This window comes from Ruditapes philippinarum, unplaced genomic scaffold, assembly GCF_026571515.1.
Source record: "Ruditapes philippinarum isolate M1 unplaced genomic scaffold, ASM2657151v2 ctg1536_1_1_1_1, whole genome shotgun sequence".
Taxonomy (NCBI): Eukaryota; Metazoa; Mollusca; class Bivalvia; order Venerida; family Veneridae; genus Ruditapes; species Ruditapes philippinarum.
The window spans coordinates 7,733-151,911 of NW_026865013.1; the positions used below are offsets into that span (position 1 = coordinate 7,733).

At 32.3% G+C, this 144,179-nt stretch overlaps 4 protein-coding genes across 18 annotated transcripts; 2 read left to right on the forward strand and 2 right to left on the reverse strand.

The window, feature by feature from the left end:
• The first annotated feature begins 4,930 nt into the window (after positions 1–4,930).
• Positions 4,931–7,686, forward strand: LOC132727552 (angiopoietin-related protein 7-like). The gene has a single exon (XM_060713101.1). It carries the CDS (start codon positions 5,027–5,029, stop codon positions 6,344–6,346), a length of 1,320 nt encoding a protein of 439 aa, XP_060569084.1. The 5' UTR covers positions 4,931–5,026; the 3' UTR covers positions 6,347–7,686.
• An 11,005-nt stretch (positions 7,687–18,691) lies between these two features.
• On the forward strand, positions 18,692–22,123 carry LOC132727555 (fibrinogen C domain-containing protein 1-A-like). Its single transcript, XM_060713103.1, has one exon. The coding sequence runs from the start codon at positions 18,792–18,794 to the stop codon at positions 20,364–20,366; it is 1,575 nt and encodes a 524-aa protein (XP_060569086.1). The 5' UTR covers positions 18,692–18,791; the 3' UTR covers positions 20,367–22,123.
• Positions 22,124–22,302: 179 nt separating this feature from the next.
• On the reverse strand, positions 22,303–38,100 carry LOC132727553 (uncharacterized). The gene is made up of 8 exons (XM_060713102.1): positions 37,968–38,100; positions 34,184–34,463; positions 29,979–31,932; positions 28,794–28,911; positions 27,414–27,545; positions 25,288–25,395; positions 24,108–24,315; positions 22,303–23,230 (listed from the first exon to the last, which is right to left on the reverse strand). Exons 2-8 carry the CDS (start codon positions 34,251–34,253, stop codon positions 22,950–22,952), a joined length of 2,871 nt encoding a protein of 956 aa, XP_060569085.1. The 5' UTR covers positions 34,254–34,463; positions 37,968–38,100; the 3' UTR covers positions 22,303–22,949.
• Positions 38,101–42,501: 4,401 nt separating this feature from the next.
• Positions 42,502–116,032, reverse strand: LOC132727550 (CUGBP Elav-like family member 4). Of its 15 annotated transcripts, XR_009625365.1 has the most exons (14): positions 92,584–92,664; positions 87,393–87,441; positions 74,596–74,616; positions 56,437–56,565; positions 53,387–53,466; positions 53,023–53,196; positions 52,214–52,376; positions 51,575–51,700; positions 51,237–51,311; positions 50,963–51,043; positions 50,487–50,648; positions 49,953–50,101; positions 49,003–49,081; positions 42,502–47,089 (listed from the first exon to the last, which is right to left on the reverse strand). XR_009625365.1 is itself a non-coding variant. In XM_060713095.1 (13 exons), the coding sequence occupies exons 2-12, from the start codon at positions 87,439–87,441 to the stop codon at positions 49,974–49,976; spliced, it is 1,188 nt and encodes a 395-aa protein (XP_060569078.1). In that variant the 5' UTR covers positions 115,952–116,029; the 3' UTR covers positions 42,502–47,089; positions 49,953–49,973. The 15 variants fall into 15 exon arrangements, 14 of the variants coding, with proteins under 14 accessions (XP_060569078.1, XP_060569076.1, XP_060569071.1 ...); XM_060713095.1 differs by lacking the exons at positions 49,003–49,081; positions 92,584–92,664 and adding an exon at positions 115,952–116,029; XM_060713093.1 differs by lacking the exons at positions 49,003–49,081; positions 92,584–92,664 and adding an exon at positions 105,475–105,723.
• Positions 116,033–144,179: the final 28,147 nt, after the last annotated feature.

The following is a 144,179-nucleotide window of genomic DNA, read 5'->3' on the forward strand; positions in this document are numbered from 1 at the left end:
CATGAATCTGGAGGCATGCAGCTTTAAGCACACGTAAGGCAGACAGAAAAGAATGAAATAAAATGTTAAATGTTATGCTTTTGTGTCGAGCTAGTGATATTCAGCCAAACAGCATTTTTATTTCAATATTTTGGGACAATACTGTTACTTACCAGATAATTAAAACATAAATATTTTAGTTGGACAAGTTGCTGACTAGAGAGAGAGAGTAGATGAGAATAAATATTACCAGACGCTAGCGCGATGATTTATCTATGTCAGCTAGGCCTATATTCACAGTTATGCGCAAGCAAGATTATATAGTAATCAGCGACGGTTATAATATTCCTGTACAGTGTAATACTAAAAAAATAAAGTGGACTTAAACTGATTTTAAACTCATTTTTAATACTCCTGTATATATAGTCTTTTTGTATGTTTTGTTTTGGTTTGTGTAGTCAATCGTTACACAGTTAATAGGTCATAGTCGCGACGTTCGCAAGAAGCTTTTAATGGTGGAGGAAGACCTCAGGTGCCCTTCCGGTGCATTATTTCAGGCGGACGAACGGGCACCTGAGTAGAACACCGACGTTCCCGTAAGCTAGCTGGAATAGCTTCCTCACATGAAATAATCCAAAGTCCCTGTCGGGATTCGAACGCCACAGCGGTGAGGGGCAAGTGGTTTGAACGTCAACGACCTTAACCACTCGGCCACGGACGCCCCGTATATATAGTCCGCAACTTGTATAAAGAAATTATAACGCAAATTGTTATTGGCAGCAAATAAATAATAAAACCACAGCATCTTTAAACTGTTTCCAACAAAGCGCTGGAAAAAGACATGTAAATATGATAATGTTAGACATTTAATGCCTATGCAAAAGAAAAAGTACTTCAATTTAATTCAAATATTCACTATAAATCAAATTTACGTTAATCAACATCAATTTAAAATAATAATTGAAAGACTTGAATCAAGTGGGTGTTTTTTCATAAATTATTCACTGTATGATATCATGCTATATCTTAGCTTAGGAGAGCTTGGAGCTTATTGAACTACTCTCAAGTCAGCTTCCTGAAACTTACCAGTACTGGTGTTGTATGAAGAAACACTGGAGCCTGAAGAGCTCGGACCTATGATCCCTGGGCTAAAAGTCAAACACCAATATCACTAGGCCATACCTTGCTTCCTGAAACTTACCAGAACTAGTATTGTATACGAAACACTGTAGCACCAGTAGGGCTTGAACCTATGATTCCTGGGCTGAAAGGCAAACACCTTTACCACTACGACTGTATGCCATATCTTGCAATCTACGGAACATACAAGTTATGGTTTACACTATTCACTGTTCCGCAAAACATTGTGTACCTATTTTGAAAATTTCCCTAAAAATCATGCAATGTTTTATCCAGATTAAATGGTGGACATGTCTATTTAAGATATTTAGCCTGGGTCAACAAAGTTTTGTTTTCTCATGGGAGATTTAACAGTTTTAACTGATATCCCTCATTTCGTGCTCTCTCTCTCTCTAATAATCGTCTAAATTCAAGTATAAAAGTTGAATAGTTTAGGATAATTGGAAATGTTTTTAGCACAAGCTCTTTCTATTGGGTTTCTTAATGTGACTCCTTGTCAGCAACGAATAAGGAACCAAAGTAATCCAAATATTTGCTAGGAAAGGGAAATCACTCTTACAACAACTGTCTGTTACTTGTCCTGGCAACCTTAGCCAACATCAAGAGCTTCTAGATTTTGACAGATCACTCTGCAATAATGCTTCAAGACCGCTTATAAAAGGAAATAAAACTCCTTTTGGTTTGAAATAAGTCACGCAAAAACTGTCACATACACTTTTCCAGCTATTAACTGGTGGAAGAATACCTAAGTCGTCCGACCCCACATACATAAACAGGTGTCATATTCAAACATGCAAACTGCATTGCATCCAACATGATTGAGGCACATCCCTGACCGACTTCAATTCCACTTTAATTGGGTTTTTTAAGTCGTACGCCAACACGTCTATAGTCTGATTTGGCCACTCCCGAATTTACTGGGTTTTAATGGGAAGATTTCTGGTGGCCTATAGCGTTATTTTCAAGAAAAACAGGGCCAACCAAAGTGAACCAACATGTTTCCTAAGTAACATAGAAATAGCTTTCCTGACCATGAAAGAATCCGAAGACGTTTGTGCGGCCTGAATCCCCAGTGGTGAGAGGCAAGTGGTTTGAAGCCAAATACCTTAACCATTCAGCCACAGACCTGTAAGTAAATTTAACTATATGAGGTCACCGAGGCTCTATGAAAACATTGGCATTGGCACAATGTATATCTGAATAACTGTATCCATAAAACATCATGGAGATTGATCCCAGTGACCTGTACAGACACAATAGTGTAGATGTCTATGCAGAGTACCTATCTTTTGATTTACATCACTCGATCAAGTGTGAATGGGTACATGAGAAGGCTGCACTTTATAGGTGTGACGCCATTTTGTGGCCCGCCACAAACAAACAAAATGATTCTGCAGGAAGATCACTAGATGGACATAGCAGCCATTTGAATTTTGGTTAATTCTGTTAGGTTGGCGATCGCAAGGATAATGATTATTATTGATAATAGCCGAGATGTTCCGATTGACTTGTATACAATGTCAATAGCACCGAATGTTTAAGATGCCGCCTCTCAGTGTTCATTTTTATAATAAAATATTATTTTTATTATTTAAGGTATGATCCACCTAATGCATTACATCCACATTGAAGAGTATTCAAAAAGGCTAGAACTACAGTCAACTGCATTGTAACTGAGGGGCGTGGGTTCAAGCCCCAGAAGCGACAACTTTTTTTCTTTCTTTTTTTCTTTCTTTGAATATTATTTGTGTCTCTCATATCACTCTTGAGAAGAAAAAAGTGTTTCATTTTAATTATGAAATTATTATTGGTATTTATTGGCTAAATTGTGCCAAAATTTTTATCAAATATGGTACCTGATATATTCAAAGTCTAATAAAATAAAAACAAGACGGGAAAAGTATTTTATATTTGAAAAGCGCAACCAATATACTTTTAAGAAAATGTATGCAAACTTTGAAAACAGCCCCTGATTTGAGTAAATTTTAGGAATATTTTGAATAAGGCCCTCCAAGTAGGAAAATGATCAAACAAGTACTTAAAATGGGTGGGATAGGGTAACATTTATGTACATATTTCAAACATCTTGAGTAGAAACAATAATTTTGCTGGGTCATTTGTTAGCTGAATGCTATTATTTGTTTCTCAAAAATGTTCTATAGGCACAATTATTATAAAATAGAATATTTAGAGTTTCTCATTTCAAAAAGGAGCCCTTCTAATATCCAAGTTTTACTTAAGAAAAATCTCCATAGCTCGTTAACTGTACGGTAAACCTTGTTTAAATTTTGCATTATTGTGTCTTATAAGGTATATAACTGACATATGTTGTCAATTTTATAGTTTCTTGTAGTTTCCATTAAAGGGCTCATACCCTAAAGAAAGATTATCTTAAATTTAAATGTAATTATTATATAGCTGTAAATATAGCTGCAATCTCATTGGTCCAAATAGTAGTCAACAGAACTTTTGATAAAATCATATTCACTGGGTGTAGTGTCATATTCACTGGCTGAATTGGATTTTCCCAGTCTAAAAATAGATTGAGACTCATATTCAAGAACCATACGCCGTAGACTGTTAATTACGCGTGTTAATTAAAAATAATAGTTGAATTTCGTTCTTTATGGCATATTTGTCGTTTACAATTATACTTAAAGGCTACACCGCAATGATGAGTATAAACTTGAATTACTTTTGTATGTGCAGCGTTCGCGTGTGCCTTTTTCCCCGCGCTTCAATAAGGCATAATTTGTACATGTATATTAAGGTTGTCCTTTTTGTGATTTATTTTAACTCTTAGTAAAACAATTATTGACTAGTGAGCCATTGAATTTGATGTGATATTCTCAAGCAGAAAGTCATATTGACCTCCGCTATAACCTCGGTCAATATGTCATCTGCCCATATTAAATGGCTCACTTGTCAATAATTGTATATAATTAAATTTAAACTTGCCTCTTTAGTTATTTAGAAGAATGAAAATGATCCACACGAAAAATGCTTTTAAGATAGAAATACATTACTGCTTTTATTTATATTTAAATCCCTGCCTATCAGGTATCACAAATATATTTTTGAATGAACTCCAAGGAGGTACATGTAGAGTAAGAGTTAAAACGCGAATATTGAAAAGTGTACAGTCTGAAAAGTTTAAAGATGTAATTCGTCTTTTATTCAAACCCTTGCTATATATAGGAAATATCTGCATCTTTTACATTCATTAGTTAACTTATTTATTCTAGTTCAATTGCGTTTGAAGCTATAGGCTTATAAAAACCGAGCCTGCAACATTTTCAATTTTCTCTATTTTATTAAAACGCTCTAGAATCAGTTCCTGTAACCAACCAGTACCAAGCAATGAGTGTAAAGTTTCTTGTTGGCTTGACAGCATTCCTTAGATAACTAGTACTTGTAATTACGTGTTAACTTCTTTGCAACGCTGTCACTCTTTTATAATCATAAAGCCCATTAAAATATTTACAAAATATTTCTAAAGAATAAAATAGTAATGCAAAAACATTAAAGGCCCGTTTCTTTATTTTTATATCGACTGCAAATTAAGAACGCCATTGCAAAAAAGAAAGAATAAAAAATGAATAAAGAAATAAACCACTCCAACTGAATGAATAATTGACTGAAATTACCAAAATGTGAACAACATTTTATGTAATTAACCAGATTTTTGCTCTCTTTTTTCAAGTGCCTCAAGTACCAAAATAACAAGTTCAGCATAATTAACGCAACCGGATAGTTATATAAATATGACTGGTATCTTGATATAGCTAACAAAAAATAACTATTGTTAAGAAAGGAACTGGCAGTTTGATGTTAATATAAAAAAAAAATTAATCAGGCTGTAGGATTTATATACCTTAAACATTAAATAAGCACCTGTCTATCAAACATGAAAGTCGTATTTATCACTCTGCTGATAGTCGGAATAATTTACTGTTCTGCTAATAATTTAAGACTTGTGAAGGAAAGAATACGATACTTAGAAAACAGAGTTAATTCAGAATCAAAATTCAGGCATGATGATCACTCAGAAATAATCTATAGATTGGACGAGATAGATAGAGTATTGAATACATCACTTGATCGCAGAGTAGGCCGCTACGATGAAGTGTCAAAGGAAACAGACGAAACAAGCTCTAAAGCTATTGAACATCTGAAACAAGACTTTACACGAATCAGGAAAGCATTTGGCGAAGAGAAGGCCACAGCGGGAAGGATTCGGAGAGAAATTCCTAACTTAGGAAATAATCTTAAAGCAGTTCAAGATAAAGTGGATAACTATTGTAAAATAAGTTTAAACAAGACCGACAAGGCAGTATCGAGAATAGAAGAAACAAGCGAGTTGATAGTATCTGAAATCACTAAGAAACATATTACCTTGCTTTATGAAATAAATGAAAAAATTTCACACGACAGTAAACAGTTGAGAGACATCGCTTTAAAACTTGAGCAAGTAAAACAAAAAACCGATGACACAGAAAACAAAACAGCCATAAGCAATGAAAGAGTTGATGCTATAGCAGCAAATGTGATTAAAAATGCAGTAAATATAGAACGTGTATACTCGCTGGTAACAGAATTATCAACTAACATTATGCCCTTATTAAGACAAGTGTCTTGTATTGACTTACTAAACAATAGTTTAATACAAAGTGGTATATATAACCTACGACAAGGACCGGTGGTGTACTGTGACCAAACTACAAATGGTGGGGGTTGGACAGTATTTCAGAGAAGACTCAATGGACAGGTAGATTTCTATCGTAACTGGGCTGACTACAAAAATGGCTTTGGCGATCTAAACGGCGAGTTCTGGCTCGGAAATGAACATTTGAGTTCACTGACACTAGGTGGAGAACATGAACTTAGAATAGAGTTGGAAGATTTTGATGGAAACAGTGTTTATGCCAAGTATAGCAAGTTTAAGATATATCCAGAAGAAGACAACTACAAACTGGAGGTGAGTGGATATAGTGGAACTGCTGGGGATGCCTTAGAGAATCATAATGGAATGATGTTCTCAACTTTTGACAGAGACAATGATAAATATGATTCAAATTGTGCTGTTAAGTATCATGGTGCTTGGTGGTATAAAAGTTGTTTCTATTCAAATCTCAACGGACAGTATTCCGAAAAAAGTAATAAAGGAATTAGGTGGCACAAATGGAAATACTCGAGTTTAAAGAAAGTAGAAATGAAATTCCGTTAGCACTTCCAGAAAAATCTACATGCAATGCTACTGCATTCATCTATGTTTCTCCAGATTGCTGTCAGAATTATTTTCTTGGATTCTCTTGATCATCATAATAATAAAATGATGTTTTCAACGTTTGACAATTACATTATTATTATTGTTCTATGTTAAAATCCATAATAAAAATATGACGCAACGTACATTTACTTTCATCTTGAAAAGGTTCTTTAAAAAATTAATATTTCTTACCCATGGAAGAATGTATATATGCATGCTCGATAAATAGATCAGCGTTTGAAGATACAAAACAGTTTTGACGGACACAATCAAACGTTTTAAGCATATATGTCCTTGTTGAAAATCACGCAGAAACAAGCTGGGATATGTACATATATATCTAGGAATGCCTCAAGTCCCTGCTGACAGAAAAGTGGAGGCGTATTTACATCTGCACACCGAAATCGATGTTTTTATTGTGTTTAATTAAACCTTTCATATTTTTAACGTGTGTTTGTCTAGTTAAAAAGAAAATTCATTTTACATTTATTTTACAAAGATAATTCTTTGTACATTTGTCAAGTCAAAAAGAAAATTCCTCTTATATTTGTCAGTAGGGTTTCGTGTATGCTCAAATGAAACTGTTATGTGTATATTCTGAATTCTGTGTAAAGTTTCATTATTAATAAAGTATTGTTAAATTTACAAAATTTCCCAGCTGTATTGTAATCTTAAATAAAATCGCTTTGATGTATAACCTTTCTATTATTTTGATTTGTATAAGAAGTTTCATCATCATATTTCAAACAGTTTCATATGAACAACCTTAAAGCTGCATGCCTCCGGACGAGCCGAAATATTTCAAAACAATTAAATTTGAGAAAAATGTGCTAAAATTTTAAGAAAAGTAAAATATTTCAAGATCCAAGTAATGATTTACATGTTGTAGGCAATTAAAGGCTGATTTTAGGGTATTTATCATCATATTTATACTGCGTTACTAAAACAGTAAGGACTAATTTTGCTTATTTTCACCTCTATTTGGTAATTTATGTGGATTGCAAGAGCAAGTTTGCAATGGGTAAATTATTTTCTTTGTTCACTTCACAACATTTTACTTTTTAATACATTTTAAATTTTTTTATGAAAATTAGCTTGAATATGGAGGCATGCTGCTTTAAGCACAGAAAAGAATGAAATAAAATGGTTAAATGTTATGCTCTTGTGTCGAGCTAGTGATAACAAAAGTCCTGGTCTCAGTAAACAGATTTTATTTGAAATATTTTAACAAATACATGTATATTACCATATAAAACATAAATGTTATTAGTTGGACAAGTTGCTGACGGAAGAATATAACCTGAATGCGATAAATATTACCCTAGACGCTAGCCGAGGATTATATCTATGTCAGCTAGGCTATATTCTAAAGTTTGCGCAAACCAAAGATTATATTTGTACCAGCACGGTTATTTATTCCTGTACATGTATACTAAAAAAAATAAGTGACATTAATTGATTTTTCTCATTTTAATACTCCTGTATATATAGTCCGCAACTTGTATAAATTATGGGGCCTCCGTGGCCGAGTGGTAAAGGTCGCTGACTTGAGATCACAGGTCCCTCACCGCTGTAGGTTTGATCCTCAATTGGGTCGAAATCTTTCATGTGAGGAAGTCATCCAGCTGGCTTATGGAAGGTCTGTGGTTCTACCCAGGTGCCCGCTCGTGCCTGAATTAATTCCCGGAGGGGCACCTGGGGTCTTCCTCCACCAATAAAGCTGGAAAAAATCGACGAAAAATTTCGGCGGGACGCTCTAGGATGGCCCGACTTGAGTGTACGGTCGCCCAAATGGGCTTTCCGGCAGCGACATTAAATAAACGCATTTAAAAAAAATATAACGCAAATTGTTATTGGCAGCAAGTTCATAATAAAACAACAGCATCTTTAGACTGTTTCCAACAAAGGACTGGAAAAAGACATGTAAATAAGATAATGTTAGCCATTTAATGCCTATGCAAAAGCTGCAAAATAAAAAGTACTTCAATTTAATTCAAATATTCACTATAAATCAAATTTACGTTGATCAACATCAATTTAAAATAAAAATTGAAAGACTTGAATCAAGTGGATGTTTTTTCATAAATTATTCAATGTATGCTATCATGCTATTTCTTAGCTTGATTGGAAGGAGAGCTTGGAGCTTATTGAACTACTCTCAAGTAGGGCTTGAACCTATGATTCCTGGGCTGAAGGACAAACACCTTTACCACTACTACTGTCTGCACTTCACTGTTCAGGGAGTACATTGTGTACGTATTTTGAAATTTTCCCAAAAATTCATGCAATGTTTACCCAAATTAAATGAATTAAGATGGACAGATGATGGATTAAAGATATCTAGTATGGTATAGTGAACAAAGTTTTGTTTTCTCATGGGAGATTTAACAGTTTGAACTGATATCCCTCATTTCGTGCTCTCTCTCTCTAGTAATCGTCTAGATTCAAGTATAAAAGTTGAATAGTTGATACTTGGATGCTTTAGCACAAGCTCTTCTATTGTTTCCAATGTGACTCTGTCACAACGAATGAGACCGAAGTAATCCAAATATTTGCAGGAAAAGGAAACCACTCTTACACCACTGTCTGTTACTTCCTGGCACCAGCCAACATCAAGAGCTTCTAGATTTGGACAATACTTTGCAATATCTGCAAGACCTATAAAAGAATACAGAAACTTTTTTTTTTTGGTTTAAATAAGTCACACAATAACTGTTACAGACATTTTTCCAGCATTTACACACCTCCTCTATTGTTTGTGACAGGTCTATATTTTTCGGATAGACCTGTTAAACAAAAGAAAGTCCGTTATGAGGTCTATCTTTTGCACGTGCACAGGTCTGCTCTAGTCAGACAGACCCGGTCATGAAAAACACGTGAAAAAATAGACCTGCCTATGCGCAGACAAAGACAACATGAAATGCAATAGAAAATAAAAATGAAAATAAAATGTACATGATTGTCAAAACATTCCTGTCTAAGACTGATCTGGATACATTTTCTTAACAAGATAATGTTTAATGAATGCACTTAGCAATTATTCCAACATCCCTATATTAAATATTTGAATAAAATTATGGATAGGGTATCAAAGTTAGGACATATTTAACATTTATGTTTCAAAGTAATATTAATGTTAGCGGATCTTCTGTCATTAAGTTTATAATATAACAAAAATGGACGCTTCAAGTTCATTTAATCTATGAAATTTTACAGTTATCACAGCATATTTATAACGATTTTAAATCACATAATCCATAATATCTTAAACGTTCTAGAAAATCCATAGTACATAAAAATTGTACCAAAATTCATAAAAAATATAACAAGAATATGTCCGTTTAAAACGCATTTGTGATTAAAATAACGTCCATTTGATATACGCTTTACATTGGAAACCGCAGCTACCCACCGTTAATAGCGAAGTCCCTGGTAACATTTCCACCCACGGGACCACTTAGATTGTTGAATCCCCGTTAATCTCCTCCTCTCTTTGAGTTGGCGGCATTGCCGTTCTATTCAACCGGCGAAAAATCAAAACAGATATGCCCCGAAAACCGTCAAAGCAAGGACTTAGTCTCAAAGAATGCTACACAATCACGTTAAAAGAATATTGTATAAATGTACTCGAAAACTTGCTATATAGTAGCATGCATATAATAGTACTTAAAGGGGGTTGGTCTACAATGGGCACATCTCCCATTATAATTTCAAATATCGATAAAAACGGTAAAAATGTATATCAAAAAAAATCTTGAAAAGAAATGTTAATAAAGTTATAGGTGAAAAAGTTTAAAAATTTATATGCTGAACGATCATGTTTTATTCGATAGGAATTTAAAATCTGCTATATAAAATATAATATTCAAACTTGCCAACAATATGCAAGTCTTTCGTAGTTTTTTGGGTATCCGGACATTTTCCCACTCAGAAGTTTGCTGTGGTGGACATTTGCCCCCTTGGAAGTTTGCTGTGGTGGACATTTGCCCCCCTCGAAAGTTTGCTGTGGTGGACATTTGCCCCTTTATATCCTTGGAAGGGGGTACATTTGCCCCGCCCCGTTTTAAAAAAGTTGAAATATTTCATTGTTAAATTGTTACCAAACTTCATCTCCTATTGTCGAAATCCGTTGTGCTTCAATACACAAAACTCTCGCCGAATTTGTGAAAACAAAATAACATCCATAAATAAATGAAATAGAATGTTTCCATTGTTAAATTACATACTTAAAAAATTATACAACAGATGCCCCCTGACATATGAAAGTCGCCACAGCAAAACAAAAGAGGAGGCAAACGTCCGAGGGGCAACTGTCCGGCAGCAAATGTCCTAGAAACTTCAATATCTGATACGAAATACTATCAACCTAATTATTCATTCTTTTACATATCATCCATTGCAGACCCATTGACTTTATTATTGACAAATTACACATTAAGCTTTTTTAATTATTATTTTATAGGGAAAAGCAAAATTAAATTTTTATTAAAACAGAACGTTAATAAAAGCTTACTTGTATATGCGCTGTGTTTTAAGTAATCTTTGTGCATAACATCAAATGCAGCTCAAGCCAATAGTTTAACGGTGTGTAAGTTGGATATCGGCCTCGTACATCGATCTTTCTGTTTAGGAAAGACCTGGTCACGAATTTCATGAAACACCTCGAGCGCTACGCGCTCTCGGTGTCACATGAAATTCGTGACCAGGTCTTTCTTAAACAGAAAGACCTCGTACTCGGTCGATATCCCATACTTAACTGGTGTCATCCCCCCATACATAAGCAGGTGTCGGGGTCAAACATGCAAACTGCATTGCATCCAACATGAGTAAAGCACATCCCTGACCGGCTTCAAATCAGGCTTTTTATTGGGTTTTAAATCGCACCAACACGTTATAGGTCATATAGCGACATTACAGCTTTACTGGTGAAGGAAGATTTCTGGTGCCCCTCTGCGTTAATTCAAGAAAAAACAGCCCCAGAGTATAACCCCCAATTTTCCATAAGTTAGTAAACCCTTTCACATGAATGAAACGTTTGTGCAGCTTAAAAACCCATTTGGTTAGGCAATAGTTAAGCAATTACCTTAACACACAGCCAACGGGACCCCTTTTATTAAATAAATTAGGGCTCATAAAAAAAAAAATTTTTTGGGCAAATTTTTATTTTTTGGAAAAAAAGTTTTTAATGGACATCGGGGAGCTTGATTCCATGCGGCCCCTTTAAAACCCCGGGGGGTAGAAGTTTTTTAAAAATTTTTAAATACTAATTTTAAATGAACCCGGGGCCGCAAAATTGTGTCACCATTTATTGCTGCCATGGGGGAGTGAATGCCTCCCAGGGAGACGAGAAGTATAGACCCATATATAGGGTTTTCTTAAAATTTGGGAACATGCCCTTAGACAATTATGCAATTTTCTTTTCATTATAACTAACGCCTTATTTCAACGATTAACTTTGGTGGCCGGTTGCTGCCAGTTCCAACCCACGAGAAATTTTATCGTTATATCAAATATGTCGCGGGCAATTGCAAGCGCACAAGATTTCTGTCCAAATCGTACAAAATGTCGTGGTGAACGTATAAATATCGATATTTCAAAATAGTTGTTTGAAACAGCAAGGAACATTTTGACTCCAGTGGCAGGTAGCGTTGGACTCTACATTTTATCCCTCGTTTGTCCATAAAAAGACGAGGAAGAGAAAGAAATACGCGAAATTCTACAGAAAATCGAGGCGAAAAAATATAGGCCGCGACGGTCTTTAAAATATCATGGCGTGTAATAGCAATTTTCAGCCGCGACTTTTGGCGCAGAGTCATTTGCATCAAAACAAAATATCGCAGATTATAATGGCCTCAATCGGTTACCTAAAGTAGGCATATGTTTACGTGGCTTAGTCTAACATGTGAACAGAAATTGTCGCGATTTCCCTCTAAACTCATTTTTTGGGACAAAAGTGGAAAAAAAACTCGAGATTTCTAAACAGCGACTTCCCATACAATTTAGACTTAAATTCCGCTTTTTTAAATTTTCCCGGCAATTTTTTATAAATGACATTTAAAAATTACCCCGGGCTTTTAAGGGTCATTATCGCCCCAAAATTAAACACACTGCTAGTATATAAAAAAATTAACTTGGTTTTTTCAATTCTTTTTAAAAGAACAAATTTTTCTTTCCATCTTTTAAACCTTTAAATTTAAAAATTTTTCTTAACCCTACCCAAAGTTAGCCCATTTAATAAATTTAAAAACCCCTCGAAAAAACCCAATTTTTTTTACCCGTTTTAGTCTTGGTTTAATTGCACACTTTTTAAACCCTTTTTCGGGTTTTTCCTTTTAATGGTTAATAAAGAAAAGCCGCTATGTAAAGGAAATTTTTATTTTTTTTTTCCCCCTCGTATAAATTTTTCTGCGGGCATAAATGCGTTTTGTATTTTATTACAATCCCACATTGAGATCTTATGTATTTCAAAAAAAATTACTACCATGATAACTTGTTAACTGACTAACATAGTTTGAAAATTACCAAAATAAAATCAATTTCAATAGACCCCAACTTTCTTAATCATTATCAGTCATTCGAATTTTTACAGCTAGCCCTTTAAACCTTGGTGATCCTAGGTTATATTGGCGCAATAGTTCATACCTGTATATACATGTATACCAAACCAATCGCAAAATATTTTCTTTTTGGATTAGGGGATTATTTATTTTCCATTACATGTTTAAATTATCATTAGCACGAATGTTTAATGTCCCTCCTCTCAAAATTTACCTGTCCATTTTTTATAAAAAAATTTTTAATTATTTTATTAAAAGTTATATCTTTAATTAAAATGTAATGATTTAAACTTTTCTCTTTTGTAATTTCAGAAAATGAAAACGATCCATATGAACAATGCTTTTAGCATAGAGATACATTACATTTAAATTCCTTCCTAGAGGTATCAGAAATATATTTTTAAATGAACCACAAGGACGTACGTTATTCTAAGAGTATGGAAAAATAATATTTCGCAGGCCAGAAACATAAATATTACACGAGAAGCTAGCAGAGGGTTATATCTATGTCAGCACAGCTATATTCTCCTATATGCACAAGCCAATGAGCAAGGTTATATACTCCGGTATATTAAAAAACAACTGACATTAACTGATTTTACTCATTTTAATACTCCTGTATAGTCCGCAACTTTAAAAAAAAAATATAACGCAAATTGTTATTGACAGCAAGTTCATAATAAAGTCATAGCATCTTTAGACTGTTTTCAACAAAGCACTGGAAAAAGACACATGTAAATAAGACAATGTCAGACATTCATTGTCTATGCAAAAGCTGCAAAATGAAAAGACATTCAATTTAATTTAAATATTCACTAAAAATCAAATTTTACATTGATCAACATTAATTTAAAATAATAATTCAAAGACCTGAAACAAGTTTTTCCCAATAAATTATTCAATTAATGTAAGAAATTATACAATATCTTAGCTTGATTGGAATTAACTGAGCCACTCTCAAGTCAGCTTCCTGAAATCTACCAGTACTAGTGTTGTATGAAGAAACGTCGTAGCCCCAGTAGGGCTTGAACCTAGTATTAATCCTGGACTGAGAGGCAAACATATTGCTTCCTGAAACTTTCCATCACTGGTGCCGTATGAAGAAAGACTGTAGCTCAAGTAAAGCTTGAACCTAGTATTTTTCGTGGGCTGAGAGGCAGACTTCTTAACCACTAGGCCATACCTTGCTTCCTGAAATTTACCAGTACTGGTGTCTTATGAAGAATAACTGGAGCCCGAGTAGAGCTCAGACCATTGATCACAGAGCTAAAAGGCAAACACCTTAACCACTAGGCCGTACCTTACCAGTACTGGTGTCATATGACGAAACACTGTTGCTCCAGTAGGGCTTGAACCTATGATCCCTGGGCTTAGAGGCAAACACCTTTTCCACTAGGTCATACATTGATTCCTGAAACTTACCAGTACTGATGTCATATGACGAAACACTGTAGCTCCAGTAGGGCTTGAACGTTTGACTCCTTGGTTGAAAGGAAAACACCTTAACCACTAGGCCATATCTTGCAATAGATGCATACCACGGATCAAATAAGTTACTGTCTGCACTATTCAATGGTCAGCGAGTACATTGTGTACGTATTTAGAAATTTTCCCTAAAAATTATGCATTGTTTTATCAAGATTGAATGATATTTAGATTTAAAGCCTCGTAAGGGTTAACAAACGTTTGTTTTATCATGGGAGATTTAACAGTTTGAACTGATATCCTTCATTTCGTGCTCTCTCTCTCTAGTAATCGTCTAGATTCAAGTATAAAAGTTGAATAGTTGATACTTGGATGCTTTAGCACAAGCTCTTCTATTGTTTCCAATGTGACTCTGTCACAACGAATGAGACCGAAGTAATCCAAATATTTGCAGGAAAAGGAAACCACTCTTACACCACTGTCTGTTACTTCCTGGCACCAGCCAACATCAAGAGCTTCTAGATTTGGACAATACTTCGCAATATCTTCAAAACCTAAAACATACTTTTTGGTTTGAAAAAATCACACAAAAACTGTTACAGACAATTTCCCAGCTATAAAAGATCCTGTATGTTGTGACCAAAGTGGTAAACCACACTAAGGGAAATTCTATATATATGTACATAATTATACAAATAAAACAATTTTCAAACATCGAAAAATATGTAAAAATGTACTACAAATATTTGTGCATATTATATGTAATCATTAAAATATATGCATTCATTTCTTATTGTAAAATTTGACTTAAACTTTATAGAAAAAAGATTGCTTATTACCTCCCTTTATTTACATGAAATGTTAAATTCCGTAATGCTTTTCGGAACCTACAATATTGATAAATCTTAATTTGAGCATTATATTTATGATTTAAACCATAAAAATATGTGTTACAGGATCTTGGGTGGAGGAATACGCAAGTCGTTCCCACAGTGTCAGAGTCAAACATGCAAACTGAATTGCGTCCAATATGAGTAAAGCACATACCTAACCGGCTTCAAATCCAGAATTGTGGGCTTTAACTCGCACCAATACTTTATAGGTCATACGGCGACTTTCCAACTTTACTGGTGAAGGAAGATTTCTGGTGCCCCTCTGTGTAATTTCAAGGAAAAAAACAGCCACCACAGTCGAACAAGTTAGCTAGATAGCTTTCTCACATGAGAGAATCCGAAGACGTTTGTGCGGCTTGAACCTCCAGAGGTGAGAGGCAAGTGGTTAGAAGCCTTAACCGAAACCACTCAGCCACGGACTCTTTGTTCTAAATAAATCTAACTGAGACTCTATAAAAAACATTGTCACAAAGTTTAACTGGATAACTCTATACATAGGTCGTCATAGAGCTTGATCCCATGCAGTGACCTGTAAAGACACACGAGTGTAGAGCTCAATGTATAGTACCTATTTATTGATTCACATCACTCTTCAAGAGAGGGTCGCATAATTCTATAGCACCTTGTTATTGCTGTCTTCGGCGGAGTGAATGCCTCTCAAGGGAGATCGTTAGATAGTTATAGCAGCCATATGAATATGGGTTAATTCTTTAAAGTTTGGCAAACATGCCTTCTTAGACAATATCATGCAATAGCTTTACGTTATATCTAAAACCTAAGTAAAACTAACGCCCTTATTTCCCGGTTGCGGCCAGTTCCAACCCGCGTGAAAATTTATTGTTATATCAAATATGTTGCGGCAATTACAAGCGTGCAGGATTTTCTGCCAAATCGTACAAAATGGCGCGGTAAACATATAAACCTCGATATTTTAAAACAGTTGTTTGAAACAGCAAAGAATATTTTGACTCTAGTGGCCGGTAGCGTTTGACTTTACATTTTATCCCTCGTTTGTCCATAAAAAGACGAGAGAGAAAGGAATACGCGACAGCTTTTGGAATCGAGGCAAAAGTTATAGGCCGCGATTTCTGTTCCTCAGAAACGGTCTTTTAAATATCACGGCACGTAAAAGCAATTTTCAGCCGCGACTTTTAGCGCAGAGACATTTCCTGGCTTAAAATGCTGAGGCTAAATGCTCAAACTCGACATTGTAAAAGGTTGGCATCAAAACAAAATATCGCAGATCATAATGGCCTCAATCGGTTAGCTAAAGTAGGCATATGTTTGCGTGACTTAGTCTACCATGTGAACAGAAACTGTCGCGGTTTCTCTCGTAAAACTCGACTGTATATGACAGAAGTGTGACATAAAAACTCGACAGTTTCTATAAGACGCGACATTTTATACAATTTAAACATAAAATCTCGCTGATTTAAAAGTTGCTCGCGACATGTTATAAACTGACGGTTAAAATTATTGCAGCTTTTAAATGGCCACTATCGGCCAACATACTTAACACAGTTTTCTTTTAACTTGCAGTAATACAGCTAGCTAGTATAAAAGACAATAGACATATGAATTTTCAATAATTTTCGATAAACAAAAATCGTGCCATTATATTCATAAACCCTTCCAAATGAAAAACGAGATTCATAATATACCACACAGTATGGAGGCGCATAAGTGACACAATTAAATGAATGCCCTTCGCACAATAAGTCAATCTTATCCTACGGTACAGCTCTTGGTTTAATTGCATTTCTCATTGTAGAACCTTTTAGATGATTTTTCATCAAGTATGTTAGACGTAACAGGACGAACAGACGGACCCCAAGGATGTAGAAGGAATGCATATCTTTGTATTTCCGATACGTATAAATTTGTTCTGGGACATAATATGCGTTTCTGTATTTATTACACTTGCTCACATGTAAGATAATTTATGTATTTAAAGAATTATTACTACCATGATATACTTGTTAACTGACTGAGTAGTTTGAAATGCCAAAATAAACTCAATTTCAATAGACTCCCAACTTTCTTCATTATTAATCAGTCACGTCGAAATTATACCTTATTTTAAACACGGCTGTGCACCTTTAACCTTGGATGATCCTAGGGTTGATATTGGCTGCAATAGTTCAGAGACATGTTATACTTGTAAAGTTGTATACCAACTAATCGCAACTATTCGTCTTCGGAAAGGGATTATTGATAATAGCCGAGATTTTCCGATTGACGTGTATACAATATCAGTAGCACCGATTGTTAGAGGTACCGCCTCTCAACACTGTGTCCATTTTTATAATAAAATTTTATTTCAATTATTTTTAAAAAAGTTATATCTATAATTTAAATGTAATAATTTAAACTTTTTTTGTTACTTCAGAAAATGAAAATGATCCATATGAACAATGCTTTTAGCATAGAGATACATTTCTGCTATTTAATTATTTTCAAATCCCAGAGGTATCAGAAATATATTTTTAATGAACCCCGGTACGTTATCTTAGAGTTTGGAAAAACAATGTTTCACTGGCCAGAAACGCAAAATATAACAAAAATCAGAATCGCAAAATATATCAAACGTCAGAATCGCAAAATATAATATAGGTCAGAAACACACAATATAAAATAGGTCAGAAACGCAAAATATTATGATAATTTTGCACTAGACTAACCGCCTAAATTAAAGGCTCATAAATAATGTGAATTTTATGACAAAATTTGCGATGCGACTCACAAGGTGTAAAAAGTACAAAACGTGCCTATTAAGGTGTACAGTCTGAAAAGTTCACTTAGATGTAATTCGTCTTTTATTCAAACGCTAGCTATATATAAGAGATATCTGCATCTTTTACATTAATTAGTTAACTAATTTATTCTAGTTCATTTGCGTTTGAAGCTATAGGCTTATTAAAACGCTCTAGAATCCGTTCCTGTAACCGACCGGTACCAAGCAATGGGTGTAAAGTTTCTTGCTGGCTTGTCCCTGACGGGGTTTGAAACCACGCGACCAGCATTCCTTAGATTACTATAGTACTTGTCATAACGTGTTAACCACTTTGCCACGCTGCCACTGTATAATTATAATCATTAAGCCCATTAAAATATTTCAAAAATATTTCTATAGAATAAAATAGTAAAACATAAACATTAAAGGCCCGTTTCTTAATTTTTAAATGACTGCCAATTAAGAACGCCATTGCAAAAAAATTGAATAAAGAAATAAACCATTCCAACTGAATGAATAATTGACTGTAATTACCAAAATTTGAACAACAACTTATGTAATGAACCAGATTTTTTCTCTCTTTTTTCAAGTGCCTCAAGTACCAAAATAACAAGTTCAGCATAATTAACGCAACCGGATAGTTATATAAATATGACTGGTATCTTGATATAGCTAACAAATCAGAAAGGAACTGGCAGTTTGATGTTAAAATAAAAAAAAATAATTAATCAGGCAGTATGATTATTTATATACCTTAAACATTAAATAAGTAAATAAGCACCTGCCTGTCAAACATGAAAGACGCATTTATCACTTTGCTGATTGTCGGAATAATTCATGCTTCTGCTAATGACTTGAGACTTGTAAAGGAAAGAATACGATTCTTAGAGAACAGAGTTAATTCAGAATCAAAATTCAGACATGAGGATTACTCAGAAATAATCTACAGGTTGGACGAGATAGATAAAGTATTGAATACATCGCTTGATAGCAGAGCCCGAGTAAGCCGCTACGATGAACTGCCCAAAGAAACAGGCGAAACAAGCTCTAAAGCTTTTGAACATCTAAAAGAAGACTTTATACGAATCAGGAAAGCATTTGGCGAGGTGAAGGCAAAAATGGCAAGAAGTCGTAGAGAAATTCCTATCTTAGGAAATAATCTTAAAGCAGTTCAAGAGGAAATAGACAACTATTGTAAAATAGGTTTAAACAAGACAGACAAGGTTATTTCGAGATTAGAAACAAACACATTGATGATATCAAAAGTCAGTGCAAAACAGATTGCCGTGTACGATAAGTTAGAAAACGTCAATCAACTGAAAGAAATTACTTTAAAACTTGAGCAAGTTAAACAGAAAACTGATGACATGGAGAACAAAACAGCCATAAGCAATGGAAGAGTTGATACTATAGCAGCAAATGTGGAAATAAATAAAGTAAATCTAGAACGTGTATACTCGCTGGTAACAGAATTATCAACTAACGTTAAGCCCCTATTGAGACAAGTATCAAGTATAGAAGAAACAAGCGAGTTGATAGTATCTGAAGTCAGTAAGAAACATATAAAATTGCTCAATGAAATAAATGAAAATTCTTCACACGACAATACACAATTGAAAGACATCGTTAAAAGACTTGGGCAGGTAAAAAAGCAAGTTGATGACAATGAAAACAGTAAAAGAGTAGATGCTATAGCAGCAATTGTGGAAGAGAATAAAGTAAATATAGAACGTGTATACTCGCTGGTATTATCGATCTTATTTAAACAAAGGTCTTGTAATGAAATACTCAATAACGGATTCACACTAAATGGTGCATATAACCTACGACAAGGGCATATGGTGTACTGCGACCAAACCACAGATGGTGGGGGTTGGATAGTATTTCAGAGAAGACTAGATGGTGAGGAAGACTTCTACCGTAACTGGGCTGACTACAAAAATTGCTTTGGCGATCTAAACGGCGAGTTCTGGCTCGGTAATGAACATTTGAGTTTACTGACAGCAAGTGGAGAACATGAACTTAGAATAGAGTTGGAAGATTTTGATGGAAACAGTGTATATGCCAAGTATAGCAAGTTTAAGATATATCCAGAAGATGACAACTACAAACTGGAGGTAAGTGGATATAGTGGAACTGCCGGGGATTCCCTAGCTGAACATAATGGGAGGATGTTCTCAACTTTTGACAGAGACAATGATCATGCTTCAACATCAAATTGTGCTGTTCTGTATCATGGTGCGTGGTGGTATGCGAGTTGTTACCTTTCAAATCTCAATGGCCAATATTTCGAAAAAAGTAATAAAGGAATCATGTGGCTCAGATGGAAATACTCGAGTTTAAAGATAGTAGAAATGAAATTCCGTTAGCACTTGTAGAAAAATCAACATTACTGAACTCATCTATGTTTTACTAGGTTGCTGCCAGAATATTTCCTTTGATTCTCTTGATCATCATAATAATAGTATGATGTTTTCAACGATTAACAATAATAACGATAAATACTCAATAAATTGTGCTGTCAGTCATGGTAGTATCCAAGAGTTATTATCAATCATATACAAGTAAATCTCAACAAACGGTATAGCAAACGTAAAATATTCATTCATACCGTGATGAATTTGACTATATGCAAAGGAGCGGCGAGTTTCAATATCTAAATATTGTTGGAATATTACAAAACGTATAATTCGAAAATACCTGTTTGAAAGAAATATGTTGGTTGAATATCTTGTGAATTGAGTGCGCGGAATTATTGCTGAACGGTTTAATACCTACATAACATAGCGGCATTATATTTCCTTCTAGAGCAGATGTTTGTGACCCCCCCCCCTTCCCGTGTTTTACACATCGTAAAATCAATGGATTTAGAGAAAGTTCGATGCTTATAAAATAATGAAATTGCCCTCATTTGCAATAAAAGAAAAAAAAGTAGCAAAATTAATGTACGAAGTATTTTGTCTTCCATTTCTAATACTAAATTACTGTAACTTCAACGTATATTTATTGCCAATAACAAAGGAAGCAAAAGATGGCTCAGGTAATTGGCAGACGAGTAACTGTTTGGAAATTATATCAGGACAACAAAACTAGATAGATTTTGAGAAATAAAAAGTTTTTGGGACAAACCATTTTGACGGACACAGTACAAAACGTTTTAATTATATATGTACATGTTGAAAATCAAGTAGAAACAAGCGGGGGACATGTACATGTATATCTTGGAATGGCTCCAGTCCCTGCTGACAGAAGTGTGAAGGCGTATTTACATCTGCACACCAAAATCGATGTTTTTATTGTGTTTTAACCTCTTATATTTCTAACGTATGTTTGTCTAGTTAAAAAGAAAATTCATTTTACATTTATTTTGCAAAGAAAATTCCTCGTACATTTGTCAAGTCAGGGTTTCATGTATGTTTAAACCAAACTGTTATGTGTATATTCTGAATTCTGTTTAAAGTTTCATTATTTATATAAAGTATTGTAAAATTTACAAAATTTCCCAGCTGTATTGTAATCTTAAATTAAATCGCTTTGATGTATCACCTTTCTATTATTTGATTTGTTTCATTTTTTAAACAGTTTCATATGAACGACCTTAAAGCTGCATGCCTCCGGACGAGCCGAAATTTTTCAAGAAAATTAAATTTGAGAAAAATGTGCTAAAATTTTCAGAAAAGTAAAATGTTTCAAGATTCAAGTAATGATTTACAGGTTATAGGCAATTAAAGGCTGATTTTAGGGTATTTATCATCCTATTTATACTGCGTTACTAACACAGTAAGGGCTAATTTTGCTTATTTTCACCTCTATTTGGTAATTTATATGGATTGCAAGGGCAATTTTGCAATGGGTAAATTATTTTCTTTGTTCACTTCACAATATTTTACTTTTTAATACATTTTTAAAATTTTCATGAAAATTAGCACGAATCTGGAGGCATGCTGCTTTAAACACAGAAAAAAATAAAATAAAATGGTTAAATGTTATGCTCTTGTGTCGAGCTAGTGATAACAAAAGACCTGGTCTCAGTAAACAGATTTTATTTAAAATATTTTAACAAATACATGTATATTACCATATGAAACATAAATATTATTGGTTGGACAAGTTGCTGACGGAAGAATATAGCCTGAATGAGATAAACATTACCCGAGACGCTAGTCGAGGATTATATCTATGTCAGCTAGGCTATATTCTACAGTTTGCGCAAACCAAAGATTATATTTATATCAGCACGGTTATATATTCCTGTACATGTATACTAAAAAAATAAGTAACATTAACTGATTTTTCTCATTTTAAATACTCCTGTTTATATAGCCCGCAACTTGTATAAAAAAAATTATAACGCAAATTGTTATTGACAGCAAGTTCATAATAAAACCACAGCATCTTTAGACTGTTTCCAACAAAGCACTGGAAAAAGACACATGTAAATAAGATAATGCCAGACATTCAATGACAATGGGAACACTGCAAAATTAAAAGTAATTAAGACCTGAACAATTTGACGTTTTTTTTCCATAAATTATTCAATGTTGTATCTTAGCATGATTGTAAGGGGGGGGGGGGGGGGGGCTTTGAACTTATTGAACCACTTTTAAGTCAGCTTCCTAAAACTTACCAGTACTGATGTCATACGAAGAAACACTGTAGCTCCAGTAGGGCTTGAACCTATGATTTCTGGGTTTGAGAGGCAAACATCTTAACCACTTGCCTGAAACTTACCAGTACTGGTTTTGTATGAGGAAACACTGTAGCACCATTATGCCATACCTTGCAATAAGTGCAGACCACGGATCAAACAATCTATGGTCTGCACTATTCACTGTTCCACGAAACATTGTGAACCTATTTTGAAATTTTCCTAAAAATCATGCAATGTTTTATCCAGATTGAATGATGAACAAGTATATTAGATATTATATAGTGAACAAAGTTTTGTTTTCTTATGGGAGATTTAACAGTTTGAACTGATATCCTTCATTTCGTGCTCTCTCTAGTAAACGTCTAGATTCAAGTATAAAAGTTGAATAGTTGATACTTGGATGTTTAAGCACAAGTTCTTCTATTGTTTCTAAGGTAACTCTATCACAACGAATAAGACCGAAGTAATCCAAATATTTGCAGGAAAGGGAAATCACTCTTACACCACTGTCTGTTACTTCCTGGCACCAGCCAACATCGAGAGCTTCTAGATTAGGACAATACTTTGCAATATCTTCAAGACCTATAAAAGAATACAGAAACATTTTTTTTTGGTACACAAAAACTTTTACAGACACTTTTCCGGTGAAATACCCAAGATGTGCATAAACAGGTGTCTGAATCAAACAAACAACTTTAAACATGCAAGCTAAATTTCATCCAAACATGAATGAAGCACATCCCTGACCAATTTCAAATTCACAGTCAGTTTTTATTTTATTGAATTTTAAGTTGCACCAACACAGTATTCGTCATATGGCGATTTTCCAGCTTTACTCATAGAAGAAGACCTCGGTGCCCCTCTCTGCATTATTTCAAGAAGAAACAGCCGCCAGAGTACAACCACCAATGTTCCATAAGTTAGCTCAATATCTTTCTCATATGAAAAAATCTGAAGACACTTGCCTGCTCGAACTTCCAGTGGTGAGAGGCATATGGTTTGAATTCAATGACCTTAACCACTTAGCCATGGATGCCCCTGTTTTAAGTTGATAAATTTAAGTACATGAGGTCACTGAGGCTCTATAAAAATATTGGCACAATGTATATATCTGGATAACTGTATACATAGGAACACCATAGAGATTGATCCCAGTGACCTGTTAAGCTCATAAGTGTAGAGCTCAATGCAATGCAGAGTACCTATACATTTTGATTCACATCACTCAAGTGTAAATGAGTACATGAGAGGGCCGCATGTATGGCCCTTCTTTGTGGGCCGCCACAAACTGACTGAATGATTCTGACAGGAGATTACTAGATGGATATAGCTGCCATTTGAATATGGGTTAATTCTGTAAAGTTGGCAAACATGCTTTGTGTACATATCTAAAACCATAATTATTATGCAATAACTTTACATTATATCTTTAAAAATCAAAATTCTCATCAAAACTTACCTTTATCAGTTATACTACAGGACACGCAATATAATCTTTTCAATACTGGCAGATTCTTGGCAAGCTGTGATATACACTGGTCATCCATCAACGTGTTTAGAGATACATTTACACACTGTAGATTTTTACAGAACTTGGACAAATATACCACAGAGTCCGACGTCAACCGAGGAATGTTCGACAGGTCAAGATTTGACAGTTTCCTTAACTACAATAACAACAATAGCAACAGATATAGAAATAAAAGAAAACTTTTTTTATAATTGCAAATATATGCAATGTCATTTCAAATAAATTTGAGGAAGCTTTCTAATTTAGAAAGTGGGAGGAACAGAAAACTCAACAAATACCATTTTTCAACACAGGCTGGATAAGTAATTAAAACAGGTCTATTAATTTTAAAAACTATTTGTGCTTAAAGACCCAGTACATGTAATTAAAATACAGTACTATTCTGATGTATGGAAACATTTTATTGTTTATGCAAAAACAACACAATATGCATCAATGAGTAACTTCCCCTGAGTAAGCTACCTTGAAATACACTGACTAGTAAGACGTGCAGAGTTTCTTCCCTTTAAACAACTTAAATCAACATTAAAGTGACTGTCAAGAAAAAGGAAACAGCTTCTGAAATATCAATTCAACCCTTTAACCTCCTGGAATCAAAAGAGATTAGGCAATATACAATTTATTTAACTATCATTAGCTTAGTACTGGTTGATTCCAGGAACAGATTTGAGAGTGTGTCTGTTTCAGGATCTATAAGCTATAAGCTTCCTACACATTTTATTGTTTATGAAATCAACTGAGTAACTTCCCCTGAATAAGGTCCCTTGAAATACACAGACTAGTAAGACTTGCAGTGTTGCTTCCCTTTAAACAACATTAAAATGACTGTCAACAAAAAGGAAACAGCTTCTGAAATATCAATTCAACCCTATAACCTCCTGGAATCAAAAGTAATTAGGCAATATACAGTTTATTTTACTATCAGTAGCTTAGTACTGGTTGGTTCCGGGAACAGATTTGAGAGTGTGTCTGTTCCAGGAACAGATTTTTGTGTCTACTGTATAAGCTATAAGCTTCCTACACAAATGAACTAAACTAAATTCTGTATAAGGCAAATATCAATGATTCACACTTAACATCAAGTGACTTTTGTCTTGTTATCACTTACTTTAGAGAGGTATTTTACTCCAGTATCAGTTATTCCGCAAGACATCAGATTGAGGTATAAAATTTCTGGACAACCAAGAACTATCTCTGACATGGCTGTATCAGTAACCTATAACAAATGCAAAAAATTTGATTTTCATAAATCTTTTTTAATAATGACAAATTAAAAGACTTTCAGAAATGTTATGCCATAATCATAACGATCATTAGGCCCACTTTTCTGCTTAAAAGATTAGGGAATACCCCTAGCTGGCTCCACTACTCCACCACAAATTAACCTGCTGCATAAGTTTCTCATGAGGCGATGCATCTAACATTTTGGAGTATGCTGTCTTGACAGACTACTTTCTTCTAAATTTAGCAAATACATAAAATTTAAGAAGTCTTTAAAATCTTAATGTTAAACAAGAGGGCCATGATGGCCCTGAAGTCGCTCACCTGTATATAGGCCCCCCGGAGCGGGGCCAGTTTAAACCCCCAGGGCTTTTATTTGAACAAACTTGGTAGACACCCATTAGAAGATGTTTCATGCTAAACATCTAAGGTCTAGCTCGTTGGGTTTTTTAAAAGTAGATTTTTAAAGTTTTTTCTTTACACATATATTTAAAAACAATGACACCCCTGGGGCAGGGCCAGTTTTGACCCCAGGGCTTTTATTTGAACAATCTTTGTAGACACTTACTAGAAGATGTTTCATGCTTTATATTTAAACTCTAGCTATTCGGGTTTTTTCGAAGAAGATTTTTAAGTTTTTGCTATACACATATAAGGAAAATCAATGTCCCCCCGGGCGGGGCCAATATTGACCCCAGGGCTCTTATTTGAACAAACATGGTAGACATCCATTAGAACATGTTTCATGCTAATTATCTTAGCTCTAGCTCTTAGGGTTCTTTAAAAGAAGATTTTTAAGTTTTTACAATATTCATATAGGGAAAATCAATGACCCCCTGGGGCGGGGCCAATTTTGACCCCAGGGCTCTTATTTGAACAAACTTGGTAGACATCCATTAGAACATGTTTCATGCTAAATATCTTAGCTCTAGTTTTTTGGGTTCTTTAAAAGAAGATTTTTTTAAGGTTTTTACCATATACATATAGGGAAAATCAATGACCCCCTTGGGCGGGGCCAATTTTGACCCCAGGGCTTTTATTTGAACAAATTTGGTAGACACTCACTAGAAAATGTTTCGTGCCAAATATCTAACCTCTAGCTCTTTGGGATATTTAGAAGAAGATATTTAAAGTTTTTTTCTTTTGGTTGCCATGGCAACCATAGAGTACTGCATGGAATTAATTTCTTTGAATAATTTTTAAAGGTGACCACCAAAGGAACATTCCTGTGAAGTTTTGATGAAATTCGCTTAGTGGTTTATGAGGAGATGTCATTTAAAGAAAAAGTTTACGGACGGATGTCGGACGGACGACGGACGAAAAGCGTCAGGGTGAGAGGGTGAGCTAAAAAGAGAGAAACGTATACAATATAGAGAACATTCAAGTTTTTACAATAAATACAGGATTTATTGTGGTACGAAATTATCAAATTTCACTCAGGACTGGCCTAGCCACTCATGAAATATTAATTTTCATACCTCTTGATGAGAATAAATCATGTATTTATAGAAAAAGATTGAATATCCTCTATATATTTATCGGTTCACATATCAAAATAAGAACAGTTTACAGTAAAAAAAAAAAAGTTTTTTTTTTTTTTCATTGACAAGTTTATACAGTAACACAAACATTTAGCATGTCTCTATATTGTGTTGCCTATGACTTCACTACAAAATATGTGCACAGCCATGCCATATTGATTTTACAGAGTCACAATCACGGCCAAAGTATGTGATTAAATCAGTTACTATTCAGTTGATGTATGTAAATATTTTATTTGACATCTTTATAAAACTGCACATTTGTTAAGGTCGCTTTTTTTAGATAATCATGAATTAATTTAATATAAATACACAGCTGCTGTCGATTTATGAAGTAATTTCATTTTTCTCTCTAAAAAGGTAGTTTACAGTATTATAAATTCATATAATGGCTCAGGGTTATATAATTAGACAAACAACCATTTGTATATGGTCATATAACCTGTCAAAAATCTTATAACTAATATTATACCTGGCTACAGTGATCAAGTTGAAGGGTAGTTAATCTTGGGCAGTTCTTTGCTATTCCAATCACGCTCGTGTCGGAGATCCTCGTGCATTGATTTAAATTCAAAATTCTCAGTCGATGGCAAGCTTTTGATACCTAAAAGAGATAAATGAATCTTTTTTTAAAAATGTGAATCATAAAACCTACATTTAATTTATTACTTCAAAGGATATTACAGAAAAGAAGAATTTTAATCAAACAGTGTTTATTACAATAAACATGAATATAAGGTGGACTTTAAGTTTAACTCTCACATCTTATTTATTCCTCAATATCAAAAATAACATGTATTTAAACTACTACAGTAGCCAGAAGTTTGTGTGATGTATGACAAGATCAAACCACTTCTAGGTAGGAACCAAAACTGAATACAGCAGATACATGTTATACATGCACACAGACAATACATTATTAGGTGCTGGGTGAGGTGTGACATATGATGCACATTTGATCCATACATTAGTGCAGTAAAGGTTCAACTTTTTCTACAATTTATTGAAGTTAACCTGTTTCTCACTAAGGTGATATCATGAACATCCTCAGTCAAACAAGAAGTTACTTTAACCAAAGTGTATTAGGCCTACCAAAACTGATGACTAGGTGAGTTAGAGTAGGATAGCCTGACAATTCTTTGAATACTCAAATAGAATAAAATACCTTATTTTCCTGGCAAAAGGCATATTTTACATGAACTATAAATATCTCACATGGCCGAATGAATGTTTTGTAAATGCCAATCCAAATTTACCTATAACCTTCAATTTCTAAAGAGTGGGGCAGTCTTTTCATATTGTAGACAGAATTATATTTCATACCAACCTATTACCGATATCAACTGTTGGTAAATCATCATTATTACAGTCAATCTTTTGATATACATGTATACAGTCAAATCATCTCAACTTGACTATGTTAAAATGAGCATAATGTCACTTTTAGTTAACCATTTATAATTAAATCAGCATGCCTCCAGATTCATGCTAATTTTCATGGAAATTTGGAAATGTAAAATACTGTGGAGTGAACAAAGAAAGTAATTTACACATTGCAAACGGCACTGGCAATCCACATTAATAATTACCAAAAAGAGGTCAAAATATATATAAATACCTCTTAATGCGTTAGTAACCCAGTAGAATTGTAGTGATTGATACTGCAAAATTAGTCATTAATCACACTTAACTGTTTAACATGCAAATAATCAATTAAATATTGAATCTTTTTACTTTTCTTAAGATCTTAATACATTTTTCTAAAGATTGAATTTCTTGAAATATTTTGGCTAATCTGGAGGTGTGCAGCTTTAAGGTATAGAAGATAAACATTGTTAGTCCTCATACATACTTCAAGAACAGTTTTATCTGTTATTCTACAACAAGCATCCATATACAGTTCCTGTAGATTATTGCACACTCCTACACTAGACAGGCCTTCAAAAGCTGCATCTGTCAAATCAAAACACCTGTCAAATAAAAGACAAACATGCATTTATGCTTAACGCTGTTTATGCCAGTTCATTAAAACAATACTTAAATCATTTACAACCCCATGTCTCCCTTCTATGAGGAATAGGTTGGACTTTGACACTTGGATTGTCAAACCAGTGGTAAAGACCATGCCAAGGCAACAGTCAGATGGTAATATTGGTATGTTTAATATAAAGATCAAAGACAAGATATGCACCACTCAGTAAGTCTCTTAGTCATTTAGTATCTCACATCTCATCTTTACATCATAACTTACATTAACCTCACATCTCACTTTTACAAGATAAACTTACTTAACATCTCACATCTACAACAGAACTAAAAACTTACCTCACACCCTACCGTAACTCCAACTTAACTCACATCTTGCCATTTATAACATTTATAATTCAAACTCACCTCACATCTTACCATTTTAACATAACTCAAACTTAACTCACATCTTGCCATTTAAACATAATTCAAACTCACCTCACATCTTATCATTTAAACATAATTCAAACTCACCTCACATCTTATCATTTAAACATAATTCAAACTCACCTCACATCTTACCATTTTAACATAACTCAAACTAACCTCACATCTCACCTTTACAACATAACTTACACTTATCTCACATCTCACTATTACAAGATAATCTTACTTCACATCTCATATCTACAACATAACTCAAAGTCACCTCATATCTTACCGTTTTAACATAATTCAAACTCACCTTACATCTTGCCATTTTAACATAACTCAAACTTACCTCACATCTTGCCATTTAAACATAACTCAAACTTTCCTCGCATCTAAACTTTAAAACATTACTCAAACTTAGCTCACATCTTGCCACTTTAACATAACTCAAACTTACCTCACAACTCAACTTTAAAACATAAATCACAATATCAGCTCATAACACTATGTAATTGAACTCACAAACCATCTTTTCAACACAACCACAATTCACGTCTATGCTAAATATTCAACACAGAATAACTTTTCGTCTCACCCTTTAGCAAATTGTATTAATAACCTCATAGATAATCTTTACCTCATTAGTCGAAGCTCCTCTAACAGTGGGCAACTCATTATTAGATACTTTATCCCATGATTTGTTACGAATCGGGAATCCGTTAGATTCAGAATCCTGACACGACAATCACTAAAATGTAATATCCGTTTAAAGTCAAAATCAGACAGACGATGTTGATTAACTAGAGAAATTCTCCGCCAAACATCTGGGTCCCTGCATACATTATACCAGTACTTACACACACAACTTACTCGACGCAAAAGTTGAAAAGCTGTCAAATTTTTCAGTATGTGCACTAAGACAGTTATTGGTAACCTGTTGATATTTCCTTGATTCACTATTACCTGAGTTTCATGAAAATCTAATTTAAATCTCCCATTTATCAATGTAGATTTTTCCTGATCATCATCAGTTAAAACTTCTAAGTCAGCACTTTTACAGAAATCTTTAGTCGATACTTCAGTAAATGCATTGGTAGATTCCACATTCCTGTTTGTTTTATAACTCATAGATTGTCCAGCAAGCGAATGCCTAGCAGCAGAACATTTAGCACTCTCATCAGTTTTATTTTCAGAAACATTGTTTAATGTATCATCAGCCCTTACAGCTTTTCCTAAATCACTAGACTCTGGTTTTAAACTTGTAAGATCATTTATGTTTTCTACATCTCCAGCTTTAACCAAAGGTTTATTACTTTCATCACAGCCTCCTATTTGAGTTAACAAATTTCCAAACCCTTGGAATTTGCATGGGTCTCTTGTGCTTTCTGTATTTTCTTTAATATTAGGTCCAAGAACTTCATCTAAGTCATGAGTGTGAGTACTAACTTTACCTTCTATCCTGAGAGCACTGTCCCCACTTCCATCATCTTTTACCTGGATCTTATTAAGACTGACCATTCTTGAACCCTCTATACATTCACCTTTAATTGATGCTTTATAACTTTCTGCATGAACTGTATCACTATCTTGTTTCCCATAATTCCTTAAACTTCCTGTTGTTCCAGAACCACTCATTATATTTCCCATTACTGAGTTTGAAAACATTTCCACAAAACATGACTCATTGAATCCATCTGCTTGTAGACCTTTGTCATGTCTTAACCTACATGAACCTACAGTTTCTGCTTCTATATCAACATTCCCAACACTGTTTGATGTGTCTTGACAAGTTTCAATACTTCTTACATCAGAGTTCTCCAAATTATTCATCCCTACTTTATTGGCAAATATTGCATTATCACCAAACTCTGGTTTCTTCTGGACGTCTTCATTTTTCTTATCTTCAATGATGTTACCTGCTTTGCTGTCAACAGAAATTTTTTTGAATGTCAATTGATGACTAGGTGAAAGTTTATTGTGTTTATTATAATTTTCAGCATCTATTTTACTCAATTCTTCTTTTATGATGTCGGAACTTGGCAATGTATCTATCTTTTTCTTTACTAAGTTGGTATTAACTCTATCCATTGGTCTTTTAAGTTTAGGACTTTCCAACTTTTGCAGCAGATCCCTGTGGACCTTGGATGCATATCTCTCACGATTACTCATATACGAGTTCTCAGCTATAGCTTGCACATTTTGTACGTATTCACAGAAACCAGAATGTGATTTCACATTTTGTGTGATTTTCAAGGGCTGGTTTAAATTTAAGGAACAATTTTTCACATCTGCCATATTTTCATTACCCTCCTGAGAACCAGTCTTTTTAATATTAGCCTGCTTTTGCAATGACATTGCACTATTCTCTTCACTACTCGACTGTACATCAAAATCATTTTGTGTAGACTGGCTCCCTTCTCCAACACAATCAGATTTACTTTTAAAGTCTCCTGTACCTCCTACAGATGGATGCCATTGAATTGTCTCCCTTTCTTCAACAGAGTCGCCCTTTTCATTGACAGTTGTGTCCCTTGATGTACAATAATCAAACTCATGACTACCAGTGGCATGTTTCAGATGCATACCAGTTTCTACAATTATATATAATATTATTTCCAAATTAAAAAGAGAGAAAAATTTTAGACTTACTACATAATGTATGACATATGAGCCACGTCATGACAACAGCAACATAATGGGTTTGCGACCAGCATGGATCCAGACCAGTCTGTGCATCCACGCAGTCTGATCAGGATCCATGCTGTTCGCTATCAGTTTCTCTACTTGCTATAGGGTTTGTAATGTTGGTTTTGTCATGACGCGGCTCATATAATTTCAGTCAATGAAATTTGGGTCAGAAAACTACAAGTCATTCTAGCTAGTGGTGGGTGATATCTAGAAGCCAAAAATTTTTACCATCGCATTCATCCAAAAACTGTTTAAATTTTCATTAACTGGAAAGTAAGGTAAAAGATATTAAATAATACCATTATTTTGTAATCTTATTTCCTGGATTGAGGATATATGAGTTTTTCAACTAGAAACTCTCTCATTTCTTTTTTAGAAAATAAGGTGAGAGGTTGCTTATTTTCAAAGACCGGAGAAGTTATTGCCTCAGAAAATTTTTACAAGCCCAACCTTGGGCTAGCAGGCCATTGCTAAATTGACAGACAATATAGCTTGACATAAAATCAGTGTGCCTATACCACATGACTTTGAGGTCATTTTTTTTTGTACAACGGCAAGCTGAACAAGAGCTGTCGGTAGGACAGCACGATCGACTATTCTTAGTGCTTGATAGTAAAAGAGCCTTGATTATATAAAATTTTCTAAGTAAACAAAAACAAAAGGGCCAAATTTTTCTTTAAATCCATGTTACAAGTTTCAAAGCCATATGTCAATGGACTTTGTATATGTTTGAGGTGTTAATAAACTTGAACATAAATTCTAAGTTGAAAAAGGGACATAATTCTGTCAAAATGCTTAATAGAGTTACCTTCTCCTGTCTACATGTTGGGGTCATGATGGTGAACAAGTGTGCAAAGTTTCAAAGCCATATGTCAATGGACTTCGAAAATATTTGAGGTGTTACAAAAACTTAAACATAAAGTTAAACATAAATTCTAAGTAAAAAAAAGGTGCCGTATTTTACCAAAATGCTTGATAATGTTACCTTCTTCTGTCTATAGGTTGGGGTCATGATGGTGAACAAGTGTGCAAAGTTTCAAAGCCATTTGTAAATGGACTTTGAAAATATTGAGGTATTACAAAAACTTTAACATAAGTGGTTGACGCCCAGGTGACTAGGATAGCTCTACTAATTGTTATCGAAGTCTTGCTAAAAAGTAAATACAACACCCAATACAAATCTTGAAAGGCACATAAGTTCCTTATTTATTTATCAAATACAACCAAATAAAGTGGAGGCTAAAGGAAAAGTTGTATATCATAAGTGTATGGAAATGATTTCTATGATACATGGAAAGTTTCGGCTAAAACCGGAAAAACTATATTTTTCTCCTAATGTTTGTATGGTAAGAAAATCACTTGCACAGTAGTATATGTACAGTGTAGAGTAAAACCACTCTCAGTAAGCTTCCTCAAATATTCCTCAATGGAGTAGAGAATCGGAACAAAAGTCAAATTCAATGTCACTCCGCCATGAAAGCCATGAAATAAAGTTATCATCTATTACATTAAGTATGGGTAAGAGTTCGTATTAAGACGACCGTAGGTAGTCTTATCGAACTCTTACCCATATAACTGCAAATCGGCTCTTACAACTCGATATCAGATAAAAATATAGAAAGTGTCACCTCTTTAATTAAGCATAACATTATTTTTCCCCAGCAGTCACGTACAAACAAGGATGGGGTCCAATTACTTAATCTTGCATGTAAAACAATGAGTTTTCAGCAATACCTAGGATTGTTAATGCAATTCATTCCTGTCATATGAAACAAAATAATGTTTTGCTTACTTTTTCTAGAAAATATAAAACAGTCAGCAATTAATAATTGACATTTTTCATAGAGTTTAAAGGATATCAAAAAGTTACTGTGTTCACATTTGTCTCTGCGAGCTGAGCTCCACGTGCATTATCTATGTAATAAATTTGAATGTATCCTCACATTGCTACAGTGTTATCAGCCTTTTTAGAAACACCTGACCTGGCTAATTAAAATATGCCAATCACAATTTTCACTATCAGCATTGGTTTCTTTATGAAATAGCGGCTATACTAATTACTGCCGAGTAAGAGCCGATTTGCAGTTATTATTATATATTGTTTATTCCAGAATTCAAAAAGAATTCAAAACAAGTTAATTATGTATACCCAACCTTGATCAATATCATCGCCTTCAGAAACTCTCTGTCGTTTACAAGGGCAGTCATTTCCTAGCTGATCCATTGTTTTTAAAATACCAATGCTTGTTTTCCTACTGGCATGAAACCATCCCTTGTTGATCCATGTTTGTTTTCTATTTCCTGGTTCCTCCACTGTACGTATCTACACCTATGTATGCTTTCCACTCTGTACAAAATTTTTCTTCATTTCATCATTTGTGTTTTTCTTCATCAATGAGTTTAGAAATGCAGTAACAACTTTCCAAGGATAGATCTAAACAAAAGAATATCAACTTTAACAATAACCAAAATATACTTTAAAACACATACCAGCATTTTATCTGAAATGTAACAGAATATATTTAAAGTATAAAGCAAGTTAGCATTTCTACCTATTTTACCTATTTTAAATTAGACTAAATGATTATTTGATTCAGCCAAACCTATACTAACAGTTACCTCTGTTCAGTAATCACCTCGCCTAAAGGTGTATCTGCAGATAAATAGGTAATATCTATCTGTATGTTTACAGTTTCCATCTCTATCAATTCCAAAATTGTTGTCTCAAGTAAACATTATATACCGGTAATTAATAAATGGGTTTGAGAGTAACAGCAAAATTATCATCCTGAGGAAAATACTGCTACCCCGAGGGCCAAGGGTAACAGTATTTTTAGGGGGGATGATTTTTACTGTTGCTCACAAACCTATGTGTTATTTATTTTATTAATCTGAAGAAAAAAATACTTCATGGGACACTGTTTCCATATGATTCTTTTTTGGAGACTTTTAATACAAAAACAGTACTGTAAAAATTTTTTAATCACATGGTACACTAACTTGATTGAACAGTAAGAATAACTGTTATTGGCCTATGGGAAATTAACATTAAAGAAATAGTGAGGGGTAAGAAAATAAACTTTAACTAAAAAGTTATTTTTCATTTGTTTTAGTGCAAATATTATCAAACCTTTGAGAAAGCAATTGTTATCTTAAGTTGTTCCTAAATTTGTGTTGAACTGATTTATAGTAGCATATTATAATTTTTTTACAGCCATATTTTCAAACTGGCTGTTTTGCACTATTTTGTCTGACCAGTCAGAAATATGAGATTTTATTCCGTGTGACCATTTATTGTTCGACAAAGGGCACAATTTTTGGTGGACATTCCCTATGGCATTGTATATAGCGTTCATGTCATGTCATAGTATCCTGGTGATATTATAGAAATACAAATGATGTTATCTTTAGACGGAAATTTCAGTTAGCACACAAAATAATACAAACATTCTATATTAAGTGTTTCATCTTATATACTGTATACAGTGTTCAATCTAGAACAAATTCCCAGGAGGCCCTTTGGGCCCATAAACTTTTCAAAAGGGGGTCATTTGAGAAAAAAGGGGGCCCACACTTAAAAGAACATCAAAGTCAAATAAGGTATTGTATCTTTTAAGTTACTTGTTCACGTACCATATATAGACCAAAAACGGTTGCAAAATTCCAAAACAATCGACTCACTAAAAAATGACATTATTTGAACCTTTTTTGAGAGTTCTGTTAGCGTTGATACAGGCGCAATTTTAAGAACTGATTGGTAAAGAAACGATGACATAATGTTCAAAGAAACATATGAATCGTATTTTAATGTTACCAGGGATATTTGATAATAATGTTCAGTTTTTTAATCAGCGCCCGATATATAAAAGAAAATCATATTTTGCAATTAGGTTTGTTGATGAAGAATATAAACTTACAATAGTCGCTAAAAACATTTACCCTTCTCAATATATATCCAAGTGAAAAACAAAGTGTCAACTGAACAGGTGCTAAGACAATGTATATTGACATACCGGTACCTTTGATCTTTTGTCAGGGCAGCAGTTCTTACGTCACGCTTAAGATGTCTGCACTGATTAATGATATGCACAATGTTTTAGCGCCGACCAGCCAAAGACCAATCAAAGTTTATTTACTCAATTGTCAAACACTCCCTTGCCAATCGTGTTTGATTAGCTCCATCTTTAAGACTTTTTTAATTGGATGAAGGCGTGTTCGTAATAATTTATGCACACTTCTCTATAATTAACTTGCACTGTTTTCACTAATATATAGTTTTTTTTCTTCCGGAAAGTTATGACATATTTATTTGTTTTGACCGTGAAAAAACTATAACTACACGTACGTATTGGATTATCTGTGACGATTTGTTTATAAAAACTGTGACTCAAAAGTAAGTAATAGTTACGGTACATTTAAGAACAATTCTACATACATGTAGTATTTACAGACCCCTGCAGAGAGAGCGTAGCGATCAAGGTTTTAAAAAGGTTACCGAGTGCGGTAACTATCTTACCAACATGCTCTTGTTTTTCTATACAAACTTCAGTTTTGAATTCAGTATTTATTAATATTATTCACAAGAAACTTTATTATGTACTTAATCAGGTTTAAGAAAGCATTCTAATGTCATTTAGGGCATTTTCTATGAGTGCGCCCATCGGGCCCACAGTTGAATTTGTTTTGCGCCGGCGGTCTTTTCAGGGGGTCAATGGCGCAATGGCGCGCTCTAGATTGAACACTGTGTATATATAAACAGAGCTGAGCACCTTAACTTAAAAGCTGTCAGGTTACAGCTCAATAGCAAGAGCCTTGGACTGTGAATACAGTGACCCGGGTTCGATTATCAGATGGTGCACATCATTTTTGTTGCGAATGGTCATGAAATCCTTTCTACAGTCCTTCGCACAGTACCTCTGCTCTGTCATGTACAGAAGTTATCAGTTCCTTGCGAAAGAGAAGGCAACTAGTACTTGTAAAATGTTTGACAGCCTGCCTAGGAACTATGCGGTGGCTGAGCTGTGCTTTTGTAAATTTACTGCCGTGCTCTGGAGTGAAAACTACCACTACTATGAAAACTCTCGCACAGACACACACCTGCACATCATACTTTAAAGAGGGTGTTGCAGTACTGTATAAATATATAGATAGAAACTTAGAAAGATAACCACCTAAGCCAAGGCAATTATCGTATAAGTACCTAATCTCACACCCAACCTATTCTCAAACCTTTCATTCATGTGCTGTTATTTTTTTAATATAAGTGACTATGATGTCCTGAACTTGTGTGCATAATAGCTTTGTTTCTGACAGACATGTCTGCTGATGTCAAATAAAAACAGTGCATAGGAACAAATATTTACATTACATATTTTATTTCTTAGGGTAATTTCATACACATTGCTATTACCTTTGTAAGTCCCATAAATACACCATTCACTATTTGTGAAATTGATATTAGAGACAAAAAATATCTTAAAGCAGGTACCTGCATCCTGTAGGGAACTTCATTGTCATGTGATAGTCATATAACAATCACTTCATTGGCTAAACTCAATAGTAGAATTTTAGAGATACTTGAAGGGGTTTGAGATTAGGTTCTTTATTTTAAGAGGCCATGTCAGTTTTAAAAGAGAGGGTTATGCTTTTCCAAGATGGAAATAGAGCTTTTTTAATTGTTGAATTTCAGTCAAATTTTACAGAAATGTTACATAAAGATTAAAATGTACAAATTTAAAGAATTTTTATAAAGATATATTCCTATTTATGCTAAAAGACCTCTTGAATGCTTAGAGGTTTGAGAACTGGTTAGTCCACGATAAATGTCACCTACAAAAACAACAACCTTGACAAGAATCAATATTGTCAATCAATGCTTATTGGTCAAACAATAGTATGTCTGACAACAAAAATAGTTTTGAATGAAATGACAACTTACATGGTAAAATCGTAACAACAAAATGACAAAATGACAAAGTTCTCAAATCTGTCAAAATTGTTTTCAGTCCATTTCACGTTTCCGTGTGTGTTTCGTCATCAAAATGTGTGTATCTAAATAGAAACTACCAAAAAGTAATTTAAATACACAGAAGAAATAAAAGTTCAAACTTCAAGATCAGTTAATTCAAAGTTGGAACAGTGATGTCCAATCTTTAAGCAAATGTTTAAACTAATGGTCACTATCTCTTTCATTGTTCACATTTTGTTAACAGTAGACGTAAATTTATTAAACCGTATATTATTGTAGGTATCCTAATGTATTGAAGTTTGAAGATCTTTATGAAAAGTAAAACAAGTCACATAAAAAACTTACTTTATTTTGTAAAGAAATAATTACCACATGCAAATAATAAGTATACTGTAATGTTGTATTGTTAGTCTCTTAGAAATTTTGTCTTTGAATTACTGTGTACAGTACAGTAAAAAACTGCTGGCCTTGTAAAATCTTTACGTTAGTTTACACGTTTTCTAGCTAGAACCATTTGGTTTCCTACATGTAATTATTGTAAAGATACATGTATATATAAGTTAACGTGCCTTTGAAATATCATTAATGATATCAACATCTCATCTAGCCTAATTAATTCGGCGTGAACGGTTTGACCCATTTTACAGACTTTTTTTACTGTCAAACCGGACAGCGCCCGTCCAAAATTATCTCGGTGTCTCTTTGACAAGTCTTATTAGTTGGACTACATTTCATCGTGATTAATGATAACAACAACAACAACAACAACAACAGCAACATTTAAATTAGTAAGTAATGATGATGCTGTTGTAAATAGTAAAAAAAATCGTGCCAGTAATAATGTAAGTAATAAGTGTATTTGGTAAAAAAAGAAAAATAACATAATTTTTTGAACCTCATTCGTGGTTATTTATTTATCGATATATCAATAAAAGAATCCGTGGTGAAAATGACCTTATGTAAGTAATAGAAAGAGCATCGAAACACGAGGCTATCTAATTTGTACTTGGGGGCGTAGCCCCCGAGTATTAATCAGATTGCCGAGTGTTTGATGTTCCTTCTTTTTTGTAACATAAAAACACGTTCCCTGTTGTCGCAATATGAAACCCCGGAAAAAAGTAAACAATAAATGAGCATCTGAATATGATATTTCTGTCGCTTTGTCTTTCTCTGCCGAAACAATAAGTAAACCTCAGTAAAAATGAACCAATCAATGGACATGCTCTGGAGTGCGGGCAACTAATACCTCCAGTTAACGCACTGTGCATGTATATCTATACGATTTAACTCGGACACATTTTCAACAGAAAGGTCCCAAAACTATGATACAATCTCTTATTAACGTTCTCAATTTCATCACATTTAGAAAAACAGTATTAATTGTGGCGTGCAAAATAGTGCAATGATACCCTTAGAGATATCATGTAGCTCTATTAAAGCATGGGATATAGAAATATCTTGTAACGCTTATATTGCACTGTTGGGGACTTTCATATTATTTTTGAAAAGATCACATATTAAAACACACAAAATAACGCTCTGGCGTTTTAGGTAGGAATACTTTTCGTTAGTAGCAATACTTTTCGTTTCCAAAATATGTGGAATTAATGGACACGTTTACAGCTTCACGCAAGGTCAGTCAAGGAACTTCAATGAGAAACAAGGGAGAATTCAGTGTTTATTTTTAGGAATGATACGTTTGTTTGATTGATGACACTTTACTGGTGCATTCATTTAACTGCATTCATTTAACCACGACAGTCAACATCCATTATATTATGTCATGAACCATGACTTTTAAACCTTAATCTAAATATGGTACCAAATGTTTACCATTATGAGACAGTTTGTCTCACGCGAAATGCAGGTCTGGCCAAGGTAAAGGTAAAATAAGCTGTGGGTGAACATAGGTAAGTAAAGTCAATTTATTCAAATGTAAATGACAAATTCATTCCTTTTAAATAAGGTCAAGGCAGATACATGTGTAGCAATGGCAGAAATACCTTTTCAACGTTAGTGCGGGAAGTAGCCCAACAAATTGTGCGCTTTAGGGCTTTTTTTACATAGACGATGGCCGCCCTTCTGTAAAGACAGACATCTATGAAATATCAGATTATAAAATCGGTCTGTCTTGCCGTCGAAATATTGAGACTAGTGCGGGAAGCTGACATTTGGGCTAAGCGAAACAAGTGCCAGTTCATACACTTGGCACAAACTATAATTTTAGTGACGTGATTAACATAGTTATGGAAGCAATTGCATTTAAATGATTGAACATAGATACATTGGCGTGAAAAAAGAGGGCCCTATCTATTTTTTCAACTCCGAAGGCGGAATATACAAATTCGAAGCTCTTAAACTTTAATGACATAACAACGGGGAAAATGAAAAGGCTACATCATGCTCTGTTTGATTGAGCCTGACCAGTGAGACAGCAGTGGTCCAGTGTCTATTCTAGGATTTGAAATAAAGCGGGGGGGGGGTTATCGATAAGTGAGAATTTATTACATTTGTTGATTTTTTTCCCTTCTTTCTCTATGTAAAATTTCCCCCCTGCCTCTGGAAAAATTAGGGGGAATTCTCAAAAATATGGATGAATCAACCCCATCCCCCCTCCTAGAATAGGCACTGGTGGTCAGTGCATGCAACCGTCCACTTCCCCTAGCACCGCCTTAAGGGGAATATAAATCATGAATATGAAAACACCGTGTACTTTCAACCATCGGCAGGTCTGTTCGTGCTGTGGAGATCCTGGAACTTTCCATTTATTGTATTTATAGTAATATTATTTAGTATATTAAAGTGATTCTGACCCGTACTCGGCTGACATACATGTCATATTTGTCTATGTTCACGTACCGAATCGTTGTGCCACTTTTTTTGTCTACCTCGGAGTTTTAGCACGAATGCGCGCGTTTGCTGATATATATTTCATGAACAGGAAGGGCTAGAGACTTAATGTCGGCCTCATTTGGAAGCTTAATGCAAACGTGAAATAGTGATAAAAGTTTTTTTTTAATTATCTGGACAATTGTCCCGGGAAATGATCCACTTGCTCGTAGACTCGAATCTGGAGTTTCCGCCCTTCTTTTAACTTATAGTATATCTTAAAGGGGGCTCATATTTCATTTTTTTATGATTTTTGACACATTTAAGATGAACACAAAGGTTCTTTTATCAAAGAAAAGTGACATGTGGTTACCAACTAGAAGAATGAGACAAAAAGATTAAATTCCGTAATTATCTTAAAGATGACTGAACTGTTTTCATATAGGAACAATTGCCAGATTCTTGCTAGAAAAAAATAAGACTAGTCTAAATTTGACCACTATAACACAAATTCAGCTCATTGTTGTTACATTTCATGCTTACAAGTCGAAGAGTGTTAAATTTGTCGTGTAACGACCGTATTCTAGCGGCTATTCAGCGTTGATTGGGCCAAGGATTCACGTCTCCTTTGAATAGAATTCCTAGAACTGTTTGCGATGTGCTAGGTGGGGTTGTTGTGACTGCAATGTGAACGTTGTTCCCTATTGTTAACATGTACTTTTGTAATTTTGATGACAGAAAATAAAAAGCTCCGCTTTAATTGATAATGTTGCAATTTCATTAATGGTAAGTGTAGATTGTTGGTATATGTATAAACATGGCCACATTAATATACCAATTATAATGCCACTAGTAGAGGGAGGCAAGCTTGTCCTGACAAACAGCTTGGTCAATGCGTCCAGTAGAGTGAGTCAAGGCTGCCCCGATAAACAGTCCAGTTTATGGCTTCACTCCAGTGCAGTGAGACAACTGTGCACCGATAAACATACTGACCAATGCCTTCAGTAGAGTGAAACAAGGCTGCCCCGATAAACAGTCTAGTTTATGGCTTCAGTCCAGTGCAGTGAGACAACCGTGCACCGATAAACATACTGGCTAATGCCTCCAGTAGATTGTCATAAGCTTGTATCGACAAACACACTGCTGCAAACTGTACAATTTAGCATGTTTTTGTCATAACCTCTTATATTTACAGCTGACAGTTACAAATTCACAGCGATTTGAGCAAATTTGAACTTGGCATGGTAAGAGTAAATGCTGAAAAGGAGCGGAATAAATTAAATAATAAACAAAGTGTAGCTAATATATTTTATTCCATTACTCTACGAGTAACCTGTACAGAAAAAAATATTGTTAATAATGGAATTCAAGATCCGTGATAATTTTCTTTTCAAAAGCATTAAATCTGTCTACAGAAACAATGTGAATACAGAAAATATGAGATTCAATTTTGAGACAATTACCTCCCTTGAAATTGTATGAATATACAATTAACCTCATTTATAAAGAACAAAAAATCATTCAAATCTGTATGTGTATATAAAATCATATTAACTTTCATTAAAAGAAAGATACAAGTTCGGCTTTTAACAAATGTAGATTTTACTTTAATGTATAAAAGAACGATAATCTATACCACTGAAATAGACAGGAAAAAAACATTTTTTAAAAAAAATTTTAAGTATTAATTACGAATTGAAATAAAAATTGATTTTATGATGGGATATTCTGCTTGTAAAAAACAGAGATGATGAGATGTAAAAAATGAAATTGCACAATTTAGGATGTAAGTAATTGGTAAAGTAAAACAAAAAATCCTAAGAACAAATTATCCACATGTAGAACACAAATATTTCTGCGAGTGTTAAACTGCCAGAAATATGCCGATGTGAGTCATATTTAGACAAATAAATCATTTGTCAACAATCATTAAAACATATGGTGACTTACTAATTTTGGACATATCCTGAAAATTCTAGATTGCTTTTTATACTTAAGAAAAGAAATAAGCCAATTAGGGGCTTGCACACAATAATTAGTTGTCTACATACTATTAGGTATACAAGTGTAAACAAGTGACATTTTCTTCCTTATATCCTAGCAGAATAGTACTTCTTATGATATATTTATCTTCAATTAAAAACAAGTAGTCTACATGTGAATAACATATTCCATTTATGGTAAAAAATAATGATTTTGATTTCAGAGTAAATCGCCGTTAAAAATGAAAAACACTAATTTACAAATAACCGAAGAAGATAAAAAAACAAAACAAAACGGTAACAAATTTGACTGAGAATACTTCATAAAGACTAGTTTTCCCCTTCTGTGTGGTTTCCTAGAAACTGATCCTAGATATCTAAAGTTAATTGTCTCAATAAAAAGAGTATCAAATGAAAATTACCATGCTATTCTATAGTTCACTTCCGCTTGTTTCCGGAAGTCATCAATTTTGTTGTTTCCGGAAGTGAAAGAAGAGGAAACTATGGTGGAGAGTATAAGCTATCCGTGAGTCGTTTCATTACGACCCTAGAACTTTGAGATAAAGTACGATCAGCTTTTAGAAAACACATTTGTGTATTGCACGTATATTTTTGCATTTCTAGCAATCGTCATGTACCGAGATTTGAAATATGAAATTATTTCTTTAAGCTGAAAAACTATTCACAACTTTGAAATAAAAATAAGTCTAATATGACAAATCACTGTACATGAGGATTTCTAGAAATGTTCAATGAACACAACGACTATAAAGATTGACTGGAAACAAAATTCTCATCCGCCATCAAATTAAATATATCTTTAATATTGAGCTATAGTTTTTAGTAAAAAAGGAATTAAAAATCATTTTGACTATTTTTCGGATACGTGCGAGTACGCTCCTTGTACTATACTCTCCCATGCATATATCAACACTTGTAATTTTTAGATATTTATAGATATGTTCAGATCTGGTTACTTACAACAACGAGTAGACGTCACGTCACAAAGAAAGACGGGTACAGAATGAGAATTTTGTTACCAGACATTAAAGGCAATCTCTATTAGGTACCGTAACAAGCTAAGACAAAATATCTGAGGTGCTAAAATATAATGATGAATGAATCTAACGCTAAAATCTATGTTAATATTTACAAAATGGTGGTGCCTGGCGACAACCAATGAAATGTCAGATAACATATCTTAAAGAGTCACGTGATATGATTCAAAAATAACAAAGGTGCAGGATTGCTCACAACTCAGTATAATTGTTATTTGTTGTCAACTTTAAAAGTTGTGACATTCGCACACGTGATTCTTAAGAAAAGAAATCTGAAATATCTAATACATTATATATACATAAAGAGTCATGTGACAGCTCTCTAAAATTAAAAACAAATTAATATAAATATAAGTGAATTAATTAATGAATTAAATAATTTAATAAAAGTTTAGAAAATATTTACATCATAAGCTATTTAAAACGAGAATATTATTAACAAATTCAACCAGTTCTGAGATAGATATTGTTAACAAGTTTAACAAAGTCGTATAAATAGATAGACAACATAAACTAACTTGAGTTTTGCATTTAATTGCTGATTAAACCTTGTCTTGTAAATTATTGACAGTTTCTGATTCAACGCTATCCCCCTTTTGTGCAAATATAGTCTTTTTTCAAAATATTTTGATTAATTTACAATATTTTCTACATTGACGCACAAGGAATACCGAATATATATGTAGTGGACAAACGGTTTCCAGTATTAATGTACAAGAATGGATAATCATCAAAAAGTACTACTATTTATAGGTGAGGATGTTATTTCCATGCTCTAATTTGAACAAAAAAAGATATGATATTTATTTTTGTTCGTATCTAAACACATTTGGCCTTCAGACTATTGCTAACGTCAGGGGATCAATACATTGGGGGCATACAAAAACAGAGCTATAAAATTGATATTTTGTTTAACTGATATGTAACCATAGCTTAACTCATTCAAATAACAAATTAAATTCTAAAACTCTTCAAAGAAAGCTATTTTAAATTGGTAATAAATTTTAAAGTGAAATTCTAACTAATTAAATGTCTAGCTAATTCTATAATCTAAAGCATGATTGTTATAAGTAAATGATTTGTTCATGATATAATATATGTACAAGAAAAAAATCCTCTTGGCAACAAATATATGATCAATGTTAATGATCTACATGTAAGGAATGGTCCATATTTTTTCTAAGTCACAACTTAGATTTTAGTAAAATATAAACAGGCAAATATAGCTTAATCTGTCCGACTGTAAAAAAATCGTGGTTTGTTTGTTTACACGCAAGTAATTTGAATTTCATTTGATTTGCACTAAAATAAAACAAGTAAAGTGAACATGAATGTTCAAATTTCTTAATATCGTGTTCAGATTCGCCAAAATTGGACGATAACATGATTTTCCCTTGGATGTATCTGTGTGAATGTTGATTGGAAAATTTAAGCTATATTGCCTGTTTTATATAGACATTAACAAACATTTTATCCCAAAGCAATGAGATAGATAATGTTTGTTCATATAAGACACTGGTTTCCCTTCTGAAATGAAAGTTTTAAAGCAAAATTTACCACAAATCATCACCGGAAATGAAACCCAGAATTACGTCACGACAATGACAATGTGACAAGATATATCATCAAAATCTAAAAAATAGATGTTACTTTCTAAAAATAGCACATTTGAAAGTGTTACAGACTACATAATCTCTAAGTTTGAATCCTACTTAAAACCACGTGACATACATGTATATATCCATGCACAATATTTAGAATGTTTGTAAAGAGTATAAAAATTCTGAGTTATCAAAATATCATATAAAATTTACATCCAGATGAAAATTTACATCACGTGATACGAGACAACAGCTAGGAAATGTCGGAGCTCCTCGGTAATTTTCGACACTTTCACGTAAACACCCGAATCATTCCGACAGATAGAACAATGTGCTCGACATTTGAACACATTGTATGACAGTTGGTAAATTTTGGCATGTTATCATAAAATGCACCAATTATATTAGACATTGATATAAAATACTATATACTCAATGACTGTAAATGGAATGTAAATCGAAAATAAAACCACCAAACGATTAAAGGAAACCACTATCTTATACATAAATACATAACACATAAATACATAGTACAATAAAATCAAAAGTAGTGTTTAGAAAATAGCGCCCAAAAGATCATAATCTCCGAAACAAACGCATTTTGGGATGCAAGTTTATAATGTTAATAAAATCATTCTGTCGCGAAGTAACTTCAATTGTTCAACATACTTTTTCAAGAAATCTTCTTTCAAAAAGGAAAAATCTGATCATGTGTGTGTGTGTGTTTTTTTAATGAATAAGTTATCAAGTTCATTTGAATAAAACCTGCACCCCGATTTCAAACCCGTTCCAATCAGTCCGGATTTGTCCGGATTTTCAGCACTTACACGAAAACATATTGCACAAAGCTCCAAAACAATTTGTTACACAGTGAAAAACTATCTGATCCATCTCCCCATTAGGGCTTTAAATGGAAAACACAATTTAACACTGTGAGTATACATAATTGACATTTAAATATATGTACAGAATTTCGATTTATTCCTCTTGATTAATTGTCTAGGTGTATAAATTGCAATTTTAACTTAAACTCTTTTTTTATTGAGATATATTCAAGGGGAATAAATCGAAGATTATAATCGTCTGGTAAAATACAATAATTCTTAGCAACTTGTTAGGGATAAAAAAAGACGTCCAAAGTAAAAATATTTATGATTGGTTACTATATTTAACTTATTAAAAAATTAAGCCAATCAGATCAGACGATGCTTGAAAATAGAAATGGCCAATCGTGGCTTATTTTACAAAATGAATTGATTGCATTAACCAGAAAAATGTCTGTTATATCAGTTTAACTTGTTAAATAAGCAATATATCAATTGAAAAAGTAACATTTTAAAATTCATAAGAGATAATGTAATAAAAATGAAAAGAATATATTTACAAAATCAAGAAATAAAATTGTGAAGAAAAAAAATCTATGTACAATTCAAACTCGGCGGGTGGTCTCTACAAATTGTGACGTGTACAGTTGAGTCCCACTTTCCTTATGTTAAGTTTATAATTGTGTGAATGTGATCGTGATTGTTTTTTATTCCTCAGTACTCTTATGACGTCATCTTTGTTTTTACGTCACTCTTTATGCCACGGACTAGAAAAAACTCTTGCTGTTTCTACAACACCTGTAAATAAACGGAAAAGATAATAATTTATTTTATTTTGCAACTTTTAAGAATATACGAAATCAGGTTGTTGCTTTTTTTGTTTCCATTTTCTTTCTATGGTCAATGGCGTACAGCTAAAATATAATTTGTAATGACTTCGTCATGATTAGAGCTCATAAATGAACTATTAACTATTACTTTCTGTAATTTTATTTGTTTTCATTATTAAACGTAACATTGTACAGAAATATTACACAAAAATATTAAACATGTAAAATCCTTAACATATAAATAGCATGTGTTGAAGATCTGTGTACATGAATTGTGAGTAATCAGCCATAACATTAGTTACACGATCTGTCTATAAGTGCCTCAATATTCTCTTCACAACTTTGACTCCTGTATTTAATTATTACATAAAAATAATAAGTAGAGACGGACGTATAGACATACAAAAGCCAAAAAACGTGTTCAGAAAAATGTACAGCAAACGTTTGACCGCTAGATTCGTTTCGTTTATTTTTTCGTGTTTTGTGATCATTTCGTTTAATATATTCAAACCATTCAAAATGAGAAAATAACAAATCTAGCGGTCCAAACAAAATACGCTATAAACATTCTATAAAAGACAATATAACAAAAATATTCGACTGACACATTGGAGATTTTCTAAAGTCAATAATGTTGTTAGGCAAACATGCAAAAAGTACAAATACATTTACATTAAATTAGTAAATTGAATGTTTAAACAAAATCTAACATTACGTCAAGAAAGAATTATTCCAAGTAATGCATTTAAATGAATAGAACTTTGCGCGTACCGAAAATGTTGAAAATGTAGAAGTGTTTTCATTTCGTTAATTTGACGATTCTTTCGAATCTGAGTAGTGTTTTCATTTCGTTAATTTGGCGATTCTTTCGAAACTGAGTAGTAATTATCCAATCAGTACATGTATACAAGCTAGAAACGAGGCTTTCCCAATCTTGTAAATGCTCAATGTGGTATGGCACCGCAAACAATGCCAAAAAAGAAAACACATTTAAGTTAGGAATGAATTCTTTCTACGAGGAATAGTATATTTTGTGAGCTAAATCATTAAAATACAAAGTCCATGTGTTAATAAATCAAAGCTAAGGTGTCGACGTCTGATTTCAGTACTAAATATAGATATTACATATCACCATTGGCAACGTCTCAAAGTTAATTTCTGGTTAAGATTTCACTTCCGGTTCTTAAATACAAAATGTAGTAAATTTTTCATGATCTTTAATAATAAAAGAATATTAATGCGACTAGGCATACATTTGTACTTTTATTAAAACGAATTTTTCGAAGATCATTATTTTCTGAAATCAAGTAAATATATTTCTATTATACAGCGTAATCAGAAATGACAGCAAGACATTGCTTGGCAAACGTATAACATAAATCTTTGACCTTCACCTTCAGATAGGAATACAAAAATAAATATAATAAAAACAGACGTATTTGCCCAAAAGAGAAAGTGGACGCTTTAGTTAATATATGTTAACTTTTGAAAAGCGAAGGTCAATGACTTATTTAGAAAATTCAGACATATTATATGCAGGAAGATACATTTGCGCAGATCAAACTAAGGTTAAAAGGTCAAGGTCATTGTTAATCTAAAATTATCTCCTCTTCAATTCTGTCACAGAGAATTCTCTTCAGCTATAAAGGGGAGAAAATTTAGCTAAAATATTCAGAAAATTATAACAATATACCAGACGACAAAACTTCCAACCAGTTATCCAATCAAAATCAAAATGAATAGTCACGTGATACATTATTAGAAAAAACCATAAAGCAGCACCTGATCACCATGTTCACGTGAAAATAAATCTACACAATGTTACAATATTTTTGCCATTACGACTAAATAACAACACCTTCAAATCGTCCAATCACTTACATAATCGGATGACGTAATTTGGTTACCAAGGTAACGTACTGTTATAGCTCCTCTCTTTTGAAGAGAGTTTCTTTTTCCACTATAATAATATTGAAATTGCGTTAATGATTTAGCTTCACATAAGATTTGCTTTGTCATCATAACATAGAGAGTAACATGGGAACAATATCTATATATAAAATTACTGTTAATTTATTGTTGTTGTTGTTCTGTGGTTGTTATTGTTGTTTGCCGTTTAAGGATGCAACATTGTGATGCAAGAACTGTTTATTATTCTTACAAATATAGTGAGAGAAGTTTTAAGTAAACATATACATGGTTACTACAAATTTGGTTAAAACAGCCGTCTAATATATTTTTGTACTGTTTATAATCTGTCGTAAAACACTCTTTAAAGCTTATGTTTCTTTGCAGGTTTAAAATATACATTTAGACTAGTTTTTCATTACCTTGTCCATGTTTAATTAAATTTAAGAGTATATTAATTGGTCTAGACTGTACAACTTTTTTCTATTTCTAATAGGTTAAGGGCAAAGTCCACCTTACTCCTCCCCTACACACACCTTTTGAAACAGTTATAACTTAAAAAAGGAAAATCTTCGTGTTTTTTTTGTTTTGTTTTGTTTCAGCCTCGAAAAGATGGAAGTTAAAAAAAACATTATCTATTCAGTAAGTAATAACTCTTTGGATTCAATGTTAAAAAATAAAACACCTAAATCCGAATTTATGCTTTCGAATATTTCGGACACCAATTCCCATTTTAAATTATGATCATATCTATTAATACTATAAATAGTAAAGGAAACATGCGCTGCCTAGGCTCATCCCGGAAAACGTTTAAAACATTACTCATATTTAAAAAAAGAGTATAAAATCCTTTCCAAAATGCAAAACTAGCCAAATATTTAATAGAAAGAGGATAACAACCCCAAAGAAAAACAAGTACATACCGATAATCAAGGAATATGTTTTTAGTATGGCTTCGAAGCGTCTTTTGGTCGTTTGAGTTGGACCTTCAGTCTCTTCATTCCGATTTGAAACCCGTTCATAGCTTGGATCGCCGCCTGAGCGCAAGCTGGATTGTCGAAACTTACAAACCCTGTAATATATAGAATCAATAATTATTTTGTGTGTTTTTGTTCTTCTTTTTAAATATAAATGGTAGACAGTGTAGATACTCATGTCACAGGTGAATGGGATTTGGAGTTAATTGTTGATAAGTGTATTTCCATAGTTAAAAGTTGAAATTGTAAATACTAAGGTGCACGGTTTTCATATTTCAGCCATTTTATGAAAACTTTAATCATCGTCTGACAATAATTTATGTGTACTGTATATAAAACATATAAACTGTAGATACATTCAGAACATTATCTGTGAAGAGTGTGCTCTTCGTAAACATGTACTATAAAGTGAGACTATAAGAAACGAAGAGCTATAGTTATAAGCTTAACAAAGCTTAAGGGAGATAATCATTAGCTTACCAAAGCATTTGCTCTGATTGGTTGCCCTATCCACGTAGACTTTAGCACTAATAACATTTCCAAATGGCATAAACATTTGTGCTAGTTCCGCGTCGCCGAACTCTTGTGGCAGGTGATATATAAATAGATTGCAGCCATCGGGTCCTGTAGAAGTCAGCACTGCTAAAAGTTAGAGGTGTGTACTACATATTTTAATTTATCATACGGACACAATATAAACATATTCTTTACCATACCATTCCAGCCTTATTCTGATCATTGACAGTGTTATCAGAGTTCTTTCCCTTTGATAGGATTGTGTCCATTTGCAAAATTTTGAAAATAATATTGTAACATATATTGAGACACATAAATATTCACTGTTCAGTTTTTAACTATTTACAAATACTAAAATATATTGCTCATATTTTAATTGATGGATATACATTTATAGAATCTACATTTATTATAAATATATGCACAAATTTAGTAACTACCTTCTTTTTGAGCTGTCGGCATCAGTGCAGCGTTCTGTAACAGGGCTTGTTGAATCGGATTGAATGCGGTTGGGTAAGCAGCTACAAAGAACAAACAATAATTTCAATTTGCAAGCTTTACTTTTTTCTTCTCAAAAATTCTACAAATATTGCACTTAAATTATAAAATGTTATTTATAGAGTATATAATTAAAAACTACGTTGCTTCAAACATTTGAAAAGTTTAATCTACAGAAGACGGTTGGAAAGTAATTAATTATACAGAATTACTCACTGAGGTATTCCCCAATGCCATAAGGCGTCACTGCAGTATATATCTGTGATGGGTCCCCATTGGTGATAGTTTGTGCTAAAAATAGAAAGCAGAGCGTCAGTAAAGGAATTCTAAAATGTCTATAAGAGTTTCTACAACTGTTGCTTTTTTCACTATATTCAATTCATCACTACTGAATAACACTACAATATCACTTTAAAAAATAGTATTATTAATTCGTTGCTAACACTACAATATCACCTAGAAAGCTGTCTTTTTTAATTATTTATTTTTTTTTGAGAGAAAGGAAATGCAAGATTTCGCTTGACAAAATTAAACAAATCTAAAACAAATATTACCTGCATAAGCCGGAATTCCGTTAGCGTAAATCTCTTGTTGGCCATTTTGGGCAATTGGAAATCCGGCCACGGGTGTTGGTGAAAGCACGCTAGGGGGCGCTCCACTAATAGGTGTTGATGCTGTACCTATTTATAAAGAAGAAATGTTAATGCAATGTAAGTACGACGAATATTTTATGGTCGATTGAAGTTTTATCTTATATTGTTAGTTATAATAAAATTGAATTAGAAACTTATGATTTAGTTTTCCCATTAGAGATTGGATTTAACTCATTACAGTGTTGAAGCAGTATCTATAGACTTTTGCAGAAATCATGATTACAAAGAAGAAAAATATCGTTTTTTCGCCGATTCCAACATTTTTCATTCATTATCGTATATAAATCGGCATAAAGAGATGTATTAAACCTTTTAAAGTTCATTCAATGGGTGAAAAGGCGAGATTTTAGCGTTTTATAATTCAAGCGCATTGTCATTTAGTGTGGTGCTCGAGCCTTCAACATTTTTTTAGTCTTAGATATTATAACATAAAATTATTTTTTTACTCAAGGAATTATGAATAAAGAATTAAAGTGCAGTTTTTTATCAGTAAGGAAACATAGTTCGTGTGATTGAAGTATGTAATTAAATAAAACTCACTCTCACCGTTAGCGAGAGAGGCTGTTGTAGGGGTCATGGTTGCCGTGGAGATACCATTCGGTGCGGCAAGTGCTGTCACAGCCTGTGGAATTTGTGCCAGTGTGACGGGTGTCAAGTAATGACCTTGGCCTGCGGCAACTAAAGCTTGCTGCTGCATAATCTGCTAAAAAGAAAAAAAGAAACATTCAAATTTTAAACCATAAACAAATATAAAAAGTATGCATGATATATCTGTATTTGTGTAAATATTAAACAAATGGGATCATCGTTCAATGAACGAAACTCTCATTGTATCGTGTCACACAGGGCTCCTGTGAGGGTACTTGATAGGGCATCCGTAAGAGCGTAAAAACAGGAATGGGGCAATCAAAGGGAAGACAATTATATCTATATAAGCACATAGACAACAGAACTCTGCAAATCTATAATACTATTCACATTGAGAGTACATTAAAACTGTCTTAAGCAGCCAGCCAAGGGATGCAGTCATTTTGGCTGCTTAAGACGGGTGGCGTCTGAATTGAAGGATCAAGTTATTATTCAAATTATTCTTTATTTATTCATGAAAATCTATACTATGCTATCCTTATGTGCTTGTGTGTATACCAAATCTATTTTAATTGTAAACAGAGTAATCTGGTTCATCATCATCATCATCATCATCATTATCATCATCACCACCATCATCATCATTATCATCACCACCACCATCATCATCATCATCATCATCAGTTTTTAACTATTTACAAGCTACATTGTATACTCATCAATTTATAATGACAATGAAAAGAACTGCAGTAAATACAAACCGTGTCTGGGTACACTTGAAGATTTCTTGGCGGGTCGTATACACCGTATGCCCCGATCTGGGACAACGCTAACGGGTTAAGGAGCCCGACTGATTGCGCCATCTGCTGCATTCTACGGAGTTGTCGTTCTTTCTCGGTATCCGCAAACTTTACAACAAGACTGGATGAAGCACCCTGTAAATCAAACAAGTCGTAAAACTGAATTAAGCAAGTGTTGACTTTTTCTACAAAACAGTCAATTTCTATCTTTATAAAAAATGTTCTTTAGAAATTAAACATCAGCCTTCTCGAATAACTCAAACAAAACACGTTTTAATTATTCTAATTATTTTCGTTCAATATTGATCTTTATAATTATACTTACAGGCATTGTTTGACTTCCATGGAGATTGTTAATGGCGGCCTGGGCCTCAGAATGGTTGGAATATTTCACGAATGAACAGCCTGAAATAGAAACAAGTAATTTATATGTTCGTTTGAAAATAAGGTATCCTTTTGCAATCAACGATTAACATTCTTAAATACTTAATAATTTCATAATAATCATTCTGTGCGCACAAGCGAAAAACACGGCACACATAAATACTTCAAACTGTACGATACTTAAAAGCTATACAACAGTGGGCAAACTATAAAGGAATCCGGTTTATTATGATAAGCCTTCAAATAAATCGCTTGAAATTTCAAAAGGTCTATGAAGCTTAGATTCATTTATCAAACTCGGAAAGGTATTCTAACGAACATAATTTATTCTGTGTGTGATGAAATAATTACAATGGCTCTAAATTTAAATGAAACAATATCGGGCGAAAGGAATTCCTTTAAAGACCAAACGATTTATATTAACGGAAAAAGGGCAAACTCGCGGAAAGAAAATCAACATTTGTCATTTTTCGTGCATACAAATCAGCAATTTCGGTGCCAAACTGATTCCGTCATTTGCATATACCATCGGATTTAATGTCAGGATGCAATGAAGTTTATCAAACAGAATTTACAAAGAAAAGTCTTGGCCAATGGAAAGATATTGATTTTTCTGTCAGAATCGCGAATTATGCTGATCGTGATTCATTGCAGTTAGTATTTTATTCGAATCCGCTCATTCGTAGAAATACAATTTCTTCCTATATCTCTGCCAAGACTGTATTGATTCTCTCCGTTAATGGGCATAGCAAATTCCATGCATGTTTATTCCTACTATAACCGTATAATTAAGACGCAGGGTCCCTCTGTTATTTTTTATGTGCAAAGTTCAATATAACTACATTGTCTCAGACAAGAAGTAGAAAAATACTTCAGAAAAAAACAAGAACACAAACATCGCTTCCTTTTCTAGAATTAATTCATTTAGGGTAACAAGGTTAGGTTTATCTATCCGGCAATAAATAATCATAACCAAAATAACGGCGTTTCTTGGTAAATTTCGAAAATGGCTCTAAGTGACGCGCTAACTAAACCGTTTTGAAAATGTGACAAACTTCAAAAAGAAATTCTCTGTCAAAGAAGCATGTTTGCCAATGAACGAATTGTTTTACAGCATTACAAATCTCATTTGATTTATGATGTAGACAAGACACTGTTTGTGGTTGTTGTAAAATGTGTTATTCACAAAATCTATTAATAGACACCAGTCTTCAGAGGCCTTGTTATATCGAGGAATCTGGATTGTGCGCGATTGTAAAATTGCATGTTTCTATACCCTTTATGGTTATTTTGCGTGATTACTGACACTTTCCGCTAATTTGACAATCTTTCGCAATTTCTTGTATAATTTCAGTCGTGTACCGCCATAGACTAAATTGTTATTGCCAGAAACGAGAAAATCAATCTAGAAACTTGTTGCTACTTTCAATCGGATTAAGATTGCATGCGTTTACGCCATTCCTTCTATTTGAATTATCGATCCAACAGCAATGAGTATCTGAAAGAACTGACGAATTTTCCCTGTGTTTGATTTTGTTACAGAGCAAGAAAAAAGAAGGAATAATGTACAAGATAGAATTATATCTAAATAACGATAAATAATTCAAGTCGAGCTTGATTCCATGACATGCATGCTAATAGAACATGTTCTATATTGAACAGAACTATTGAACCCCTTTTCAAGATCAGTGTTCCGTACAGAAGTCATAAATGAGCGTCTATTGGTGTCTAATGGAATTTTCTAGTTCTGAGAATCGATATTTTACAAGCCTGGTAATGAATCACGCTAAAACTCTACAGTTATGTGCTAGCTCAAATTGTAAGGTCGCAAGCTCGATTAAATGCGTTCGATTCATGTTACAGATTTTTCATTTTAAATCTTACGAAGACGATGCGCATGCGTCATCTCTCTCGGTCGCCATGATTTAAGCACAGATCGTGCAGAATGACATATATAAGATAATAAAACTTCATTTCTCAACTGTTCTACGGAGACATACATAAGTTTTGACTTCACTTTTGCGGTTTCCATAACAAATCATTGGTGACAGGATAATAGCATTGCGTTATAGACAACGACGAGTATGCAACCAGCTCTTCTATTTTTAACTTACCCCAAGGACACACGAGTCACGTGACAAAGTATTAAATCAGACACTTTAAAAGTTGTAAGAAAGCTCTTATCCGGGGTCTGTTAACGTATCAACATTTACACTTACAGTCAATTCTTGAAAGCCCGTCAGGCAAACAAGAGCTAAAATGTAGAGTTTGATTTTCTAGGAAATGTTTGAGCGCAAACACGCCCTGTTTTGCAACTTAAGTTAAAACAGGCAAGGAGGTGGGAACGGAAGCTTTTACACATTTTACACTTCTTCATGCCAGGATTCGAAATTTGCATCCATTTTTTTTCCCTTTCAATTCTTCAAATAGCTACGTAGGTAATAAATCGTGAACCTGACAAAAATATCCTGCTGCTGATAAAATATATAATCTGATTACTCGTCGCACGTTTGTTCTTGTATTTCTTCAGTCATTAATCAAGCGCACCATTAAGCGCGTGTAGTTCATTACGGCAGCCATGTTTTCCGTTTCTATACATTTCGGACTAATTTAAATTACCTTGCATCTCCTCATAAGTTCGTCTGCTAATGAAGAACGCCGTTAAACATCAAAGAGAGTTTGTAATCAGGTAAGACATATTACTGACGAAAACGAGCTACGTTTCATTATCAACTTAGTTTTCACCGTAATGAAACTTCATAAATTGTATCGTGTTTCCATAAAAAATGAAACGACGAAAAAATAGTTCCTCTAAAAAAAGGTCAAAGTAAAGCGCGTATGTCTTTAATCGTAGTTCCTCAGGTATATTGTTGTTGTGTTTTTGTTTGTTTTTTGTTGGGTTCTTTTTGGTCAGATTATCTAATTATAGATTCAAAGTATGTCCAAGAAAACCCGGATATTCGAATAAAATTATATTTATAAAGGGTATACCTTTGCTGTTTCCATTTTGGTCCCTAAGAATGGTCAGTTCCTCAACTTGTCCGAAAGGTGTAAATAAATGTTTTATGTCATCTTCTGTCTGCTGTTTATTGAGCATGCCCACAAACAACTTCCTGTCTTCTATAAATAGAAAATATGGCTACCTTTAAAATTGAAATCATTTATATGCAAATAAAATAGTTCGGTTAAAGTGATCAAACATACATGAACTGAGTTTCAAATTCTCGTAGCTAGAATTAACATGGGATATGTTTTACAGTAAATTCAAATCGTTTCAAGGAAATATACACGTCCAGAGACCTCTGAAACATGTTAAGTGCATTTTTGTACACAATGAATTGTACTTATTTCTGAAAAGAATGGGTCATAATTAAAAAGATCATTTTAATGCCGAATGATGTGTAAATATAAATATAAACACATATGTATATTATCATGACAAATGCATGATCCAAATCGGTTACCAGATGCTTGCATTTGTGTCTCCAGACGCTCATAGAGCGGAAGTTAAAGAAGAACACGTGCCATTAACTGTTATTCATTGCGCTTTGATTTCTGTCAGAAACAAGGAAGCCAGGTCTGTTAATTAGAAGGAATCTGAATTATAGAGGGCACTTCAGAAGCAATCTGCTTGTCATTATGAAGTATATTTACTATAATATATAGGCATCTCTGCCGTTCTGCTAACACAACGGATAATCTTTTCTTTAAAATGCCATAAACAATGTATGGAATTCTCTTACAGGCCATGTTCATGGAAGAATCCCTTAATATGCACTTCAGAAAGGTCAATTTTGAAAGTCGTCTGCTTCTTGTAACATACGTACATCTTTTCAAAGAGATTGACAAAAACACTGGTAGCTTTCTGTCCGTTGCATTCATGAATAACTCGGGACTTTTTGTTATCATATAAGAATGTTATTTCGAGAAGATATCTCATTTTAAATTCTAACGTCGCCATAAGATGTCTATCCAAATATTGATCTATATTCAACCAAGAGTAAGACATCTAAAATATTCCGAAAAGGATCTCCTCTAAGATGATTATAAAATAATTCAAAACGAACCAGACTATTTTCGATTTTTATCTTTCCAATAGAATCAGTTCTTTACTGTGTATATAATTGAACAGAAAAGTTAGACAAAGTACATGCATTTTAGGCATGTCTAAAAAACGTCATTAAAGCTCACAACTTCACTTCCGGTGAACGACAGGTTGTCGCTTACGGCTTACTAAATTTAACACAGCAACGACTGGAATATTTGAAATCGAAAAGATTATTCATTTATATTTTAACCCCTTAAAGGCATATCATTGGAAGTACTTTCTGTAATTATTCCTCCTTTTGTCTCGAAAGAATTCGCGTCACTTCGTTAATTAAAAGAAAGATGGATAAGTGCCAACGCCACATATCAAAATCTCTTTCTAAAACTCTTCAAAGAGATTTCATTTATATCTTTTCGTTTTACAGAAATGTAGAATGAGACGTTATCTTTCCCGGGGACATATTTAGCGTTATTAAAGACAAAATCACCAGCTTTAGAAAATCAAGTCTTCAAATAAATGAGGAATGTATAAGATACTGTCGTCTGCAGAAATTAGCATCAGTTGGAATTGTTCAGAAATTCTAATCGATCGATATGGTAATGTATCGTTAAACAATCAAGTCTCCCCAGTTCTATTGTGACTAATCAAGTATAAATAAATCACCTGATGCCAATACAGCGAACACATCAATGATGAATATGCTTGATTTTTCACCTGTTTCAAACTCAGAACAAATTCTAATGAATGGTCATTACAAAAGCAACATAGAATTTTTATACTGAATAGCTATAAAAAATATACATGTATGTCACGGATTGTACATGATGTTCGTTAATTTCATGGCGTTCAAGTAAAGGACAATACGAAATATGTACATGAGTAACCTTTTCTGTGCCATTGGCGTTAAATTTTATCCATAAGTCTTCGCATTTATTAAATTTATTTCCTGAGAAAGAAAGAGAGAAAAAATAATTGAAAAAGTACGAATATTCTGTATGGGATTGAAGTTTCCCCCTGGAGCAAATACCGATCGATGTAAATAATGGCACACTTGTTGAAATCCTTTCATTTTAGCTTGTACTCCGAGGATTATTTTAGATTCCATTAAAGTGAGACTAACACCACATTTTCACCAACAAGAATCACAATTTCTGTGACATTATTCATTCTCTCGAGGGAGCCTGCACTCTTAAAACAAGAAGCAAAGCTTTTTCAATGAGAAGTTTATGTGTATTTTTAATCTTTCTTTAATGCTTCAGGAAAAAAAGAGATTAATGGGGGAAACTTTGATGATAATGAAAAACGCAAAGTGAACTAATTATAGATTAAAAGGAATTAGAGGCCAGTAAAACTTTTCGACGAGTGGATTCATTTGCATTGCCCAAAATTTTGAGAAAAACAGCTAAACTGGTTAACAATAAAGCCTGTTTTGGGTGACCTTTAACATTTGGTTCATGTTGTTAAGCTTATGCACGTGCCTAAAGGTCACATGGGGAGAGAAACCGCAAAACAAAGCGGCATTTAATTACAAGATATCAACAATTTTGTCTACAGAAGCGGCGATAGTTTATCTTAGCATAATTGATCTAGATAATTCCCTCAAACAAGATGGTGCCACTGTGTATACTAACTAATTGCAGTCATATTTACTACAGGAGATACGGCAACACTGGTTTTCTTTGATTAAATACTTTCTGTACAGTCAAACACTACACATATGAATATATATTTCGAAAAAAATCCACATTTTCTTTTAAACAATGAAAGTTGCATAATGAAAAGAGAAAAGAAAACAATTATTCAGTTTTCAAAATGTGCACGGGTTTCGCGTGTAAGCCTCACATCACCTGAACGTCATTAAAAGTTAAACATCAATAGCTTGATGCTTAATAGATATGACATTGCAAGTACCTGGTTTGGCACATATAGCGTGGAATAATTTCACTTGTTAAGATTTTTGGCAATCAGGTATAGAGACTTTAGCTTAAAGACTTCTCCAACTTTTGAAATATTTTCCAACAAAAACAAGACAAAAATGTATACTTTTGATATGTTTACAGTTACAATTGTTTAAGCAATAACCATAGTAACGAAATAATTCCTAAATAAAAATGTTACGTAAATTTTTAAAATCATTAGAATATTTTGAATACTAGCGTGTCTGTATCTTCTGTTCAAATAAAAACAACGACCGATTAATCTTATTAACTGAATTTTATGCACGTGGCGTTCTGAAAATCTGACCTACATCTGACAGCAACTGACAGTCGAGTCTCCATCCATCTGAAATAATTTCTACTGTAACACCGATCGATTTCTCGAGATCTTATAACAATATCAAGAATTTCATCAGGCGACATTCTTAAGCCTATACAGTCACGACATTTTCCAGAAATACCATTTTATTTCAATTACAACAAACCGTATAGGGTCACGTGACGTGTCAATAAGAACTTGGTAAGAAAGATATTCTCCAGATCGGTGACAAAAGAAGCATTTTAGCAAAATCTTGTTTGACATGTGAATTTCTTCATAATTTCGCAATATGAAGTGTTTTATAGAAGTATTTGGCAAGAACTATCCTAGTGCCTATCAAAAGGTGGCTGTTGCAAAATAAAATCATGAACGAAAATCTTGTGTTTAAACAACAACAAAAAATAAAGATATCATGTATAACGTTAGCCTATGAGTGTAAGAAATATAACAGGTGATAGAAAAAGTCACTTTATAATGAAAGATCAATGTTTTTTATTACGACTTGACAAATGTACATTGTATAATAAATATATCCTATCATCTGATTGTCTACTTGTAAAGATAAATTCTTACTTTGAAATAATATATCACGAACAAATCCGATTTTAAGAAGGGAAAAATCGTTAACGCCCTTTGAGGACGTCGCCATGGCATCAAAATCAAAGAGATGGTATCTGGAGACTACAGAAAACGGCAATGTCCTCACTTTATAGCGATCAATAGCATGCCTTTGTTGTTAGAAATTGATATCAAAATTAAGATTTTTATATACTTAATACTCAAATATATCAAAAAGATATTATGTTGTGATAGCTCAGAATTAGTTCGTCACAAATTGGAAAAAAAACTCACTTAAAAACTCTCTAGCGTCATTTTGTTTCTTTGTATTAAAAATAAATGTGTGTTTTACAAAGGCACCGCGTTATCATGATACTTCTTACATATAAAACAATAAGCAAAATATATCGGTTACAATGACCTTTGAATAGGCGTTATTTGTTTGTTAGTTGTGTTTGTTTTTTATCGATGTTCTTGAATCTTGTTTAAATAAATAGAATGGCGTATGAATTTTGATCTGTTTGAATGAACAGTATGATACGATGGCAGAAAAATCGAACTTCGTTTATAAATACGTTTGTTATTCTAGTCCTCTTGTAGACATACTGGTATGAAAGTATAAGATTTATCAATATCAATGCAAACAATCTATTGATTCTTTTAATGGCTTCGGTAAACAAGGCATTCCGAAAGTCTGCCATTTATTTATCACCTACATCCGGTTTATTTTTAGCGACAGTATATATTCTTGCGCAACACTGCGAACGTAAATAGTTCCCATTAATTGTGACCATTGACAGTTTAGATTGGTATTCTACTGAGATAAGTGGATGCTATTGTCATTATACCACGGTGTTACATGTGTTTACTTTTTCATTTTACTTTTAGAGAAACTGTTTCAATTTTCTTCATACATAGCAGTGGAATAATATGCAAGGGCCAAGTTCTCGAAACTTAATTAAGGGAAAACACGATTTTATTAAACGCAAAAGAGCATTCGAGAAACTAGAATCTACTTCGTTGTATATTTAAGAGGCATTCTTACATTGCACAGCGTTTTACGAGTATTTTTAAGTTTAAATGCATAAAGTTGGAACTATTTCTTTTAACTAAAGCACCGGAACTATTTTAATGGCCGTATATCAATGGTAACTGTGTCTCACACTTCAAAAATAAATGGTGCCATCCTACTTTTCTCTAGTGCCATTCAGTTAGAAATTAAAGAGCAGCAAATTCAATTATATAACAACAGAACATAAATTCACAACCTAGAGAAATGTGCTTCAATGCCAGGGACACAACGTGCTTTCGTGTGTACTTCGTATATATGCTTACACTCTAAGTAAACGTGGATAGTAAACAATAAACTTATATCTGCTCTGAGACATAAAACATTCATCTTATTCTTTTGATAGTTAAAAACCGGTGCTATAGTACAATTTACCCCCTCATTACACACAGTCCAAATTTTGTAATAATTTACTCGAGGAGCATCTGCTTAAGCTATCAAATTCAAGTGGTTAAAAAACATCTTACACAAATAATTCATTCATCAGATTTCCGGAAAGAACCGCTACTAAGAATAGCTTGAGGCGTAGTACAAAATGCATTTGTATTTCTAGCGCAAGAGGTGTGCAAATTTCTTGCCCTTTACTTGGCTTTGAATGTGAAGTGAAGGACAACCAAAACACCTTCTGATATCTTATTTAGTTTTCAAACTCATTTTACGGAAGTTCTAAATTTGAAAATAAATTGGAACAATGCTGATGTTTTATCACTCATTACAGTAATGATTTGTTGGCCGTTGTTGTCCATTCAACATGCAAGCTGACCATAAAGGCAGAAGAATACCAAAATACAAAGTGAATAAACGCTGAAGGTCTTTTTATTGTCATTGCAGAATTTAAAGTTCTCGGCAGTTGGGAATTGCAGAATATTACAGATAAATATGCAGAACTCGCGTGCGCAAATTATTATTATATTAGCTTTGTGAATATAAAAAAGGTCTTAAGCACCCGAACCCTGTAATTGTACCATAAAATGATACAAACGCAAATGAAGAAACAGAAATTTATTATGAATCTGTCTAATTTACACAGCATGAGGATAAAAAGATTAAGCAAAATGTGAGAGATACACTGAATATGTTTGTCAAATTTTCTGACAACGGGGGTAACTGCATGTAAAACTATTTTTATGCATCATTTACTGAGTATTTTAGCTCTTTATTAACCATCTGTATTGCCCGAAGGATGCCGTATCACCCTTGTAGTGCATGCCAGATAAGAACTTGAAACAACTCTAAATTAAATGCAAATCATCATCATCTCTCCTACCAAAAGAAATACAAAAACTGCACGTTCGTCCTCCTCACCTGTATTTATAATACCCGAAAATATGCTTATCCAAAACAACAGTGTCTTAGTAAATAAATGACTTGATCTTAACTTCATTATATCATACATCTTGTTATTCATTTCTTAACAAATTGTTACGTATATGGATAACAATAATAAAAAGCTCATGAGAAAATTATCATAAAAATTATAATTATTAAATAAGAAATACGCATAGTCGTCTATTGAACAAAAACAAGTTTTGCACATTCCAACAAAATTAAGAGTAAATATATTTTAATTAATGTGATTTCAATCATTTGCATTCGTATGTTTGTGTTAAAGTGTCTTTCAATATTGTATTTTTTTAATTCTTTACTGTCACAGTGTTTGTAAATATTGACTGTTTAATAATGATAACTGATTGACTGATTTATTAATCTTAGCAACCTGAACAACGATATAACGCACGTAATAAAAACATTAAAAACAGATTCACAAAACAAAAATCAACCTAAAAGTCACATGACATATTTATCTCATACATATATAAAGACGGGGACCATAAATAATTCAGTATCTTTTTGCCATATTTCAACTGCACGCATGCTGCTGCCCTTTGGGGAAACGCGTCGCCATATGCCGGAGTTTTTCCTGTCTGTGAACCCGTCTATATTTCCAAATATAGATCATGGCGTCTTTATTGGTATAAAAACAAATGTCCCCTTTCTGACCAGCCTATATTTGTTTGATCAGGCAGAGGTGCAGCCATTTTAAGCCCTTTCTTTCGCCTTGGAATTACTGTGCTTGCATTGAACTACTACACTAAAGCTATATCAATCAAAAACTGGTTTAGAAAAGAAATCCCACAACAAAACATTAAAACATATATTTCCAGGTCAAGAATAATGGCTGTATTATATTATAATGATGGAATATATTCCGTTTTATGCTACTATCCCCGTCCTTTTACCGTCAATAAAATCAGTAGTTTATCATACAAAAATATTCTCTCGAAAGTGCCAATATCCGTTTCCTCCTATAATGGTATATAGTGCCTTTATGAATAATAGAGTAGTATTGCTATATAGTACTCCCGCCCAACATCCATATGTCGCTAATTTAGAACAATTCCATGCATGTTGTCTCCAGAGGCTTCAGTTTACTTCACGATGTCGCGTTCCATGATTTAGGGCTTGGTTTGAGTATTTAATGAAGATATCGTCTCAGTAACTTTTTAAATGAATAAGCATATCAGAAATATAAAAAGTAAAAACAATTCATTTTCTTAAATGTCAAGTTACATACTAGTGTAGTTAGTTTTTTTCGGTCTTTTCTTCATACAGCTTTTACTGCAAAATGTCTCTTTTTTTTCTCTCTAAAAATCTTAAATAAGCATAATTAAAGGAAGTTTTTGGATATTTTCTCCACTTTTTACGTTCCAGCTTTCACTGTCTATCATGCTGACAATGACATTTCTAGAGTTCTTTTCTCGAGAGAGCTTACAATATGAAATATTCATTTTTTTCCTATAAAAATGTAGACTTATTATAGACGAACGACATTAAGTTTCAATCCTTTTAAAGATTTGAACTTTATTTCTCAAAAACTATCGAGGAAAAAAGGGAACCTCGACTTCGCACAAAACCTGAACGAATAAATAAAGTAGATTTGGAAGCCTGGAAAAATGTTTTGTCACTGATTGTTAACTGCCACATTCACCAATTTTCTAACGCATAATTGTCAACCATTAGCGATGAATAATAAATGAAAGAAAGCAACTCCCTTGCGTATCCCTCGTTTCGAATATTGACAGTTTTGATAAATTACTCTAAACAGACCATATGGTATGCATGTACTGGACGAACGCAACATAAAAATGAAGAATAAGACAAAAAAATCATCAGCTAGCCATAAATTTGACATAAATTTGCCTGCTTATTCTAGTAAAAGTTGTTTTATTTGCTGAAAAGCATTGTAATGCTGAGAATTTCATGATCTTGCTTTGTTCTGAAATCCAGTTAATGAAATTATTTGAATTCATGTTTAATGCCTTGGAATTTTATGTATTAGAACTAAAATATTTTGCTGGTATTCTTACATTCATGGTCTTAATGTTATTATTTCAAACAATATAAACAAGCAGGTAAAAACCAGGAAGAAGCAGGAGGTTCATATAAAAAACATGTAAACTATACATAAAAATATATTGGTAAAACATGTGTTCTGCTCACTTTCTTCATTACATTAGTTTGTTTAATCAGGCCTTGATTCTTTTCTCTGTAAACAAAGTAAGACCATGTGAAGTCTAGTAATACCCTTGTACTTCGGAGGTTTTCCACAGGTGAAGAGAAGTGCAGAAGAACTACTTGATCTGAGCAGCATTGAGCGGGAATCCAGCAACGCAAGATCTGCAGAAGATTGTGCTCTCTGACACTGCTCTCTTTCACTTCGTCATTTTCATTACAGATATTTAGAATATATTTTGACAATATAAAATTGCCAAGGATGTGATTCTTACACATACGATCAAATGCAATTTAATGAAATTTGTAACTGTTTAATCAAACAGCGTCTGTGTAACACTGATGACCCCGGTCTCCTTTTTTAAAGAGTACGCAGAAAATGAACCCAAAGTGTACAAATTAAAATAGACATTTACGTACTTGTTATTTCAATGAGAGACATTATCGGAACAAGTAAAACAATTTTCATCAAGCATACACTTCATATTTTTGTGCACTCGTTCAATTTTCACAAGTACATCAGCATGTTACAGCTTCGGTTGAGTTCGTACAATTATACCAAGTACCTGTGTGTGCTTGCAGAGCTTTTTTCCCCCACTTTCCTTTGATTGTATTTTATTAAAGACGTGTGTATGCTGATTAATGAAGTAAATTAATAGCAGGTGAATTCCTAGATATAATAATTATAAAGAATACCCATCTCGTATATGAGCCGTGTAATTAAATATGATAGCACTGATCGTCTTGTAACGACCTTAAACTAATTTTAGACCATAAATATAAGACCATGAATGTAAGACCTGGTGAGACTGCGGAAGAAAAAATATTTTAAGACCAACATAAAACCTTCAAACATCATACAAATGTTTCCTCTTACTAAACAGTCACTAATTTAATCTTTAAAAAACCTTTTGTTGTCCTTAAACACCATCACAAAGATCCTTAAAGATGTTCTTATTGACTTTAAAATGTCAGTTAAACAGATTTTAGGTTTAAGGAGAAAATTATAAACAAGATTCATGTGAATAAAAAATGAACATACCCGGAATTGCCGGGATTGTTACTGTAACAGTCATTCACGAAAATGTAACAGTTATACAAATACCGTTTCATTTTTATTATTTTGTTTCCATTTTTTTCTTTCATTAAATCTTTCTTTATAACAATACAAGAAATTATGATGGAGGTAAAAACAAAGAAGATTTTTTTTTCCATATATTTTTTCATATTGACATTTTAGAGTATCTAACCACAGTAAAACACAGTAAGGTGAACCATTAATAGACAGTTAAAAGCAACAATAAGGAGAACACAACGATTATCTGACATTCCAGAATTCAACTGAGGTATGCATACTCTGCTATGCACCACTTGTGTTCTTGAAGACGAATTTCATTATGTTGCTCTTCAAATTAGAAACAAAAAAGTAATTTTTGGAATAGAGAGAAGTTTTGACGTGCAATTTCCTGATGATGAATCGCTAATGTAAATACAAACAGACACTAGTTGTTAAGAACAGATGTGTGTTAAAGCAAAATATATAACTATTTCAATTTCTCATCTTGTTTAGCGTGCAAGTTTTATTACTATACATTCAAACTTAAATATTTTCATTGTGAAAAAAATTGTAAAATTGTTACTTTAGTAGTCGACAGTAATGCTTCTGAACTTGAAGCTTGTGAGATGAATTGATGATGATAATGATGACGATGATAGAGATGATTTTGATGATAATGACAATGAGTTGGATCGTGATGGTGATAATGATGATGATGATGATAGAGATAATTTTGATGATAATGACAATGAGTTGGATCGTGATGGTGATAATGATGATACAGATGATGATGATGATGATGATAGAGATGATGATAGCAATGATGATAGCAATGATGATGACAATGAGTTGGATCGTTATGGTGATGATGATGATGATTTTAATGATGATATTATAAAAGATTTTTAAAAGCAAAATCAATAGCTAGATTTTGTAAAATCTTTTTTTTAAGATACTCGGCCGAAGTAAAACTGGTTAACTGGTATATTTGTTGAACGGCAATATACAAACCGTGGTATTTTGGTAAGTTGGTAAACGGCTTAAAGATTTTAATTATTTCAAGTATGTTTACAATTGTATAATTCTAGTTTTAAGTTTCATCGGAAGCCGTAACGATGATTGCACCATTAAAGTTAAAAAGATTTGAGTGATAACACCTGTGCAGGGAAAGCTTCCGCATGTTTTCCAAACACAAAAAGTAGTTCCATCACTCGGAATCCTTCGTTTTGATAGAAATTAACAGGAGCGTGCCACATTAAAGGAAATCTCCAGTCAAATTTTATGGTTCATCTAAGAAAAGTGAATCTTTCTCTCTCTCTTTGCCTATTAGTAAACCTATAATGCCAGCTCTGCTTGTACAGACAGTAATTGCTATGAAATGAGCGAAAAAATGAATGAATTTACAGACATAAGGCTTAAGGGGTGTTTCTAAAACTAAACTTGTACCAGATGCTGAGCTGTAGAAGCAGCGACCTATTCACAAATTATCACGGTCACCGGAGTTATTTACAACACTGACTTAAAAATTTAAATGAAAGAAAACCTGGTTCAGTTAAAAACTGACAAGAAAGAAAACGTAATTTAGTTAAAAACTGACAAACCGTCAAAAGAAAGTCAATGGGTTAAAGACGGAATCAGTGTTAAAATATGAAAAACCAAAAAAATGTTAGTTGGTCACGGTGGTGGTGGTGGTGATGATGATGATGATGATGATGATCATGGTGGCGGTGATGATGATTATATGTATTATCATTATTATTATTATGATGATGATGCTGCTGCTGATAATGATTATGATTTGTTAAATGATGACGAGGACGATGATGTTGTTGATAATGATTATGGCGATGATGCTGATGGTGGTGGAGTGATCATTACACGAAAGATGATGTTGATGACGGAATAAAATTTGTTGTAACAAAATAACAAGACTACTGGACAGAGATAAATTATATCCATACAAAATCAATAGCTAGATTTTGTATAATATTTGTGTCTGCTCCAACAACCGAATACCAGCCAGAAACCTCGTCAAAATAGGCAGATTTTGGAGACGTGCTTGTTTTTAACAATTAAATAATTCTGAGATGATCGATTAAAATCTGGCGTGTATAAATCAAGTTTTACCGAGACAATTTTCTTATAAAAAATTTTTATTTAGGAGACAATGTTTAAGTTATATCCAGCATAAGCAAGTGCATATTTCCTTATAATTCTGGAACCATACATTAAAACTATTTTCGGTTCGATATTATAGAGCGGAAATTCACAAATTATTGAAAGGTTAAAGAATTCCTTTGGAAATCACATCCATTGTAATTTCTGCGCTGTTCAATGAATGAATTGAGAAATATTGCTGATTCAGGGAAATCAGGCAATGTTAAAAAGAGCTCTATAAATGCTAGAATGGACCTGAATCTGCATCGTACGAGTTTTGTTAATTGATATAGTATACGAATAAAGGCCTGTTATCGATGTATTCCGAGTCTCTATGGGCTTATTATTGCTCATATTCATCATGAGGAATTTTCCCCAGTAAAGGAAAGAGTCATTTAGAGACTATATCGTATATATTTGGTTATCCCAATAGTCCATGGACCCGCATCTAAATCAATACTGTCGCATTATACGACAACAAGAGCCGCATACTTGGGTTTCATCAGCAGAGTAAACATTTGAAGTAAACAATTGAAGTATTATGAAAACCCGAATGCACAATATCTAACATTCGATGTACTTATTTCTTGTTTTCTCTTTTTTATTCAAGCAAAAAGCGCAAAGTAAACAAAGGGGGGTAACTATTGTTTTACCAATCGGATGCAAATTGTTCAAATCCGCCCATTATTATCATAATCCAACCTTAAGTCACCTTATCTACTTCAACACAAAGGCTTTTAGTTTTATCACGGCAATCCGGTAGCAATCATGTTTGTTTGCATTCAAATCAATGTTGTCCACAGGTAGAAACAAATGTCAACACGATTTGGAGAAATAACAAACAGAAAAGCAGATGACACTGCGATGCAGACGACAATTTCAGAACCACAGCAATGACAGTTTCCACGCTGATATCAAAAAAATTATGCTGAAGTTCCTATGGTTTTGAAATTATTATATCAGCAAAGGGCTAAAAATAATAGATCTATGTTTTTAAAAGTAACTGAATTATTTTGAATGCGATATCAACCATAATACTGGAAATAATATTTACACTATTATCATAAATTACAACTTCGTTTGATTTTGTTTTCTATATATCTGTGTTCTGTTCAAACAATTCCTCTAACTTATGTAAAGTATGGCGTGCGTGATTCAAATATGAAACTCAAATATGTTACTTTTAATTTAACTTAATGAAAAATGCACACATTTTGTGTTTATTTCTTTGAAGTTCATATACTTTGTGATTCAAGAACAAAGACTACGAAGTTTCAACATATGTTGCATAAAGCTTGTCACGTGACCGACAGCTTGTACCAGTTTTGATTTTAAAATTAATCTTTTTTTTCAATTTTAGTAAAGGAAAACTTAATATTTCATTTGATAAAAAAAATGCGGTCTCTTTGCTGGCGAGATTAATCTATGTAACATACATTTCCGTTATGCTGAAGGTTTATTGAAAAGTTAACAAATAACAAAATAACCGGGAACAGATTGTCTTATTTACACAACAAGAGGTGTTTTTCATATTATTATTTACGGAGGAGTTTGTATGAGAATTAATCCTAACATATTAACAGTAGCTGTATTTTATTAACCACATTAAATGCAACAATTTTAAAATAAACTCTGAAAACCTACATTTTACCACTTTAAACATTGAAAATCTACCTTTAAAATAAACTCAAATATTGTATGACAGTTTATAGTATAGAACTATGTGCTGACAGCTGTTTAAACTTCTCAAAAATAAAAGAGACACTAAGGATAGGCAATAAATTTAATACACATAACAGATATGAATTAAACTTAAAATTATCAATATTATAATTATGTAACTATAAGTCATTTAAACTTGTATGTATTTAATGTTGTTTTTGTTATAGTTTGCTATTTTATTTTAAAAGAGAATTATACACACAAACAGGTGGGTTTTACACGAGACAATTGTTAATATATACATACACAAATTAAAATAAACATAACCAATTATAACGTATTTATTTATTTATTAGACCGGAAACGCATTTCCCGCATTATATATCGTTTAAGATGTGCACTATTTTTGTTACATAAAAAGCGATGATTTGCTCTAATTTACCCCAATTATCTTTTCAAAACATGTGGGTCTTTGTGTTTTTGGGTGGATGGCAGACGATAATTTTAGCAAGTTCGCCAGACGACATCGCTAACAAAAAGTATTCGTAAAGGGAAACAGCTGTTCAGTTTCGTTTGGTACAACTTTCCCATCTGTCGTACAAACGCGCGTAAATAAAGTTTACACATTTTTCGGTAGCTACACAAAGAGCCTTATCTTCGACCCCCTGGCCCCTTTTTAACAAGTGAAGCGTGTAAAATTCAACACACATTTCGAAAAGTCCCAATTTCCTTTTCCCTTGTGAAAAAGTCGCTTTTTATACAATGATGGTGTTTTTATTTCTATTGTTAAAATTTGTTTCAAATTTTTCAATAGAAATTTAAACCCCAGCGACCGCCCTGTCTATCCCGTTTCAGCAATAGGTGACCTTGTTTAACATTCTATTATTAACAAAGATACAAAGGTTTACTAATATCTTTTGATGGTTTAAACGATAAAATAGTTTGATATGCATTTTATAATATTTCTGCATAAACTGTAACAGCGAGCCACTTTGTTCTTCTTTATACGTTAATTATATACATGTATGATAAATCATAAACATTTTGTGGTAATCCCACTTATCGATGACGTAATAAAATCAACATAAATAAACGCTAAAATATTGTAACGAATATATGCGATATTTATGTGCTAATTAGCATATTTATTTGGATGATTGTGAAATAACAGAAAGTTGGAATCGATCAATATGATTCCATTCCCTTGTTGTTTACAAATCATTGAGTGTACGTTTATAGCTGAATACACTGAACTTATTCCTTCCTGAATTATTTATGATCCGCCAATATTAGTAATAGATATTGTATATTAACAATCTGTTTGGAAAGGTTACGCTATTGTTGAAAACAGAAAAAAATAAACACACAATGCATAGGGCCTGCACCTGAATATTTTAATGTAATACAAATTACTATCAGTCTAAACAGATTCACAACCATTGTCTGGTTATGTTGATGCCAAATATGCCAGCAATCCTTATACATTCACCAGTACCTGTCTAAAAGACATCTAAACAATTAATGTCAAGTTTCGTCAAGATCAGCTTACTTCATATTAGCCTGATAATTACAGGCATCAATAATCTCAGATATTTATTGCAAGTTTCATAAGAATCTGCTCATGAAACGACAACCTGTTCAATGTAGAGGTTAATAAGCTAAGATATTTATTGCAAGTTTCATCATCATATGTTCATCAAAACAGCAAGCCTACCGGGCTTATCAGTCGCTGATCATGTTATGATAGCGATTTATTATGATATACCTGCTCCGAAGGCTTATCAGCATTGAGATGATTGATAAAAGATTTTTCTTTCCTGGGCATTAAGTCATCTTACATGATGTGTTATCACTCTAATTATATAATGATACACTAGATTAGGTAAATCAAAACCATTAAATAATTTCCCTCTTGAATGATTTTCAGTTTCGTTTTTGATTTTCTGATTATGCTAACATGCTCCGGATGAAATGTTACTCAAGTTCAGAACTGGGATGGATGATTCTATATTTCATTATATTCGGCTTCTTCTATGGATCTAATCGATACATTTTACATCATATAATATTTTATTGTCATAACTTTGGCTACACACATTGTAAGTAACATTTGGAAGAAAGTTGTCCCATTTTCCCGTAAAATATTCCATATAATTATATTTCATTGATATATACAATTTAGCTTAGTAAAATGAGGGTTCTGGTAAAATCGTACTGACAATACATTTGAAAAACGGGAAAATTGTTTGTCTTAACTATTCTTGGAATAGAAGCATCTCTATGTTCTTTTACCAAAATATTGCAAAAAGTATCTGAAAATTTTGAACAAGTATTTAATGCGTAAATTGGAATCTAGTTGTAACAAAACAGTCATTAATTGGAAACCGTACTTCATTTTTCACTTTTCCTATCAGCCGATAGTTTGATAACTTTGCTGGCGGAATTAGCAAAACTTTAAAAATAAATGCATTCTTGAAATTCATGTAAAACTATTCTTAGAAAAACAGTCAGCGTATGTGCATGCAGTTTTGTAAGAATAATCCAGTATTCTGTTCTATGTAAATTTCGGCGTGTAATTCGCGACGACAAGCCTACCAGGGGCTTATCAGTAGCATGCATCTTGTTAATTTTAGTGCTACTGGATAGTCTAATGTTTAGAAGTTTCGAGTTACACACACACACAGTAGTAGTGGTTTTATGCTGAAAATAATGGCGGGATAAATGTGTAACATTCTAGTTTTGTTCGCCTGTTCTTTAATATATAGCATTTCGCCTTTTTTCCCCTCTTAATATAGATAGCTAGATATCACCACCGCTGATTTTAAACACATTTTAACATTTTACGTTGAGATCATATGTGGTAAAAAAAGAAGTTTAAGTTAAAGTTTTAACTTTCATTCTAACATAGCAAATTAATTTTATATTGCCGATTACTACAGGGTATCTAAATTTCATAAGCACTATCAATACCTTTAACATATGACAGCGTTTATGAAATAGCTAAGTTTTAGAATTTAACCGCTTTAAAATAATATCCACATAACACAGGAAATTAGAGGAAAAACCCCTCATTTAAGACAATGGTTATATATGCCACAAGTACATTTTACATTCACAACAACAGCAAAACCACGTATTATAACGGTGAGAAATCAAAAGTAAATAAAATAAAAATTAAATAATAATTAAATAAAAATAAACAATTAAATAAAACAAATACATACCATCACCGGCCACCATGTTTGTAGTTTATCTAAGTGAATTTAGGACACTAAAATATAGCACTTGTGCTCAAAAAGTAACAAATATATAACACTAAGTATAAAATATTATATACACGAAATAACGTATATATAAATTTTTACTGTACACACTCAAAAAGTATAAAAACGTCAATATATATTTTTTCAAATATTTTTTTTCTAAACTGATAAAAAGTCTCTTTTATGTTAATATATATTCACAACAACGTCACAGGTTTACAACACTGACCGTACACGACATGTAAAATTCCTTTCTGTGCTGGGAATTCTTAGAGTTTCCAATATTTATACGCTATGGTCTAAGCGATTCTGATGCCTGTGTTTTTCTCACGTTACACAGAAGCCAGGCGCGAGAGTGCGAACGCAAATCCATTATGGAGTTAATGAGCGCTTGGAACGCTCGGATGAATCTGTCAATAGGTGAACAAAAGAATGCTGGAGGTTTAAACACCCCCGCGGGTGCGAAATGGAATGATCCGCTGCAGACGAAATCGGAATAATAGATTTTATTTGATTTTTTTTGTGTTTGAATTGATTTCATTTCTTTTGTTAAAATTTGAGGTCACATTTGATAGAAGAGGGAGTGAATGTGTAATCTTTTTTAAGGTGTACCCGATTAAATTAAATACACACACACAGAGCATAAACAGCAATTTAAAATTTATTTAAACTGATAAAAAGATAAACTCAGATTTTATCTGTCATACTACAAAAACTAACTTTCTAAATTTTTCGATTCATTTGAGTAAACACACGGTGCATGACAAAGGTAAATTTTGGTTTGAAACGGGACACATTAGGTTTAAATCATCTTCAAATAAATGCACTAAATTATCTGACCACGTGACTCCTGCTTTCGTGTGATAATTTGAATTATTAAGATTATTTCAATTTAATTGTATGTAAATGTCATTCTTATAACAAAGTAACATTTTTAAATGTTTTAATTTATTAAATGAAAGACACTTACAGAAAGGGTTTTACCATCTTCAAATATTTTCTTTGTGATTAAGTTGGTAACTTTTCTTATTCCAGAAAGCGTGAAAACCATGTGCAAAAAGTAGGTCTGATATATAAGTCACGCGGTTGGTTTAGATTATATGGCCCAAAGGCTTAGACAGATGTTTTCAAAAAAGTAAATATAATTGATCAAATAATCAACATGCAAAACTAATAATATCTTGACAAGAACGTCCTTATTCGGGTCAGAAATACGTCAAATTTAAACCGGTACATTTTCAAAATGTATTTTACATACTTTTATTGAATGTTATTATACTTCTGTATAACTTAACATCGACAATTAGTATGGTGGCTGAAGTATTTCTGTACCCAAACTTGACGGGAGTGAAAGAGTGTGCCGTAAGATATAAATATAAATATACATATATACAGGGTGTGTACATAATTTGCTGCAACGAAAGAACAGAAAAAATGTGAACTATTATTAACTGAAAAGGAAAAATAAATAATTGAAAAAATGTGAATAAAAGTTGCGACTGACACTGAAAAATAAAAATGAAAATAAAGTGAATTAAAGTGAGCTATATGACGTCATCAGTCTTACCATGTTTTGCAGGGTCACGTTCTAAAATTAGAAACAATAAAAAACATTTCAACAAGTTAAATATACTACATATACTTTTTATACATGTATATCTACAGTGATGTCTTAACTCCTTCTTTTTTTGCAAAAGGAATGTAAAAAAAAATCAATCGAGACAGACAGTCGGACGGACTTCATAGAGATCGTTACATTTAATTGAAACAAACATTTGTTTTCGAAATAGGTTCTACATTTACAATGGCAGCGAACTTCATGTCTGTTTATTGTTACTAGGAAACCATTTAAAATACTTATGTAACTTTATGCTTATAAATGACTGTAAAACAGAAAACATAACTTTACATGTTAATTAAAGGCCCATTATACCTCAGAAATGCTATCATTTTTATTTCTCAAACTTTTTTTAAATTTTGGTATCTTGACACAATTTCTAAAAAAACAAAAAAAAAACAAACAAAAAACTTTATATTCATAAACTATCTTTTGCTGATTTTGTTATATTGGCATTTGGTATAATTATAATGAATTAGTATTTCGTATGGGAGTGAAAATACTACTTTGTTTACATTTTGTTACATTTACGACAAATTACACATTACTGCATGTTCAGCAATTTTTCTCTTCAGTTGATACTTTTAGTCATTTATCAAAACATAATGAAATGCATGAAGTACATATTTAAAGAATTAAAACAAAATCTGGATTTCGGAGGCATAATGTGCCTTTTAAGTAAAATATCAGTACTTTCATTGTTGTTACTTTATTCAAATGTTGAAACACGACCATCTTACGGAAATATCCAGAAAGGTTATTTGAACAATAATCGTAAACATTTTATTCACTTCTCCTTTCACCGAGGCAATTAGTGGGTATATTTTAAGATTACACTCTCAGGAAAATTGTATAATCGTTGTTTTTATACCACATACTCTGACAGCTGCATCCCTACCTCACAAAAATTCATTGAAGATTTTATGCATTCTACTAAAGTTTCTACACGCATGCCCTGTTTTTACCTTCTCGTGGTTAACGTAATTATATCAAAATGCCGTATAGTTCTGATATATATTTTTTTATTTATTATAATTACATACTATCAGTTTTGATGTCTCATTATATTTATACTTTATGATACATTACTGATCACATTTGATATGTCACTTTCATCCCCCCCCCCCCCTAAATCAGCAGCTTTAGAAATCTGCAGCATTATTGTTTTAAGTTCAATAGGGAACACTATGCATGTGTTATGCCTGATTGGGTTGCGCTGGGGGACAAATAGTAGATCAGGAATCACAAATAAAACATGTATTTTTGATATACCCGTTTTCATAAAAACGAATCTGAATACATATCAATAGAAATTTACGAAACACGAAACACGACCTACTTCTATAAAAAGAGAAGTCTTTTAATCAAAATGAACATGGAAAAGGTGGGTGGGGGTACATATTTGTTCTTGCTGATGTTAAGAGGATTTTTTCTTTGAAAATAAAAGCAAAACCAGTTATGTGCCAGAATTGTACAAGTAATACACTAAAATTTGGAACACAACAGAATTGTCCAAGTCAAATAATCTGTAATCAAATGAACACAAAGAGAATCCGTTCTCATCCAAACAAAGGCTCAACCGGGTGAATAGAAATAATCAGTGTTATCAGAATTTCCAATAAGCTTCAGTTCATGGAAGGATTGATCTTGTAAACAAAATCAATGTCTACAGCACTATTTGATTGAACTGTGAAATATTGGGCGAAATATTGATTTATCCGAATCTGATGTCATCACCTTGCGTTCGCATGCCAGGCGCTTGTCGTTTATTTGAACACCGTGGACTTGACAGTCTACATAGCGCGCGGCTGATGTTGATCACACTAACATGACCACGTGACAGCAGACACCTGTCGTTCTACAAAAATGCTACATCGTAAATATACGTAATATTGAATAAATTTTAAATTGGTTTTGCGATGACCAATTATGAGTACGCGTTGACAATTCGCACCATAATCATCTTTTCATCAAGTCGTTAAGTTGTAAAAATCAATGACTGTAAAATCGGTTTATATGCCGTGATACAAAAAAGGGGAAAAAGCCCGTCTTTGTTTACTTCTAATATCTGTTTATGGGTAACCCAGTATTTCTCTCTAACAGCTTATTTAGACACGACTGATAACCGATTTATTGTACAATAAGGAAATATGGGATAGATCGTTTAATAAAGCATTAAACAATAATTCCATCGCTTAATGCAAGAATTAATGACAATACCAAATGAAACGAAAAGTAATTTCCTTCTGTCATTGCCATTCACTCATAATGCATGCTAAATACTAGGCCTATTGGTTCATTTTTATGTTGTTGTTGTTTTATTTTTGTTGTTACTATCATGCTTTTATTTTTTTATTTTCAAAAAACTCGTATAAAAAAATTAAACTAGTCATGTTTCAAATGCATGCTAACTAATGTATAACCTAACCAGTGAATCAATTCTCGGTCTGTCTTGATAATATTTTAGACCGTTTCTCCAGTGAAACCGTGACAGATGGTAGCCGGCTAGAATTCCTATGTTCCCCGGCTGCCCTTGTGTTAGAAAATACCGTTAGTTGTGTCCGCACCTGTCCCCTAATTCTTTCATCTTTTCCGTCCACGACCAAGACCAGCTGTCGATATAACAGTAAGAATACCGCTAGTTTTCTTTTGTCTAAAAAGACAGCGTACTAGTACCAGCTATTCGGTGTCCAATTCTACTTTTGTTAATAGTTTTCAGCTCACTTCCTCTATTCCTCTTCGTCTTAAAGAAAATTTATTCAAGATGTCCTTGTTAGAAAAAAATAATGTTGAATCTCCATAAGGATCAGGCATAATTATGAGTTTAATGAAATTGTAGCAAGACCAGTGTACTGCGATGACCAGGCTTCAATTCCAGGCATGCGTGCACGTGCCACATGAATATAACACGTGGTAAGCATGTGTATTAATTAAAAAGTTGGTTAAACAGGAGATAAAGGACGAAAATCCCTACAATTCCCATCCCTAAAGCTAATCGGATCAGTTCTGATCTTATAGTAATATGGATACTAATTGACTAAAAATCGTCGCCATGGCAACCAGGGTAATTAATTCTACATTGATTTTTGCCTCTAAAAATAAATGCGCCTCGTGGACAACTGTCAAGGAGCTTCTGGAAATGGTCAAGACACTAGTGCCTCAGAGCAATTTTCTTTGACAAATTTGTATAATACAATGCCCGGTTTTTCTATGAATCTAAAATATTGCTAAAACCGACTTTTCTGAAATTGTTGTTCTCTCTGATTACTCGGAGAAGTTGTCACTAACTGGTTTGTACTAGAATTTGAAAGTCAAGAAACAGTTATAAGTTAACTGCCCGATGGTCTAGATGTCTGAAATTTCCTAGTAACAAAGAGAAACAAACACAGGTTCTTAACACAACATATGATTTTTAAAAATAAAAATGTGCCGCTGAAATATTTCATAATACAATAACATTAGTAACGCTATGACACATATTTTTGCTGTGCCTATTCTTATGTTTAAATAGTTTAAAGGCACAATAAGCCACCATGCTATTTTTTAAAATCTTTTTATTTTTGATGTTCTGATAGAGTTTCCAAGGTACTCATTTACCGATGTCGCTGAACATTCTTTTGCTATTTGTTTATAAGTCAAATGACAGTGGTTTGGTATTTCGTATGTATAGTAATATCACTTTGTACATGCATACATACGTTTTGCTGCTCTATTGGCAATATATTTTCACATTCTAAGCTTCTTCCATCACGTGATAAGCATCTTTTATTATCAAAATATTATAGAACACAGCTTCGCCTTTTTTCTTGAGATTTTTTTCTGAGCCTTTAAAACATATTCAAAATGATTAAAATGATTTGCAGGTCATGTCACTGATATAGATGGAACAATGGATACAGATACTGAAGTTAATAATGTCTAAAGAATTCAATTGGATACAAAGAGGCTTAAATTACACGCAAGGAGATTACCTGTAGAAGCGTCTAATTGGATCCCAAGACAATAAATTGAACCAAAGGCTAATAAAGTGGAACAAAGGAAACCATATGGTAGCTTTTTTAATAAATAAACCAGGTATCGTTTTAAAAGCAATATAAAAGATAAACGTGGACCCAGCTGTAAGGCTGCAGAAATATGATCGTAAAAGAAACCTGCTGGTTTTTATTCACTTTTCATTATACGTAGAATTCTATATAATGGGCAAATAGCAGATTAATTTTGCGACAAATTGATTATAAGCATTGTACAAAAAAGATGACTGAATTTAGTTTTCATATATTAATAATATACCATATACTTCCTCGTGTTATTTGTATGACTTTTAACAAGAAATTCGTTGAACCTTTATATTATATTGTCAACTTCTCAGGATTTTACTTTTCAGCCAAACATCATAACTTGTTACTAAAACATTCAGACAAATCAGCTGTACCTAAGTTTGCTAAATTTTATAACAATGTTTAATTGATGATAACCAACAAAATATGATAGCCCTGGTATATAAACAAAGGATATTTTTGAAGCACAAAACAAAGCGAATACCCAAGGGGATTTGCTAGCATTTACAATTTCAGAGTTATAAATATTGAATGATGTTCAGCGTATTATTAAATGTCAGGTGTAAAAAAAACTTACATGTAATTTGCGATGGGTTTTGTGGTGAGGAAATGTGGTTCTAGTAAGTAATAACACTTGACGCAATACAAGCTCTCTTCATCTTAAATAGTTTATGGCAGAACCAATCAATCTTACAAAAATCAATGATTACTGTTTTTTGAATGGGCACAATCGGAACTCCTCGACGAAGTTTGTCGGAAAGGGCCGAGAAGATGCGATAAGAATGGGCATAGAAAACAAAGTATGGCATGGTTTAGATTGTAAAGCAATCCACATTTTTCAAAAAGTAACTTTATCCTTTATATACCTATAAAAAAGGCGTTTTAGACAGGTTCTTTTAGTAAAACATTAATACAGTGTGTAATATGTGAAAAAAAATGTGGTTCACATTTAAAGTGATCCCTGCAGACTTTCCCTTTCAAGGGATTGGTACAGACACATGTATATTTAATTAAATTTTTAATGAATTCGAAATTAAACACCGATGACGAACAGTCTCGCGTATTTGATCATTTATTCATGTAATTACACAAGGTGAAACTGTATGATTAACGCCATGCGTCTGATTTTCGCATATATTGTATGCTTTAAATAATATTCTTTTCAACATTCTTTATTTTCTAAAATGCGGTCTAACCAATAATTGATTTTTTCTATCTTTCTGTTAGAATTTATCCGAGGATGATAAATAATCGATTTTGTTTGCGTGCGACAAAGTATACTGATTGAATTTTATTGGTTAGTCGTTCGATTATGTGTAATAATGTACCTAATGCATCTTTGGTTTAATGTCGTTGTCATCACGAAAGCATCAAAGTCACCTAGACGATTGCACGATTAAATAGCTTCATTTAACTACGTACGTCGTGAGTCATTTTACTTTGATATTCTTTTATTTATTCCTATTTTACTATGGTTACAATTTAGTTTCATGATTGACATGATACTGGGCGCGTGCCAGGCACGCGACAAAGATTTACATCAGAGCGTTTTATTGATATTGAGTTACCTGATTACCTGAGCGCTCATTGATCTGTGAAGCGTATCTAAAAATAAACACAACGAGGGTTTTGGACGAGTCTATTTTTTGAACCATAAGGACAGGTGCTCATTTAAAATAGGCGACAGGTGAAAAATATGCGAATGCCGGGGTTTTCTATATTTGTTTAAATTTCGTTAAGTAGCCAGTGTTAATTGTTGCCGATATGGTGCTAAACGCAGCGAGCATCTGTCTAACTAATTTATGTAATGTTATGGCCATTTCATACATTTTGTTTGTATGTGTAAATAGTTTATGTAAATTTTAACAATGACCTGTAGCTATTATCAAATATTATGATAGACTCTGATTTATAAACAGCGCAACGTCATCGGGATTAGCTTCTGATTTTAAATTTGGAAAAAGGCAGTGATACCCAGATGCACGTTGATTTCGTGCGTTATTAACTTAAAAGTAATGTGAACATTTCTTTGCTTCTGTTGCATGCAAATCACGCAATTAACGTGCTAAAGCGACACGAAGACATGATTAGACCTTTAGGGATTCACATTCGCCCTCCCCTTTTTTCTAAACCATGAGTCACACTTGAACTCTTGCAAATAAATCTCTTTAACTACAGAGGAATTCTAGCAAAAATCAATAAGCCTGAAAGATTTATTTTTCTATCATGCACGTGATCTGCACGAATGGTTCATACATTGGAATTACTCCGCCGGTTGCATGTATTTCACATTCTCCTATTGTTACGTCGGTAATGCGTCAGGGAGCCCTGCGTCACCTATGTTAAATTGAAAAAGGAAAACAACTTAAAAAAAACCCCAAAGATTTTCCAAAGAGGGGATGAACACATTTGTCACCATTTGGTATAAAAGAACAGTAAACAGGACTGCCTATGTCTAATGAAACTAATTATTATAAAAACATCATTTTATAATATAACGCAATGTTGTTTTGAAGAAAATATATTCTTCTAGGAAAGATTTTGAGAAGATTTTGTTATCAGGACAAATTCTTACAAGAAAAAATTGAAATAGTTAAATTGATGAAAGGAATAATGCGAAGTTAGAACTAAGTTTACACTTAATGTGCATGAAGTTACATGCTCAAAATCTCACATTAGTTTTCGATAGTGTGTGCTTGGACCCGGTTATGTAACAATATCAAAATATCTCTTTATATTGCCATTTTACTGTCTATCTTTTCACATTGCCATATTTGCGGTTGTACCTATTTATATTTGTACTCCGGAGAAACCAAATGTGCTGCTTTGGGTCTAAGACCATAGTGGATTTGGGGCTTTCAGCGGAATAACTGCAACTTTTCCTAACTGCCTGACTATTGCAGATTTACAATGAAGGCTTCCCCATTTACGTCACATCCGGTAATGGAAGTAACTCGTCCTCAACGCTTATTGCTTATATATTTCTATTTTCAAATAATATATAATTTAAAAAAATTCCTAAAGATATCTTGTTATACAGTAGGTAAGTATATAATTATGTCGTTTTACATTGCAACATGCATTCCTAGAGGTAGACCTAGCTAATAAGCAAAAATGAGCTTTTGATAAAAATCTGTTTCCGTCTAAATGGATTAGTTCTGGGTTTTTGTGAACCAGAAGTTTACGGTATAATTAGTAAATTGATAATTTCTCTGAAGATTTATTTACTAATTGTATATAGAAATACTACAAGGAATTAGACGAACGGTTTCCATTAAGTGATTTGCAGGTCATTTTATGGACACCGTAAATTAGAAAATGAATCGAATAAAATTTCAGTCTGTTGGAAGACTGCATGTATACAATTTAAACTTTTGGATCACAGTAAATGCAAATAAAAAGTCTAATGTTTGAAACGTATACACTATGTATATTGAATAAAATCAAAGCAAATTTGTTTTATCTTTAAACAAGATTTTACAGTTGTTTTTGTGAGACAATACAGTTTAACCTCATACAGTCTGATTCTTATGAACCGCATTCAACAATTTCGAGATGTATATACACAAAATTACACATTAAGACACTTTTGCTTAAATTTTCGTCTGGGTAAAGCCCTAATCTTGTTATGAAATGTGGTTTTACGGGAAAATTCAGCGTAAAATAATGCAATTAATGTTAGACAAACAACTTAAAACACAATTATTACCGTCGCAACTTGATATTATTGTCATGGCACGTTTCCGATTTTGAAAGAAGACGGCAGTATATTCTGTACGGTGTCATTCAAACAGTTTTTTCATGTCTGTCGCCAACGTTTTATAATAAACTCTCTAAAACTGCACCATGCGTAATTTGCCTGAATATTTTTTACTTTAAATGTTATAACCAAATAAGGATCGATGTCTCCCACCCATTTTGGTCGACTTAGTAAATGATAGCGTTAGCTTTAGATGCCTCAAGTTCGGACCCTGGCTAGCGGTGATGATGTAGCCGAAGACCATGGTCTTATTTTATTTTATATTGTTCGTTAACAACTTCCGGTCGGTTCATGAGTGAAGAACTAGTTAAGATAGATATTAGTGCAGGATACACATGTACATACAAACTAACAGTCAAAAGCGAGGTTCTCAGTACGCCCCCCCCCCTCCGCATAAAATATGCATGCATCTGGAACGTAAAATCTAAATTGTTTATTCAGACATTACTTACTTAAGAGCTATATCTAAGTAACAAGGCTGGAAATATTTTGAGGCAAAAACCTTTTTATTAATAAGTTTTATCAATTCACGGAACAAGCACTCAATCTTCTTGTTAACCTCGCCTGTCTTATAACGACTAGCTGCTTCTTGACATTAATACCTTGACAAACAACAATTTAAATAAATAGAAAAAAAATAATAATTTCAATTTTAGATCACGTGAGCATAAAATGACACGCAATCGATTAGGGGAAAAAACGACCTCGCAATCACCATGATAACTCTGTGGTAGCAGTGAGCTATGCTGGAATTCCATATGGATCAATCATTCTACAGATTTTTTTTTTTAAAAATGTCGTCTGCTGTAAAATCAATATAATTTGAGTCCTTACAAATTTAGAAGACAATATGATTTCAACAAACTGATGACGTGTATCACGGTAGTGGAGAGCGTAATGCATATACAGGTTGTTATAAACACTGTTGTTTTTACCACATTAGCAGAATTTATTATCTATTTCAACTCTTTATTGAAAGTTCCATGGAAATGTAAACGGTATAAAAGTAATTATGACAGGAAAAACCATCTTTTAGGTAATCTACGAAATGTGTTTGCGACTACAAGAACATAAAAGGCCAGCATGTAGTGCTATTCAATCCAAATCAACGTTTTGCATGTTGACATATTAAGAAATGTTTGAACACCACTAAATGTTAATTACAAATTTTGTATATATTGTTGCTTACTGCATGTGTAAACTAGAAAATTTCATAACAATTGTAATAAATCTTCATCATGTATCTTTTTACATTGCCATAGTAGGCAAATTTTCAACATTTCATGAAATAAATGTGTGAATGCCGTCAAAAGTGCCGTGAGTCAGTGTTGCCGCAAAGCGTCGCCATTTTACGACATTTAATGGCAAACGCATTTCATGAAACTCTTGAGGATTTTATTGTCAACAGTCACAAAATCGTTACCATGGCAACGGGAGATAACAGAAAATCATTCATGCAAATATACGGTTTTCCAATACTTGTCTACGCAAGATGATATGACAATATTACCCGAATATATTAAACATTTAAATATCAGATTTCCTTTTATATACCGAACACTTTATTTTAATGCCGAAGACGGAATAAGTAATGCACGCTATAACGCCACCGAGATTCCATTTTTATGAGTAAAATGATCAAGAATTATGCCGTCTCCATCGAAATTCCGTCAATATTTTAGAGAAAACATATTTCATATTAGATGTAAATTCATTGTACATGTTCTTTTATTTCTCTTTTCTCAAACATGACTAATGCTCATCTGTTTTGGTCTCATATAAAACGTGCATATATTAATCAGTACATGTATATGATTGTAAAAACTTTAATACAAAGAGATACATCATTTTTCCAAGAATATTTTCACCTAAACGGAAAGAGAAACATCTTGAACATTTCTAAATTTCAATTCAATGAAATTACAGTGACAATATGTTGCCAAGCAAAGGATAGTAACATGTTTGCATGTGAAATTTAAGATACAGTGAATGACAATATGTGCATGTTATTTGGAATCATGTACGACCGTCAAAGCTTGATAGCTGAATAAGAGCAAATCTTTGAAAAATGTCGACGAAAGGGCATACATTGTATAATCATGTCAAATTCATGACCAAATTAAGTACTCTTACCAAGAAATTGGCGTAGTAGTTAGAATAGATCTAAATATTTAAATGCAATATTTCAAATGTTGAGCGAAAAGGTTCGACCGTACGAACAGAAATTCTATATTCAAATTGGGGATATGGTTGCCAAATTGTCTATGACAATGTTCTTTTATGCTCACCTCCTGTCTTGTTTATAATTATGATGGTTATTGACAAGAATTCAAGGTTTTGAAAGCATTATCTCAGGTTATATGAATTCAAGGTTTCAAACTAATACCTCAGGCTATCCACATATATCAATCATGTCAAATAAGAAGAAGTCGAAGGGACACAATCATGTCAAAATCTGATGCAAAGTAATCTCCTGCATTACGAGCACAGGTGACAATGTAGTCTCAAGAACAACTCGACGGTATCAGAGAAAAGGTACAGCTGACGTGCGGGTGAGTAGAACAAGCTCACTGTTGGACCAATCGTATCTTCTCGGCCCATTACGTCAAACTTCGGAAAAGACTACTATTATTATTGATAATGGCCGAGCTGTTCCGATTGCAGTCTAGCATGGATTGATTAGCAAATGTCGTTATTTTACTGTAGACAAAATCATGTTGTATTTTTGTCACTTAATCGATTTTTAAGAGCCAAGAACGAATATTTGGCGCAGATCATTAATGGAACACAGAAAGACAAATTGCTCTGTCATTTTCAGTTTTCCGACATCTCGCTCAAAATTAATGAACTTTTTATGTTCCGTCTCCAAATTTTTAATGAAGTTAGAGGAGTCATTTTTGTTGTTATAGTGACAGAAGAGACAGCAATAAAGAAGCAAGGTTTTTTCCTCTATCTCTGTAACACGTGAAAAATAACACGAGCATAAAACTGACGAAAAAAAATGTTTGTCACGATGGGACACTCGATTCGTATTAAAAACGCGAAGAGAGAAATATAAGAGAAGTTTAAACGCGATTACAAACCGAGAAGTAATTAGTGCATGGTTAAAACTTTATATTGAGTTAAAATTTAGTTAACAGCAGGATAATAACTTGTTCTAAAAAAAACACAAATAGAATAAATGAAAATTTCATTTTTCAGTGCAAATATTCTTTGACGAAATTAAGACATTAACATCATTTTTTTAAGTGTTAGTAATTTTCTTAAGAAGTTTTATGATGTTATTAAAAGCGTCCCGAGTGTATAAGTCACATGTTCATAGAAAAAACATCACAATTGCCATGACGTAATTGGCTTCGCAACGCGAATCTATTAATTCTGCATGTTTTTTCTTCTGTTTTCCTAAATTCCAAAAGTCAAATTACCAAATTTTCAGAAGTTATCTTCAGCTATTTCTATATACTAGTAGATTTCAGTATGCCAAAGGACTAATGTATTATACAAAATAGTTTGCATGGCCGATTGGTTAACACACCGAACGACGGTAACCTACGGATTGCTGGCTGCGTGTGCACAAACCCCGTGAGCAAGAAACTTTACACTCATTGCTTAAGTACAGTTTGGTTGCAGGCACGGGTTCGAGACGGTGTAATGTATGTAAGGTTTTAAATATAGCTTCCTATAAACAATCGAACTAAATAAATTCTATATCAACTAAAATAATCGATAAAATTTCAATACTAGTATCTATGAAAAATATTGGGTTATTTTCAAATTTGAATAATGCCTCAGAAAGATCAGTGTTCTGTAAATCAAATAGATAGCTAATCATATTCAACGTTTGGCGACCGAGAGAGTACATCATTTTCTGTTGAATACCCTATCAATGTTGGTTTAAACAGAATTTATTTTAGATTAGGAAGCTATACACTCTCTCGGATCCGTTCCTGGAACCAACCAGTATTGAACGATGAGTGTGAAGTTTGAGCAATCAAGGAAGATTATTAATATGTTGAAGCTAAAATTTGAAACATAAATGATCGTTTATATAACACCAATTATATCAGATCCCATTTTCTTCTCGGATAGTTTTCATAACTTTGGCATCTGTCCGCCGTATTTACTAGAACTATTTTACATATATTCACCTAGTTAGGTAGCTTTCCGTTTAATTTTCTAACTTTCATTTCATTTCAACCTCTTAATTATTTTCAAACATAAGGTTTCAATCAAAAATAACTGAATGGGAAAGAAAATGGGTTGATAATTTGGAACGGTGCCCGGTGCAACATCGATAAAATGCGAAGTTATCCAAATGTCCGGATATTCGACAATATGTGTAAACAATTGTTGAAGATAAAATGAAAACTGTATCCGAAATTTGTTTTGAAAAGAAGGAAACAGTTTCTTTCTCATTCGCATCTAAATTACACCGATGAAAATAAAAGAAATAAGACGTGTTTCCTGAGAAACAGGGGTCGCCGAGTTTTTACAGATTGCATTCTAGTGTTTCCAAGTGCTCATGACGTCATGTCACGTGGTTGATAACTTATAGTAGTAAGAACGTAAGAATTCCATTGATAGAAATTGGTCTGAAAAGCAAGCATTACAAAAAACTTCAAAACATAATTATATTATATTACATGCACTTGTTCCTGTGCTTAATGGCAATGGAGGATTACCCTAAATCCAATTTCCTACCATTCTACCCTACTCAATCCAAACCCAACAAATCACCTAAAAAGTAACAACTCTATAACTTGAGATGCTTGCTTATTAAAGTTAGTGACTGACATAATCATTTGCAAAAACCGAACTTAAATAATGTCCTGCTGATTTAGAAACGGTAAAACGGGAGACAACTCTTAACTGCAGCGTCTGTATAAAGTATTAAAGTATTAAATTAGTCAACAAGGGCGATAACTCACCTGCTCTGCTTTCGCTGTCGGCTGGTTTAACCTGGATTGGGCGATTCATCTGAAAATATAAAAAAGAAAATTTGTCAAAAAAAAGAAAAAGAAAAAAAAGAAACATGAACAAAAAAAACCCAAAAGAAACAATAACCCCCTCTAAAAACAACAACAACAACAGCAAAAAAACATAAATAAAAAAGAATAAAAATAAAATAAAATAATTGCATTGTATAACAAGGCTTGGAAAGAAAAAAAGAACATTCTATCACCGATGCGATTAGTATGAGAGGAAAGGGTTTTTAAATTGCCAAATGAGTAAATGATTGATAGACTATTTTTTCAATGCTTGATTGATAAAATGATTGATTGATTGATTGATCAATGGGTGAGTGGGTGAGTGGGTGGGTGGGTGAGTTTGGGTGGGTTTGTGAGTGAGTGAGTGAGAAAATCTTTATTTCCCATATCATGTTAACTTGTTGTTTTTTAAGCAGTTATGAATTTCAGAAATCTACTTTTACATAGCATCATGACAAAGTTGGATATTTCTAACAAATTGGATCAAAAAGTCATTTCTTATTAGTAAAAAACCACGGCTGAGATGTACAGGCAGGGCTTATCAGGTGTTAAATTGGCCTGTTATTCTTATCTCTGCACGTTATTTATTGTGTGAGATAACATCATAAAAAACTCCATGCCTGTGCAGGCAGAATTGCGTCTGTTACAATAGCACACAGGTAAAACTGCTCATGTTAGAGTAGAAGTTAAATAGATACAAAATTCCTTTCGTTTATATTATCTAAATTTTTATTACTTTACCACTATAAAGCGTTTCGTAGTAAATTTTGAATATTTGATTTCTTTATTTTAAATTTTCGGGTGCAAGTATTGCGCCCCCAATGGTATTACGCTAAATCAGCTTACTACCGATTGAACACATCTCTTTAATAAGCTACCTACGCTGGACAAAATAGGTCCAAGACTAATGATATACAGTAAAATAACAATACTCTTTTTACTTTGAGGCTGACTGGCCAATTTGTTACTAAATATTTTAATCTTCATTTTACAAAATTATATACATTATTGCTTTAGCATTGTGAATATCACTACGCTTGCAGTTGATGAAGTATTTAGATGGGAACTAAAATGTTTTCAACCTTCTCGTTAATTATTACGTTCTGATTTATCAAGGGAAGTTACAATGTACGTGAAAAGACACTAGAGTCACAAAAGATTATTATCTCTCTTGTTCGGTACGTTCTTGTTTTTTCCGTCATCATCTTGTCGACTATATTATCACAATATGTAAATAATAAATATCATTAGAATTGAAATATTCTAAGTAAAACGCTCTTTTTATTACACCGAAGCTCTGAAGATAAAAAGTCTGTCCTAGACTGCAGTAACTATTTCCAAACAAGCAATTATTTTTCCCCAGCCTTTCCGAACGTTTACATGCATCTACTGAAATTCTACCAAGACATAAATGCAACATATGTTAAACTTATAAGGTTTAGATGCTTAATAAAACAATTTTTGTCACACCATAAAGATATAACCAATGCAAATTTCAGCATTATTGGATCCAATCTTATCAATAAAGCCTCGTTTTCATATCTGTGGTCCAAAAAAGCCATGTGCAGGCATAGATGGCGGGTTCAATTTCGGACAGAAAGGTGGCCATACTGAAACAGTGCATGTGGAATGACGGCGAGGGTGAAGGCAGGTCGAGCGGCCGGCTGATATTAAGTGTGTAGTTTTCTTAGCTATCTCACGGACGGTGGGGGAGGGGAGGGAGGATAGAGTATTGTCAAGTATGCTGCTGGGTTGACAAACTATCCAGTTACAGCTGAGACTAATAATGCTTCCAGATCAGACAGCCACATTCTTTTTCAGTTAAAAACTGTCCATGTTGTTGCTATATTATAAATTTTCAACTTGATTACAGTATACATGTAATTTGTTACACTTCTTCTCATTCTCATTCTTATAAACTGACAACTAAGTAACAAGGGCGAATTACATGTACATGTATAAAAGAACAAGATAAAGCATCTGTCATTGAACCGAAAGAAAAGTCAATAGGATAAGAGAAGCATATACAAGAAAAAAAATCACCATAAATCTTGGAGCATCTCTAACAGGCGCTCTAAAGACATAAACAATTTATAAGTATATTTACGTTAAGCTCGTGAAACGAGGCACGTGCACTTGGCTTTATGTTTAATCAACCAAAAACGAATAATTGAAAATGCATGCCAGCATTTTTTCATATTCATCTAAATAATGAATACAGGGCTGTCTTAGTAGTGATGATTTTGATTCTTTTTTCCACCAACTTCATCACGACCGATTGATAATTTAAGTAAAGACCTTAGATCTAGCTCGCAGTATACAAATCATTCCGTTCATTTTTATGGAAGGAAGGAAGGAAGGAAGGAAGGAACGAACGAACGAACGAACGAACGAAAGAGGAACGAAGGGTGAGTACTCTGTAATGTTTGAGTTTACAAAACAGAGTGACATACTCGTAGACAAATCAAATTTGATTTTGAAAAGAAATTTAAGTGTACAAATACATGTACTCAGTATAGTTTGATATGGAAAACAAAAATAAAATATAAAATGCAAATCACTTCGTTTATTTTTATGAAACAAGAGTGAAATATAAATGTCATGGGTGTTTTTTTTTACAATATATGTCTGTTTAAGACGAAGTTCGTCCTGTTTGATCATAGTCTGCACAGGTCACTATATACTCAGTATTTATTTAAAAACATTCCCTAAAATGATAAATGGTTTTGTCCAGATAGAAAGATGGACAATTCCATTTAAGAAATTTAGAGTGGTAAGTGTTAAACACGAACTTAGCTATGTTGGGTTTCAGAAACACGCAGTGCATGCAATCAACACGCTATTAAGTAACTAAATATACATTTTTATTCCTTTCCTAATCAAAGTAGCATGAAAAATAAATCTGCATTATGCCACCTCTGAGAGACCTGTTTCAAGTGCAGATACTTTACATTATATTCTTTGATAAAAACAATAACTACAGCAGACGGTCCATGAACGCTGCCACAGCGCCCTCATTAATAGGTGATTAAAATTTGCTTAAACACATGAACTATTTTCAACAGACCATGAACTAGACAATACAATCAAACCTGTGGAGTAGACCACCCCTGTATACTGACTACTTGTCCACTTTCACGGTATGACAATGTTGTTTTGTTTTCACATTAAACTATATTTGTGCTCTTAAATTTCTTTTTTTCTATTTCACTCAGTTCCGTAAACCCAAATACCACAGGGTACTCATTCATTCTTCATTCGTTTGTCCGGGCAAACATCCAATGGTCTATGAGCTTATTTCCGTCCGTTCGTCCGTCCGTAAGTTCGTTCGTTCGTTCCATCCTCCATCCATCCATCCATCCATCCATCCATCCATCCATCCATCCATCCATCCATCCATCCATCCATCCATCCATCCATCCATCCATCCATCCATCCGTCCGTCCGTCGTCCGTCCGTCCGTCCGTCCGTCCATCCACCATCCATCCATCCATCCATCCATCCATCCATCCATCCATCCATCCATCCATCCATCCGTCCATCCATTCATCCATCTTCCGTTCTCAATTAGTTAAAATACATGTACCAAAATTCTAGCAACTTGTTTTAACTAAAAAATCTAAGAAGTGGAACATCCTATTATAATTGTTTATAATTAACGTTGATGAAAGATGTTATAGGTGTGTACATAATTAAGCAGTAAGACTTGGGGCGTAAATAACCGTAGATTATTCTCAGCTAATTTTTCACGAAATTAAAAAAAGAAGGTATTTTAATATTGCTTACAAAGCATTTTTTCCAGAAACTGATTACAGACTTGAATTACTATGAAATTTAGTTAATTTATAGCTTAATGTATAGCTTGAATAGAAATATTACCCTTTATATTCCATTAGAATACGTATGTACTAGTAATTGTCTATTCCGTTATTGTACAAAATATACATGTATGTAACACAATGTAACACAATAAAAATAAATAAAATTATATTATATATACCCACGTTGTTATAAATTTGAAACAAATTTATTATTTCCCTTATCATCTATTAGTCTGAATTTTTTAGACCTGATATGTCACTTTGTAAAGTGGTGCTTTCATTATTCCCTCGGGCAAAAGCAAATATTCAGGCTCTTATTTGGAACATTCATTCATTGCAGGTAATGCTAGAAATTTATCAGATCGCTGAAATCTTTAAAACTCTCATAAAAATTGTATGGCAGATAAAAAAAGACCGCATATATCAAACTGACAAAATATCTGAAAACCATAGGAAAATGTTGAAAATTAAGTTTTTAACGCATAAGTTGCGAGGATCACATGCTTAACGCAGCGTCACGTGTTTAACGCATAAGTTGCCAGCGTCACGCTATGAAACGGTCAATTGAGAAACATACAACTTAGTATAGTTTTGATTTATATGTAATATGGAACGCCACGGCCGACTTGTTCTTGCTTATTGTTTTTAAAATAAGCCTGTAGGTAGTAGATTTATATAGTTATATGATAAAAAGAAACAATTTTGGTATTTAATGGCGATGATGAAAATTGAACACTAACTAAAAATTTTCATTTTCATTGTCATGAACGGTATTGATCGGATCACCAGTTTGTGATGTTTTACCATTCCAGATTCCTTTTATCTATTTTTTTCACGTGACCATTTTTGAAATTTTTTTTAGTGACACTATACTATGGGTTCTTTGATGTCGAGCATATGTCTATGGTGACTGACTTGCATATAAAATGAGCCGCGTCACGACAAAACCAACATAATGGGTTTGCGACAAGCATGGATCCAGACCAACCTGCGCATCCGCGTAGTCTGATCAGGATCCATGCTGTTCGCTTACCAACCATTTTACAAGTAGAGAAACTGATGGCGAACAGCATGGATCCGCAGGCTGGTCTGGATCCATGTTGGTCGCAAACCCATTATGTTGGTTTTGTCATGACGCGGCTCAAATGAAGATTTTTCTGGTGTGACAAGAAAGACAAGAAAAGCATAGGCATAAATAAGCTTCCATACCTTTGTAAATATCAAATATATAAAACTATCTAAGTTATTAAGTATACATTCTTATATCTATTTTCAGTGACCCAGGTTAACTGCTCAAACATATAACCTACCGTACTGAGGGCGTAGTTGAGCCCAGCTTGCACGTAACATGGCCGTGTCAGTAACATCTCTTCCATTAAGTGTTTGTCGAAGACCCTTCTTTTTCTCACTTTAAGCTAACTATAACTTCAGTTCGAGTGTTTTTCGTGTTCTTTTATCTTAATCACTCGGAATGTTTTGACTTTTGTCTATCCGTTGTTATAACTTTCTAAGATACGTATTTTACCTTACTGGGTGCAAAGTTATATTTTGTTCTTTTAACCTTTATCTGTTCGGGTTTCACTGACAGTTCCTAATTTCAAAGTCGTAAAAATGAAAATTCTTTTTACTAGAAATAACTGCTATCATTCAATTGCAAATATTAAAATTCCACTTTTTTTGACAAATTAGAACGATTTTAAAAAAGACGCATAGCGTTTGGCGACAACAACACAACTGTCGTCTGCTGTTGTTTTTTTTCGTTCCTTTTTGTCACCAAACGTGCTTAATAGTTTAAGGTCTTATTGCTATCACCTAAAAGATGATTAAAGGTGAATTTTGTATGCCCTTTGTCAAATAAAACCAAGTAAGACAAAAGGAAATAAAATTCAGAGCATTTAAATAATTAATAACGTAATTAGGGTAAGACGCTTTAAAATCGTCTTAAAGACAGGTAACCAATAGCAACGTAGATACATGTACAAAAATTCACAGGATTTTACTTTTTTTATACATGCAAACCGTTTTAAATGTTTTGACTGTGGGAGTTCGACATGTGCATTGATTTAATGAAATGTAGGTTGAGAGTTACTAATGTTTCAACACAATACATGTACTCGTACATTTATATTAAATGAAACAAGAAAATTACAAATTAATTCAAAAACCCTTTCCTAGACTTATATGAACTTAAAACAACACAATGCAAACCGAATGTTTGTTATTCTAGCTCTGAAATATGCATGCTTCCAGATGTGCAAAACGTTGCAAGAAAATCAACCTTATGAAAAATGTAAAATATTCAATTTACAATTCAAGTAATAATTTACATGTTAAATGCAGTTAAAGACTGACTTTGTATTTATCACCATATATTTACTGCGCGACTAACGCAGTATGAACATATATTAACATTTATTTCGAAATTTACATGGATTTCAAGTGCCGTTTACAATGTGTCAATGACTTTCTTTGTTCACTTGAGAATATTTTACTTTTTAAATACATTTTAAAAAATTTCATGAAAATTACCATGAATCTGGATGTCTGCGACATGTACTTTGAAATGAAAATTTAAAGAACTAGGAAGACAGTTCTGAAAACAATACCATACATGTATTTGTTTCGAGACTCATTAATCGTATAAATGCTATGTATTTAGTAGAAATGAAATCATCTTACAGTGCGTTTATGAAAAGAAAAAATCGAAAAAAGATAGAACAAAAGTTGAAATACAAAACTCATTGACTTCACAAGCGATACTAAATAGACAAATTATAAGGGAGGGACGATAGACGCGTTCATCACGTGATACATCATGTGGCCTTTACATTAAAACGACTATTTTGCATTCTGCACAATATATTAATTTATAATATCGATAAATAATTAAGGTTGTTTTACATACTACAAATCGATAAAACATATTCTATATATACATGTATATATATATACATTCCACACAATTCCAATTTCACTCTAGATAATCCGTTGCTATTTATAGATATGTCATTTTGCACTAAACTATTTCCTACATAAACTCCCTGTCATATTTCAAACATCATTTTCCCATTTCCTGCAACAATTTTATCAACAGATAATGCTGTGTTATTTTAGGTCGATACCAGTTAGTACGTAAAAAAGATTATTTGATATTCAGGAAAATAACCATACGGTTTATACTTCATGAAATTAAGCTGGAATTACGCATGCAGCTTAAGATGAGATCAACTTTAATTAGATTCCATCTTCAAATAATGTTGCAAATGAACATATTGATTCCACCGGGGCCTTGAGTTATTGGTATGGAAATCTTAATAAGGTTCTACACCTTTTAATTAGACAATAATACATTGGCTATGATCAGGGAAAGCTGATAAGTAAGAGAGGGCAACAGTTACAGGAAAATTAGGTAGTGTGAAAATTAAATCTATCTCTATCAATTTGAAAGAAGAAACAACTTGTATTCCATAGAAGTTATATAGTTATTTGTATTATCGTGCTTAAACGATAAAATAAATTTCAATAATTGTAAAAAAAAAAACAACAACTGATAACCATTAATTTTCCACCATGATTTATTAAAGATATGTTAAGATAAATGGTTTATTCCACTATGAATTGCGTGAACATTATATTATTTCAGAGTTTCTATTTAAATATAACAGTTACACCAACATAATTTTAATTACAGCACGTAAATAGATTCTAGATATACATCAACAATTCCTAATGGAGTCTTTTTAGAAAACTTGAATTTCCTACATTTTTACCATGACGTCAACTGAAATAAGGACGTCACTTAAGTTTACCAAAACAGTTAAAAGGCAGTTTATTTTTAACAAGAACAAAATGAAGGACAATTATGAGATCATACTAGGTCTATATTATGAATACTTATGAAAGAAAATACTTTTATATTAAAGTATACAATATATAAACAAAACTATGATTCAGTTTATCTTATATTGTATTTTAGCGTGTACAACGGAAATTTCCGTGCTTTTTTTTTAATTATTCATTTATTTGAGCTCTACCAGCTTTCGTTGCTATGGCTGGTTGAAAAGTTTAAATATTTCCTGAAATATAATATAACACAAGCAAAGTTCTATTAATATCAAATGTTTTAAAATAATAATACAAAATAAAGGGAGAATGAGATGTATTCAATATTAATAAATTATAAAAAATACTTTATTGTACTATAAGTTAAAGCTGCCTTCAGCTGTTCAAAGGGTTAAATATGTTATATTTAGATAAATCTTTTCATATAATTGTCAAATCAAAATACTTAAGGTGGAAAATAAAATTTGCTGACGATAAAATACATAAACAATAAGGAAACCCCTTGATACTTCTAATCTACCGGTCCACTCTCTATATTTAAATTAGTAAAGCGGACGGTTCGTTCCCGAGCTTCTATTTTTAGAAACAAACGTCACTGTCACGTTTTAAATATAAATAGCTCTCGAGACGCTGTTTTGAAGTAGGCTTACAGTGATATGATGTACTTTTCTAAGATAAAATTACTGAAATACTAAGTTTGAAACAAGAATAAAATATTTTTCCAACAGAAAGTAAAAACTGAAGGCCGCTTTAAAATAGAATAGTTTCAGTGACGTATGACGCCTAGTATTCTACGCTGAGTATAGTTTCATACCTGAAATGGAAAACCGATTATACTTGTATCTGATGATGACATTTCTGTAATGCGCAAAGCCTTTTGGGAAATCATCATTTATGAACCTAAATGATATGTAAATGGCCCCAAGTCGGAAAAACACAAGACATTGTAGCTGCTGTATCAACTATTATATCTTGATGATTATTATATCTCCTCGTGTGTTTACAAAACTACGATAAAATATGTTAATTTGAGAGCGACAATAAATTGCAGGCAATAATGAAAAATATTATCCATGCATCGACTTATGCCAGGAATTTGTTTCCTTTTTATTTGGCACAATCTGTTTGACTAGACATATTAGAGCTACACCGATTTGCACCTGTATCGTCTTAATTAATTGGTTTGCTCAAACATCTTTAACTGTTATAATTATTTGTTTTTCCCAAACATATTCTATACTGCGACTTCCTTGCTTTTCCCAAACATGTAAAACTCTACTGCAATAATTTCTTGTCTTTCCCAAGCATTTTAAACTGTACCCAATATATACTGTACTGCAATTACTAATTATTTTCCCAAACATTTTAACCAAAACATGTTAAATTGTATTGCCAAATTCATTGTTTTTCCCAAACATTTTCAGTTGTAATAATTTCTTTCCTTTTCCAAACATATTAAACTTTACTGCCATTTTTTATTGGTTTTCCTCAAAACATTTTAACGGTATTAACTTATTTCTTGTGTTTAATTGTGTTTTAATTTCTTGTTTTTTCCAAAGCATGTTAAACTGAACTGCCATAATTTATAGCTTTCCCCTAATAATTTTAACTGTAATGATTTATTTCCCAAGCATGTTAAAATGTACAGCCAAAATTTATTTGTTTCCCCCAAATATTTTAACTGTAATAATTTCTTTTCTTTCCCGAGCAAGGTTAACTGTACTGCTTTAATGTATTGGTTTTTATCCCAAACATTTTAATCTGTATTAATTTCTTGTTTTTCCCAAACATGTTTAATTGTACTACAATTGTCTGTCTCAATATTTTTTAACTCGAATTGTCAGATTTTATTTTTGTATTTCTCCAACAGTTTCAACCGAACCGCTTTCTAAAACTGACTTTTATTTGTAATGTGACTGTACATATTTTTAAACTAAGCAATCAGGACTGCGCATGCCTTTTGACTCTTTTTCTTATAACAATAGTAAATAAATTTCAACCGCGACATAATTTCAGTACCTTAGTGTACATGTTAAAAAAACACTGTTGCATTTCAGGCTCGTTACTGAAGATAACAAAACACAATTAATGTCTTCCAATACTCACATTATTTATTACATCCAATAAATAATTCAAAATAAGACAGTTAAAGACGGTATTAGTCTTCTTTCTTAATTAGAGAGAACACGAATGTCAAAATTTATTGGAAAATCCATAGTCTCAAATTATTTTCCTAAATAAATCCCCTAATTGCTTTTCCGTGATATGAAGACGACAAAACAGCTGTTGGTTAGTTTGAAGTCAGGTTCATTCCACGACCTTCTTAAATGCAACAGGTTGCATATTTTGGCAGGGTTCGGGCGCTAACCATAGTTACAGTAGTTCGGCTAACAATGGGTAGGCGTATAGTGACGTCACAAATTTACTATAGTCTAACCATGACCGTATGCGCGGTCTCTTTGGTTCCAAAGATATGGGGATCACGGATTTTGGACATTCGCAAAGCCAAACAATTTTCAGCTCCTGAAATGTACTCAAACATCCAATTACCGTTGAATTTACGGTAGTAGTAAAAAATGTGCCTTTGTTAGAGCGGAAACTATATATGTAATATGTACCGAATGAAATAACGGACAAAACTTTTACTGACAGTGAGACACTTTTTACAAACTAAATTAGAACTAATTATATTTTGATACTGGTACAAATAAACGATACAATTTATTGTTTTATCATGGGACTCCGTGGCCAAGTGGTTAAGGCCTTCGAACCACTTGCCCTCACCGCTCTGACTTCAAATCCTAGCTTACGGAAGGTTGGTGGTTCTAATCCGCTTGTGTCTTAGTCAACATATAATCCTAAAGATTCCAGTGCATCTTAATTATAAAAACAACAACAACAGCAACAAAAAAATCAAGAACGCACCATGATACAGTTTTTCTAACAAGAGGTGATAATGTCGGCTGCATTTATCATTGTTTCTTTCCACTACAGAATTGGATGGGCACAAAACCCCGGGGAGTTGGTTATTCGATATAATGACTGTTATTCCGTACGATTTTCTTTGTCTAAAACTCCCCCATTCCCAAATGTAAAAGTGACCGAGCTTGACCCTGCCTGAATAGGGTGACCTCACGTGACCGCGCGTGCAGCGCACGAGACTAATATTCCAAACAAAACGAGAAGAAAATCTTTAACAAAGAACAGTAACCGCATCTTTTATTAAACTATAAATCAGTGGAAGAAATTCATTTGTTTGATATATTGATTTCATGTGACCCAAAGACAAAATATTACCACGAATAGTTGATATGCTGACTCATGGAGTTTTCAGTTTTTTCTTCGGAACAACATAGTTTCACAATCCGTTCTACACCTGCCCAAGAAATATTAACCCTTGTCCTTTAATTGTAATTCAATTTTAAGACATGACAAAAAATGAAGCTTTGATTTAAAATTTGTAAGCTAACACCTGATAATAGCAAACTGTTGAAAATCGCTGTCATCATCATCATAAACAACAACAACAACAAAGCTGTAAGATAGATTTTCTGCTCCAGTAGGTTCACTTGTTAAAGCAAACTTTCCGTCTCCCGGGTAGCAACGATTCTTCGCAAAATATCTACAAGAATGCAAAACCGTTACCAGAACCGTAGTAATTGAAATGTTTTGTAATGGGATTTTCGTTTAATTAAAAAATCTTGTTTCTTGAGTACACCCGTTCAGGATTTAATTGAAACCAGGAATGTTCAAACGAAAAATAATTATTATTCGTTTACTTAACAGCGAAAGTGGTTAACTAATACACAGGGAAATGGCTGTACCTGTTTCCTTCTTATATAAATGTACCTGGATAGCAACATTTTACAGGAATTTTATTGGAGCAAAATTCCATTCTAAATGTATCCCTTCGCGTTGAATCAAGTTTTATGCTCGAGAAACGATCAGAGGTATTTTATTTCACACATTAAAACGATCACGGGGTATAGTTTGAATATCCTTTCTTAATAAATGTCAGAGAGTGGTATATCTTTTGCTAATTTCATGTATTTGATTCTCGTTACTAAAATATTGTTATAAAGTTTCAGTTTTCTCCGATTTGCGTTTGGCAAATTTACCTATAAATATATAATAAACACTTTATAAGATAATATACTAACAGTTACAATAAGTAAGGTCTCTGTAGATATTAATACTGCCAAACGTGTTATATTTAGAGACAAAGTCTGCTATACGAGGAACGAGTGAATCCGGTCCGAAGACAATACGGCCCAAGTACAAGTCAATCCGGCCCGAAGATAGTACGGCCACAATAACAAGTCAAGTCGTCCCGGAGACAATACCGCCCCAAAACAGAACATCACGCTCCAAGTCAACCACTGTTGGTTAGGGAAAGGCACAATATTAAAGTATATCTAGACATTAACACATTTGACCAGCGCGCTTGAATATGTAAACGAAACTGTTTGTTTGATAAAAAAGATAATAATTAAACTGTTCAAAATATTACAGATTATAATATTTGCATTCATTTTTCGGAACAAAAAGAATTTTCGTCCAAAGAGTTTCTTAGCATTAAGAGGACAATGGGAAATAAACATTTTTGCATTTTTGAAGCGACAACTCGCTCATCAAGATGGCACCGATCGATCACCATACTGAGCTAACACACTCAGCGAGAAAAACAAAGAGAAAAAAACCCTATAGTTCTATTTCATTTATTCACGAAGTTCTGGAAAAGATTGGAACGGACACTAAATAATGGTATTCTCGTTTCTTTGATCACAGAAGAGACGAAAAATCCATTCCCCTTTTAAGAAAATCCCCATCTTTACTAACTATTCTATCAGGAAAAGATTGGCAGGCATCTGCATATTAATGGAAAAGTATTTCACGTGAATCCCGATCTAAGCTTTCCTGAGCATCTTTCATGAATAGCTGAATAAATAAACGAATTAACTTAAGACCAACCCTGATTTGTCAAAGTCGCCCCTGTTAAGATGAGTTTCCGAGATATGAGCCGTGTCATGACAAAACCAACATAATGGGTTTGCGACCAGCATGGATCTAGACCAGCCTGCGCATCCGCGTTCGCTATCAGTTTCTCTACTTGTAATAGAGTTGGTAAGCGAACAGCATGGATTAACCCAATGCGTCTTTAGAACCCAATCGTAAAGTTTTAGACCTAAGAACTCAAAATAAAGAAAACGCTGCACTGGTCTCAATCAACATGTCAACATAGCGGAAATCAACTAAATAAACTTCCTTTTCTGAACTAAGTTATTGACACAAATCTATGTTAAGTTCATGACAATAAAGAATATGCGTACTATTACTTAATTATTAAGTCAAATTAGTTTTTAGGAAAGACGACTCTCTGACATGAAGCAAACGTTTTTTATTTTTTAAATCTCAAACTGCTGTTAGGCTGTTAGTTACAGAATACATAAAAGATTTATCTAAAAGTATAGTTGCAAGTTATTAATGTATTTCAATCAATATCTTTTCTATAATTTATTTTTACGTTGCATGAACGCATGGATATATATTGAATAAAGTTTGCATTGCATGTTCATGTAGATAGAGTATATTGAATGAGTTAAAGTTCAATACCAAATTTATCGAGCGAGTTGAATATAAGTTCATGCTATGCAAGCATCTGGCCGGCATGGTGTTTTTTTTATTTAGCGAGTTTAATAAATTTAGTTCACGGATACAATATTCTATTTATTACAAACACATAATAAGAAACATTATTTCTTATACTCATCTTTTACCACCAATTCCTAGAAAATTAATATTCAGTTTTTTTATAGTGGGTTTTCTTTAGAAATATATAAGGAGAGCATAAATTGAGTTTCAAACTTAATTGAAATCATGAAACCTTAGTTAGCCATTAAATATTTTAATAAGAAGATTCAATCCACATGTTTATTGTTGAGATTATTGCATAGATGTATACATACATAAACATATAATATTTGTTAGACAGGTAATTACTGTCAATAAGTTTTAAAATTATGTCGAAGTTAGTAACATATTTCATGCAGATATAATAATTATATGTATTTAGTACGTATTTTGTACTATATAACCTTTAAAGTGGAATGTATTTAGTACTAAATAACCTAAATAATTATATGTACTTAGTACTATATAACCTAAAAAGCTTTTTAAAAAAACTTCCACTAAGTTTTTGTTAAATTGAGCTAGTGTTGAACTGTTATTATGTTGAATTGAGCTAGTTTTGAAATAAGTTTTTGTTGAAATGAACTTGCATTGAAGTAGTCTTGTCTTGAATTGTGTTCAACAAATGGTTGAATGAGTTTTTGTTGAACTGAGCTGATGTTTGAGTTGAAATAAGCTTTTGTGCGTATTGAGCTTGTTCAGAACTAAACATTTATTGTACAGAACCTTTCCTGAATCTAGCTTCCTTTAGTTTAAACACTATTCTGTTTATAAACATTACATTAACATGATAATTGACAAAAAATAAATTGTACAGATTGAGTAGGAAGCTTGAAAAGCTTTTTTAGAAACTCTCTCCGTTTAGCTTCCTTGCATGTGAGCTTAGCATCTTTTAGACTGTGCTGGTATCAAATTGATGTGCTTGTGTTCAACTGACCATTTTACAATAACTAAAGCATAAATTAGCATTCTGTAGTATTGCCTATTTTTACAAAATTTATAATGTGTTGATTTTTTTATTCATCTGAGTGTGTTAGCTTAGTATGGCGATCGATCAGTGCCATCTTGATGAGCAAGTTGTCGCTCTAAATGATTTTTTATGTAACTTTTTTCCTTATTAAATATATGACTGTAGTGAAAAGTATTTTTGTCTCTATGCTTTAAATAAATAAATCAACGTCATAGCATACATTGCGAGCACTGAAATTAGTAAAAACATGCCCGGTCTTAGTTCACAGATGGTCGTCTACACGAGTTTGACTATAGTTGTGATGGAACTTCAGACACTGTTCATTAAAAAGGATGACAAACAGTTTTGTTGCAGAACCAGTCTCTCATTGGATATGTTTCGTCTTTTTGCATAGGGTTACAACAAATAGGAATTCTCCCGTAAACCGTCCTGAAATTATATCCCCAGTTCTATTAATGTCTGAGAAATTTTATTGTTCTTATACATCAAGCTTGGTTTTGAATGCATTACGTTTCAGCGTTATAAACCACTAGAAAACATCATTAACGGAGACCTTTAATGGACGAAAGCGTATAAATCGAGACAAATGGACATAAATCGAACCGAAAGTTCAGATAAGTAGCGAAAAGTGAAATTCAAGAGACATTAGCATTTCGATTCTGCTGTCAGTTATTAGCATAAAACAAGTTTAATACAGAAAGGAGATAAAAGGATGTTAATAAGTCTGTCTAACAAGATATTAATGTTGTCTTTTCCCTCTTTTCATCAAAGAAAAAACAAATTTCCCCACCCCCACGTTTGATCTTAAGATGAGTACACGTGTAACCTGACTGCAAATTTGAAATTTATATTTTACACATATATAATTCATTTAAACAAAGAATGAATAGGGAACAATGTTTTTTGTAATTCTGTTTCCAGTTCAAATACTAAAAGTTACACTAATTAGATTTGTGGCAAACATCCGAGCGTTGATTTAAGAAAAAAAGTTTTTTAATGAGTATTCAAGGGACACTACTCTATTAAAACGTCATGTCTAACGGTGAGTTCAATTTGAAAATTTGAAAAAAATCAAGATATGACAAGATATATAATTGGAACGGTCTACTATCGACATGGGGAGAGTAAGTAGATGAGGTAGGAGATGTGCAAAAAAAAAAAGAATGTAAGACTAATTAATTTTCTGAGCGAGGAAAAAAACGTTTTGACAGTAAACCTTTCACCTTAAGTACGCTCTAGTCTCTGGTTAGTAGCGGATGGAACAGGTATGCTTACTTTTAACAGCGAAAACAAAAAGTCTGTCAGTAGGTAAAAAAAACTCCTAAGTGTTTCCAGGAAACGTTTAACTATATTACTCGAAAATGCATACACCTATTTCAATTATTTGAAGCCTTGGTAGAATGTGTTATAGTTTTGTTAATTTAATGTACAGTTTATAGTACATGTGTATGTTTTAATATATATTTTGATGATAGTAATACGTGGGCAGTCGAGGAAATAAAAATGAAAAGTGACTGTATTAGACTTGGCGTCTGTTTATAAATGAAAAATAAATAAAAGTGATAAGATCAGTGTCTGTTTACATATTCCAAATTTACATAGATATGTCTTAGACTTCCTAAATGATGAATATTTAATGATATTCCATCACAAAATGTAACAAATACACTTTACAACAATTGAGTTAGAATATATAAAACGATATGGTGGACAAGATGTTATATGCACTTTCTAACATCGATTTACTCTGGGACAAAAACAGCCATTAATTTTTTGTTCCAGATTAACTCAAGTAAAATAGTTTTAAGATGACCGTTGCAATTTGAGATGTAATATCCTCGTGAGATTATAAAACACATTTTTAGCATGTCCACTCTGTGCTTCCGTATATCTGAGATGCGTTTGATTTTGATAAAATTAAAAAAAAAGACAATTTTTATAGCGTTCAACGTGAACTTTTTTTCTTGAACACAACAGAATATGAATTATGCTTTGTTTTCCATAAACGTGTCAAACTGTTTACTAACTACAAAACTTCTAGTGTAATGTTTAGGGACTCAGCTGAGGTTTTTTGATATGACGGGGCTAGAAATATTTTTTCAAAATTAATATTGCATCTAATGTAGATCTAGACCAATATCTTATGTGCAAAATTTTCAGATCATTTGCTCACTCCGTTTTTCATGAATGATTATTTCAATTATGAAGACTGATTCCAAATTGAAAAGCGTTGCAATGTTGAAACTAGCACAAAATACGATTTTCAATTAATTTCTGAACATTTTTCTTAATTATCTTTTGTTTATCTTTCTACTTGTAGAGCCTCAGCTGATCTATGAAAATTCAAATCTTATTTTTCAGGCGTTTGAACCTCAGTGGAATTCCTTTAAACTTGGAACGTATTATAAAGAAGTCTTTTAATTTGCCGTCATAGAATTTATTGTCCACGAATCATACATGTATATGGGGAAAGCGTACTTGATTTTCAGCGAAAACCGGTATCTTTTCTAAATGAAAGATAATCTAAATCCACAGCGAAAAATCATGCAGGACTTTGAGTGATAACTGAATTAGATTTACATCATTCATAATTATATATAATAGATATCGTACATTGTTCGGGTAAACAGAGACATCAAAAGGTCCTAAAAAGCTCGACATCATAGAGTCCTAAAAAGCTCGACATCATAAGGTCGTAAAAAGCCCGACATCATTGGGTCATCAAAAGTCCGACATGATAGAGTGCTAAAATGCTGGATATTATTGGGCATCAAAAGTTCGATATCAAAGGGTCCTAAAAAGCTCGACATTACAGGGCCCAAAAATGTTCGACATTACAGGCCCTAAAAATGTTCGACATTAAAGGGTCCAAAAATGCTTCACATCATTGGATTAAAAAAATGTCATAAAAAGCTCGACATTATCGGATCCTAAAAAAGCTCGACATTGTGGGGTCCTTAAGACCTTGACATCATTGGGATCTAAAATGATCTCATTTCTTGTACAGTTAGACGTGTGTTTAATGCATTCCGTTTGAATACTTTTCAAGTGTTCAGTCAAACTAATAATTAATCAGTCAAACAAATAATTAATATATCACTATCAATATCAACACATCATAAACTGTTTTAAATTAATGTTCATATTTAAACAAAACAAATTATGATCATGCTTTATTAACGTAAAAGCGATCAATTTACGGTATATGTTATAACTCTAAAGTATGCCAGCATTACATACACATATATGTACATGTATAATTTTTTCTTCAGAAAAATGTAGAACTATATATTAAAGGAAGGAAAGTTGCATTTTATAAATTTCAAAACTGATTAGAAATAATAGTAAATCTAGTAAATTGGACATGGAAACCTGTATGTATAATTTATGAACAATATATACCTGGAAAAATCGACAATTTGATGCGACTGTGAGGATGGGCCTTCATTAATTTAAAACCCGTGAAGTGGAAAATAAATAACATTTAGTAAATGTGTCAACTTATCTATTGTACATTTATAATATCTTTTTTACGTCATCATTTTTAATAAATGTATGTTCATCCTTGTTCACCATACAATCCAGTAAATCAGGCAAAATATAAACAACTTAATATTACATTGTAATTTAACATTTAAAATAGTGAGATTGTTGTCAGAGAATGCTAACACAAATTAATACTAATCAATAGTAACTTTACCTCTATGTTGACGTAGTACGGCATCGTTCTGTGATTCTATTTTATATTTCCTGTATATATGTGTGTAAGTCACGAAGCATGTAATAAACTATATAAACCAGTTAAAAAAACTATAATATTTGGTAGAAAATAAATCCAATATGCGGCAGTAATTTAGAATGCCCTAGAATGGTTTGAGAATTCAACAATAACCACTATTTGCATGCGACTAGAAAGTACATTTTCGTACAGTATCCGCAAGCTGGAAAAAAGCGGGAACCGCACGAAAATCACTGAAATCCAGCGCACGTGAATTATTTATGTTACGTATTTGCCTTTCACACCGACTGCTAAAAGTTGATGGTATAAGAAATACTGGTGTCTTCCGTTGGAACAAAATCACGTGGATTTTTGTTAACGGTAATCAATTGTAAATATGGAATAGAGGACAAAATAGAGATGTACACAATTGTAAGACACTACATCATATCAAAGATTCAGCTTGTAACTATAGAACTCCTCTCATCTTTTGTTGTTGTTGCTGTTGTTTTGTGTTGCTATTTTTTTGTCAAAAAAATTGTCGAAACTCAATTTTACATGAAACAATATTACATTAAATCCAACACTTTATATATGAAGTGTTTTCTTTTTTATGAGACAACATTAATTATTGTTATTACCCCTCACTTTTTTCGTAATGCTAATTTCCCATAGCCCTCTGGGAGTTATTTTTACTCTTAATGCAAGTGTACCACGTGACTAAGAATTTTGTACTGTTACATAGGTAACAGTATTTTTTAACGGGTCACGTGGTCTATTTCCTAAATAAAATGAAATAAAATGGCCGCCATTTTTTCTCGATTCATTCTTATTTTCAACGTTAAACCCCGATAGGACCTCAATTTCTCCTCTGGAGTCCCTATGACACTCGTAAAATTTAGTTGTTTGTACCCTGGTGTACTTTTCGCGTATAAAATATCTTTTTGCTCAATAGTCAAAAAGTGAACATCCGTTTTCAACGGAAGTGATTGCAATGTATATAATTATGTGTCAAACTGAAACATGCAGAAGATTTAAGCATACAACAAAGGATTATTTAACAAATTTAATCAGTGAAACGTTACAGATATGGTGGACATAGGATATCATCGTTATTTTGTCAAAAACCATGCTAAGAATATTCTGGAAACAGAAGGATCAGATTTCACAGATCATAACCGTGTAAATGGGTTAGTGTTTTGTTTCCTAAATAAAACCTACCTTATTGTATGTTTATGATTTGTAGATATCATCACTTGCTTAAAGAATAAAAGAAAAAGAAAACTTCTCAAGTAGGCCTACAGTAAAGTACAATTAAAACTTAAAAGGTAAGGACAGTTTTGTTATTGTTACTCTTGGTTTATTTTTATTACAGTTAGATTTAGTTGACAATTTCAGATCATCTCAGTATTTTTGTTCGGGGTAATAAAATAAATAACACATGGGTTTGTGAGTAACAGTAAAAATATCATCCCTCGTAAAAATACTGTTACCCTCGGCTACGCCTCGGGTAAAAGTATTTTCCTCGGGATGATATTTTTACTGTTACCCACAAACCCATGTGTTATTTATATATTCTTTCTCCATTAGAATCAAAATTAGATAACTTCTACAGACATTTTGAATGTGCCATTTATTTTACAAAATGTCTAGAATGTCTAGAATCTCTAAAATGTTGGGACCGGCAGACAAGATGCTCTCAAATCAAATGTTACCTGGAAAATAGTTTGTACTATATAAAAAAATTAACCTATAAAAACCATTAACATGCAAAACCATTTCCACGTAAAACTATTAACATATAAAACCATTAACATGTGAAACCATTCACATATAAAATCATTAACATGTGAAACCATTGACATATGTCACAGGGCGAGAAAAATGTGCAGCCTGACCGGGACTCGAACCCGGGACCCTCGGAATACCGTTCCGCGGCTCTACCGACTGAGCTATCCGGCCGCTTACACATCTTCTACCCTATATAGTGAACAGTTCTGAACCGTGACATACTCCCCTGCTATATTGAAATTCGTCCTCGAATTTCACAGAGTTACAGAGCAATGTAAATTAAACTCTGAGCTGTAATCAGTCACGGTCCCCCGTTGGGCGCCAAATGTCACAGGGCGAGAAAAATGTGCAGCCTGACCGGGACTCGAACCCGGGACCCTCGGAATACCGTTCCGCGGCTCTACCGACTGAGCTATCCGGCCGCTTACACATTTTCTCCCCTATTAAGTGAACAGTTCTGAACCGTGACACATATAAAACCATTAACAATTAAAACCATTAACATGTAAAATCATTAACATGTAAAACCATTAACACGTGAAACCATTAACGTGTAAAACCATTAACATGCAAAATCATTAACATATAAAACTATTAACGTGTAAAATCATTAATATATAAGTCCATTAACATATAAATCCATTTCCACGTAAAACCATGACCATATAAATCCATTAACATATAAAACCATTAACATGTAGATATGATTCTATAGAAGATTATTGTTATTGTGTTCGTTTTCCATTAATTTTTCAAGTCAGATAAATTTGATGCGACAATTTGAAATTAATTTTTTTTATATAACTACATAATGAACTAAAATGGGACGCATATAATAACATGGGGTAATATTTAATGACTAGAATAGTCTCTGTAGACACCCTCTTTGATAGAAGACAAAATATCACCGAACATAACTTGATAAAATAACATCATGTACGAAATACAATCTTTAATGTCGACTCTAGATAAAATATTAAATACTGATGTATTGTCTTACTGGAATAAATCTAGATGAAATAATCATTATTTTGAATATCATTGAAATTTATATCGTGAACGTTTTTGGTTTAAACATTAATTTATGTTTCACAGTGAAAGCAATCAACTTTAATCTAACTTTTATTAATAACTTCCGAGTGCATTTCCTAGAACAAATCAGTACTGGCGTAAAACGTATTTTATTTGATAAGGTTGTCGCCGAGGGTTGACCGGGTCCGTACTCTCATTTCTCGAAACCCCCATTTAACATAGAATACACATACAAGCGGAGGGTAGCTTTGGCTTTTAATGAAGCATTTAAGGTTTATTCAATTGTTTGAGGTCTATACTTATTATAACAAAATATTTCATACATATGTAATGTTTTTAACATAAATTAAGCGTCGGTTTTTTGTCTCGTCTCAGTAGTCGGTGAATATAGGCATTACTTGAAGAATATGTCACGTGTTTTTGTTGTTGTTGTTGAAAATTTGTTATTTTGTTTTGCAAATGTATGTCAGACACTAGCAATAAGACAAATCTAAAATTAGCATTAATTTCTCATCTACATATTAAGAGATTCCATCATTAATTTCTGTGACGTCATCAGAATTGTTCAACAACAATTGTACATGACTAAAGAAATTTTAATAACCATGCAGGAAATTCCCAAAATAAACAAATCAAAAATATTATATCTGTATAGACATTTCCTCATAAAGGGTTGAATTACCTACCTTATGTCTTATTTATATTTTACAAATTTGAAGAAAATAAAGATTTGTCATACCATAAATATTTATGTTCATATTTAATGAACAATATTCGGCAGTTAAAGATAACCTCAAAGCAATAATAAGTCTTTTATTGAGAGCTCTTAGAAATGTTCCCGAAAAATTCATGCAGCATCATGTGAGATTTCAGCCTTGGGGTTAATTTGTGGGTAATTTGGTGCAGTACATAATTAAACATAGACAGCCAAAAACTCATAAAGATAATTATACGCATTGTTTAAGGAATTAAAACCCTATTTATGTAGAACTATTTCTTTTCACTGTGGTTTTTGTACCGTTTCCAAAAAGAACGTAATCCTTCGGAGAAAACATTTAAAAGTATTTGCTGAAAAAATACTTCGCCAAAAGTGTCGACTGAGATATGTAGTCATTTAATATAAGGACTAAACAAGCGAATTAAAACAAATTATGACGTCATGAGTGATATGTACATTATAACCAAAACATGTTTTAGAGAACGCGAGTTGGATATCCATAAAAAATGTTGAAATTGAAAAAAGAATGTTTATGCTAAATGCCAGATGCGGCACAGATCAAGAAACTTTATGCATGTATATATAGTAAGGATTTGTTTAAACTCGAAGCGTATGTTTCACCAGTCGAATTGTTTACAAATTGTGTTTCTTGTTCTCTGCTTTTCTTTTGATTCAAACTTAATCAAAACAACTTGGTTTCCGGAGTTGTAATGAGGTATACATTCGTTCTCCTGAATTGTTGCAATGGCATGTTTCTCTCTAAGCTTAAACGGGAAGTAATCGCAGAAAGAAATAATCCAAGTCTAGACAGATTTATGCCCCTTACACAAATATATCAATACTAAAGTTTAATTCGAGTTGCCCCCCTTTTCGTTGTAGATTTCCCTTCATGCAATATTTCAGGCAAGCGCTGGTACCCGAGCAGAGTCACCGACCTTCAGTTATCTATCATATATATATCTTCCTAATATGAAACAATGTCCTGTCAAAGGTGAGGGGCAATTGATTTAGTCAGCAACCCTATCCTATCGGCCACGGAGGCCCACGTTCCATCTACAGGCCAGCAAGATCCATTTACAAAAAACTTGATTGACAGTTGAAAAAAAAATCAACAGAGATGTTATCTTCACGACATTCTAAATTACCGTGATACAAAATCCGGAACGAAAGATAATCAAATGAAACAAATGGACTGAATTAGTATTGATTCTTCCCCTTTGACTATACATGTAAGGAAATCTTTAAGTCGTGCAATATTTATTTCAAAGCTTGTATATTTCTATTTCTAACGAGGAAAAGGGTATATAGATACTGATATTTGCTGCTACAACTATCTTATTTCTATGCAACATTCAGTTGTAACAAACGCCCATGGGAAAAAAGCGTTTTTTTTCACTTTTGGCTATTGCAGCATGTAAATTCATCATGCACAGTCAGATTGCAAAATATGCGTTAAATGCCCCACATTGTTTAAATACAAGACATATCCCTCGTCATTTCGACGCAACACAATCACCGTACTAACCGACAATGCTACAACAGGCATAAGCTCAAAAGCTCAATTCCCCACTATCCCCCACACTCAGTTGGCGGTGGGGCTGGGGTTACAACTTACTGAATATAATTCGGTTAGGCATCGATTTTGGGTAATGGTCATGGAATGGTGTGATAATCTTTCAAATTTTGAGAGACAAAGAAAAAATCTTTAAATTACCTCATTTTATAGTCAAAGTAATTGTTTCCTTTTCATGTTTTTTCCCATATGCAGAGAATATGGTGATAATGAAAATAGTTTTATTCAAATGGGGTTCAACATCGTTGGCGACACAAGTATAATTATATGGAAAGTGATTTAATAATCTCTAAAAGCTCATCTTAGAACATTTTCGTTACAATACCGTCCTACAATTTCTTTTAAAATGTGTGTTTTATTTTTTGTTATGAAAATGTTATGAACATGTTAAATAAAAGCTTTCGCGCTGTTTTTCATAATAATTTGTCAGTGACCTTCTGTGGTCTAACTAGAGATTCACGAGATGGAATTTTACACGTTGTTAACTACATATTCAATTAACACTAACGATAATGAAATTCATGATGTAGTCCAAGGGAAGTAACTTGATCAGTCTTGAATCAAATCAAGTAGCAGTTTTCTCCCTTAACTCAAAAGTATACGAAAGACAAGAATGTACATTGCAAAATGTGCATGACGGGGCATATGGTGAATCCCTAACATTGACAATTTTACAGAGGCATTGAGGGGAAGAAGAGGTAAATAGGAAGTGTGTTTTAAGTTTTGATTTTTGGCTTTGAATGTCGTCAGAGTGAAGACGTATTCAATGGACATTTCAAAAATATCCATTTGACCTCTAGAACTCAAAAAGAGCAAACCTCAAAACATCTCCGGGATTCAAAGTCACTGTATCAAAACAAGAAAATACCCCCATTACATAAATAAGGTCCAATGAAAATAACAATATATAAATTATGTATGTTATCAAGTAAGGTTTTGCTCATTAATAGAATAAGACACTAACTCCTTCATGGACATTTCGTACAAAATCATACGATGAGTTTGAAAGGGGGTTGTCCTTATTTTATCATAGCATGGCTGACTTCTCTCATTTATGACCAATCATAGCATTGTTTTGGCTGTGTCTGTGTCTCGCGGAGGCTTGTAGGACAGTATGTCATCCGTACTTAACGTACCAGATACCGTCAAATGGGCTTCGTGCACTTTTTTGTACTTCTGAGGTTTCTGTTATGCTGACATCTAACAACGCAAAAATTGGAACATGGTTTCTATGTTAATCAATTTTCTTATTTTGACATGGTTGTACCTAACATACACTGCAATCAAATTTTCATTTTAATACATTTTTAGACTAATTCATTTTAAGATTAAGGTCTTAACCGCGTCTACTTTATTTAAAGCATCTCATATACCGAATTATAACAAGTCTTGTATATCCCACACCTCATATAGTGCCACAAAACTACAATAAAATATGTATCTATTTTAGTGTGTACAGTTCTGGTTTCCATGGCAACGGTTTCTTTGTATGTGATATTTCTATATTAGTATTTGTATTAAATAAGAGAGAAAGATTGTTCGGCCACCTGTCGAGATCTGACTGTGTATTGATCAAGTCATGTCTAAAACAGAATCTAGCAAACTTTACAATAACATCATCGTCATGTTACAAACTTGTCATTGGTAATTTTATATGATCAACTTTATTATTTATACAGCAAAAATCACAATGCACTTAAAACCTGACTGTTCATTTTAATTATATACTCTTTTTAAAGGCACATTATGCCTCAGAAATCAATATTTTTCTTAATTATGTAGAAAGGTCAGATATGTGTTAAAGAATATTTTGGTAATGGATATACAGTATCTTAGATGTAAAACAATTAGATACAGTAGCATTTAACATGCAATAATATGTTATAAAGGTACCAAATGTTGGAGTTGTATTTTGACTTCCATACAAAATACTAACTCACTATAATTATACCAATTGCCAAAGAGCAAAAGAAGCCGAAGATAGTTCGTCTTTATGGCAATGAGTATTTTTCTTCTTTTTATGAAACTGTAAAATGATATCAGAAATTAAAGGTTGTTTTTTTAATTAAAATGAAAGCATTTATGGCATTATGGGCCTTTAAATAAACATACATGATATGTTTTTAACTTTAAATACACATGTGCATGATAAAAAAGCTGTATTTAATTTGAGAACAATTTCAGGTCATTTTTGTTTTTATCTTGTCTATTTTGTCATCAAAGTAACAGACGACACTTTTCTGGTGCCTTAATTATGCTGCTCGTGTTAATAAATAAATTATTAATTGAATATCTTTTTTATTCATTTTTTTTTCAACTTCCCTATTCACCACCCACGCTAAACCCCAGAAACATTATTATCTCATAAGACTTGTAATTTGTATTCTCTGTCAGATACTGAAAAGTACTATCACACCGGTCACCGTACTGCTTTTACACAGAAATCAGAGGTGACGTTTAAAGAAAGAATTTACTATCCTCGCGGCTACCGTATTGGTTATTCTTGGAGATCAGACATAAAGTGTCTTAAGCAATTAACTCTCAAGTCTCCAGACTCACTATGCTACAAAACGTTTCCTTCTTTTTTATCACTTTTCATTGATTTCTTTCAGACGTTTTATAGGTTGTGTCATTCGAGTTTGAATGTATCGTTGCTGTTATTTTTAAACATGTTCAAAAGGCATGCTTCATTTAACTACAAAACAAAACCTAATATTAGCACGTACAGACAAACTTCTGTTAGAAAATGATATAAATTTAGTGAATAATTATTTTGTATGGAAGACAAAATAATACTTTATTCACATTTTGCTACATTTCAACACATAACTGCATGTTCAGCGCTACCCTTTTCAGTTGTAAAACATCTAACATGCTCTTAATCCATTATTAAACACATGTTTGACATTCCAAAAGAAATTGAAAAATATATGGATTTCTGAGGAATAATGTGGCTTTAACTCATCAAATATGAAACATTGGTTTAATAAATATACCACGTGATACAGTAGGAAATCTTACAAAACTTTTATTTGTCAAATCTGAATTTTTAAGTGAGAGGCATAAATAATGATTAAAACATATTGAAAGTATTGTTGTGAAACAGATTTTAATCTCAATTTTGATTTACATGTTGTATTAAAGCCATAAATAATAACGTAATAAAAGTATGTAACTTGCACTTAAAACGTGATTTGTTGAAAATTATGCAAACAATGACCTTATATTTAGTTCTCTGGAAAACGTGATGAATTAAGGAGGATATAGAGGTGTTTTATTGTACAATAAACAAAGCGTAATGTGTATTATTTGAGCCGTGTCACGACAAAACCAACATAGTGCGTTTGCGACCAGCATGGATCCAGACCAGCCTGCGCATCCGCGCAGTCTGATCAGGATCCATGCTGTTCGCTTACAAACCCAAAAACAAGTAGAGAAACTAATAGCGAACAGCATGGATCCTGATCAGACTGCGCGGATGCGCAGGCTGGTCTTGATCCATAAAGCCATTATGTTGGTTTTGTCGTGACGCGGCTCATTTACATTCATCCGAGGTGCACGTAACGCCTCTTAAACAATATACCTTAACATGATTTCATATTAACATGACCATGTATCATACCATGATATTATATCATTTTAACATGATCATATAGCACATCGGCTCTTAAGCATACTAATGATTATATATCATAGGAAGATATAATATCATATTTCAAAGCACAGTATCATTAAAACATGATCATTATCATAGCATATGATATCATTTTAACATCGGGTATCATATACCATATACCATTATAATATGATCGTGTATCATATACCATGATATTATAAGCATTACAACAAGGTCATGTATCATACACCATGATATTATGTTATATTATCATGATCATGTCTCACATCATGATATCATATCAATAACATGAACATGTATCATATCACGATGTTATATCATTATAACATGATCATGTATCAAAACCTATGATATCATTATAACATGATCATGTATCATACCATGGTTTTATGTCATCATAACATCCTCATGTATCATACCATGGTATTACATTTTGTATATCATTATAGCATGATCATGTATCATACCATGGTATTATATCATTATAGCATGATCATGTATCATACCATGGTATTATATCATTATAGCATGATCATGTATTATGTACCATAAAATTATATGAACATTTATATTATCATGATATCATATTATCATACCATGATTATGTATCATATCAAACACTATTACATACCACATCATATATGATTAACATAAGCATTCGATCTCACAATATTTAATTCGATTTCTTTTGCAGTGGTCATGCTTTGGAGCAAATGAAGGTCGTTGACACGTTTTTATTTGACTATAGATAAACAGATATGTTTTTACTTACTTATATATGTAGCTTTATTTTCTTTTATAACACATAACTCGCTTTTCATTTGAAAATCTAATTTGGATGATCAAGTATAATGTTCTATAAAATGTTTTCTATTATTGTTTGAAATTGCACGCTGTGCGAAAACACGAAAACACTGCTTCTCCGCAAAATATTTTAATTTTTATAGAATGTAGTATAAATCGAATGTAGAGGTGGGTGGGGGTGGGTGGGGGGTGGAGTGGTGGTGAAGTCGTGTTCCTGTAAACATAACTTAATACAACCGGACTGTGTCTTGTGATGAGTTTCATTTTGAACTGTTGTGTTATTGTTTACAATGAATGAGGAGTGTTTCCAGCAAAACTAAGTATGCATTACTTAACATTCTCAAAATGTGGATAAAAAAAAACAATCTGAAATTAGAATATGAGTAAGAAAGCTTTGTTTTTCAATGATGTTTTCCCAAATCTTGAAATAACAAATCGTTTTCTATTTTGACAACGTATATAAAGTTTAAAGTGCACGTTTTTCTTTCCTATTCCACAATTTTTATTTGCAAATATTTGAAATGGCCAGGTCAAGATGGTTACAGTAGCTTCTTAATTGCTATAAACTCTGTAAATTTTTGATTCACTTTCAAGAATGCATTATGTTGTTTCCAAACTTATACATGGGAGAGGAAATACTTCCCGAAATAAAACATTAAAATTCACGAACTTCACCTAAATATTTACAAATAAAACATCAAAATTCGGTTGTAATGAAAAGAAAGATCGCATACAGATGTGTCAATTGTTTGTTTTGTGCCGTTTTATTGTGTTGGTTGTTGGGTGGTTATTTTTATTATAATATTTTTTTGCTGTTTTGTTTTTATGTAGGGTTATTGGGTATTTGAAAAGGGGTGATATACATTAAACAAACACCAACTGTTAAACTGATATACAAGCTTACCCCTGGCAAAGTTTTCTGTTCGTGTAAAGCTGACTGCGCACGAAGAGCACTTTCTCGACCACAGTATGTTAAAAAGGCACATCCTAAAACGATAAAATATAAACAATAGATATACAGTTACAACCATGCAAGCCAATCATTTACAGTTAAGTGGGTAAAGAATATACATTCCCGGATGTAACAACTTAAAACATACATCCGGTTTAAGACGGAAGGGCACCTGATGTCTTCCTCCTCCAGTAAAGCTGGAACGTCGCCATGTGACCTATAATGTGTCGGCGTGGCGTAAAACCCAATTAAACAATAAACAATTAAGAAGATAGATAACGTTATTCTACGGAAAAATTCATGTCCATGACGTCACATTCATAACATGGCGTTATATTATTTGATGTAGGCGAGACAGGCCTGGAAAAAATACTTCGGCGAAATAATTCAAATGCATGCGGGCTATTTTTTTGTATTTATTCGGGTGTGTAAATGTAATTGAAACAAACACCGGAAGTTCACCGATTCGATCATTTAAAACAATCCATGATAATTTCAGTATCGTCGTTTAAATTCATAAAAAATACCATTCAGTTTGTTTTATACTCGCATAACATTTAGCGATAAAATCCTTAGTTGAATGTTACACGAGAAAAAGCTATTATTCGATCTAGAAATTCAACCCTTTGAAAATTAGTTTGCCATAAAACGGTGTCATGGGTATTGATTTATGAAACATCGTCGTTGAATAAACTTTTTTTCCTGGAGAAATAAGTACGGTGGATCCATTTACCTCGAAACATAATTAGTATAAAGAACTGAAGCAAAAATAGCTAGAAATGAAAGCTTGGCAATCACCTGCAATCAAGTTTAATTAAACAATTACATATCACTTTTACACAGAATTCCAGTCACCGTAAAAGCTAAAGGTCCTAAGGATGTTCATGGGGTTTCTACAATAGAATTGATTATTTTACTTATTGAAGAGTAACCAGAAAGGGTTATAAAGGTGGTAGACTTGAAAGTTTTGATGCACTGACTTTCAGTTTGTAAAGCTACTCATTCCCAAGACAACACCCCTTTAATAACACTCACAAATATTGCAGGCTTAATAATTCCAGTTACATTGAAAGGGCATAAAGGTATTCCTGCAAAAACAAAAATATAACACAAACGATGTAATTTATCTCAACCAAAACTTGAAAGTTTGAATTTATGACACATGCAGTTTATAGTAGTTTTTAATTAATGTAAAACTATGAACAAAAAAAACAAACAAAACAAACAAAAAACAACAACAACAAAAACAAGTAATTGCAGTATGTTTACAGACTTATATTTTAGCTTTTAATTGAAAAGTTAGATACAGATAAAAAAAAATTCGGGGTGCCTGAGAGGGCTGATGGACCCTTATTAAACTTAGAACACACACATATACAAATAAAGATATCAAAGATAATTCCAGATACTGTGATCAGAGCAGAGTTATAAAGAATCATTCAAGACATGTATTATTATAAGATTGATCTACATGAAGATACTCTATTCTCTATTCTGTATGATCGCAATATCAGACACGAAAACGACGTGAGGATGATTTTGTAGCATTAGTAGTGGTGGCAGTTTTTATTGTTGATGATTACGATTGTTATAATAATGATAATCATGATTTTATTGTTGTTGTTGATAATGATGGTCTTGTTGTTTATAATGATGGTGGTCTTGTTCATCATGATGATGTTGTTGATGAAGATTTTGTTCAATTGTTGTTGTTGTTAATAATAATGATGGCGATTGTGATTATGAGGATGATTTTATTATTGTTGTTGATGATGATTACGTTGTTAATGATGATGGTTGTGTTGTTGATGTTGATGATGATTGTGTTGTTCTTGTTGTTGTTGATGATGATGATGATTGTGTTGTTGATGATGATTGTGTTGTTGTTGGTTGATGATGATGATGATAATGATTGTGTTGTTCTTGTTTATGATGATTGTATTGTTCTTGTTTAAGATGATTGTGTTATTCTTGTTGTTTTTAATGGTGTTTGTGTTGTTAATGATGATGATTTTATTGTTGTTGGTGATGATTGCGTTGTTATTGTTGTTGTTGATGATGATGATGATGGTGGTGGTGGTTGTGTTGTTAATGATGATGATTGTGTTGTTCTTAAAGATGACATTCAAGAGTGGAAGGGTTAGCTGTAAGTGAAATCCATAATATTAAACATGTCTCTCAGAATTCTCTCATGCCTTGTAAGTCTATTATACGGTAAATCAGCGACAATTTATTTGCATTTAAGTAACTTATGTTAAGTGCCTGGGATCTTCAGCAAATTGCTATAAATTGTTCTCTTTCAAGAAGGCACATAATCAAAGTGTACAGAATCTATACTTTACTATATTTTAGTGGATAGCTTGCAGACATAATTGTCTGGTCATCAAATCAGCGAGGAGATTTTTATATGTACACCGGGATTTTTAGTGAATCTGGTGTTGACAGTTTTATATAATTATATAAACAATAATGTCGTTATCTTTAAGGTCACAAAACATTACTAAAACAAATTCGTTGTTACAGAAATGTGTTTAAAATAATGTAAATCTAAGCGGCATAAAGTCAAGAATAAACGCTGGCTTGTTATGACGTCACCGGATACGTAACGTGTGCTGAAATATTTTGGATGTTTCAGCATTAATATAATATAGGGCATTTCAGGGTATTTCTTTTTTAAAAGAATAAATTAGGTCACAGTGGACAATGAACAAAACAACAACTACATCAACAAAAAACCCAACAACAACAACAACAGAAACAAACTAACTTTCTATACCTTGCCAATAAAGACCCAGAAAATATATACCGTACGCTTACTTTATTATTTCTATTTTATATTTTGAATTTGATGATAGGTTACCATTTTATCTTCAAAGTCGAACAATGCATCCCGATATTACAATAAGAAAATGTTTGATAAAAAGAATGAAGTTGGCACTCTAAAATATCCTCCAAAATCTTGTGCGCCAAGGTGTGTTCAAAATCAACAGCATGAAATAAAAACAACAACATTAGGCTGCACGAGAAAATTGAGACTTTGGCATTACGTTTAAACACAGAAATTAATTTCCAATCCTCGTCTTCAATAGTGCCAACAGCATATTTTTTTGGAAAAAAGTAAAACTTCTGACTGCAGACGACATCTAACATACAACCGAAGTCACGTGCCAAGTCGTTGATAAGTTAATTCATTGCCAATAGATGGATCAAGTTGAATAATGATGTAAAGATGAAAAACAATATTTTTTTCCTTACATCTGCACTTCCCAACTAAATTGTTTATTTTCATTAAAAATATTATCGTACATTCTTGGAAACAAAGGATGTATCCAGGAAATGCCCGTATCTAATGTTAGGAGAATTTGTGAATATTCATTCATTCAATGTATTTAAAATGATAACTTATGTATATTTTAAATGAAAGATTATGTATATTTTGAATGATAACATTATTATGTATAATATATAATTATGATAACAAATTATACTTTAGAAATGATAACATTATGTTCATTGTATTTTTAAATGATAATGTATGTATATTTTAAATGATATTCAATGTATAGTTTAAATGATATTCAATGTATAGTTTAAATGAGGATACATGTATAGTTTTAAATGATGATATATGTATAGTTTAAATGATGATATATGTATAGTTTAAATGATGATATATGTATAGTTTAAATGATTATATATGTATAGTTTAAATGATTATATATGTATAGTTTAAATGATGATATATGTATAGTTTAAATGATGATATATGTATAGTTTAAATGATGATATATGTATAGTTTAAATGATTATATATGTATAGTTTAAATGATTATATATGTATAGTTTAAATGATGATATATGTATAGTTTAAATGATTATATATGTATAGTTTAAATGATTATATATGTATATTTTAAATGATTATATATGTATAGTTTAAATGATAACCTTTGTATGTTTTAAATGATTTATATGTATCATTTAACTAATGATTTATGCATATTCTAAATAATGTTATATGTACATTTAAAATGATATCATATATATGTATAAATTAAATAATAACTCATGTATATTTTGGCGTTTGGAAACCTAACAGCGTGTTAACATCAACTATTTTGTATGGAACAGTTTTCTATCATAATAAATAAATAAATAAATAAATAAATAAATAAATAAATAAATAAATAAATAAATAAATAAATAAATAAAATCATTTTAAATATTAACTAGACCTAACACTTGTCTTCATAGTTTCCAATTTGATAAAATAGTTTTACAAAACAAAATCTTTGTTCTAATTTTAAAAATCGATTTTTTTTTAAAATGTTTTACCGAAACCCGTGAAATTTTAAAAATTTAAAAAAATTTTTTTTGTGGAGAAAAGAATTTAAAAAAGTTTTACGTTATAAATTTTAAAATAAATTCAAAAAACGGGACAAAATTTCAGAAAGAAAAAAATGTAAAGGAACAGTATTTCTGTTTCCTCGATTACAAAAATATAAGTTGTGACAAATTGTAACTGACAGTAAGTTGCTTAACTTAATACGTCACTAGGTACCATGACAGTGCAGGAGAATTTTCACGGTGCGCACTGTAATTATTTTAACGTGTATTTTTTTAAAGTTTCTTGCCAACTTTCTTGAAGTTTCGCCGAAATGAAAATTGTAAGTAAGTGCCAGTACAATGAAATAATTTCTAACGAAAAACAAAGTCAATCAATCAATCAATCAATCAATCAATCAATCAATCAATCAACCAACCAATCAATCAATCAATCAATCAACCAACCAATCCATCAAATGAATGAAATGAAATAAAATAAATGAAATGAAATTAATGAAATGAAATGAAATAATATTTTAAAAAAGAAAAAAAAAAGAGAAGAAGATAAAACAAGAAAACGAAACAAAAACAAAACAACCCAACCCCCAACAAAAACAAACAACAACAAAAAATACCAAAAAACGATGATTAGCAAACAAAGAAATAAAACAACAACAACAACAATATAAAAGAATATCAACATAAAAAGGCTTTAATCGAAACGTTCACATAATGATGGTTGTAAATATTTAGTTTGATAAGAAATCAGTGTTTAATCAGTGAACAATTGTTATACTGCGAAGCATTTATCTGCGTGTAAAAGAACTATTTTGTCCCCACGAGAATAATGTAAAAGATAAATCAACCGGAAGTTGACGTTCAAGATCGAAAACAAACATTTTATGAACATTTCGTTTTGTCAAATAACTTTTAGATAAGACCTGGAAATAGTCCTATAGTATATTTTATACGACATTTCATTTTGAGATTAATCCTTAGGCGTAACTATCACGAAAAATGGCAATAATTTGCGTAGGAAATTTACACACTTGGAACATTATTCTGCAATAAAAATAGTCCCAAAGGATACGTTTAAAGACACGTGGACTTGACACATTTCCAAGAACAACATTGACACTTTTTTACAACCATTATAGTACTGCAGATAAAACTTGAACAAGAAAGATTTAATATAAAAGATGAATAAGGATACGTATATACTTTTTTATGCATACAAAAGGGTGATGGAATTGTGAATAAAATAGTATATTTTTTCTACAGTTTTTGTACAAACAATCAAAACATTTTACAAGCATATCTTCAAAACTAGCAATCAAATTTTATTTTTTTTCAATTTAATTAGTTGTCAATTCTACCAATTGGAACAGAAAACTAAGAAACCTCATTTTCGATTACCAGAGGTTCACTATTTTGAAGAGAAAAAAATGGACAACAAAAACTAATCTTGTATAAATGATATTTATTTTTTATGTATCAAATCGATTTTGTCTAATTTACACGCAGGTGCAACTTTCACAGAGAGCTGTCGATTTAATCATTGAAATGTTGTTTTAATGTGTGCCATTATAGAACGAGATTCTAGTTATTACGAGAAATATAAATATAAAATATGAACGTGAACAAGAGAAACATGTTGATAAATTATACTTATCAAATGCGTTATTTTAATATATAGGGGATATTTGTCGTATAACGGAATGTACGAGCCCATTATTTACGTTTATATTTAGTAACATTACAAAAATAAAATAAAAAAAACAAGCACGAACATTTTGTTTGATTTAAATTAATTTATAGAAGTCTAAAAGTAAATAAAGATAAGTCTTAGTCAAGCAAATAACTGTTACTTTTACATATATAAGGTAAAACCAAAGTACATGCATTTTATTTATTATTTACTGGATAACTGTTTGTTTAATAAAAGACAAGGCAAAACTATTTTATGTACTGGGTAACTGTTGAAATAAAATATTTAAGTGTATGATGCTATATCTTCATGTGCTAACTTCTTAAAATAAAGCTATTATTATTATTATCATCATCATCATTATCATTATTATCATTATATTATTTATTATTATTATTATTATTATTATTATTATTATTATTATTATTATTATTATTATTATTATTATTATTATTATTATTATTATTATTATTATTATATTATTATTATTATCATCATCACTATTATTATCATCACTATCATTATGAACTTTATTACATTTATCTTTCATATTATGCAAAGTAAAATTATGCTGATAGTACCCCGAAACTGTTTGATTTAAACAGGCAAGGTAAAATCATGCTATATTAAAGGTACTGGATAATTGTTTGATTTAAACAGACAAGGCAAAATCACGCTGTATTAAAGGTACTGGATAACTGTTTGATTTAAACAAGCAAGGTAAAATCATGCTGTATTAAAGGTACTGGATAACTGTTTGATTTAAAAAGACAAGGCAAATTCGTACTTGTAGTAAAAGTTAAAAGATGTACTGGATAACTGTTATTACTTTATATACAAGGTTTAACTTGATTGTCTAGAATTATTATTAAAATAATATAATGCGACAAAGTCTTTGTACTAGTAAATAAACATTTACAATGATAATATACATGTTAAATTGTCGTACTTAGATTTTTTTTGTCCAAAAATACATTTGCGACTAAATGCCAATGTAAAATGAGGGTTATTAAAATTGCATAATCTAAGGGTGTTTTAAATGCACGAGTTTTGCACCGCTATATTACAATCTAATTATTTTATGGTCTTATTCAATGTAGGCTCCCGACGAAGATGCGGGTTTTTGTCATCACTTAAATAATCTAAGAATTATAACTGAAGTGTAAGCCTTTAACTTAAAGTTTGCGTGGTGAAAACTGTCACAGCAAATCATTACCCCGTGTTTTATGTGAGCCTCATTAAGGACAAAATGATGACGTTGAAGAAGAAATATTTTCCCGAATAGTCCAGTAATTGTAGCACATGTCTATAGTAAAATCTTTACAATTGAATGACAAAAACAATTAAGCACTGTGTTTTTAAAAAAAAAATAAACTAGAAGCAATAAGTTATATTGTATCAGACTACAGGTGAAATATTTATTACTACGTCGGTAAGATTTTAGTCTTCATTTGTTATTACCGGTGGAGTGGTGCAGAGAGATATTGTATATTTCTGCATGTATTATTTTAATCAGAGGGGGGGGGGGGGTCAGGGGGGGAGGGGGCAGGGTAGAACAATTAACCCTCTTGCTGGGTTGGTCTCTACAAAGTCCGTTCCTACCAAAGTCCGAAATTACAACAGTCCGCCCATACCGAAGTCACACGGTCCGTCCATCTCTACATAGTCCGTCCCTTCCAAAGTCCGTCTCTACCACACAGTGCGTCCCTACCAAAGTCTGTCCGTCCCTACAAAAGTCCGTCTATACCAAAAAAACCGTCCCTATCAAAGTCCGTCCGTCCCTGCCAAAGTCCGTCTCTACCACACAGTGAGTCCCTACCAAAGTCTGTCCGTCCCTACAAAAGCCCGTCTCTACCACAAAGTCCGTCCCTGCCAAAGTCCGTCCGTCCCTGCCAAAGTCCGTCACTACCACAAAGTCCGTCCCTACTACAGTCCGTTCGTCTCTACAAAAGACCGCCCCTTCCACAGCGGTGAAGACCAACTGACTGTAACTCTTCATCGCTCGACATTTTCTATTTCAAAATCAGTTTTTTTCCTACCAAGTATTGTATTTTTTATATATGTTAACTGTGTACATACAGAGTTCAGACTGTCTACTGTATATGTACATTTACACTGTCATTAACTAGTCTGGGATATTTTCAAACTTCCATCCCAATAAGAAACACTTAAACAATTATCTGTCTTCAAAGGTCAATTATCCGTCGAAACAAAGCTCTATGGTGTAATAAATTATGCAAGTGTAATAAATGAAATGTTAAATTGAAGAGAACGGTTTTTGAAGAAACCAGAAAACCAGGAGAAAATTAAGACTGCCAGTTTAGCCAGCAATTGAAAACGAGGTATTTTTGTTGTTGTTAAAGTCCCAACTCGAACCAATTATCTTTCGATCATCTGATATGTAATGAAGCAACAGTCCTAAAATAACAAAAGAAGTAGAAACATCCGTTAGTGTTTTGGCAATTGTAGTATAGGTATATCAAACTACTTTATTATTTGTTCAATCAAACATTTATGCATATAAACTGGTTTTTGGCTAATACAGGCCGAAAGAAGTCTTTAAACAAAGTATCTGGAAATGAAATATTTGGTTTAAAAAACATTATTCTTGAGATGATCGTTGCAATTATTCAAACTAATTGCTTAAACACGTTGATTTTCCTGCTCAATTATGTTTCTATGCAAGAAGTCAACCACGTGACCTTTTTATGCTTATTCAATTACTGCTGAAAGCTTTTTACTAGGCGAACAACAATCGTCTTAGTTGAAGAAATCATTATTATAGAAAACAAGATAGCGGGAATTACCATCTACGACCGGCATTTAATCAGACAAATTGATTCTGTAAGATATACTTGTTTTATTTTCATTCTTGCATGGCTTCAGATATGAACTTTTTGAGGGATATAGCTAAATTCGCATATTTATGTAAGACGAATTATCATTTTGAAAATTTTCTTATTGTGTATTTAAATAAGAAAAACACGTGAAAAAGAGGAGACGGATTAACACAAACATTTAGCACTTGTCCCGAGCGAATACTAACGTCTTTAGAAAGCACAGAATTTTAACGTATAATATGTTACAGCATGTTAGACCGTTACTGAAAAAACTATAAATGTGAAATCATTAGTCAAAAGTACAAATAAGAAAGTAGTATTTTGACTGCCATACAAAATATTTAAACTAAGCGCCAAAAAAGCAACAGATAAGAAAGGTGGTTCAGGTAATTGGGTAATGTATTGGGACTATTAATGTAGATTAAAAAAAAAAAAAACATTTGAGAAATAAAAATAAAAGCATTTCTGAAGCACACTGGGCCTTAAACGTATGTCAATCGTTTTGAGAAATATAAAATAATAACACAATTGCAGTTTTTTATTTTTTTTTTTTGGATAATGTTGTTCTTTTTTCAAGCACACATTTTCAGTGTAAATATAAGTAAATTGTTTTTCTTGAAATCATGATTAACACTTAATATTAGTCAATGGCATACTCAACAAAAACAAAAATGAGCCACGTCACGACAAAACCACCATAATCGGTTTGCGACCAGCATGGATCCAGACCAGCCTGCGCATCCGCGCGGTCTGATCAGGATCCATGCTGTATTAGTACATAATAAAACATATTGAGAAATGAATAAAAAGCATTTCTGAAGCACATGGGCTAACGTATGTATCTTTTGAGAAATAGTAAAATGATAACCTGGATGCAGTTTAGTTTTTGTTGTTGTTGTTGTTTTCAAACACATATTTTCAGTGGAAATATTAGAAAAATTGTTTTTACTTGAAATCATGATTTACACTTAATATTAGTCAATGACATACTCAACACACAAAACATAAACAAAACAAAAAATGCAAAGACAAATAAGAGGCGTTACTTACAAGACAACATGTCACGTGCAAAGTTAATAACATAAACATATCAACATAAAATGTATTTTTTTCAATTGCCAAAAATGTTGCATGACAGATGTATACCTCAGCAGGTTTTGCAGACGAAATTTTTTGCACCATGAGTAATAATTCGTCTGCTTGTAAAGTGTTTTTTGTTCTTGTTGTTTTTGTTGTTGTTGTTTTTTCAGAAAGGAATTTTGGAACAGTAATTGATATTTCTTTAGGTTGTTGACATATTGTATATGCTTGTTAGGGTTAAAGGCATCTGTACTGTAGACTGCCGACATAGATCCATGAACCCTTGTTTTACATTACTTTATCAAGTGTAAGGTAATTTAAATAAAAATGATAAGTTTCATCAATGGTATTGTATAATTATGTACATTTAAAGTGAATTGTTCCATGATAGAAGGTCTGTGATAATAGAAATAATTATGTTGATGGTATTTAGTAGCATACATGACTACAAACCAGAATAAAAAAAAATATATAGATATTGTTGATAAGTTTAAGATACATTAAAATGTAAATAGTATTTCAGAAAAAAGCCAATTCATTTAAAGAACATGTATTTCAGAAGTCATCACTAAAGAAACATCCATTTCAGAAGCAGACAATTCCTTTAAAGGGCATGCATTTCAAAAAGATAAATTCAATTAAAAACATGTATTTCAGAAGTCACATTTATTTTAAGAACATGCATTTCATTTGTCAGTTTCAGGGTATATTTATGTCTTAAAACATCAGTTCAACTGGTAAGTCAGCAAGACAGGGTTTGACAGTTGTTTACATGCTATTTGCCATGCTGAGATTTTTGTCTGGTGCATTTGTCTTTACAAATTACAAAAGTATGTTTGTGAATGATCTGGTAATGTAATTATGGTTCACTTATGTTAACCACGAAATAGTGAACAGGTTCTTAAAGTAGTAGCTCTACGCTAATGTTAGATAGCCGAGTAAAACATATAATTAAACCCTTAGATAATACTTCTTGTAATATTCTACTTTCATTTAATCAGTATTATGTATTTATTATTACGAAATAAAATGATATAGTGACAAAAACTGAATAATAAATAGGTAGCGGAACAAGAATACATGTAATAAAAGGGGGAAGAGAAGAATAATTATGGATTTTGATACTGATAAAAAAAAACAAAGAAGTTTGCTGCGATACTTATTTCTTATTGACTAAGTATATGCAGATGCACTAATACTAAAATAGTCAATGTCAATGAGTTATAAAATTTACCATTGATTTTCACGAATCGTTTTGTTTAACTAAAAATTCTCTCTCTTTTAACAACCGAAGTATTTTGCATCAAAATTTGTTTGGAACACTATGCAGAAAATATGGCGTGTCGAGAAAATTTAGTTGTTTTATGTATACGTCTTTTTTATTTTTGTTTTATTCTTTCACAATTGGTTAAAATGACAAGCACATGTTTTCGGGTTTTCAATACACAAATGTCACATGACAGACATTAATCTAGGAGATGTTATGGAATGTTAACGGTATTGAGGTATGCTGCACGTGTAAATTGATAGCGAGTGCACGACATACCGTGCAGTACCTGGCAAATATCCCAGAACGATTTATTGTTAGGAACATAAATTAATATTCATTAAGGAAATAAAAGGTTTCTACAGTGACATATAATATAATTACAATTAATATAATTATTAATTATACAGTTACTATTCTAAAATATTTATCAATCTTTGTTTGGTTTTATATTATGGAAGCTTCGGGAGCATCCATTGCCTTCAATTATAAATGGAAGGGGCGTCCGTCTGTCGTACATATATATGTATGGTATAATATGCATGTGTTTATTATGATCAAACATTATTTGTTTTATATTGATTTAAATTGCTGCACCGTGCCCAAATGCAGAAATGTTAAAGTTAATTACTTAAACTCTCCATTACATCGGTTATTTCTCAAAATAAACTATTCTGAACAAATGGTTAACCATTTAGATTACATCAAATTGTTTATGAAGTTGTTGAATACTATTAAAATTAAAATGCATTCCTTCGTTATCGCCCTTTTAACCTACGCAGAATGCGCATGCGCGAAATGCTACTTCCGTTTCTATGGAAATATCTTATTGTTAAAAGGTATATATCTTTCTTTTCTCTCGTTAATGGTAGAAACTGACAAGAGTGACTTTACCATTTTAGTGTTGTAATACCCTACAATCAAACAACTATACATGTACAATATATTGTTGTTTTGGCGTTTAGAGAACACAAGGAAAATGCACGTCGGCCAAATTATCCGCTCTAAACTGATAAGATAACTAAACCTCTTGAATACTTGTCTATTTTTTATGATTTATGAATTCTTAAATGACGATAAATTTATAATGAACGACGTTTATAATTTCATAGAAAGACGTCAAGCGTGCGAAAATCAATTATAATGATTAAAACAAATCGTTTCTGGTTGTGAAATATGTCTGTAACAACATCTAATAACTTTCAAGCCCTTGGAAACAAAAAAACTTTTTGATTACTTTTAGAGGAACAATTTGTGTAATTGAATTAAACAATGGTGTGATTAAGGCAATTACAGCACTGTTATTGAGTACAAATATTGACATTTCTCTTCATTGAAGAACACCAAAGTGAACATCTATAAATATTTTTTTATTTATCAGACAAAACGCAGATGCTTAAAGGCCTATTATGCCTAAGAAATGCTTTTATTCTTATTTCCCAAAAGCTTTTTAAATTTGGTGTACTTTTATAGTATCCAAAACGTTACTCATTGGCCAATTACCTGAACCATCTTTTTCATCTGTTGCTTTTGGGCAATAAGTACAGTTATAGTGAATATAGTATTTTGTATGGAAGTCGAAATACAAAATATAACACTTAATTTACATTTTGCTACTTTTATGACTTTTTCACATTTATCACTACTTTTTTCAGGTAACAAAAGCATTATTAAACATTATAAAATTCATGTTTGACCTTTCTTTAGAAGTAAAATGTATTTTATTTCTGAGGCATGATATGCCCATACACAGTCAATTCAGTGATGTGATCTTCAAGATTACAACTTTTTATAAAAATATACAAAATTAAAGAGGAAAAAAATAAAGAGAAAAAAATGTATGTTTTTCTTCTGCGTCAACATTCAGGACCGGAAATTGAATTCTGAATCAGAGGTAGAACAATAAGAGTTCAGTGCGACCAGAACTAGCAGACGAGACAGTTTGGGTATACTGCACGTACTTCCGCTGCTCTCAAGCTATGTTCTACATGTATTATTCTGAATTGGGATAACCCATAGTAAAACACAAAGTAGTAGAAATTCCAAAGACTTAATTCTGTTTGTACTTTTCTCGTCTGCAATCAATGTCTGTCACAAAGAAACCGTTAAAAAAACACCAAAAACCTGATAAATGTTCAGTCGTAAATAAAGCCGATGGTATAGAATAATAAATGTCAATTCCTGGATATATCACACTGTATTACTCCGCAATATAAATGATGATCTCGACATATAAATTACAAACATAAAACGATGGTTACATAGGAGTGCTAGACTTGAAAAAGTAAACAACAAATATTCGGATATGAATTAAGTTCGACTGATACTTTATCTTGTCACCATGGAAGTAGAGACGTGATAAAATTACGTGAACTTCTTATTCGCGAAGCAGACGACTTTTATAAACGTTATTACGTCAATATTTGTTCCCAGAAATTGAATGATGACCCCTGTTTAACATGTAAATTGATAAATTGGTCTGAAATAAATATAATATCACTGTCAAACGTTCATATGAAAGAAAAGAGGTTAGAAAATCGTAAAAAGGCATCTCTTAGGAATTACAAAAAAGCCAGAATCTGGAGTCAGATTATATTGTTATATTTGGTATACAAATGTAATAAATATGAATAAAATTCACTATTAACAAATTCCAGAAACGCTTTTACGGGAAACATGACTCATCTATGAATATAAATACGTATTCACAACCACATAAATGAATAAAGGAACAAATAAATAAATAAATAAATAAATAAATAAATAAATAAATAAATAAATTGAATTGAAATTGAATGAATGAATGAATGAATGAATGAATGAATGAATCAATCAATGAATGAATCAATCAATCAATCAATGAATCAATCAATAAATGAACATGTTGGATTATTAAAGTTGCGTATGAATCTATCTCAATGCGATACTAAAGTTATAAACAGTTAAAATGTTCTCTTATAGTGTTATCGTAGACTGATTTATTGTATAAATTTGATTCATCTTGCAATTCTGTTGTCAGCTATGGGATATTGCGACAATGTACAGACTTGCCGATCGTTATTTATTGCTTGCCGGTATACAGGACTTATTTCATTGTCCCACCTAAAGCAGAAATTTGAAGACTTTATGCAACTAATGGAATGAAAATATCTAATTATTATAATATGATCAATGCAAGTGTGTCCCGGGGAAGTTTTTATGTTCTTTTTACGAATTATGATTGAACTTTTGACACTTTTTGCTTTTCCTGATTATGCAATACATGTATACTGAAAAGTGGTACTTTTTTGTTTTGTTATCCATCTTCCAATTGTATTTCTCTATTGTCATGAACGAAGACTGTTGATATATCAGCTAAAATGACGCCAAGAAACGAATAAAATAGTATGCTTTTAAACAATGTAGAATTAGAGAAAATGTAGATATTGTTTGAAATTAGGCACTAATCAACACCACCCCCATTCTCAGGGCATTGCGGAGGATAGACTGGAAAATAAGTTTCCTACATTCCACCTAGCACTGCGTCTTTGATTTTATTTTTGGGGCAAAAAGAGCGAGGCAAATTTCCAACTCGTACTTAGCAGGAATTTTAACGTCAGAATATCCCTGAGGGTCGGGACTAAATGTCAAAGTCCCTGCTATTCCTGAGGGTATGGGGGTATTGAGGGAAGGGGTTACAAATGGCTGGTGGATTGAACATGTTGTTTTCAAATAAAACAACAAATTAATAGCATCGAGGTGCCCGTAGTAATTATTTAACAAATACGTCACACTGTTGCATTAACAGGGCTCTTAAAACATTTGATATCTAAAAAAAAAAGAACACAGCAGCGCCCCGATTGTGAATCACTTAAACATGGTCTGAAACTAAAACAAAAACAACAATCGAATAACAATTATATAAATCTTTCTACCAGGAGAAATTAACGGAAAAGGCAGTCCTGAAAAATATTTATTTCTCACTATTTCCAGAGAAATTTTGATTACATGCCAATAAAATACTGTTACTTGTTAATGTTGACACACTATAGGTTTGAAATCAATTCCCACCAGACTCAAAATCACGGAATGTTTGACAATAAATACAATCACAGAACGCTGAGGTATATTGTTTTCCGCTGCAAAATCAAACAATTGTTCATATTTCAACAATAAAATACAACATTTTAATTATATATTATTTCAATCAACCGTTAATGCAATTAAATTTAACGCAGCGGAACGCAGAAACAATGCATTCTTTGAACGCATGTGTGCGTGGTAATGCATGTACAGATATGATCAGTGGTACTCATTGAATTTCAACTGTTCCAGTGACGTCACGGTGAAATGCAGACGATACACATATATAATAGAAAGATTGATTGTTGTGAATTATCATGATGAAATATAATAATTACTCAAGTTCACCGTAAATAAAATTCATAATGTTCAAATAAAATCAGGGAAGGCATTATTAAAGTTGAAATCGTACTTTAGTTTATTTAGTTTATAAGATATAAAGAATTGTACAAAAGGTTTGTAACACTGTCATAAAACCGACCAAAACTTCAGCAACGTATTTACAATGCTACATTATTGCTAGATACATTTTTCTTTATAAATTTGCAGAATCTGTATAGATACAGTATGATACATGTAAAATTAATATTGTCTAAACGGACATGTACTTAAATTAAATAGATAACTTAGTTGTAAAGGTAATATTTGTATCTCTTTGTAAAATGAGTAGTAAAATGTGTCACAGGCCGAAAAAAATGTTGTATTTTTGTATTTACTATGTACAGTTTTTTATACATGATAAGGATCTGTGGTTATGAATCGACACACTGTCTTCAGTCTGAACAAAATTCAATCAATCGATCGATGATCGATCGATCAATTAATCAATCAATCAATCAATCAATCAATCAATCAATCAATCAACAAACCATTCATTTATTAATCACACAATCAATCAATCAATCAATCAGATCAATCGTTTTTGTTCGTTCGTCAATCAATCAATCAATCCTATAAAATATGAAATCAATTTTGTCAATTCGACAAAAATAAAAAACCTTTTTCAATGCTTGGATACTGGATGTTTTTTCTTGAAGTATTTTTCTGTTATCTCATAATTTTCTTTATTGCCACAATAACTTGCTAATGATAACAAAAATTACTGGGTAATGGCTAAAACAAGTCATAACATGGGCTTATCATATACAGACATTCATGATTAATAAATTTATCATCATGAATCGACAAATTGTTAACACTGTCTGTGTTTATCCATTTGAGCCGTGTCACGACAAAACCAACGTAATGGGTTTGCGACCAGCATGGATCAGCGCAGTCTGATCAGGATCCATGCTGTTCGCTTACAAACTCTGTAACAAGTGAGAAACTGATAGCGGACAGCATGGATCCTGATCAGACTGCGCGGATGCGCAGGCTGGTCTGGATCCATGCTGTTCGCAAACCCATTATGTTGGTTTTGTCGTGACGCGGCTCATTTATTTTGTGTCAATTCAAGATAAGCTTTGACTTACGAGTTATTCAAGGGAATCTTGTGTATTATTCACAAATTACCTCGGCAATTAATCAAACTTTTAGTTGACATATTAACAAGAAATGGATTGAGAAGATATAAAAGTTGAGCCGTTGATAGTAAAGTTTTATTCTCTTGTGATTAATTAAACCCACACAACGTTAAATATCTTAAATGAACTTGTCTAACAAACCCATTCATCATTTTTAGGGACAAAATTCAAAATATATACTGACTGAATAGGGAATTATTCATGATAAAGACTCTCCAGTTATTTTTTCATTTCACACATTTAGTTTAAAGATTTAAACTCGATTTCGAAACAAGTTCTTGCAACTTATATCAATCACTTTCGAGCCCGCTTCCTTGAACTAACAAGTACTTGTGTCCAAATTATGAAGAAACATGGTCGTGACCCGATTAGGACTTGAGCGGCAGACACCTTAACCACTGGGCCACCGCTCACCATATTCACACATTTGATATTTAAACAGTAAATATTTTAACAATACTTAACAAAGTCAACATTTTACATTCTTAATCTAAAAACTATGAGTACATTTACTTTTTTGAATTTCTATTATTCCGCTTGTATATTTACACAAGGCGCGTGCAATTCGCATAATTCTTTTTCAACATTATTTGCTACATTGAATATCGGACTATGTACTTCAGAGCTTTTTACAATGAATGTATTGTAACCTGCCTTTTGCATAGACAAAAAACCTCCTTCTTTTTATCTTCTCTATAATCACGTCGTGCAGCCTCTTTAAAATTGCTACAATGCCTGAATAGATTAATTGCTTTCTAACCGGAAGTTAGTATCAATATTTCGATTTTGTAACACGATTCGGTTGAAAACCTGATTTCCGTTTAATTGATTAACCATTTTTTCTCATACTTCGAGCGGCACTGATTTATAGAGCAGATCGATAGAAAATAAAAAACAGTAATAGGACATTGAGAAGAAAATATGTTCTTTTAAAAATGGTAATTTTATGCAGATTTTTTTTACGTAATGTAGTTATCAATCAGTAACATTTCTTTGAAAATTCTTCGTTATATAATTCTTTATAGTAAAGTAGTAAACCTTTTAAAATCATCAATTATGTTCATTTGAAAACAGGGTTTTTCATTTCTCATAAAATACCAATGTTTATAATTTCATCTAAAATGTCAGCGGTTTTCATTCCCTTTAAAATATCACAGTTTTTCTTTTTTTTTAAAGAAATATCATTTAGCATTTTCTCCCAAAAAGCAGTTTAATCATTCTTTTGTCCGAAACCACTGTTTCAGTTTTTTATAGTGCACATTAGGGTGGTCATACCTTAACTTGAAGGCTCAGTATGCCCCAGACATGCTTTTATTTTGATTTCTCAAAATCTTAATATTTTTGTTGTCATGTTATAGTTTTCAAAAGTTTACTAATTGTCCAGTTACCTGATCCATCTTCTTATTACCTTTTGTCAATAAGTACAGTTAAAGTGATTTAGTATAATGTATGGAAGTCAAAATACTACTTTCTTCACATTTAGCTGCTTTTATGACATATAATTTCACATTCAGTGCTAATTTCTTCAGGGGATAAGCATCTAACATGTTCTTAAACCAATATTTTTAAACAATATGAATGTCATGTTGTTCCTTTCTAAAGAATGAAATACATGTGCATTTATTCTTTCTTTTCTAGGCAAAACGTGCCTTTTAATATGATCTTAGATGAACCTATTTACCAAGTATTAACATGTATCTAGTTCCACCAATACCATATGCTCTTTGAAAGAGACAGGGATAAAAACAAAAATAAAAAATAAAAAACAACTGATACAGCAACATAAAAATCGAACAAAAACAACATCATAAGCAAAAACAGCGGGTAAACACCACTAATAAAGGTAATTTTTTCCATTAACAAAAAAGACAAATATTTCATCAATGGTATCTCATTTCACGTGGTTAATTATGGCGTTTAAATCTCTCCCAGGGACCATTTGTTGACAGTCATATTCAGGAGAAACAAGTTGTTAAAGCAAATAGCTGAACTATAATCTAGAGAAAATTGAGAAAATGTTGAAAACATTATCACGCAAAAGATATTTAGGAATCGTTCAGCCTCCCTGGTGAATTATAACTGGTTATATCTTCACTGAATAATTATAAAAACCATCAACGACGTCTTGCAATATGCATGAAATGTCTATTTGTACAGAATCACTTGTTTACACCCTCATTTTAGAGATTTGCTGAGCTTCCTAAACTTCTAAATAAACCTCAAAAGTATAATAAAGTTCAAGCACAGCAACTTCTTTGGTCTCACACAGACAGTACATGATGAGCTCATGCATTCACAAAAAGTACATATATTCCAATACATATTTATACTCGAAATTTCTCGAAACTATTATTTTCCTTAAAATTTTAAGAAAAAAAACTAAACTGAGCAATGCATTATCAGTTTAAGATATGTTTTTTTTAACATCAAGGAAAGGCGATCTCGAATTGTGTAGGGGGAAAGTTCGAAACCCCTTTTCTCATTTGTTCTAGATGAAAAAAAAAACAACACACAAATATAAGTTAAAATGATGAAATCCTGTTTCTACTTTTTAATATGCCTGTGGATGATCAATTAATAATTTTTAAATAAATAGACTCTAAACAATTTTCAACTCTAGTGTCAGTTGTTAATAAATTTTGCTTTAGTATGACCTTTAACCCTTAACATGCTGAATATTTTATATGGACTTGTCCCACTTCCATTTTTGGGACTGTCCATTGTCAATTTTAGGGATATCAATTTGAATATTTAAAGTTTGTCAGCCAACAGTATAGAGCCTGGTCAGACTGCACGGATATGCAGGCTGGCCTGGCTCTATACTGGTCTGGTGGCAAAGGCTTAACACTTTCGGTTCCAGCACTTTAAAGGTTTAATATCCTGTGGCTGTATCAACTTAAGTGAAAATTTATATATGTATATAATAATTCTTCTAAAACAATTTTCAAACATCCTAGAATATGTTAAATACAATGTAGGTATTACAAATATTTATTCGAATTATAAGTAATCATTAACATATATGCATTGATTTCTTATTGAAAAAGTTGGCTTAGACTTTATAGAAAATAAATTTCTAATAACCTCCCTTTATTTACATGAAATGTCAATTCGGTAATATCTTAACAAATATTTTTTTTGAAACTTACAATATTGATAAATCTTAATTTGAGGATCATAAACAAATTGAGTTACAGGATCAATATTTGAAATACTTATGCAAAATGTTTCCACTGCAGACCATTCCACTTTAATGTGTGACTGTCTAACTGACTAAATATAAAAATATTGTAACGTATATTTATATATCTAAGCTCAGTAAACTAATCCTTCTTATGAAGTGTTTTCCCCCGAAAATAGTGCGGGTAATTTAGTTTATTTCAAGCCATTAGAGCGAGAAAATCCCAAATGTAATCTCAAATATGATTAAAGTTAAAGACATTATCCTAACAAAATTGTCATTTTTCACAATTTGCTGTAGGGGTCTATTAATATAAAAAATCTCTTTAAGAATTTAAACGGTAATTTGCTTAAAGAAATTACATACGAATTTCCTTGGTTGTTTTCTTTTAGTATGAAAAGTCGATATATTATCAAGGCTTTGTATCAAATTAGATTTTAATAATTTAAACATTTAAACCTACTGAAAAATTATCAGTGTTCGACACGTTTGTGAATAATGGATTTGCGCTAAAAGTAACTAATTTTTAGTTGATTGATAAGACGTTTTTGCTCTTTATGAAAATTTATCTTGACAAAAGATTTGATAGCTTTTGATTCAAGTCTTTTTTCTATAATGCTTGAAGTTTGACCTCGAAAAAAAACAATGTCGAAACTCTATGTTTCAAGAAATTAGAAAAATAAATTTTAGCAAAGAAACGGCAAACATGTTAACAGTACCGGCCCATTACAACAGCTCACGTAACTGTCAACAACGTTTTTTTGCAATGATTAAAAACTTGTACTTATTACGTATTTTATCATAACGTCTTCATGGAATGTTTTATGTATTACGTATTAATCATAACGTCTTCATGGAATGTTTTTGGTCAAAACGAGAAGAAACAAGTTGACATGACGTGAAACTTTTAGATAAGTGGAGGCACCATTGTAACTGTACTGAAAATAATAAAATGTTAAAATATTTTAAATTGTGTTTCGACACGTGTCTTGTGCAATTATTTCGGAATAGTTAGCACACTTTCTTACTTGGTGAATAAATCAATAAAAATGTAAATCTACGAGCTGTTTTAGTTGATGTCATTTAATACGTGTTGTGCCTTTTGAAAATCGGCTTCATGTTGACAATTCCAAGATTTTCAAGATCTTCAAGACTTTATTCATTTATAAATATGCATAAGATGAGAACAACAAAGAAAACATAAACACAAGAGTTGTTCAAAGAAAGTTAGAAAATACAAAATATAGCAACAAAGAAAACGAGAACAAACATTTTAACAGTACAACCCCGCCCCCACGTGACTGCCTGCCTGTCCTTTCATGTGCAAATACATATTACAATAATTTCTCAAAACGGTGTTTACATAATCGTAGAGGGATAGTTGGGATGTCGCAAAATTCAGCTTCTAACGATAAAAATTTGTAAAAGTAATCGAATCTATTTTCATTTTCTTTTTTTATCGGGGATATGCAATATGAATAATTGTAAAAGAGCGTGAAAATAATAACTGCTTCTAAACCGGAAGTAAATATCAATAATTCAATTTTGTAACAAGTTTCGGTTTGAAACCTGATTTCCGCTGAATTGATTAGCAATATAATCAAAGTATGAATTGCACTGATTTTAAGGGCTGGTCAATTGAAAATTGATTATTGAATAAAAACATGTTTTCCTAAATTACAACCGTAACATTCTATAACAATGACAAGAGAGTAATTATAACATGAAATGAAACGATATAATGACAAACTGATATGTTTATATCATGATATGATGATCGATTATGATGTCATGACATGAAAATAACATGTCAAGATGATAATATGACATAATGATAACATATTATGATATGATGATAACGCCATTGATGATGTTAAATACCTATATTGGACTCGGCTTGTTCCACCTCGTCCAATATAGGTTTTACAACTGTGCATTTGTGCAATCGAATTCAGAATTGTACTCAACAATTTATGGTAATCCTATAATATTTAGTATAGTTTATTCACTATATCATAACCAGAAGTCAAATTATGTCAAATGAAATCATGTTGTATATCATAATATCATATTATATCATGTGGCATTTCATACAATGTCATGTGACATGTCATATCAGACCATTCGCATTTATCATATAATATAATATCATACCATATAGCATATCATATCATGTGGCATGTCATATCATATCATGTGGCATATAATGTCATCATATCATACCGTATATTGTCATGTATCATATGATTTCATATCATGTGATATATGATATAATGTGGCATATCATATCATATCATCAAACCATATCGTATCATGTCATATATTATGTATAATATCATGTCATGTATCAAATCATGTATCAAATCATGTATCATATCATGCAGAGCAGAGAAAATAATCCGCCATATTTTACAAAACACGATAACTGCCTCTCATCTTTCTTTATTGTTATTATATATCACCAGGGCATTTTTCTAAGCCATCGTTTTCTATACCAGTCCTGCCTGGATGCCATAATTCATATTCTTTATTAAATAATGAGACTGCGATGAATGGAATTGTGGGACATCAATCATCATAGTCGCCGCCACAAGATGATAAACATTTTCAAATATTTTATTGTCAGATATATATCTCTATTGATCGGTATATCTGACACAGTAAACATATTGAAGGGTGAATGTGCAGAAATACTTAGACACGAGATTCTTAGAATTCGTCCCATGAGATTTTTATATTGGCTCATTGTGTGGTTAGATTTCTGAAGAGAAAATATACATAAGTTGCTGTTTTTTTGTAATATTAAGTTAAAATCTATGTTCTTTTATTCTGATCCTAGTGTTGTTATGTTAATGTTGTTATTTTAGCATTTTAGGAAAGAAAAATCATCAATAACACGTGCGTGAATATAAATAAATTGTTATTTACTTATTAACATTTCGGCTTACGCCTTCATCGGGATAATATATTAAAACAAAAATTGACGTGACGTAAAAATAGTTACGTAACATAAAAATGGCGGAAGAAATGTACAATTCAAACCTGCGTATTCTTAAGAGTCTTAATTACACAAATACTATAACAGCTTTAGAAGTGCAATTTAGGATATTATGATATAAAGATACTTAAACATTTTCATGTCCTATCATATACTATCATATCATATCATATCATACGGGATATTATATTCTCTAAATATAATTCTCCATAAATGGTAATAAAACTATTTAAATCTTTTTTCCAGGAATAATTCCATATCAACTGCAGGTTTGATATTAACGTAAAATATTGCAATAAGAAAACATTATTTTCCTAGACCTAATTTAATTTCCGGGCACTTTAAGACTTTAATGAAATACTGAAAGTTTTTTTGTTTAATGAAATACGAAACTAACGAAAGATGCTCACAAATCACAGATATCTCTTCGCCAACAGAAAAGCGGAAATTAAATTGAAACTAAAATAAATTTATTTTGAAGCATATGTTCATAGATATGAGTAGGCGACAATATTTTTGAACTATCACGCACGAGAATAACGTGCAGAATCCTAGGAATTGTACAAAATCATACATCTTAAATGCGCGCTGGTAAAAAAACCAAAACGATTGGTAACTTTTTTATTATGTGGAATCGCCATACTCAATAGTTTTGGGTGTTAATAAACAGTAGAATCAATTTTAGAATATAAATAAATAAATGAATGAATGAATGAATGAATGAATGAATGAATGAATGAATGAATGAATGAATGAATGAATAAATAAATGATAAAAAATAAAAAAAAACAATCAATCAAAAAAACATCAAATGCTCAATTTATGTCAGTTCGTATACATGTGGATACACAAGGGCACATAATTCAAAGCAGCATACCTCAAGATTTATGCTAATTTTCATGAGAAAAGTTTGAAATTTTACTTAAAAGTGAAATATAATAATGTGATAAAAGAAAGTAATATACACTTTGCAATCGGAACTTACAATCCACGCAAATTAACAAAACAGATGTCAAAATATGCCAAAAATAGCCCTTACCGTATTAGTGACCCAGTAGATTATGGTGAAAAATACTGTACAATATGTCCTTAATCGCACATAACATGTAAATTATTACTTGAATCTGGAATCTCTTTACTTTTCTTAAAATACTAGTACAAATTTCTCAAGTTAGATTATCTTGAAATATTTTGGCTCATCTGGAGGAATGCAGTTTTAAAGATAAAGAAAAAAACCACCCTAAACATAGTAAACATATCAAAAAACAAAGATATGAAGATGGTAAAAAACAAAAAGAAAGAACTGAACGAGGAGCTAAATAATTTGAATATCGATCTTATATAATAGCTAGCAACTGGCGCCATGAAAATACAACATTTTATCAAATATGAAGGATTACCACAAACACTGCGTATGATTGTGAGGTGCAATAGAAGCTTCAAGTCAAAATTGTCACTGAGTTGATACTGATTATGTCATATAATTATGTAAATATGTTGTTTTTGAATAAACAATTTTGCCATGGATACTTCACATTGCAATGGTGTTACCTATAGCACTACCAAATCCTTTATATATCGGTATATATATGTTTTTTGTTTTTGTTTTTTTTTGTTATCATCTCTATATTATTGATTGACTGTAGATTTACAGAATATATATATATATAAAAATTTGTTAATACAAAGGGATTTTTCATTTTGTATAGATCTACATTTGTTTTCTTTGTTATTGTTAAATCAGAAGGCCATACTGAAAATATGTATACTTCTTACTGTGTAAACTTTGTATGTTACCTTCTATAAATAAAGATTTTATTATTATTATGATTATTATTATCATTATTATTATTATTATTATTATTATTATTATTATTATTATTATTATTATTATTATTATTATTATTATTATTATTTAATACTAAATTTATTGAACGAGTTGAATAAATTTAAAATTGGTTTAAACAATATTTTTTCTTCTTCCATATTTTCAAACAAAATTTCAATACATATATTGCTTCAAGGATTGAGTATAAATCCTAAAGCTTATATGAAACACTCTCTAAAATTTAGTATTGAATCTACCTCTGTTTGCATGATATTGTTTATTCAACGGATTCAATAAATTTAGTACTGAATCTACACGAATATCATATTCTATTTATCACATATCTAAAACAAGAACGGTTTACAGTTTAAAAGAGTCCTTTTCCATTGAGGAGCCTATAGTGTAACTAGTGTAACGCTAACATCAGTGCGCTTTAACGCTAACATAAGTGCGCTTTAACGCTAACATCAGTGCGCTTTAACGCTAACATCAGTGCGCTTTAACGCTAACATCAGTGCGCTTTAACGCTAACATCAGTGCGCTTTAACGCAATGTCATCTTTCTAATTTTCTTTGCCCTTTTTCTTTTTTTAATTTATCACTTTTCTATTTTTTTATTTGTCACTTTTCTAATTGTAATTAGTCACGTTTCTATTTTTTGCTATTCATCAGTTTTCTATATTTAATTTGTCAGTTGAATGTTTCAAGACGGACAATACAATGGTATCGTTACAGAATGTGCAAACGTATATATAAAATGAGGGTATCTCTAAAAATGCACAACACTTTCTAGGGAAAAACATGTAATTGTGATTATGTTGTGATATGACACGCTATATTTGTACAATCTTTTATCATTTTGCGCTTTTGTAAAAAAATATGAAATTTTCCTTTTCATTTTTGAAGCATTTATGAAACATTTCTGAAAATTTGTCACAAATAAATAAAAGAAGACTGGAGACCTGGAGATTAACTTAGACAAGTCTTACTAATTGAAATCAGTGGCAGGTGTTCTTATTCCCGGAACATTTATGTATATATCAAACAATACACGCCACCAGCTGAGTACTGGATGTTCTGTTTTAATAAACTATACAATACAAGACACCTGCCTTTCCTATATATTTCTTCTACGTAGTATCTTTGCACGAACGCAACATGTCTTAAATAAGAAAAACTTAACATATATTACTCTGGGGATGAGAAATTCTGTCTCAGACTTTAACCGTATTTGTAAAGTCGATTTTAATTGGACACTGAGACGATAGCAGGTTTATAACGGCGATTTTAATTGGACATTTATGACAGTAATACTGTATTTGTAACGAAGAATTTCGTTGGACAATCGTAAGATTCACGGTTGCAACAAATTTATGTTTTATTTAAAACTGCAAAGGAAAAGGCAATTGTGCAGTATTAAAAATGAATTCGTTAAAAATACTCTTGACATGTTAACTGATCCACTTTATACTGTGCTCTTGTTAAAAATCTAAATGATAATAAGATATACTTTATTTCGGAGGTTCATGTTCGAGAACCAGATGTTTCATTTATTCCAGTTTATTTAAGTCACTCTCCGAGCTTGTTATTGGCTGTTCGGATGTGGTTTTTTTCTGTGATATACATTACGTTCTTTAAGATATAAACCACCTGAATTTAATTACCAACTATTAAATGGCTTAATAACACACGAAGTACATTTCGTGATTGGCAATGTATCCATAGTGTTTATGTTGTTGTATTCCTTTATTTTTTGTTTGTTTATTTATGAATGCAGCTTAGAGGAACTGTATCCAAAAAATATTTTTTTTACTTTTCACTCTAGTTGTCTCCATTAAACTAGTTAATAATTACATGTCGAAACCTCGATTTTTGTTTTAAATTCTACATTTTGCATAAAATCAAGGCACCAATTTTTGTTTTGATAATTGACAGTGTTTATTGACAAAAGAAAAGCATCATTAAAGGAAAATAATGGCCCATTTCTGCGTTTGGTTTCCTAATTTATTACATTTTAGTTCTTAAACTTGAATCATATTTTGTACTTTATATTTAATTAAAAAACAAAACGAAATAATAAAAACTATATTCCTCGTGAATGTCGAGGAAAGACATTTGCACAAATCTCGTTTTTATATATCTTAATCAATATTTGGAAGATGGAGAGATAAAGAGAGAAGAAAGAAAAAAAACGTTAAAGCAAACTTTAAATTTTTTGAAATATCTCTGTAATATCATAATTGATTAGACGGAAACATAATAGAGAAATTGTTTCGGCAGAATTCTTAGTAAATTAATGACTCTAATAAAAGACAAAGAAAAATGTTTTTTTCGCGTGATCAAAGTTATTAATGATGAAATATCTGACGATTAAATTTAATTTTTCCTCGTTTTTTACTGGTCCGTTTAAATTCTTGCACCTTTAAGAGAAGTTAGGCATATGAAGAAATATAAACAAATACAAATATTACCAGAATATTATATAGTTTTACATGATCTATGAAATTATATTTCTAAATCCATTTGCTTTACATTTTAATTAATTATATTTTAATTACATGATTTTGTAATACTAAGTAGGTCATACTGATAGGCTGGATGAATAAATCTAAAATAATTTTACTCTTCTCTTCAGAAAAGTCCACGAAAATGGATATGTAAAAGAAAATATTTCAATACATGTGATCTCTGAGTAACAACCAAGACATAAAAATATCTTCCCTTCTATGATATTTCTAGAAACTAACAGAAATACAGAACTTAAAGTAGAGATATCTATAGAGACAAAAGCTGGACAGATTCTGGACGTTAATACATGTATATAAAGTGAAAGTAATGTTTGTAAAATTTGTAAACTGTGTTGCAGCAATAATTCCAGGATGGGACAATGTAGACTTTTATTCACATTTTACATGATGAATTAAAATTTAGCGGCATAAAAACATAGTGTCCAGTAAAATCAGTGATGTGAATTATGACAATGTATTTCATCCTAGGGCCTCAAAAGACTGCAGGATTATGTTGTACGACATTAAAGGGACTCCACTGAGGTTTTGTGACATGACGAGACTTAAAATAATTTTTTGAGATTATTACTCCATTTGATGTAGATCTATACTAATAACTTATGTTCATTAGCTCGCTCCGTTTTTCCAGAATAACTATTACAATATTGAAAATGACCAAAAATTGAAAAGCGTTTAAACGCTTTTCACTCAAATCGGACTGATATGATATTCAATATATGTCTTGTATATTTCTTGGTTATATTTTATTTGTATTTAAGTGCTAATGTTGATCTATGTGAGAAATTATTTTTTTTATGTTTTTACGCTTATAAACCTCAGTGGAGTTCTTTTAAGTGAGAA

What these genes read in the sequence shown, in the direction of transcription:
- LOC132727552 (XM_060713101.1), top strand. Translation starts at nt 5,027, where the DNA reads ATGAAAGTCGTATTTATCACTCTGCTGATAGTCGGAATAATTTACTGT.
- LOC132727555 (XM_060713103.1), top strand. Translation starts at nt 18,792, where the DNA reads ATGAAAGACGCATTTATCACTTTGCTGATTGTCGGAATAATTCATGCT.
- LOC132727553 (XM_060713102.1), bottom strand. Translation starts at nt 34,253, where the DNA reads ATGGATCAGCTAGGAAATGACTGCCCTTGTAAACGACAGAGAGTTTCT. An exon ending in AACTTGATCACTGTAGCCAG is followed by an intron (nt 25,396 to 27,413) that starts GTATAATATTAG and finishes CATTTGTTATAG; the next exon opens with GTTACTGATACAGCCATGTC. An exon ending in GAGTAAAATACCTCTCTAAA is followed by an intron (nt 24,316 to 25,287) that starts GTAAGTGATAAC and finishes TTGTTATTGTAG; the next exon opens with TTAAGGAAACTGTCAAATCT.
- LOC132727550 (XM_060713087.1), bottom strand. Translation starts at nt 92,649, where the DNA reads ATGGAAGAGATGTTACTGACACGGCCATGTTACGTGCAAGCTGGGCTC. An exon ending in TCAACTACGCCCTCAGTACG is followed by an intron (nt 87,442 to 92,583) that starts GTAGGTTATATG and finishes TTATATTTTCAG; the next exon opens with ATGAATCGCCCAATCCAGGT. An exon ending in CTCTCTCGCTAACGGTGAGA is followed by an intron (nt 51,701 to 52,213) that starts GTGAGTTTTATT and finishes CTTTATAAATAG; the next exon opens with GTACAGCATCAACACCTATT.